The sequence below is a fragment of the Apus apus genome, chromosome Z, assembly GCF_020740795.1.
Source record: "Apus apus isolate bApuApu2 chromosome Z, bApuApu2.pri.cur, whole genome shotgun sequence".
Classification (NCBI taxonomy): Eukaryota; Metazoa; Chordata; class Aves; order Apodiformes; family Apodidae; genus Apus; species Apus apus.
The window spans coordinates 29,601,842-29,719,494 of record NC_067312.1 but is presented as its reverse complement, the minus strand read 5'-3'; the positions used below and the strand labels follow the sequence as shown (position 1 = coordinate 29,719,494).

The window sequence follows — 117,653 nt, the reverse complement described above, 5'->3', positions numbered from 1 at the left end:
AAATGAGGTTACTGACAAAGGTCCATCTAGGGAGTTGCAGAGGTAGTCAGGACTGCTTCTCAAGAATAAAAGGAGAATAATTGTCATGGGAGATTCCCTTCTGAGGGGAACAGAGAGCCCAATGTGCCTTCCAGACTCATACCACAGGGAGGTCTGCTGCCTCCCTGGGGCCTGGGTTAGACAGGTTACCAGGAAACTCCCTGGTCTGGTGCAAACCTCTCATTGCTACCTGTTATCGGTCATGCCTGTGGGCAGTGAAGAAGTTGCCAAGAGAAGCTCTAGGGTGATGAAAAGGGACTTCAGGGCACTGGGCTGAAGGGTTGCAGGATCTGGAGCAGAAGTGTTGTTTTCCTCAGTTCCTGCAGTTATGGGGAGGTCACTGTTCCTGAAAGGAACAGGAAAACATGGCTAACACATGGCTCAGAGGCTGGTGCCATAGGATTAATTTTGATTGCTTTGATTATAAGGATGTTTACATGGCACCAGTGCTGCTGGCGAAAGATGGAGTGGAACTACAACCAAGGGGGAAAAGGATTCTCAGCCAGGAGTTGTAGCTCATCGAGAGGGCCTTAAACTAGGTGTGAAGGGGGTAGGGGATAAAAGCAGGCCCACTATAGATGAGCAGAGGGGTGACAGGCCAAGGTTGGAGGTAAAACTGATAGCCCAGCTCAGGTGCATCTACACCAATGCACACAGCATGGGCAACAAACAGGAGGAGCTGGAAGCCATTGTGTGGCAGGATAGCTATGACTTAGTCACCATCAAAGATGTATGGTGGGATGGCTGTCATGACTGGAATGCTGCAGTGGATGGCTCTAAGCTCTTCAGAATGTATAGGCAGAGAAGGAGAGGTGGTGGGGTGGGTCTGTACATTAGGGAGTGTTTTGATTGTATAGAGGTCAGTGATAATGATGATAGGGTTGAGTGTTTATGGGTAAGGATGAGGGGGAAGAGTGTCGGAAAGAATCTTCCTATTCTGGTGAGGCCTTCAGATTACTACCCACTTTTGGTCTTTCAGGTGAGTAGTGACAAAGTGGCAACAAGACCACCAAAATCTGTAGAGATTTCAGGGTTCTGTGGTAGCTGGTTAAGGGATCAGGAGCACAAGTTGTGTCCTCCTCCATCCCACTAATGGCAGCCATAGATGAGGGAACTAAAAGGAAGAGGCAAAAGGTTAGTTCATGGCTTTATGACTGGTGTCATCAGCAGGGCTTTGGGTTCTTTGATCATGGGAAACTTTTCAAGACACCAGGCCTACTGGAGACAAATGGAATGTACCTGTCCCAGATGGGGGAAAAGGATACTGGGAGAGGAGTTAGCAGGGCTCATTGTCAGGGCTTTAAATGAGGTTTGCAGGGGGATGGGGATAAAACTGGGCCTCCTGTAAATAAGGGTCAGGGGACTGAGCTTGTTGGAGAGCAGCCTGTGCACAGCATGCCAGTGCTAAAAAGGCCCAGCTCAAATACATCTAGTGCAGCTCAATTGCATCTATACCAATGCATGCAGCATGAGCAACAAGCAGGAGGAACTGGAGGCCATTGTGCAGCAGGACAGCTCTGACATCGCAGGAACGTGGTGGGATGGTTCTCATGACTGGGGTGCTGCAATGAGTGGCTACAAACTCTTCAGAAGGAACAGGAGCAGGAGGAGAAATGGTGGTGGTGTGAAGCTGTATGTTAGGGAAGGTCTTGATTGTCTCTAGTATCGTGATGATGATGGTGACGATAGCATGGAATGCGTATGGGTAAGAATCAAGGGGAAGGCTAACAAGGTGGCTGTCATGGTTGGGGTCTGTTAAAGACCAGCCAATCAAGATTAAGCGGTTGATGAAGCGTTCTACAGACGGCTGGGTAAGGTTTCAGAATCACTAGCACTTGTTCTTGTGGGTGACTTCAACTTACCAGATGTCTGCTAGAAACAATACAGCAGACAGGAAGCAGTCCTGGAGATTCTTAGAGTGTGTGGAAGATAACTTTCTAACACAACTGGTGACTGAGCCAACTAGAGAAGGCAATCTACTAGACCTGCTGTTTGTGAACAGAGAAGGACTAGTGGGGGATGTGAAGGCTGGTGGCTGTACCTTCCCCCTTATTGTCAGATTTTCCCATTTGAAAGCGAAAATTGTTTGGCTTGCTTTGTCCACCTGGGATGCAGAAGAAAGTGTCCTTCAAATCCAGAACTGTAAAATAAACAATTGTATTAGGTACACATGTAAGCAATGTATATGGGTTAGGAAGAACAAGATGCACATCCACAGATGTCTGATTGCTTTATCTTAGATCATGAAGCAGCCTAATTCCTGAGACTGGTAATACAGGGGTGTGTTAAATTCAGACGGACATTCTCTTAACAGTCTGTGATTTTCAAAAGGTTTCCAACACTTTCTGTGCTTCCAATTTTCTGTGATACTCTTTATTTCACGCCAGATGAGCTCCAGGCTTAAACTGTTTCAATAGGTGCCACATTCTTTGCTTTACCTGATTCCTTCCAAGCCCAGACCAGAGGAATCACCACATCTACCACTGTGTCTGCAATGTCGTGTTCAGGTTCCTCAAAAGAATGTGCCTCCGTCGGCAGGCAAGTGTGTGCCTTCCACGCCATCTCCTGGGGAATATGTAACTGCACAGAGTTCTCAGGAAAGGTTACTTGAGCATTCAGTTTGCACAACAATTCATGTCCTAATAATGGCATGGGACATTCTGGCATACAGAGAAATTAATGAGTTTATTTCTTATTTCGAATTTTGCACTCTATTGGTTTCAGGAATGGCTTTAAAACTTGCTTTCTGCTTGCCCTGACAATCGATATGGTAATTTTACTTAAAGGTCCCTTACAGCTAGTAATTTCTCAATGTGCAGCTCTGCTATCTAATAAAAATCTATAGTTTTATCCCCCCCCAGCCTAACTGGATCAGCTGAGGTTCTCCAGCATAGTAAAATTCAAATAAGTTTCTGGATTTCCCTTTCCCTTTTCCTTCCTTATTTGGGCACCCATTTTTCCAGTGCCCTTCCTCCCAGCCAGTTGCACATGGATTTGGGCCTGATGGGGCTTGGTTTTGGTGATCCTCCCTAGTCTGTGATTTTACACATCTCCCTCTGCCCTGGCCTCTGCATTTTACTGGTCCTTGTCTCTCAAAATTACTCTTGATTATAGCAGCAGCTAATAACAGCACCTGCAATTTCATTCTGGTTTGTTTTTGTTTTTGTTTGTTTTTTTTTTGTTTGGTTTTGTTGTTGTTGTTGTTGTTGTTTTTTGTTTGGTTGGTTTGGTTTGGTTTTTTTGTGGGTTTTTTGTTTTTGTTTTTGTTTTGTTTTGTTTTTCTTTTTTTTCTATTTTTCTTTTTTTCTTCTTCTCCTCTTGATTATCATACACCTTAAACACTATTTCAAACAACTGCAAGATCGTCATACTATCTGCCCCATCCACTTCCTGCAATTCCTGATATGTGTGGCTGACTGACCTATAAACAAACAGCATGTTAAACATCTTTTGGCTAGTTTCCTTCTCAGGGTCCAAAATGGTCCATTTTCAAGCAGCCTCACACAGCCTCTCGTAAAGATGGAGGGTTCCTCATCAGATCCTGTCTAATCTATAATTTTGACAAGTTTTCTGTTTACTGGCCCCGTTCTGGGCCCTCCCTGGGCATAACGTGACTCATGGCTTCTTATGGTACATATTTACACTCATCTTCTTCTCTAGCTTTCTCCAAAACTATTCACTTTTCCTCAGTAGTGAAAACAATTTCTAAAAATGCCTGGACAACCCCCTGGGCGGGATTGTATGGTATCATGATTGTTTTGAGTAGCCTGTGTCACTGTTTGACTCAGGTCTGACAACAACGCTCTCGATCCCCTCCCCCTCCCACCCAGGTAGGGAAGGAGAGAGAGAAAAAGAGAGAGACTTGGCTGGATTGAAAACTAAACTACACAGCTTTAATTAAGCACCAATGATAAAGAAAATACATACAGTTACATACAAATACGTTCAGGGATGTGCAAAAGCCTCTCTTGTCCCCCCACCCCCAGCAACTCCCACAGCATCTCCTTAGCTACAAACAGTCCCCAAAAATCCCTGAGCTGCTGGAGAAAGCGGAGAGTGATGAGGGTCAGGAGAGCTCGAGCTTGGGAGTCGATGGTGATGGATGGACGGAGTCCTCCCTGGACGCCGGCCATGGATGGAAGAGAAGGGAAGAAGAAGCAGGAAGGAAGTTGTCTTCTGTGATTTCTGACCTTCCTCTGAGCTTACGTAGAGATATGGAATGGAATATCTCTGGCCAACTTTGCTGTCTGTCTAGTTCAGCCTCCTACAGGGGGGTTCATAGATCTCCCTGTTGTGTCTGAGCCGGCAGAGTGAAGGTGCGACCTTGAAGCCCCAGCAGTTAGAAAAACATTCCACCAGTATAAGTCTTATTTGGAACACTCTGCTGCTGGTTAAAAGAAAGCTCACTGAAGGAAAAAAAAAATCAGTAAAAGGAAAATTGGCTTAATTCTGGCTCAAGCCAGGACAGCCCACTAGGTCCCCACAAATTTTAACATGTCCAGTGTTCTGACAGGGACATGTACATAATCCGCATTCTCTGATCCCCTACTGACACCCCACTTTTACTCTCCTGGTCTGCAGGTGGCAGTGCATTTCCAGAGTGGGGAGGAGGAACTGGGGGTATTAGCGATTGTACATCTCCATTCTCATCACTTTCCACCAACTTACAACAATCCTTCTTACTAACAACCTTCTTTTGAATTTCTGGCCTTGAGCACAAATTCATAAAAACATCCACATACAGTGCTTCATCTCACTTTGCTACAGCAAAACATCATCTTCTACCTAGCGTAATAATTTAAGGATCCATTTTGTGGCCACCTTTCCCCATAGTCAAGCTTATAACTCAGTCACCAATTATTACAATACATTTTAATTTCCTCTTTTATCATTAGAATGTTCCCAAATATTTTCCATTTTTTAAGGATGCATCCAAGAGGAGAATCAGGATATATCTCACTGGAAGTAGTCGTACCCATACCGTAACTGTAAAAGAATTACCACTGCTCCAAACACTCAGCTCCAGCTAAGACAAATACACCCCTTGCATTGCCACACATCTACATGTGAAACTCCCCCAATTAAGTTTTATGGTACCAATACAACTGACTACTTACAGTAGATATTCCTCTTCAGCAAACTTCCACATTGTCTATGGCTTCCTGTAGTGTGGAAGATGCATTTGGAATTGACACACAACAGGTTTTGTTGGGTAAATAGTGTTCAGCCACCCACAAACACCATTTTCCTTCAGCAATATCCTGTCCAATGCCAATCAGTTTTGTATAGTCATCTGTGAAGTTGCCTGCAGCTGAATGTTGGTAGCTGCAATAGCTGTTTGTGTCCAATTAGCTAGAGATTCTACTGGTCATGTTAAATTTTATATTTATGATTGATTGTTCAGTATTACTGTCCAACCCCTTCCAAATTATTGCATTCCTAATCTTTCTTTCATTCCTGTTTTAGAATACTTTGGAGAAGATGTGGAAGGTGACCCACTTATCTTTGAACTACATCCTTTAGATTTTGTTAATGATTGAACATAACTGAAAGCTATCTGGGGTCATAAACTTGGAATGCATGTAGGATTCACTTCCCATGCAAGCCTTGTCTCAGCCTAGGGATTGGAACACTATAAATATGACACAGACACATGCTTGTATTTTTAGAGTGTGGGCTACATGGAGATCCACCCTCTGAGAGCAATTCAATGCACTATTCAGCTTTTACCAGGAGAAATGTAATAGGCAAACTCCAAAATGGTCTAGGAGGCTGGTCAAGCCCAGTTACCTGAAAGCAATTAATATTTGCTTTCCTAGGTGCGGTGAATTCTATCCAGAGAGGTTGTGACCAGTAGTGCAACTGGTATCCCATATGATGCTTAATCTAAGGACCAAAGGATATGCTGTAAGGGAGGAGCCCCAAGTGACTGGACTGTCAGCCCGGTTGCAGGGTGGAAAGCAGGGGTTGGACCTGGTGTCACTTCTCTTGACTGGTCATAAAGCCTCATATTGTGCCTTCCATGTCAGGGAAAAGTCTCTACCGCCCCACAGTCCCCAGAAACTGGGACCTATAAATACAGGCATGTACAAGACCTGGGGAATTCTCTGAACTGAATACCCCTGTCAGCAGGTCTGCTGCTGGACCCAGGACTGCTGATTTCTCTCTCTCTCCTCCCCCTCCCTTTCTCCTTTCTCTTGAAGTTGTTAAGCAATACAGGACCTAACTTGATTTTCCTGTAAAGCCACATAGTCTGAGTGTATGTAATTGTGAAAGTGCGAATATTTACAGATTATTTGTTCCACAGAAATCTCAGCCAACAAAACATAAAACATTTACCTATATTCCTATGAAAGCTGATCTGGACCTTGAGTATTATTTCCCTTAAACCACACCGAGGGCATTTGCAATTCTGAGTCACTCAGCACCCTCCACATGTGGGATGTGACATATTAGTTGGAGTCACGGAAAGGATCCCCTCAGTGTTGGAATGTCCTAATGATACCGACTCTCTACCCTCCCATGGAAAACTAAAAGGGGAATAAGGAAAATTGCACTGACAGTCTGCTGGAGGCTTCACAATTGACATGGGGGTAAGTCATTACACCAGGGCTACTGTGAAGCAGAAATGCAGTGAGTGAAAAGTATAAATAGAATCATAGAATCATAGAATGGTTAAGGTTGGAAGGAACCTTAAAGATCATCAGGTTTCAACCCCCCTGCCATGAGCAGGGACACCTCCCACTAGGCCAGGCTGCACAAGCCTCATCCAACCTGGCCTTAAACAGCTCCAGGGAGGGGGCATCCACAACCTCCCTGGGCAACCTATTCCAGCACCTCACTACCCTCATGGTGAAGAATTTCTTCCTGATGTCAAACCTAAATCTGCCCTTTTCAGTTTGAAACCATTACTCCTTTTCCTCTGCCCTCTCTGGTGAAAAGCCCCTCCCAAGCATTCCTGGAGCCCCTTCAGGTACTGGAAGGCTGCTATAAGGTCTCCCTGCAGCCTTCTCTTCTCCAGGCTGAACAGCCCCAACTCCCTCAGCCTGTCTTCACAGCAGAGCTGCTCCAGCCCTCTGATCATCTTGGTGGCCCTTCTCTGGACCCTCTTCAACAGGTCTCTATGTTTCTTGTGCTGAGGCCACCAGAACTGGACACAGTGCTCCAGGTGGGCTCTGACCAGAGCAGTGTAGAGGGGCAGAATCCTCTCCCTGGCCCTGCTGGCCACACTTCTTCTGATGCAGCCCAGCATCTGTTTGGCTCTCTGGGCTCCAGCTTACACTGGCAGCTCATGTCGAGCTTCTCATCTACTACCACCCTCAAGTCCTTCTCCTCAGGGCTGCGCTCCAGCCATTCTCCCCCCAGCCTGTATTTGTGCCTGGGGTTGTGCCAACCCAGGTGCAGGACCTTGCACTTGGTGTTGTGGAACTTCATGAGGTTGGCACTGGCCCACCTCTCCAGCCTGTCATCCCTCTGATGGCATCCCTTCCCTTTTGGGTGTCAACCACACCACACAGCTTGGTATCATCAGCAAACTTGCTGAGGATACACTCAATCTCACTGTCCATGTCTCCAACAAAGATGTTGAACAGCACCATGTCTCCAACAGATGATGCCAGTACTGACCCCTGAGGGACACCACTCCTCACCTGCCTCTATTTGGACACCAAGCCATTGACCACAACTCTCTGGGTGCAGCCATCCAGACAATTTCTTATCCACTGAGTGGTCCATCTGTCAAATCCATGCATTGTCAGTTTGCAGACCAGGATGTCATGTGGGACAGTGTCAAATGCCTTGTACAAATCCAGGTAGATGACGTTAGTTGCTCTGCCACCATCCACCATGTCTTCAGCCTTGTCGTAGAAGGCTACCAAACTGGTCAGCCATGACTTGCCCTTGGTGAAGCTGTGTTGGCTGTCACCAGTCACCTCCTTATTTTTCTTAAGTCCTTAGTAGACTTTCCAGGAGGATCTGTTCCATGGTCTTGCCAGGCACAGAGGTGAGACTGACTGGCCTGTAGTTCCTCGATCTTCCTTTTTCCCCTTTTTAGAAACAGGGGCTATGTTCCCTTTTTTCTAGTTGTTGGGAACCTCACCAGACCACCATGTCCTCTCAAATATGATGGACAGAGGCTTAGCAATTGTGAAATACTTTCTTCATTCAACTTGTATTGTGACACCATGGCAGCACAGCTGTTTCCCAGTCAATTTCCCAAGTTGGGAGGAATCAGGTTTTTTTTAGTCTGAGTGACTCCTGTACAAGGCTATTTTAGTTGATACGCACATGTCCTTATACGAAAGGGTAAAAGTCACCTGCACAGCAATCCCTTCCACCTGAAATCAATATCCAGTTCTGCTTTTTTGAAAAACACTTGTGACAAGGAGGAGAAATTCTACAACTAATAGGATAGCTCACTTTCTTTCAAAGTTGCCTCTATCCATAATTCTTGAAAGAACCCACCATCTTTCTTCGTTAGTTTTACGCTAATCTAATTATGCTGCTTGTGGATGCCTGTGGCAACAGCATTTTAAGACTAGTCACTTGCAGAGGTGAGTTCCTGCCTCAGATGGCTCAACCAGATCATACTACACCCAGACATTTATGGCAAACTGAAATTATTCAATCTGAAATGTTTCCTGTCTTCCCAAATGTAATGTTATATCCCTGAGCCGTAAAGGATGTGAAACAACATGATGCAAAAAGGCCCCAAATCCCTTCTGTACATTTAAAACACAGACATTGTTTCAGATGCTCCTGTTGAGACCTACCTTCAGAATATTCAAGTTATTCAGTACAGGAGAAGAGGAAGAGAGACATATTGTCAAAAGCAGATGAAAGGAAAATGAACAAACACAACCATGGAATAACATCGTCAGCTTCCCTGTTCAGCAATGCAGTGCTGTGTACTTTTTTCAGAATAGAAATGTAGGTTGGACTGCATGGTAGTCCCTTCTAGGGCCATGACTTGAGACCAGTGGCCTGGTGATCCAGCACCAAGACTGGATAAATCCTTCTGTGCTCCTATTCTGGGTTAAGTGTACAAGCAAGTGCTTGGAATGTATCTTGGTTATCCCTGCAGCAAACATTTCCCAGTCAGTGACTAGTTTTTCCTAATGATGCCATTTTCACATTCCAGCTTTAGCTGTGCATTGGGGCAGGGAACAGCACTAGTATCTGGGCAATACTCATCTTGGGCAGCCACTGAGATTTACTCTGTGTGTAGTAATACCGGTTTCAAAACCTACTTCATGTGGAGAGATCTTAAAATGTTTGTTTATTTATGAAGATCACTCGACGCTTCTTTTAATCCCTTTATTTATTGTGTACACCATGGAAGGTGTTCATATTCGTAAAGGTCCTAAACTTCATTGCAGTGGGTAAGAAAGGCTACATTGCCTTCAGAGGCATCACAACACAGGTTTTGTGCAGGCTCAGTTGCAGTTTTTCACAAACTCTGGGACTAGACAAGTGGCTTTGCCGTCACATCTAAAGGACAAAATAACAGGAGTGAGCCCTAGGCAAGAGGAAGATAATCTTCACAGACTCCGAGGGTCCTAAGAGGTAACAGTGTATCTCAGGATCTTTTATACCAAAGCCTTTCCTTCTGCATTCCATCAGGTGGGCAGGAAAGGTAGGAGCATGCTGCTAGGAGACAATAAGCTCTGTAATGCAGGCAGACCCACCAGAAATAGGCAATTCATATATCCCTTACTGTCCACAAGTGAATTCCTAGGTCATCTCTGATCTTCATACCCCTCCATTAAGTTCAGAAATTACACCCTACTTACTTCAGGTTGGCTGAAGACTATAGTATTAGCCAAGGAAATTAAATGGAAGTAGCACACTAGTCTTTGAGGCTGTACACCATTAAGTGACAGTACAGCATTTTACTTTAAGCATGAGAGAAAGCACATTTTTCTTATATGCATCAGGTTTTTGTGAAATTCTGCTTATATAAAGACCCAGTTGTATAACAAACCTTTTCAAGGAAACAACTCTGTCTAAACAAGAACTGGCTTTTCCCAGCCTTCAGGCACCCTGCTTTGTGCTGGTCTGACATTACATACAGAGCTACAAAAAAAAGAGAGTAGGTTACACCATTGAGTTAAGCCTGCAAAAGTCAGGAAATAACTAAATTCAAGCTGGTAGCATTGGCAGCCATTTCTGGAAAACAGTGATGAAAATTTTGAGACAGATGCTTAGCTGATGCCAGGCTGCTTTTATGCATTTTCCCACAGTGATAAGTAACTTTGCATTGAGCGAAACAGACTTCTCACCCACTCTGGCTGTCTTTCCTATCATACACTGGTCACATACAGTTAAATCTTGTGGAATTTTGTTATAATTCATGAGAAACTATGTCAGCATTGTAATTTGGAAGGTGCACCATGAAGTATGACTATCGTTGATGAGCAAATGGCTGACAGAATGCACAACTTAGGGCTTTGCTGTTAACCTGCTTTTGTGCTGATGAGCACAAAGATAAAGCATTAGAGAAAACGTTCATGTTCCAGATAGTTCTGTGATACAGTGATAAATATAGAACTTGAAAAGGCATTGCTACCTAAAAACAGTGCTAGTAGTGACACTGTGTGGTGTGTTGATATTCTGTTCTGTTTCCTTTCTAAAGATGGTTCCAGTGGGTCTTTTTGTAGTGCTGGAGTGATGTGACAGACCAGTTCAGCCAGTTAACTGAGTAGCATGATACAGAAAGCAACCCAAAACCCCACATCAGAAAGGTTTTGAAGTCTAAATCTCAAGCACTCAAAAGTCAGGAAGTGCCCTGATTATAGTTACCTGTATGGTCCAATTCCCTTTGCTGTGGGTGTACACACAAAGCATCACATCTACACTGTGATTGAAAGCCTTGATTGAAAAAACATACCTAGCCTTTTCCCCCTGGCTGTAACCTTGTTTCAAATCCCACACGCTTTTCCTAAAATGTGAGTATGGAAGTGACCCAGCATGTCAAATATGTGATGCACTTTTCTGTGCACTGTGTGCAGTGAACCACAATAAACAACTTCAACAAATACGGAAACCTTTACAGTGTCAGGTCTGTCTTGTTTTGCCATCAGCATGTAGATTTTAAGAGTTGTCACAGTAACATATTAACAGTTACTCTAGGTTTAAAATCACAGTATAATACTAGCTTTGCAACTTCCCAAGAAGGTAAACTTTAGTTTTGGCTGCATTTTGTGGATGTACTCTTAAACTGCTTTCTTTCACACTGGACAGCACACAAAACAACCTAGTGTTAAAAACTTGCAAAGTCTCCAGACCTGTGCATAGCTGTAGTACAAAAGTTTTGAAAAATAAATAGCCCCCATACAGTTTTCTATTCCCAGAATTGGCAGTCATGCATGGGAAAGCCTTCCAGTTCTCTTCAGGAATCATGCCTGTTCCCATTTTCATATCTGATTTGTGTACCAGTGCAGAAGGGATGGATTAGCTGAAATTCAAATTATATTGCAAAAGTTCTCTTCAAATGAACCCTTTCCATTTGCAGCCTTCTCAAGTGACTGGCAATACCATCCAATTTGCTCTTTGCATTGCTAGACTCTAATGGAAGACTACTTTCCAATACATTTTGTGACAGCAGAAGGTGATGACAAAGCTCCATATGACAACTGGAGTTTTCTTTAATATAATAATACTGCTTGATTGTTGTCTGCTGCAGAAGAAACCAGGAAGTTTAGAAGTCTGAAGTCTAGACTTCAGCAGAAGCAAGAAATATTCATTTTCATTTGGAAAAGCAGAAACTTACAAATTTATGAAGGAATTTAAACAGATAAATATTGTCCCCTCCTATAAAAAAAAAAAGTGACACCAATATCACAAATTGAAACAAAAACAGACTTCAATGGGACAGAGCTAAATCTGGATGTAGAAATCAATGCCATGCTTTACAATCACCTGCAGTCCAATGAACAATTCATAGTTATATCTTATTAGTCAACTGCCAGATAATTGACAATATTTTTCCAGATCAAGAATTTTTGGATATGGGACCTTTATATCTTTGGAGAAATTTACAAGCTTGGTTATGGCACAGTTTGTCAATCCATACATTCAAAACAAAGAGCCAGAAATGTGGTACTGGAACAAGAAGTTAAACACCTTTCCTCCTTGCTTCCTCTTCTCTACATCCAAGCAGCACTAAAAGCTCTTAAGCTCTGAATAATTTGGTCATCTATGTTAATAATAAATATTATCTCTCCTCAAACTGGGTGTAATTGGAGAGGTCTAAGTCTGGCCTCACAGCAAACAAGTGCATGCTAATGTTAACAACAGGATCTAAGCACAGGATGTATTTGCTGCTGCTGAGCATACACATCTCAAGAGTTTAAACCTCACTGGCAAACAGTTTTCCATGTTCTTCTGCATTGGGAAGGGGTAAGCTTATTACTATCTAGAAAAATGTTCATTATTTCAATATGGAATTTATAATTTCTGAAATAATTTATTGAAGACCTAAATATTTGCAACATAGTTTCTTCCCTTCTAGATAAGCACCTTAAAACAATGATTTTAAAGAGCTCTCACTGGTCTTATATTCACCATGATGTAATTTTATTTAATGGAAACATGAAAAGTATCTGCAAAGGATCTCTGAATTGGTTTCCTTGGCAAGTCAGCTAAAAATACCTTCTGCATGATGCATTAAAGAAACAGTAAAGATGAAGATAAATATATCCTTGGAAGAGAGGAAACACAAGTGGAAAACTTCTTTTCCATGACTTGTGGTTTCCATGCTGAAAGTTCTGGCTCTCAGTCTATAGACTCAATTTGTTCTCAGAACACCTGAGCCAGCAACAGGCAAGAGAATATATTTGAGCTCTGCTATCCTTTGTTTTTTTTTTTTCCTTTTACTGCAGTGTGGAGACATTTAAAATGTACAGAACCTCACTCAGTAGTCCTCAGTCATCTGGTATGGTAACAGAAGGGACAAGGTGCAATGCAGAAGGTTTCAAACAAAGAATATGTACACAGATCTGGTGTTCCACAGTGAAGGTAAGCTGACTTGGCTGTGCTTCATACAATCATAGAATCATAGAATGGTTTGACTTGGAAGGGATGTTAAAGATCATCTAAATCCATCCCCATGGCATGGGCAGGGACACCTCCCACTTGACCAGGTTGTCAGAGCACCATTCAACATGCCCTTGAACGCTTCCAGGGATGGAGCTTCCACAACCTCCCTGGGCAAACTGGTCCAGTTTCTCACCACCCTCATAGTGAAGAATTCCTTCCCAATGTCTAACCTAAATCTACTCCCTTCCGGTTTTAATCCATTATCCCTTGTTCTCTCATTACAAGCCCTTGTAAAAAGTCCCTCCCCAGCTTTCCTGTAATCCCTTCAGCTACTGGAAGGCTGCTACAAGTTCTCTCCAGAGCCTTCTCTTCTTCAGGCTGAAAAACCCCAACTCTGTCAGCCTGTCTGCATAGCAGAGGTGCTCCAGCCCTCTGGTCATCTTCGTGGCCCTCCTCTGGACTTTCTCCAGGAGCTCCATGTGCTTCTTGTGTTGGGGACCCCAGAAATGGACACAGTACTCTAGGTGGGATCTCCCCAGAGCAGAGTAGACAGGCAGAATCCTCTCCCTGGCCCTACTGGTCACTCTTCTTTTAATGCAGCCCAGGACACAGCTGGCTTTCTGAGCTGCAGGCTCATCTTTCTGGCCCACGTTGAGCTTGTCATCCACTATCATCCCCAAGACCTTCTCCTCAGGGCTGTTGTTGATCCATTCTCCACCCAGCCTCTATTTGTGCATGGGATTGGCCCAACCCGGGTGCAGAACCTTGCACTTGGCCTTGTTGAACTTCACACATTCGGCACGAGCCCACCTGAGCCCGCCATGGTCCCTCCGGATGGCATCCCTTCTCTCCAGCATGTTGACCACACCACACAGTTTGGTGTTGGCAGACTTGCTGAGGATGTACTCAATGTCACTGTCCATGTTGCCAGCAAAGAAATTAAACAGCACTGGTCCCAGTACTGACTTGAGGACTAGTATTATTTTTCCTTCCTGTTATTTCCTTTTCAACATCTTCCTGAAGTGATCTTACTTACAAACAAAAGATTGAAAACCCTTCCCACTCTGTAAGTTATCAGTTACTGTAAGGGCATCAGGAAATCCAGCCAGGGCACTAATACGTCCCTCATCACATAAATTAATTACAGCTTTCAGACAAAGCTGCATGTAGCAAGGTGATACCTCCTTTTAAGGGCTCCACTGCAGAATAAGCCTGCCCACCCACTCTGAGCCATTACAAGTGGCTTCTAACTGCCAAACATCTTTGAGACAGTATCCACTCTTCTCCTACAAGTAAAGGAACCACAGCTCTGCCTTTACCTTATTGTATCTACACAAAGGCAGCTGAAGGATGTAGAAAGGATGCTGTAGACTCTTCTTTGCTTCCACACTACACACCTACCTGTAGCTTAGAAACAAATAAATGGAAGTTTACCAAGTATTGACCTTTTCTCCTGCTTTACCATCCATAGAATTCTGATAAGTGTCTATAAATATGAGAGTTTACCTCAAAAAAATGCCGCTGTAGTTGCAAAAGCAGTATTAATTTATGTCAGCCTGAGCCAAAGTCAGCCATGCACACCACTCTCTGGTACAGTGTTTTCTTACTAGATTAAGAGTAATAGGTGTAGAGAACAGAGCAGAGGCCACTGCAGTGCCAAGGGAAAAAACTGATATTCATTCTCTAACCTTCAGAAAATGTCTTATTAAAGTCCAACACATCTGTCTTCAGTTTTCTTTAAGAAGTTTTGGCCCAGTATTATTTTCAGTCAAATCATCAGCTCTTTAAAACAGTACAGCTCTCATCTGCTACTCCTTGCACTTAAAGCGCTTTACAACTAAGCTAATAAGCTAATTCTTGCCACAGGCTTGTTCCATAAAATATGTTTTTAAAATGCTGTAAAGACATTAGTAGAAATAATCATGACCTAAACTGTATGCTGGGGACTGGCTAAATCAGCATATGTTCTCCCATTCTGATGACCTGACTTTCAGCATTTCTAGTTTTATTTAAATTTAATCACCCAAGCTGAAACTGTATGTATACCAGAAGTCTGCCAGGGATGAAGAATTTATCTTAATTTGAATGACAAAATTTTGTCCGAAGTGTTTGGTTATTTCTAAGAACAGGACTAGATAATATGTTGTTTTGCTGAAGTTAAAAAATACTGGCAACACATTCATAAGGAACTTTAAGGTCCCTTTAAACTGGGTAGAAACTTAATATGCTGTGGGTAGAAGGGCATCAGAAGAGAAGGCAGATCATAACTATCAGCCTGTTTCCCAGTCCTGATGGCAGGCAGTGGTGAGGCATGAGCTTCTAACATCTGCAGCTGAAGAGCTTAACCCGATTGTAGGCCCAGTGATTAGACTGGTTCTCCAGTAAGGAAAGTAACCTTCCCCACTCCAGCCAGTCTCAGCAGGTTCCTCTTCCACACTGAGAGACAAGTAATGCTCTGTTTCACAGCAGGTAGAAGATGGCCAACAAAAAGAACAGGAAATGAGTACAGCTGATAAAGCCTTTCTTAACACTTACTAGTGCTTCCATGATACTTTTTCTGCCTTTTATAATAATAAACTCAAATTCAGAAAAAAACAAAACGTGGCTGTTGGATTTACTGGAAATGCTGTGCAGAGAGAGCATCACATTTTTATCTGTGCTTTTTCAGGTTGGTTTATTTCTCTGAAAGCAATGATGTGACCCTGTGTTAGAAAATACCCTGTGGCACTTTAAATAAAACCTATGCAGTAGTATATATCTAGAAAAGGAAGGGATCAGAGCACAGTGGAAAATAATCCTGGATGTTACTGGCTTTTGAAGATTGATTATGCAACTCTAATAAAACTCTTGTCAGGTTTAATTACATAGCTATAATTGACAATTTTGGAAGTAGAGTATGGCATTTGAAAATACATTTAAATAGACTCTCTATTGTAGTAACTGAATCTTTAGAAATTAAGATTTTTCATGTTAGTGGTAAACCTACATACACACACTTCCTTTGTTAGCCAACTTAAACACTTTGACACCAATAAAAGCAAATCCTTTATCCTAGGTCCACCCTTGAAATCCAAATGCTTTGTGACACAATGGTCTTTGAGTTAATTGTCATTCCCTTGCCTCCTTTAAGCAGAAGCTGAATTCATCCCTGGATAAGCTTGTTGCACCACATCTTGTTTGTGAGGATAAAAAGCTGTTTAATGGTGCCTTGCAAGAGTATTTGGATTCATGGATTTCTGACTGCATCCTCATTACATGCTAAACACTGCCTACAATTACAGCTTTGTTTTCATAGCACAAAAATAGATATACTTTTGTGAAGGCAATTCCTTACTAGGTCACAGCATCCATAAAAAGGTTAGATTGTAATTTACTCACAGTGAATAAAAATGTTGTATGTTTTGGTGTCTTCTGCTGCATCTGCCTATCAAACTCCCTTATTATTTTCCTTTATGAAGTTAGATTTTGTCATGATTATAGGTAAAAAAAGAAGGATTATTAGTTGTTTCCAGCATAAGCAAAAAAATTTAGATCATAAGCAAAGCATTTTTGACTACTGATAATATCATTGTCAACCAAGCAGTTCCTTTTCTCCACAACAGGCATGTGATGTAGTCAGAAAATTATATGGATGGCTGTTCAATTTATATTATTAGAAAGCATGAAGAAAACTTTGTCAAAAGCTTCTTTAATGATTGTTCCCTTCTCTTTCCCTTTTCTTCATCTCTACCAAGTAACACAGTCCAGTTGCTTTAACATCTGTCAATGTGGTTATTTTCAGTGCCCAAGAGAACACAAAATACACACTTAATAAAGACTGGAGGAATGTAGGGAGGAAAACCTGAATGAGACAAAGAGCATAATTTTTTCTTAATTGTGCACTGTGTGTTTCGACAAAGAGACCTATTTCTGAGATCTGGTAATGTTCACTTATATGGAAAATATGGATATATGTTCCTTATGGATGGTATATAGCAGATCGTGCAATGAGCACAATTGAAATGCATATAGATAACAGATACTGTAATGTGTTTGCAGTAAATGCCAGCTCGATTGCCAAGGTCTTGTAAGAAGGTCGACAGTTCATATACCTGACAAAAGTTGCATGACTGACTCCTCTTTCAAGTCTGGAGCACATGCAGAGGATACCAAGTCTTCTAGAAAAATCAGATACCAAGTAATTTGTAAGTGAACCCACAGAAATTCACAACCGTATTCTTTCTCTTTTCAAAACAATGTGGATTAAAAATTACTAAAAAGAGGCAAGAAAGCATCATTCTGTTAAAATAAACTCTCACATAATTCAGCTTCTGTCTAAGGTTACTCCCTTGTCAAATGCAAGCTGCCTAATATCACCTTAAATAAACTTAGATGTAGTTTATAATGCAGAGGAACAGCAGAGATCCTTCTTGAATCTCCCTGAATAAAAACTTCTACCCTATCAGCACTGAAGACTTCCCAGGCTTTTGAAACATAAATCTCTTGATCAGGCATGTAAAGAGATCAGAGTAATAGTAACGGTAGACCACAGTAAAGCATAACCCAGCTTGCTGAAGGCAGAGACTTCAAAGATTCCGTGGTAAAATTAAGAGCAGGACCTCCTTGTCTCAAAGACATTCACAAGAAAATACCTGTTTCTTACTTTTTTGGAAGGTAGAATGCCTCTGCAATTATTTTTAGACCAGCGTTAGTATTGTGATTGCTTGTGCAAGTTCTGTTGCGATGCAGTGAGGTGAAACAAGTACTTGATGGTCCAAGGACACTTTCACTGAGCACAGAGAGACAGACAAATCTATCATGCTTAGCCTGCAGATCCAAATGCACAAAGCAAAGCACACTGAAAACCCACCATACACGCAAATAAAAGCAACAAATGAAAGCACAATGGATATGCACGGTGGGATAAAATGGGGAAAATACTGCATTAAAGATCATCCTTACTGCTCTCAGGAAGGAGTCAAGACATAATGATCAGACGAGCGTTTTCAAAGCTAGGAGAGGTGCAGAGCATCCGTTTGGAGATATTGAGGCCTGGTTTACAAACTGCTGAAGGTGAGCAAGCCAAGGGCAGGTGCAGCATGACAAAAATGGGAGCCAATCTATCTATTGCTGAGAACAGGAGCCTAGGCAATTTCCAGTTGAGCCCGTAGTTTCCAACTATTTAAAATTCCAAGAAACTGAATCTTTAAAGTCTCACTCAGCAAAAAGGAACCTGTTAAATTATATGGAGTAACATATGCACTGGGAAGCAGTCACCTTATTTTAACATGACAGCTCCTGGGAAAAACAATTATACAAATCCTTTTCTTACATAAAACCATGGGAATTATTTTACTAATTGTTGGTATTGTTGTTATAACATTACAATTTCAGCAAAATGAATTATACAAACAGAACAATGCAATTAATAATAATACAAAATTAATTAGCACATGAAAAATTATTATTTAAGAGCTTTTCTTGTTAATGTAGTCTTCTGCTGCTCAGGCGTAAATTTGAGCTATTAAAAAACATATTTGGCCTAGTGTGTATATATATATATATATATATATTCCATTCCTGGAAGTGTTCAAGGGCAGGTTGGATGGGGGTCTGGGCAGTGTGATCTAGTGGGAGGTGTCCCTGCCCATGCAGGTGCTGGAACTAGATGATCCTTCCAATTCAAACCATTCTTTGATTCTATGATATTTCAGTTGGCTTTAACAATCAGATGACTCAATCATATAAAATATATTGTGAAGATAAAATCAAAATAACCCATTCAATGATAAAAGACTAGAGAACAGGCAAAACAGATGCTATGTTCCTTTCCTGCTGTCAAGACCAGAACATACCAGTTGCTTTCTATGACATATATACACAAAAATTTCTCTGGAATAATTCCAGTAATCCCACTGATCACAGTGAGATACGTTCTGTGATAAAAAGGGAAATCAGAATAACAAGATTAGACCCTAAGTATACACAAATAAAATGTAAGAATATGAACCAGAACAAAATATACATTAGTATGTACCTTGTAATAATAAAGTATAACAATGTCAGGTAATTTATTTTATTAAATGTGCACATATTCAGTGAGTGTGTCTTCTCACCCAGAAAACAACAAAGGAGAACGTAATACCAGTTTGCAGGCAGTAAGGGACCCGAGGGAAAATACTTTCCTGCCTTCTGCTCTTGTTTAAGCTTTGTATTTCTTTAGTTTTCTCTTCCTCAGCAAATTCCCCGTCAGCTTTTACTGCTACCTTCTTAGGGACCACGTTGCTTTGCTGCAGCCTATTAGATGCATGAAAGGGACAAATGTGAAAAAGGCTTTGAGATCCTGACACAGACAATGGCAGAAGGCCAGCTGAACCCACAGGCTAAAGAAACAGAAGGGTTGCCAGCTAAGTGGCACCCTATTGATAGCTGTGCATGGTCACAACTCTGCAGCTGACTTGTCAGTCTGCAGCAGACCTGCAAAACTCGTAAAAAGCTTACTGATAAGGGAGCAGGCAGACAACCCAGCTAAGGACGTTTCAGAATGCCAGCACCATTGCTACTACCTAGAAGGCATCTTCAAACAAAATTTTGTACTAATTAACAGACAACAGCTTCACAACAGAAATAGTGACCCTGGCATATTTTTAGATTTCAGATTGGTTGCACTGGACTCTCCAAAGCACTTCCTCATTTCACTAGCAGAAAAGATGAAACTTAGAAAAAGAGTCAGGCTTTACATGTAAACACCATGTCGTTTTTTAAGGCCTTCTTATATATAACTGATGACCTGGCAAAGCTGAAGAAGGCTGTCATTTTTCTAATTAGTTTGTAGGGGAATTTTTGAGGCTTATAATGAGCGAGTCTAGAAAAAATCACAAGTCTTCTAGCACTGTTAAGTCTTTGCTGTGATGATTCCCATTGTGAACCAGCTGTGATTTCCCCAAGAAAATGAGGACCATATATTCTAACTTGACTTCACTTGTAATGGTGTAATCCCTAGATTATCTTCCCTATTCACAGCTATAAATTGTGGCAAGCATTTGTAAGAACTTGCAGTTTTCCTCTGGCTCCAGAAAAAGTTTTTCATGTCCCACAAGACAAGATCCCATTGCCTATCTTTCTTATTTCACTTACTCCCAGCCAAAAAGTTTATCTCTCTTTCTACATGTATTGAAGGAAAAACAGTCTGTCTTGCAGGGAAAAAGGGCTCAATTTAATAGATAGAACTGCCATGGGCTAATCTTCCTGTGTCTTGGATGATATATGCAGACTGTGCACTCCCAAGCCCAGGCTCCCTCTCTGTTTCTTTGACCCACAGGATTGCATTCGTTTGCCTCAACTCCCTCTAATTTATATGCAGGTACTTCTCTTCCAGAATTCAGAAAAATTGCAGTAACAAACTTCCAGCATCATGCTCACAGATAACACCAATTACAATAGTAATTGGAAAAACACTTTTAACAATTAATTGCAAACCTGCTTGCAAAAAAAAATGGCCTCTACTGGATATTTAATTATGAATCTAGGCAAACACACAAACAAAAAAAAATAAAATTACTTTTTACTCCATTCAGTAGTTGTTTAATTAGAAGAGTTTTGCAAATTGCCCAGTTAGGATAATTTCACTAGTAATAGTGGCATACAGATCTTCAGAACTTAATTGATTCTTTTAGTCCAACATATTAATTTTTTTCCTAGCACATATACTGAGAAGTCCCATGTTCTGAGATTTTGTGTGTGTCCGGGTTGAATTATTTGCTGTTTCTTGCAACTTGTGGTCACTCATAGTGCCACTGGATCTGAAAACTACGTGACAAAATGCACCACTGAAGGTCATTTTACTGAACTGACATCTCCCCATACATGTAAGAATTTCCTCCTTACTTTCCTGTAAAGGTGACTTAGCAAGCCAGTAGAAAGGATTATCAGTACCAAATTATCCACATATTAATTCACTTAAAAATAAAAATTGTTAGATGGTTATTTTCAACACACAGCCTCTTCCATATGAATTTATACACATGATTAATTGGCTTGTCCATTGGCATGGTGCTAGAGTGATAAGCTCAGTTTCCAGATCCTACTGTTGACCTTCACATTCACAAAATCTGAGACTAGGCAATGCAGTTCTACAACAGGCTCTATCCCTAATATTAGATTTTCATTTGCAATGCAGAATGTACTTTCATTTTCAAGAAAAGGGTGGTCTTAATCAGAAGATAACAGCATTTAATGTTAATCAGGATTTCTTTAGACTGATGCAACTGGAATACCTCACAGACCAGAGATGAAGAAGAGTTCCCCAATATCAGCTGACCTCATAAGGACTATACAACAACATGATTCCTATGATGTGACTCCTGCTTTAAAAAATAATACAATTTATTCCACCCTGCTGACGCTGGGGGAGTTAGGTTGGTCATTAGGGAAACGTTCTTTACTATGAGGGTGCTGTATCACTGGAACAGGTTGCCTAGAGAAGTGGTGGAGGCCCCATCCCTGGAGACATTCAAGGTCAGGCTTGATGGAGGTCTGAGCAACCTGATCTAGTGTGAGATGTCCTTGCTTATTGTCTGGGGGCTGGACTAGATGTCCTTTAGAGGCCCCTTCCAACCAAGGATATTCTATGATTCTAGGGTTCTATGGTTCTATGATTCTGCTGCTGCCATGGGAAGGGGCTGCCTTCTGTGGGATTCTGAACTAGCGCTGACACTGAGCAGCAGTGCAGGGTCACATTCACGCAGCGCTTTTGCTAGCACAGGGCAAAATAAGCTGCTCACTCATTAAAATACTTTTGTATTTCAGTCAGTTGAAAACCTTACCATGCAGATTTGCTATAATGCAGTTAAGTCCTGATGCATGGAGGTACTTCATGTCCTTTTGGAGGACAGCTAATTCACAGAAGCATTTTGCCTGTCTAAAGGCTATTTTCAGAAATATTTTTTGGTTCTCATGGGACATTTCTGTCAGAACTAAGAAAATATACAACTGCCATGGACACACTTAGAAAGCTTGCTAAAAGCACAGGTTGAAATTCTCCTTGCTGCTGGTGACTACAAGTTTCTGCCTGGCTGAAAAAGTTACCTGCTTCAAGCCTAGCAGCATTTCCATGACAATAAGGTGTTAAAAGTCTCATATTTTAACACTTAAAAAAATACAAAGGTAATTTCTTACATTTTTCTTTCTTTTTCCTACTTTGTATTGTACCGATCTCTAGCTAAAGGATTTCTTAGCAGCTAACTGTAATGAATAAATTAGAAATCCCCTGTACAGCACAGTTCCCTTACCACCATTAGATGGACCTTGGTGAGATACAAGCATCATCATCCTCATTTCACAGGCCTAAGAACTGGAGTACTACAAGGCATAAACAGAACTGAAATAGTTACAAGGTAGAAAAGAAGACACTAAGAATGACAGGATGTCCCATGTTTCCTGTGAAATACTATCAACAATATCCCTCACACTATATAAAGAAACAAGGACCATGCCATTGTACAAACATTGTATAATTTGCACTAAAATATAGTCTCATATACTAACATCTGTGTGCAAGATTTACACTGACAGAGCATTCACCTGGCTCCCACTGCACTGTGCTCATTTCTTCTCGTTGTTCTAGCAGGCTTCTTCTTAAGCTAGTGCACTGAGGCAGATGCTTGGCTGTTCAAGGCTTTCCATTAAAATTTGGCCTATGACTTCCACTGCAGCTGAACCAATGCCCAATGGATAAACTTCAAGTCTCAACATAATATTGCCGCCAAACCATGGGAAATGTTCGAATATCAGCACCTTACTTGTAGCTACAGCTGCTGGTGTTAATTTAATTGCAGTTCAGGGAGGGCTATAATTTGTCTGCTATCCCTTCATCCAAGTTTGTGAAGACATGCTAAAGCACGGTAGTCACCCTGTTCTTCCCAGGATAATACAACCTTTTGTTGGCTTTCGTCCCCAGCTCTTGCAGAAATTTTGTCTTTCTCAGAAGTTTCAAAACATGGAGAGAGGATACACAGATTGAAAGCTGAGTCAGGTTTATCTTCCACTAGCAGTCCTTCATAGTTATGGGAGGGTGGATGAAAAGGACCCCTTTTAATTTTCAGGAGTCTTTAAAGGAAGGCAGAGGTCTTTTCTTAAAACAGAAAAACTGATGTGCTGCTACTTCTTGTCCACCTCCTTTCTTTCTGCCAGGTGTGGTTCCCTGCCACTTCCAGAGTCACAGTCTTGCCCTGGTGCCTCATGGTATGGAGTGGAAATGTAATACTTGTTAATACGAATCATCAGATAAGACAAGGTCACATATTTTTAATGAAGAAACGTCAAAGCAAAAATCTGCTTCAGATCCCCCCTTTACATTTGCCCCAGTACTTAAAAAAAAAAAAAAAGGAAAGGAAAAATGACCCCTTTTTTCCCCCATTCATTCAGGTCTATTAGATAGGGAGACTGTTCCTAATTTCTCTGTGGCCCTAACTACCAGGCAACACTTTAACCTTTCGTACTGTTTTATTAATCCTTCTAGACATTGTTTCCCAGTTTTTCTGGAAAATGTAAACAAACATGACACAATGGCACAGTCTCAATGCAACATCTATTACTCCAACTATGCTTATCCTAAATTTCAAAGATCCACAGAAACCCCAGCATCAAGAGTAATACTGAGTATGCTGCAGAAGCTAATTGTCAGAACCCAATTACACAATTTTTCCAAAATCTTATAATTTTCTGTCAGTTGCAATTGGACCATTACAGGTATATATTCTTCCAGAAAAAAAACTCTGGGACAAAAGTAAATATGTGCATTGAATTGCAAAATTAGTTTGCTAGTGAAGTCTAGAATCCCAGTACTCCTGGATGAATTTTCTTCTGCTGCTCTCCATTTTCCCCTCCAAATCCACCTTAATATTCTGGTTTCCTGACATCTGCCATTAGTCAGCACTTGTCTATCGCAACAGCAATGCAAGTTGCGTATTTTCCTCTGTACTGCAGCCCAATCTGCCTGCCAGAAAATAATGTTATCACACCTTTCAAAGACAAAAAAGATCTGCAAAATCATTTCAGGAATTAGGATATGCTGTCCTCCCCTCCAATTTCTTATTCTGATAATACTGAATAGGTAAGGTATTTGGGGAATAGAGGCCACTGCAAATGGCCATCCCCTGACTATTATCTACAGATTGCTATTCTTCTTATTATTATTATTTTTAAATATTATTAATATAATAATTAATACTATTGATATAATAATTAACATAACTAATATAACAATAACAATAACAATAACAATAACAATAACAATAACAATAACAATGATGATGATGATGATGATGATGATGATGATGATGATGATGATGATGATATTATATATGTTCTGAAAGTGCCACAAGACCCAGTTGTGGAACGGGACTCTATTAAAAGAAGCTACACTTAAACACAGACTGATGTCCCTATCACACAGTTTTCACAGACTACAAAATAAGACTGTCAAGAAGACCTGCGATTTCTTAGATGTGTACAGATCATGACTGCCAACAAAAAGCATTAAAAAAATAATTTGTAAGTCCTTAGAAAATGGTGAGACTGATTTAAACATGGTGAGATCTAAAAAAATTGTAAAATATGAGGTCTGCTTGCCTGCAGAGCATTTACAGTGTGTTACCATTATATCTTTTTAACCTTCACAATTTTGGGGCTAGAATCTTAGTTTACAAGTGGATGTTAATATTCTGATGTGTTTGATCAACTAAAAAAGCTGAGGCTTAAACACAGCCCACTAATACTTCGAGTCTTGTGATAAAGCTCCTGGTGACAAACTGGCAATCCAGCGACTGTTTAGCTAGATCCAGAAAGGTTGTCACAGGCACTGAGGATTTTCAGGTTCTTGAAATAAGCCAAAAGGTCATATAATGTGCTTGTAATCAATTTTTGAGAGTTGCACAGACAATAATTCTGAATGCCTTTCTACATTCCACCCTTCAGGTCTTTGGGTATGTAACTTTTCTCCTCAAACTTGTTCAACATTCTCCAAATTAGTGTTCACTCATCCATGCATTTCAGTGTGTTACCAAGGGATCTGAGCTTTAAGATAATTTAGTAATTTGTTATAATTTTCTACCAAGAAAGTGTTATGCTTCTTTATATCATAACTAAAATGTCTCCAAATGGTGTGTGGGTGAACAGAGCCCTCCAATTCCATTTATGTCATTTGTGAAGAGTGTTAAAGAGCAACTGTCTGCAGGAATTAATAATTTCATAATTACATATGTATTAGAGTAGCTATATGTATGACATATCACATATTGAGTAATTACGGGGCATTGCTGGACCAGCAGTAAGATATTATCTTATACTTTGCCCTTTGTTTACTGCCACCATAAAGTAATGTAAATGTGTGTTGCACACTATGGAGACAAAACAATGTTACTCCAACATGGCAAGGCTATATAATAATCTTAATTTTGGAGAAAACTGATTTTGTTACTAATAAAATAGTAGTTGTTTAACATACTTTCACCTCTCAGGTTTTGAAGACGATAAGAGCTGATTGCCAGTGTAGTGATGATCCAGCCTTCTCACATGGTCCTGGACTTCAGATGCCAGTCCTCCTGTGAAGTAATGCTTGTCCCGGGGTGGAGGTGCCTTGTAGGTGCTGGTGTTCCAAAGAACAATATTAAATAATTTTTTTCTTTTGCAATAGCCAATAGCAAGTCATATCTGAAAACAATAATGCTTGATCCATGGCCCCAAATCTTGGAAACATGTAGTCTTTTGCCTTAATCAGTGTACGTGCCTGAGTCAGGAGATGGCAAGCTACTGCAGAAACCAAAATGTCAGTCGCACTCTGGGCAGCCAGATGCATTTACATTCTCTATCTGATCCTATCTTACTCACCTTTGGACCTATCTGTTGAGGACAGCACCCTTAGGAATTTCTATTAAAGTTTAAAAATCAGTTACTGAATACAAGCTTGCCCATGAATAGGTCACCCCTGGGGACCTTAAGGATCAACTAGTTCCAACCCCCCTGCCATGGGCAGGGACACCTCCCACTAGATCAGGTTGCTCAGAGCCCCATCCAACCTGGCCTTGAACACTTCCAAGGAGGGGGCATCCACAGTTTCCATGGGCAGGGACACCTCCAACTTGACCAGGTTGTTCAGAGCCCCATGCAACATGCTCTTGAACACTTCCAGGAATGGAGCTTCCACAACTTCCCTGGGCAACCTGTTCCAGTGTCTCACCACCCTCATAGTGAAGAATTTCCTCCTAATGTCTAGCCAAAATATGCCCTCTTCCAGTTTTGATCCATTACCTCTTGTCCTCTTGCTACAAGACCCTGTAAAAAGCCCCTCCCCAGCTTTTCTGTAGGTCCCCTTCATGTACTGAAAGGCTGCTATGAGGTCACTCCAGAGCCTTCTCTTCTCCAGGCTGAACAACCTCAACTCTCTCAGCCTGTCTTCATAGGATTGGTGCTCCAGCCTTCTGGTCTTTTTGGCCCTCCTCTGAACTTGCTCCAAAAGGTCCATGTCCTTGTGTTGGGGACCCCAGAACTGGACACAGTACTCCCTGTGGGGTCTCAAGAGAGCTGAGTAGAGGGGGAGAATGTCTTGATCTGCTGGCCATGCTTCGTTTTACAGAATCACTAAATGGTAGGGGTTGGAAGGGACGTTTGGAGATTATCTAGTTCAACCCACCTGCTAGAGCAGGATCCTCTTGAGCAGATTACTCAGGAACACATCCAGGCAGGTGGGTGTGGAAACTGCACAGCCTCCCTTGGCAGCCTGTTCCAGGGCTCAGTTATCCTCAGACTAAATAAGTATTTTCTTAGATTTCAGTTAAACCTCCTGTGTACCAGTTTGTGACCATTACCATCGTCTGTGTTGCTGACAAAGATACTAATCAGTGCTGGTCCCAATACCAACCCCTGAGGAATGTCACTTCTCACTGATCTCCACTTGGACACTGAGCTGTTTACCACAACTCTTTGACTGCGACCACCCAGACAGTTCCTTATCCACTGAAGGGTCCATCTGTCAAGCTCGTGTCTCTCCAATTTAGGCAAGGATGTCATGAGGGACAGTGTCAAACGCTTTGCACAAGTCCAGGTTGATCACATCAGTTGCTCTTCCCTTATCCAGCAATGCTGTAGCCCCATCATAGAAGGCCACCATATTTGTCAGGCCTGATTTGCCCTTAGTGAAGCTATGTTGGCTGTTATCAATCACCTCCTTATTTTCCAAGTGCCTTAGCATGGTTTCCAGAAGAAAACTGTGAGGCTAAAGAAGAAACATGAGGCTAAAGAAGGGTACTGTAAGAAATATGTGTTGTTCATAGTAGTCATTGACATTTTCTGTAACTAAGAAGGAAAACTGTTTGCAGTCATGTTGGTCCAGCTCTTTTCATGTACATGTAATAAACTGAATAATTAAGAAAAAGGAAGAACGACTATTAAAACCACTACCACAATATGCACCTGGATTTACACAGCTGCTGGCTCATCATTACTTCAAAGCTGTGTCATCATACTTCCTAGGCAAATGAGAACTACTGGACTTCTAAAAACATAGAATTATATCTGCTCTTGATGACTTTTAAAGTATGGCTTTCCTTCAACCCTTTGTAAATAATACACACTGTTTAAATCTTGATTTGTCAAACACCTCTCTATGCCACCTTCTCACTCTGCTTGCCTACCTTCTTAGAACTTAAAAAGTCTGCAGCCAGGAAAATGTACAAGTGTTGCATTAAATGTTCACACCGAAAAGATTTTAAGCATTCTCACTGATAGGAATTCATTTAATTATCACATGGTCATGGTCTCTTCCAGCTGTCATAAAAATCTGTGACAATATTCACAGTCTTCTTAGTTGGAACAGGCACACAACTTGGAATAAAACAGCAGGGATCTAGAACATCATGCTCCAGATCCTAGTTTTTAAAAGAACTACAGGTCCATCATTATCAAGGAATTTGAGTATGTTTTCATCATTACTTTTTAATGTTTGTTGGACAAAGGTGAGTTCTTCTGATCTCAGAGTGAAAAATGGCTGATAAAACACTAATGGTTTGTTGAGACGGAACAAAACTGGGGTTTGGCAGAAAAAAGATTCTCACCATTAGAAGGCTGTAAACTAGCAAATAAAATACCATCTTCTGCTGTCATCTTCCTCGCAGCTGTAATCCCATGGAATTGTCTCCAACAAAGTTTAAAAAATCCCACTGAGCTGGCACAGAGCTACATTTAGTTGAAAAAAATATTAAAGAAAAGGAAACAAAGAAAGAAAAAAGAAAACCCTGCACTCCTTGTAGATTTTCTGCCAAATCTAGAACATTTTACCTACAAGGAATGTATTTTGACCAGTAACTCAACAATTCTGAAAAAAACTGAGTTGAGGAAAATACAGGGAAGAATTACTAATTTGGTAAGGTTTAGAGTGTCTTTGTAAGACTATGCAAAACCAGAAAAACCTATGCAAACAGAAGATAAAACAGCTACTGGCAATCTTACTGAAAGTTATAACTAGATAACAAGGATCCCTCTGTGTATTCAGAACCAGCTACAGAAAGAGAAAGAGGTATGCCTTTAAAATTAAAAAAGTAGGTTGGATTAGTTAAATAACACCAATATGGGATCTGGTAGCTTAAATCTAACCTACACTGGATTAAACAGGAACTCCACATGCAAAGACATTACTACCATAAAACCATTATCTTCCCCCCCCCCCAAAAAAAATAGTACTTTATCAGCTCTGCCCCTGGGGATGGACAAAACATCTGTCAAATAGATCTTGTCAATTTATTTTACAGTTTGGCTCAGCACAGTTTTTTTAAATGTATTTTTAATTTTCTTATCCAGCTGTATTACATAGTGTATATGGCAGTTAAACTTTGAGGTCAGATGGCAGAAGGCACAGGCTCCAGACTGTAAGGAAAAATCCTGCAATTTTGAGTGGTTAGTTACAGTATCCTTACACACATAAAACATAGCTTTGTGTCATTTTTTTGAGCCTCATTTTTCTCTTCACTGAACTGCAGCCAGAATAATTTCTGTCTCTTACTTTCAGCCTTCATATTGGGCTAGAAAGCTAAAGGGTGGAACCAAAGTGAGTTAAGTTTGCTAACAGTCCAGTTCTGGAATTCAGAGATAAAAGCATTTTGATTGATGGCTCAAGCTTAGTTAACTCCATAAATACTTTACTCTTTAACTTACTGTATTCCAAAGGCAAAATAATTTCAGTTACTTTAAAAGATAAAAGAAGCCAGTGAAGCAACACAAGCCAGTGCCAAAGGATGACAACTGGAAATTTTCACAGTCATTATAAATACTATTCTTTTTATTGGATTATTTTCTTATTAAGATTAGGTATATTAGACAGGAATTGATTACTCTGTGTTTTCAAATTTTGTATGTGCTCTCAGTTTTTATGGCATTAAAAAACAGTTGCAAACTTACTATCTGGTGAACTGGGCTCAAATAAAAGAATCAAGCTCATTTATACTCCTTGCATTCTAGGTAGATTATTAACACTTTTTTTTTTTTTTTTTAAAGTCTTGCTAAATACTGTTGTTTTATCAAAGCATTTAAAAAATGCAATACCCACCATTTCAGCATTTCCTTGTGATGTGATTTCTGATCTATGGCATCATAAACTATGATGAAAAGGCACTTGATTAGTTTTCTGTGGATCATATCATCTTTCACCAAAACATACATTAATGATAATAACAGTCTGACCTAGACAGAAAAAGTTGAAGGACTAAGTAAGCAAAAGTCAATTGCTTTTTCCTCTCTTAACTACAGTCTCCAAAGATGTTTTTTAAGGAGTATGAAGAGGCAAGCTTCCACTTGCTGCACTGTACACCCCACCATGTTGCCTGTGTTCCTGTAGGACCTCTGCCTCTCCCAGCAGCGAGACACTCAAATGCCTCAAATGCCAAAGTTGGAAGTATTCCTAGTCTGTGAAATTACTTGCTATGTTCCTAAGTAATGAACTTAAAATGTTGTAAAGATAGTTCTACAGATTTGAAATGAATGTTGAGACACAAGGCTACACACATATCAGGTCACCGTGTGGGATTAACTTGGCACTATAATAGTTTTTTTAAGTATTGATCCTAGGTCTACAATAGTGCAACCTGGATTAGTTTAGCCTTCAATAAAAAGTTATACATGTCTATGCATGTCACTTTTTCCCAAGCAAGCACTCAGATTTTTGACTGGTTCCTCTGTTTCATTAACATTAAAAACAAACAAACAAACAAAAAACCTAAACCAAAACAAACCCACCAAAAAAATAAAGCCATATTGTCACACATACAATTTTACCCATAATCTACTCTGATAACTTTGTAACAGTGAGCAATATAGGTAAAGAATGTATTTCTATCATCTGTACATATGAAGTGTATTGACATTTTTTCACACATGCATCCTATTAATGTCATAGTTACTTCAGAATGTTTCAAAATTACACAGAGCTCAAAGGGGTTTAAACAGAATTTATTTTTTTGCTTGCTCAGTGGCTGTGCTTGGTGGCTGTACAGGCATCTAGTCTTAAAAAGTGTTAGTTCTTTTTTTTTTTGGTCTTTTTTCATAGCTGAGTGAATTTTTAAAATAACATCCATATTTCAAGAATGATCCATAGGCTCAGACTAACTTTAATTCTTTTCCATTTTATTGGGACACTTTTATTATAGTTTTTTCTTTTATAGCTCCTCATAGAGAAACTGCCAGCTTGACTCTACATCCAGGATCAAAGCCAATGTCTGTCATTCTGTAATAGGAAGACCAAATTAAAAACAGCTTGCTCATGAGGATGTTTAAAACAGCTCTATTTCACCTGCCTAAGTCTTTTTTAAAATGATCCTTTAAGTTTCTGTGGATGCCATAAATTATCAATCTTTTTTTTTTCAAGGTCATGTTCATAGAATTGCATTTGATGAAGTGAAATATATAAAGACAAATTTTTAAGAAAAAAGCCTTGAATTATAGCATGCTTTTTTAATTAACTATTTTTAGGGACAAAACACTAGCAGAAAATAACAGAAATGTACTTTGACAGGAAAAAGTCTTCAATGTAAAGGTCTTCAATACAATTCAATTTGTATTGTTCTACTGTTGAAGAACATGGAAATAAGAGATAGCTCTAGCCTTCAGAAGTCACATAGCATAATTACAAGATGTTTTTTCCAAGGTTGCACAACTCCTTTAAGATATTGCAAGCTCCAGGAAGGCATGTGTCAGCTACAATCACATTGCTTGATACAAGTCGAAGGGCATCTTTTTGTGCTGACTGCTGCAGACAATTCTAGTTCTTCCAAAAGGGTACCATGAAATCCTTCATGTGAAAAAGGATACTTAATGCTTTAAAAGAAACCCCAACCATGGAAACCCCAAGAAGGAAGAAGTAAATTCTAACTTAGCTTTAGCTTGTTGCTGCGAACCATTGTAATGCAGTTACTCTCTCCAGCTCACCGAAACAGCTCAAAAGAAAAGCGGAGTAAGTTTTAAAAAGGGATACCTGAGAAAGTGAATAACCAGAAAATTAAAGGAAAGCCTAAACTCAAAAGTTGTCTTGCAACTGATTTTGTTGCTACAGAGCCGCACCACATCCTCACCACCTGCGACAAATCAGACTTTCTACTTACTGAAAGCAGCATCTGAGATTCCCAGTATATGCGGGACGAAATAAAATTTAAAAAATTACACTCTGTGGCAGTGGGAACCAAGGCCAGAACTTCTCCGCTCAAACTAAGCCTGGCTCTGCCCACCCTGAAACCTCATGTGCCTTTTACTTCCCGTATCTCTTGAAGGCCACTTATACTTTGCCACATTTTGTACCACAGTCTGGACATAGTCATAGTGTTTCTTACTTTTTTCTTACTGGTTTGTTTTTGTTTGGTTGGTTAGTTGTTTTTTTTTACTGTTACCACATTTATTACTTCAGTTTTTCTTTTTCTGTGGCTTTGTAAAATGGTAATAAGCCAGTTTTCCTTTTAAGTATACTAGAACCTTTTATGATTTAACTAAACTAATATACTTACTCATCTGCTTCCCTTCTACCACTAGGCTTCCTTTTGTTTTTTTAATTAAATTTTCCTGATGGTGGCAGATGCAGAAAAATTACTGCAGTTGAAAAATAAGGCCACTTTTTAGGAGCCTCTATATAAATTTATGCAGGTGGTTCGAGGTTTTAACATTTAGGATAGATGATGGGTTGTACTTCTCATCCATGTGTATTTCGGTGCTCTTCCCTTTCTCAGCAAGGTACATACTTGTATCTCTCCCTGTCTCCCAGAACCACCAGATCCACCTGAAGAGGAAACGTGACAAGGTTTCAGTTCCAGTTTCTGCTCATCTATCCCAGATCTTAGTTACCTGGTCATCACAGACAAAAATAATAGAAACTTCACCGGTGTAGACTTTGGAATTAATGGTGTCAAGTGCAATAAAATAAATCAAACTTTCAGTCTGCACTCTTGTTCATGTCATTCAGAAAGACAATAGCAGTCTTTTTTTTCTTTTATTTGCCAGTTGATCTCCAAGTTTGAAAATCGTGATCAACAAGTTTATGAACAGATGCTGAAAGACCTACAGGGAACTGGGTCCTGATGTTACACACATCTTAATCACGCTTAGGGTGGGAAGGGGGAAGGAGACCATTACGTGGAGAAACAAACGCTTCCTCACCAGTTTGGTATTTAAACTTATCAGGATGAAACCCCAGTGGAAAATCCTACAAGGCACTTCAGGGCTCTCTGCCTCCAATCCTCCTACCAGGAGTACAGCGCAGCACCTTGAGCCAGAGGTTACCCTCAGCACCGGCACCGGTGGCTGCAGCCGGGACGAGCCTGGGCCGCCCACCCCGGGCGGCGCGGCGCGGCACGGAGGCCGCTGCCAGCCGCTGTGCCAGCACGCCCTGCCGTGGCACAGTGTCCTGCGGGCATGCGGGCTGTCACCGCCGGGCGGGTGAGAGAGGCCAGACCCCGAGCTCCGGCTGGGCGGGGAGGCGGGCAGGGGCGGGGAGGCGGGGGGCGTGGGCGGGAGCGGGCGGGCGGAGGGCCGGGCCCCCCGCCGCCAGGTGAGGGTAACGGCTCCGCCTCCCGCCTGCGGCCGTTCAACGGCGCGGAGCGCGGGCGGGCGCTGCGGCTCGGCTCGGCTCGGCTCGGCCGCCCCCCGCCATGGCCAGGATGGGCAAGAGGGGATGCAGGTGCCCGGGGTTCCTGCGGAGGAACTGGCTCCTCCTCAGCACGGTGGCTGCCGTGGTGATCGGTGAGTGAGGGGGCAGGCGGAGAGGCGATGCGGCGCCGCCGCCCCCTGCCCGGCCTTGCCCGGCGGGTCGCGGCCCGGCCCGGCGCAGCGCCCGAGCGGGGCCCGCGGCGGAGCGCCGGGCAGCGCCGGCGAGGGGCGGCCCGCCGCCGTGGGGCCGATGCGGGCGGTGCGGGGCGATCCGCGCCCCCCCGGCCGCCATCCCGCTCGTGTCGTGGAAGGCCGGCGATTGTGGTGGAGGGCGGGGGCCCCGGCTGCTCTTCCCCGCGGCACACGGGCCGGCTGCGCTGCTGCGGGGCCGGGCGTCGCGGAGCCGTGGCCGCGGGGGACGTGTCCGCAGGGGCAGGGAGCTGCGGCGGGCAGCGATCGGGCGGGCAGCGGGCGTGCGGGGGCGCGGGGTGCCCGCGTCCCGCAGGGCCTGGCCTGCCCCCCGCGCGGTGCTCTGCGGTCTGTGTGAGGAAGGTCTGGTCAGGAGGGGGGTGAAGCTGTGTTACGGTGACCCCTTGGTATGCGGGTGCTGCAGGCCTTCCCGGCCGGCCCGCAGCAGGCAGCGCCCCGCGCCGCGTTGGCACGCCTTGGTTGGGGTGAAAGAGGGTGGGGGAAGGGGGCAGCTTAGTCAGGAGTGAGCCCGGGGAAGCGAGCTGGATTCACGTCGTCTTCGGTTCGTCCGCAGGTTGGATCTCCGCCGAGCTGTAAGCTGCTGGGCCTTGGTAGTGGGCATGGTGTGCTGCTGATGGCCTAAGCAAGCAGTGCAACTGGAAGAGTTTGGCAGTGCCACCCAGCTTTCGGGGGCTTTCCGGGATGGCGTTGTAAAGGTTGGAGGATTTCTCCTCTGCTGACAAGTTTCTGCAGGAGAAGTTAGTTGAAGGCCATCTTATTTAGAACAGACTGGCAAAAGGGCCAGGAGAAGTTGTCAAATGGCTTGGCCAAAGGGACTTTTCCATCGGATGTACTTCTAGTCATACGTGCTCTTAGTTTGCTGCTGGTGAGTGTTTTGATGCACAGCGAGCAGAGTTTCCTTCGCATTATTGCTCCTGCAGAGAAGTGCTGCTTTAAGTGCTTCGTTAGCTGCAGTTGCTGTTTGATGGGTCTTTTTTCAGATGAGTTTTCTGGCTGGAGCATACCTATTTCAGTACAAGTTTGTTCAGGAAAGAACTATTATTTTGGAATTCCACCCAGCTATTTATAAACTGTGATCAGAAGTGTACTTACGTATACACGTGTGTTTTCCTTCATGCATTCAGTGATTGAAAGATCTCAGTTCTTTTCCACTTCTTTAGTAAGTGGAAAGATTTTTATGAGTTCCATGTACCAAGAGCTAAGGGCTTGCTTGAAAATGTGGCTGTAACAATGTGGAGGTGTTTATGTGGCTGTGGTTTTGTCTGTACAATTGCTTTTTTTGGTACTCTTGTCAGGTACAGTCCTATGAGTTGACATACTTACTTCTTAATTACAGAAGTGATTAAGACACATTCCCTTCTCATTATGTTCAATGGATGTAGGTAGACCTGAAGTGTGATGTAATCATACAAGCTGATCATTCTGAAATGCGACTCCCCTGAGAACCAAGGAGCCTGACAATGACATGAGATTCCCCTGAGAGCCACAGAGCCTTGCAGTGTAGGAACTGCAGAACAATTTGTCCCTAATCCCCGAAATATCCAATGATAATTCACAGTGAGAGAGTGACAGGCACACAAATACATTGTGTGTCTTTGGACTGCTTTACTTGCTACCTTTACACTGTAATTAACAGTCCAGAACTCGGGAGAGCTCTGTAATATGGCAGAGAGTCTTCATAAAAATTCCTTGAGCTTTGAACCAAATTACATTTTGCTAGTAGCAATGTTTCTGCTGCATTTCCAATATTTCTTTGAGTAGAAACAAGTTACGCAAGGAGAACTGTGGAACGCTTGTAAGGTTGGCTTAGTTGAATTGTAGGTTATCTTTTTATTACAGCTTGAGGAATGTTTGCAATGTACCTAGAGTCAACAAACCTTTTGTATTTAAATTTACATACTCTTTTCGAACATACATGGGGAAATTGTTCAGAGGTTTATTAATCTACTTAGTTTGGAGGAACAATTTAGCATTGATGAGCAGAAGAATGTCACCAATTTGAAAGCAGAAAATATGTTGAGACTTTTCAGAAAAGTATATATGAGTGAGGAGCACAAATACCTAATGCAGCAAGCTGTGGAAATGTACTGGAAAAGCTGTCCAGCTGCAGAGTGCCTGATATTCCAGCGCTGTCATATAAAATTGTGATTTTTGCTCATCATTATCCAAACCATGCTCAACATCCCAGTGAGATAGGCTTGTCTTTGCTAGTACTTTGACTAAGATGAAAAGTTTTCCTCAGTACTTGTGCCCATCTCTGACAGGAGGAAACAGAAACAGACAGAAACCTCTCAGAGTGCCAAGCACTTCTTCCTTCAAGAGTAATTATTATGTATATTATATTTGAATCATTCAATCATTTCCCTTCATTTACATTTTCAAAAACATTAGAATTTCTTTTATAGCACCTGGGGGCAGGGGGGTTATTTAAAATCTGCCCACAAATTAACTTCAGAAAGTCACATCTTGTGGCTGAAAAACCTGTGTGCATTATTCAAAGAAAACAAGACTCGAGACTCAAGTGGTTAATTTTCTTACATTGGTAGAGATTCTGTTTCAGTTGGTCAGACTGATACAGGGACATCTGTGAACTTGGATTTGGACCCTGACATTAATTGAATTTGAGATTCAGGACTAATTCTGAGGCTTGCAGTTTGTATAAGTTCAGTGGTAGATTTGCTTGAATGCTGGGCCTGCAAAGTGAGTTCCTTGTGCATTAGTTCTTAGGACTTGCAGTGGGACACCTGTGCTGACCAGTGACTCCGAGGTAGGTTTTGGGCTCATTCATGCCTCCCCTGACTCACTGCCCTACTCTGGGAGGCGGAGGGGCAGGACAGTAGCAGCCTTATGTAGGTAACTGCAAAAGGAGGGATATTTTGCATCTTTTGTCCTTCTGGTCTTACTGAGCCCAAAGCAGCTGAGCTAACAAAAGCAATTTAAAAGTCAAGTGTTTTTCCAGCCTTTAATAAAGAAAGTTACATTACTTCCAGTTTGTAAAATCAAGTCAAAAGAAACCAGAAATACCCCTGAAATTTACTCACCCTGAAGGAGGTTTCCAAAGGACAATGGCAAAGTCACACTTCATAGGATTCTCATAGACCATCTACTTCTTGTTATCACTTTGTCTTCCTGAGGTCACTGCTGCAGTGCAACCAAACCAGTCAAAAAGATAAAAGGCTGATGATGTGTAAATACCCATTCATTAGTCTGCTGTCGTAACCTGTTAGCTAGTACTCCTGGGCAATTCTTCCGCAGAAAAGTTTGTTTCTTATGGTGGAAATGAAAGTGTGAGTGATTTTAGTACATAGGGTCTCAGGTATTGAGTTGCAGTCTCTACGCTAAGGCAGAGATCTTTTTACAAACTCAGAGAGTATATGGACATAGGTTTTGAATACTTACATTTTTCAAATCTATTAGACCAGTATCTTTTGGTAAAAGTTCTGTGGTTGAGGTACATGATTCTGAGGGATTCTGTTTTCATAAATGTGCAGGTTACAAGTACTTTTATTTGTCACTTAATGGGATGTCTGTCAATTCAGAACTTAAGATACCTCTGAGCCTGCCTGTGACTGAAGGTTTTTTCAGCAGCACGTGCAGGACACTGAAATAGTTCAGCTGTTCCTGAGGAAGTTAGGAGAAATGCAGTACTCAGATGGGTCAGCCCCCAGGCACAAGAGATTGTGAATGGTAGGTATCCTTTCTTCACCTAGCCACAGGTCGCGTTTATGAAGGGTGCATCAGTGAGGTGAGGAGCACTTTTGTGCTCTGCCGTTAGGTTTTGCCTTCGATCTCCTTGTCCCGTAGGTGCGTGGCGCTGGGGCTTCCGCAGGGCCCCCAAGGCAGCGGGGAAGCGGGGCGCTTGTCCCGGCCGTGCGGCGGGAGCTGTCCGCGGTGCCTGCGGGGCGGGAGGAGGCAGAGATCAAGTGACAGGGAGGGGAGGGGTTAGGTGTGAATCCCTGGTTTTGCCACCTCTAGAGCGAAGTGACGTTAATTGAGCCTCTACCGGATCGGACACTTTGCTTCTGCAGTTCCCTTGTTGGGAGATTGAGGCGTCAGGCCTCATTTTCTCCCTGCATATGAGAGCGAGATTAAAATACACATGGTTCTTTTCTGTAACACCAGCATCACAGAAGCTTTGAGTGGTGCAGCTGTAGCTGTTTGCCAGGATTCGATGAGTGCAGCAGCCACTGGAGCTTCTGTTTTGTGCTTTATGATATCACCCCAGCAGTCCATAGGCCAAATGCTTCTTATCTTTACTTGTAGTGAAAATTATTATATTATAGTATTAAGTACTGATATGTCCCTGTAAGAATAATTTTTTTTCACAGGTCTGAGTTAAAAAAAAATGATATTTGTCACACCTGATAACTGTAGCTAGAAGGGCTAGGCTCGTTCCAAAATTAGATGTGAGGGGATTTGACATTTGCTTTTAAAAACACTCCTTTAATATTCATGCACATTAGAGCAGTGTCAGCACGTGCTAGCATTACTGGAAGCTCACCAGTTCATTCTTACAGGAATTAGTGTCTTGCATGTCAAAGACAACAAAAGAACAGTTAGTAACATACCACTTTATTAATGGCCTCTCACCATGCAGAAGGCCAGCCTGAATCCCAGGAACTCAGATATACTCCTTACTGTGGGAAGTTTCTTTTGCAAATATAGCCTGTAGCCTCTAAACCGTATAAATGCATAAAGGATTTCAACTTCTTCCAGTAAGTTGTTTCTGTCTCTGACAAGTGTAATTTAAAAATAAAAAGCCTGTTCTGTATATGGCATATAACTTCACTGTTTCTCATTTCCACCTCCTGGTACCTGTACAAAAAAGTGGTCTGTTAGCTCAGTTTAGGTTGTCTTCTGTACCATTTCTCTTTGCCTGTGCAATACAGTGTGAAGGTTACTAACAATGAGGCAGATTAATTGCCTCTTAAAGTACACTAGCAAAACAGAGCTCTAGAGCTCTTGTCTTCACAGCAGGAAAAAAAAGAAAGGAAGTATACCAAAGAAAAGAAATTATTACTCTGTCAGTTTTTTACAAGTATAGTTGTAAAACAAATATCTGATTAATTTCATTAATTCTGAAGTGTAACTTTTTTTTAATTTGGAATTCATAACAAGTGGAGACCACACATCCTGAATCAACTCTGGTAGCATAGAAATTTAACAGAAGACTCTGGTTTCTTTCTGTTGTGATTTAGAGCAGCACAGGGGATACTAGTGACTTTTTATGCTTCTTTAGGTAGTTGTGATGCTCATCTGTCTGTTCTTCTGTGCCACACTGCATACAACTTGATACAGGATGGGATGTGTTCAGAAATGTGTAAAACTCAGCAATTCTGAAAGAATGTCTGAATTCAGTGTTAAAAACAAAATGTAAAATGGTGAGTGGCCAACAGTTACATCTGAGAGTTCCACATACTACTGAGGTAAAAAATATTCTGAGCCAAAAACTCAGCCAACAAAAGAAGCCAAAGGCAAACATGATTCCTCTTTTGCTTTTGAACTGTTTTAATGCAAAGAAAACCCAATTTTTATTTGTTCTCTTTTTTACAAGAGCCTCATAGGATTTGTGGAAGACATTTTTAATTACGGCCCCACAATAGTATCTCACAGTGTGAGATCACATCTACATCATTTATTATGCTGAAGATCAGGGCTATAGTGGACTAAATTTTCCAGATGCATTTTTCTGTCTACCATTGTTCCATGTATTGCATGTTCCATGGGAACCCAATAACCAGAAGATTAAATGTGACATGGGATAACAATTTCTGTGTATTAACAATAATGTGGATATTCTAAGTATTTTCATAATATATTGCAAAATAGCCATTTCTTGGTCCTTTCATGCTTTAGGAAGCACAAAAAACCTGGCCTTGCTTAATCTGAACCAATTTTCTAGGTTCTGTATCTCATTTTTCAACTTTGATGTCTTCATTAGTTTCAGAACAATGATGTTTCTGTGTGTCACCCTTTGTCTCCTTTAGTTTCCGCTAAATTGCCTTTCCAGCTGCTTATCTCAATTTATTACAATCAGAATCATTCCTCTTGCCCTTCCAGCAAGGGGATAGCTAGAACAGTATGTCCTGTTGACAGTCCTTTCCTCTAATCACGCTTTAAAACAGAAGCTGTAACAAAGGTCAGAATCTGGCAGGTACTCCCAGTTACCAGCCTTTCACCTTTCTTATATCATTGTCAACCATTTAGTTTCTTGTGTGTTTCAGAGGTCTTAAATGAAGATGTAATTTTTCTGATGTGTTCTATTGAGCTAGTATCTCTTGGGCTGTACAGGATGTAAAAAGGTGCTGTATAGCAGATGTTGTGGAAAGACAACAGCCAATCAGTGAGCTTTAACAAGACTGGGTGAGAAGCTCTACATTTTTGGATGGCATTGGAATTATGCCATCAGTGTTGTAATATCTTAGGCCATGTAAGCAAAGGGGTAGACGCTAAGAACACCAAAACTGGGGACATGACAGTAATCTGAAATGAGTGGAAAAAAGTTCCAAATTAAAGTTGAGTGGATTTGAAGGAAGCAACAAGACCTGTACAGGTCTGGATGACTACAGAGGAGAGAGGTCATAGTTAACAAAGGCACCCAAGCTGCAGATGAATGGGCTGAAGGAGGGTAATAGAGGCTTTAGAAGAGACAGCTGAAAGGAGTAATGGGGAAGATCTGCAAAGGAAGAAGGGCAGGTTACTGTTGTCATGTTACATTTCAATTTGCCTGTCAAACACAGGAACATAAGATAGAAAGATACTTATTGGGTATCACATCTAGTCTACTGATGCTTCAGGTTACACCATTTTATATAAACTTCTGTAACATAGCATGCTCCAGCTTCAAGCTGGATAGGTTTCTTGGTGCTCCGTGTTCTCCTCGGAAGCCATAGTCATGAGACTGATGGTTGAAGACTTGACAATTGCCAGTCTAAATATCTTTAGGTTTAATATGCATTCATTTGTTAAAACATTGCTCTTTCTCTGCTATCCAGCTGTTTTCTGTACTTCTCTCTCATCCTTGTTGGACAAATCAAGCTCTTTAACCTCCTTTCAGAAGGCAGACTTCTCATTCTTTTCATCACTCTGCAGTTCTTTTTTGCGTGTGTTTCAGTTTGAGTTCACTTTTCCTGAAGCCTTGATGAATTTCACACAGTATTCCCCAGCAGAATATGTACTTTCAACAGGGCACATCAACATTAATGAGGAAATGTAGGTTGTAAAGCTACTGGGAAAGAATTGTTGTTTTCCCCAAATGACGTAATTTATGACATAATATTCATAATGTGGTGTTTATTATGTTAAACTTGTAAGTAGGGTAGTTAACTTCACAAATCTTATGAGTGACTGAGAATGTTGAAAAACTGTGAAAGAGGCAAATTAATTTATCTTGACAGACTTAAGGACTAAACAAGGAAGGAATTCTTCACAACACCTCTCTGTATTTTTTCTGTGTGTTAATGGACTGTTCCTATAGATAGGTGCTGTATGGCAGTTCTTGCTAAGGTAGTGAGAAACGTAGCTAGATAAAGCATGATCAGGAAGGTTTTTTTCTTTCCTTCAACTATATTCTTTTATATTGGCTTTTTTAGATAGAGAGTACATCTGCATAGTGAAAATACTTGGAAGATATGTACACATGAAATTCTTCTGCAGAATATTTAGATAAATAAGAGGGAACTAATAGTCCAATAAGAGAGACTGTTAAGTTATTGAACTGCTTAGCCATCTGCACATTCTGCGGCAACACTGGTTCAGTGTTCAGCAGAAATGTGGTTGCCCGTAGTCACAGGAGAACGGCTCGTTTCCCATTTTCTGGCCAAATGAAACAGGCACCCTTCTTTTGACTAAGGGTGGAGCGGGTCCTGTGCAAGGCTACATGGCAGAGAGGCCGCTCTGTATTATCATTGACTGCTACAGACTGCTCTGTGTTATCGTCCCTGCTACAGGTTCCTGCAGCAGGAAAATAGCAGCAGTTATGTGGCTTTGCCTGTTGCAGCAGCCTTCACACCTGCTGTGTGTAAGGGGAGTATCCCTCACTGGAGAAGCTGGTTTTAAGCCCTCTGGCCAGTGCTCCAGCTTGCCTTCATTCCTGAAGGTCCATCATGGAGAGTCACAGTCCACCCAAACTTTCCTCACACTGCAGTCAGATGACAGTGTGTCATTTGTGTGGAGGAATTTACAACCACACCCTCTTAACAGTTTAATCGGAGAGAGGACAGAGGGGGTCCCACCACGGCAGAGGAATGGGCATACTTTTCTGCTAGATATTTTTCGGTAGGTTGATATCTGACTTGAGAACATTATTCATCTGGAAAATTTCTGAGAGGACTTCACCTATCTTTGTAAGCAAGCTGGTAGTTTGGGCAACACCAGCATCCAGAGAGTTAGTGTCAGTTGTCATGCAGTTGTACTCCAGAGACTCCAAATCCTACCTCAGTAGTTGCCTCCAGTTTTCTGAGAGTCTTGGTGGTTTTTTTTTTCAGTCAACATGCCCATGCTTATTAAAAGGAATATCGTCAAGTAGAATGTAAAACAGTATTATGCATAACATTGGAAAATATTAAAAATGATCCAAAGAGAGTTGAATTAATAAGCTGAAATCATTATTATAAGAGGTTTTTTTACACCCTTTATTTTAATGTTCTCTAGTTGGCACTGCATATCACAGCCAGTGGTATTACAAAAACTCTAGAGAGATCTGAAAAAATATTACAAAAATACTCAGACTCACAGACTGCAAAAATCTCGCCTGCCTGTGCTGCAAATTTACATGTTTGTATTGAATGTTTTGTATGGTGTTTCAGATCAAGTTAGTGAACTTTATGTGCCAGCCTTTTCAGTCCCATGAGTCATATTTTAGTCTGTCATGTGAACAGCATATCATGTGAAGTTATCAAGAGCTTAATCACTTTATTAATAGCACAGTCCATGCTGCTGAATTACAATTAAATAATATCAGGCTTGAACAATGACATATACCCACATTTTTTCTTCTTTCAGTGCCACATGAAAGCAAAATTCCTATAATTCCCCCTGTGTCTATCAGTATCAGCCAGACTCACAAACTGTTCTCCAGTGGAAGACAGTTTGTATATGCTGGAATTATGTGAAAACAGGAAGATTAAATACCACAGCTTTTTTTCTGAGAGGGACATGGTGTAATCCAGAACAGATAATTTTACAAAACAGATTATTTGTTTTCCAGAAATATATGCTAGATTTCGTTTCTCATTGTCCTTATGGTTTATTCCTAAGGTTCATTCCCATAACAAAGTCAGTGGGACTTGAAGCTGATGTGCTGTTTTTGTGGTGTCATGCACACTGGTGGAGTGAGAACTCCCTGCCATTTAACACTGCATCCTGTGTCAGTGGTTATCATGCATGAGTGCAAGTAACATGTTAGGGAGTCCTACCTGTTAGATACTACTTTTATCTGGTTTATATTCTCTTTCAGAGAAAAATCGGACCAGACACGTTTGTGTATGAGTGGCTGGTGTGGCTGCCAAGCCACTCTTCATGATATTTCAAAATCATTGCAGTCAGGTGAAGTCCCTAGTGACTGGAAAAAGGGAAACATTATGTCCATTTTTAAAAAGGGTAGAAAGGAGGACCCTGGGAACTTACTGACCTCTCAGCCTCACCCCTGTGCCTGGGAAGATCATGGAACAGATCCTCCTGGAAGACATACTAAGGCACATGGAGGACAGGAATGTGATTCAGGACAGCCAGCATGGCTTTACTAGAGGCAAATCATAGCTGACCGACCTAGTGGCTTTCTACAGTGCAGTGACTGAATCAGTGGACAAGGGAAGACCCAAGGATGTCATCTATCTGGACTTCTGCAAGGCCTTTGATGCGGTTCGCAACATCCTTCTCTCTAAGTTGAAGAGATACGGATTTGATGGGTGGACTGTTCAGTGGACAAGGGTTCACATCCAGAGGGTAGTGGTCAATGGCTTGATGTCCAGATGGAAAACAGTGACAACTGATGTCCCTCAGGGGTCCATACTGGGACCAGTGCTATTTAATATCTTCATTAACAATATTGACAGTGGCACTGAGAGCGCCCTCAGCAAGTTTGTTGATGACATGAAGCTGGGTGGTGCAATTAATACACCAGAGGGATGGGATGACATCCAGAGGGACCTGGCCAAGCTGGAGAAGTGGTCCCAGGTGAACCTCATGAAGTTCAACAAGGCCAAGTGCAGGGTCCTGCACCTGGGCCAGGGCAACAGAGATATGAGTACAAGCTGGGGGAAGACATGCTGGAGACAGCCCTGTGGAAAAAGACCTGGGGGTGCTAGTGGATGAAAAGCTGGACATGAGCCACCAATGTGCAATTGCAGCCCAGAGAGCCAACCACATTCTGGGCTGCATCAAGAGAAGTGTGGCCAGCAGATCAAGAGAGGTGATTCTGCCCCTCTTTTCTTCCCTGGTGAGACTCCCCTGTGTCCATCTCTGGTGCCCCCAGCACAAGAAAGATGTGGAGCTGTTGGAACAGGGCAATGAAAGGGGTCAGAGAGTTGGAGCATCTCTCTTATGAAGACAGGCTGAGGAGGTTGGGGTTGTTCAGCCTGAAAAGACAAAACTCTCTCAATTGTTGAGTTGTTTTTCCTGTAAGTGAAAGTGAAGGAAGTAAAGGTGCATAGTACAAGACTATCTTGTTATCAAAGGTGTTATCAGGTTCTGAAGAGCATCTAACCCACAATAGCAATGACAAAAAGCCTAACTATAGTCACTTGCTACATAGCGTGTCCTGAGCAGATTAATTGGATTCTGAGTTTTCAAATTCAAGACCTGAATTGTGCTTAGCCCACATAATTATGCAAAAAAGGCTTCAGGATTTTGCCATCACTCTTTAAAAAACTGTAAACAGTGTCCACATTTGATTGCTGAGAGGCCTACTGAGAGGACAGCACATTTTTACAAGTTTACAATAGCTATAGGACAATCTGTGACATGCCCCAGGTATGCTAGTGTAGACGAGCCCAGAGATTATGGAACATTTTGAGCAGGTTGTGTGTTTCTTTTCTTGTTAATGACCAAATTGATGTCATGGCCTACAGCACAGCACTTGAAGAAGAATGTAGTAGTCCTGTAGTTGTTCCCATGCAAGGAATTTGTTTTTTTTTCCTTAGGCAACATTTCAGAAACAACAGCAATATGCAAAAATACTCTAGATGTAGGTCAGACTGTGATCAATGAGCGTTCACCAGATATCCAAATGTCACAAAGTTGGCTTTGCAGATATGCAGAACCTACAACATAATGGTCTCCCAAGACACATTTTACCTAATTTTTGTGGTTCACTCACAGTGCACGTGTACACAGGCCAGACTGGTTCTGCCACACAGGCATCATCTCCTGGACTCTGGGAAGCCTCAGACGTGGCAGATGTGATGGATCGAGTGCTACATGCAGTGCAGCCAGTTGAAATCCCTATGCCCCTTGCAGTACAATCTGCTCCCCTTTCTCTGCATACCACATCAAGAAATGGGTTGTCCCATTCAGAGGAATTATATATTCCGTTGTGCTTTTTATCCTGACCTTAAGACATATGTGTCCTTGAGCTGTGAGTAGAGGATTGCTCTTGTAGTAATAATTGTAACCTAACTTATCCATGTGAACAAGAAGGAGAAGCAAGGACAGAGGATGAAAAAGAAAGACAAAACATTTTAGCATGGACAAGAAGAGAGGTGAAGTGGTTGAAAATGAAGGAAGAGGACAAGCAGGAAAAGTGATGTTTTGTTCTTTAAAAAGAGCAGAAGTAAATTATCCCTTAAATGAAAAAGACAAATCAAAAGAAAGGAAAAATCCCAATATATAGTAGAGGCTTTGCCTACTGTATGGTGCTTTGTGGTTGTTAGAAGTAATTGTGCATATAAGAATTTGTTTCAGAAATGGTGGAGTATCAGTGTTGTTCATGTAGAGAAATTAACATTTTGTCAGACTTTTGTCTAGCCTTGCTTAGGGTTGCTGTAATCAGTGTGATGTTAAAAGCACTGGTGACCATGTGAAATACGTTTATGCTGTGCAGCACTTCTTTCTGTGCATTATAATTCCCAGGAAGAAAATTCCAGTTGAACTTGGTTCAAGAAGTTCTAATTATGTTAATTTATTCTGCTAACTTTGTAACCTTCTCTTGTTACTGTTACAAAGTAAAATTTCTTCCTGCATACTCATGGTAAATTCAAGTACCATATGCTAGGTGCTAGCTCCAGTTAAAAAGTAGCTGCATGGTACTGTATTTTGGCATAATACACAAGTTAACATGGATGTAACTGCTCTGTCTAGTAAAGGAATAGCATGAACAAGGAAGTGGAAGCAATAATGTAATTTCAAGAGATTACTGGAATGAGAAAGTCTATTCTCAGTTGTTGCCTCTAGATAAATAATATCCTCGCAAAAAAACTCCAAATATGTAAGTGAAAAAGCTTAAGGAAACTACTAAAATTTTGAGACCACATGGAAACTTTTTGTATTAAAATCCTAAGAAGTAGAAAAGAGAACAATGAATGAGAATGAGGGTGAATCTTTCTATCTGCTAGTAATCCTTCTAAATTTACAATGATCAGACTTCTCAGCTGGTCCGACATGACAGTCACCACCTGGAATGAAAGGCACATGGTTAGAATATGTCCTAGTCACACCTGCTCAAAGAGAAGTGGCATTACACAACTTCTAATAAGCATACAGTCTACTCTTGCTGCGATTTAAGCATATGCCTTATTTGTGTGAATAGTCTGAAGATGTGGTTAATTTCAGCTATTGGCACTAGTGTTGCAAACACATTTTATTTAGTCTCTAGGTCAAGGCCATTTACATAATATTGCTAATATTGTCAATAATAATACTTTCTCAATACGGATAAACATGTTTCCTGTACCAGCGGTTTTAATTTGAAAATCATCTTGAAATGAAAAACAAAGGTATTGCCTGAGATTTGTCTTTTGGCCTGTGATTTATTTTCTTTGGTAGAACTCTTACCTGTGATTTGTCTCAGAAGCTAGAACTGTGTGATAATTCATTTAATCCAAAGGTAAGAAGGAGTACAAAGGTACCTTCTGCTGGGGCTAAATCACTGATTATGCTTGTAGTCTGGTATTTTGTAGATTGGTCATGTAGTGGAATGAGTATGAAATATACTGAGTGTATTTTTGTTGAAATTTCCTGGAAATTATTGAATTAATTTAGTGATTGTAGTTAGACTCTTTTCTGATTATGTAGAGAAGCAATTATTGAAAGTATTGCTGCTGGGTAGACGTTTTCACCAGTGCAAATAACCTATTTATGTCCTATCAGCTTCTTTAATGTTTGGCAGTGTTTATATATTACACTGATTTTTTTTAATGCCAGTTATGGGTCTTCTAGAGCTAATGAAAGCAAGTAAAAAGTCTGGTGGACTGGATTGATAACCAGAGGGCATAATCTAGATTCTTCCGAACATATGCCTAAAGACATTCTCCAAGTTCAGAACTGGATGTGTTATTCCTGTTTCTATCATCAATATATAGAACAGAAGAGGAAACATCACTTCTCTAATTTGCTTTAAAAGTTCCACCATGGCTATAAAAATGTTTCTGCTTTTGGCTCTTTTTGTTTTATTGTTCTCCTATTTTTCCTGCATTCCCCCCATGACTCTACTATAAATTACTGCTAATTTGTATCACATTTTTAATGTGCCTTTTAGGTATTGGAGTTGGCATGCTGGTGCGGGAATATGGCAAACTGTCTAACCTGGATAAAGTCTACTTTTCCTTTCCTGGAGAACTGCTGATGAGAATGCTCAAACTCATCATTCTGCCGCTCATCATATCAAGTATGATCGCAGGTATGACTGGAAATGTACTGTTAGCTGGTGAGGTGATTATTGTGGTTTAGCTTTCTTTCTAAAAGAAAAGCCTTTAAAAACAACTTGATAAAACTCTATCATGAAAAATACAGATTGCATACATTTACATTAACATTTTCTCTAGATAATGACAATGGATTTGGAAGGATTAGCACGATTATCTGGTAATTAGGTTATAGAGAACCATGAGATAAAAACTCACATATGTTTAGATTCTTGTATCTCTTTCTCCCTGTTTTCAGGAGTGGATTAAACAGTTGCAAATTCCAAGCTCAAAGCTTGGAAACTCCAACTCTAGTACAGAGTTAACTATTATAAGTAGTGTTATCCTGCTACTTCACATGAAAGGGAGAACTGATCTTATAGCTTACTGGGCAAGAGAGTGAGGAAGCTGGCCAGGAAGAGGTTATGGATAGAAGAGCAAATCTTCCCTCTTTTGGGGTCAGCAAGCAAGCAATTGGCTGGAAGCTATAATTTGCTCACAGCTCATCCAGTAGGAAAGATTTGGAAATATTTGCCAGGGCGAACCCAAAGCAAAGAAACAGAACTGGGTGCTAAATAACCTTTCTGGTAAAAAAAAAAAAAAAAAAAAAAAAAAAAGGAAAAAAGAAAAAAGTTAAAGAAAGTAAAACAAACTTATCTTTATTCTTTAAGCCTTTACTGATTTTCTTTTAGCTTCCTACAGTGAATCAGGACACATTTGTCACTATACTGTCTGCTTTCATATTTACAAAGCCTCCATTTTGGGAATGTGCTCGTGTCCAGATGTTTCTTTTTTGGTTGGCTGGTCATGGAAATACATGAGACATTTGACTGCTGAAAAGGAGAGCTAATTGTGATCAGAAAACGAGAGGGGAATTTTGATCATGCTGTGAAAGTGCTTTCAAGAATGAGCTATTGAATACAAACTCCCAAGTTCCTTGAAGTTCATGGCCAAAAATATCACTAGTTTCAGCAGTACGCCCTAAAGTGGGCCTATGACAGGAAAGTCTAAGAGATGCTGCCAGGGCTTTTGAGGTGTATCTGTCATGTGGGGTGACAGGAACTCACTGTTAGATTTGAAACTGAGAATGTCAAGAGCTGCAAGATGGAGACATCCAGGAAAGGAAGCTGCAAGAGACAGAGTGAGAAATGGCAGCAGAAAATAGTCAAGGGCTGTGTCCAAAGGAATGAAGGGGGGGGAGATGAAGTAATTGTTGATATGTAAAGGAGAGAATAACAGCGAGAGGAATAACAAGTTTAATTACTAGATGGGACAGCAGCATTTTTATACAGAGAAGGAAATGAGATAGAAATCAAAGGAAAACTGAACTATACATATTGAACTGGAGTGTGTAACAGGAGATGCTGGAAAAACTGCCAAGATAAGACCAATATATATTTCTTTTGAGCAAGCTTTTATTTGTGAGTGAAGTTGGGCCTGTGTCTTCAAAAATAAATGCTATCATTAGGATATCCATAAAATTAATGATTTATTAGACGTATTCCTTTCCAGCACTGGCAAGGGGAAACAAAAATCAATCTGTTAAAAATATTATACTGCTATTTAATGTTTAACATTCCAGTATGAGTAAACTGCATTTGTGACTACTAACACAAGCTTGGATTTTAAAGGTTGCAGATTGCAGGAGTTAATACATGGAGATGAGAACAAGATGCTCTTTATTCTGACCTTGCCCATCTCCAGTTTAAAAAGAAATGAAGAGCTTACTTTTTCTACACTTCTATGTTAGGTTTTTAGGAAAAAAAATGAAACAAGATTGGTAAAGAACAGAAGCTAGTTCAGTAGAACATGTAGAGCTGTGCTACTCTTCTTGACAAAAGCACTGTTTGCCTGTGTGCAATTAATGCTGAAATGTGTGGCAGGCAAATGGACCAGGCAAGTCTGTGAATGATGGTTTTCACTGTTCACCTGCATCCTTCTTCAGAATGTTGATGAGATTAGACCTCTTCTATAAGAAATATGGTTACCTTCCAAGCATCAGAAATGGACATTTGAATTAAGCTGGCCTGCATATAGTCATAAAGCACACTAGTAATTTTTCCTCTTTCACACAGAATCATACAGAATGGTTGTATTTGGAAGGGACCACTTGAGACTATCTACTGCAGCCCTTCCTGCTCAAGAAGGGTCAGCTAGAGCAGGTTCCTCAGGACCATTTCCAGTCAGATTTTGTGTATCTTTAGGCATGGACTCTCCACAACCTCTCAGGGCAATGTGTTTGACCAGCCCCACAGTAAAACAGTATCTTCCTGTTCAGATTGAATTTAATGTTTTTTTAATTTCTCCCTGTTGCCTCTTACCTTGTATCTGGGAAGATACTGAGAAGAGCCTGGTTCTGTTTTGTTTATTCCCACCCATCAGGTATTTATAAGATCCTCCTGATCCTTCTCTTCTCGAAGCTGAACAGTCTCAGCTCTCTCAGCCTCTCATCATGTGAGAAATGCTCCAATCACTTAATCATCTTTAGGCCCCTTTAGGGCTAGGATGTTTTCTGTCAAAAACTTCCCCTCAAAGCTGACATCACATCTTATAAATGACCTTCCTTTGATGATGTTTCCAGGGTTACCCATAAATATCTGCAGTAGTAGCTGTGTAAAAATCATGCCTGTTCTGTTTTCTGCATCATCCTTAGGATTAAAAGATGTGATGCGTAACACAGGATTTCCATGGCTCAGGTCTCAATATTGATGAAATTATTTTATCAGCTATTCAACATCTGTTCTAAGTTCTACAATAACCTCTCCCTCATTTCTTATCTTTTCTCCCTGATGAAAAGGGAGAATAAAGCTTTTCCTATGTTTCTGATCTTTCTTGAGCCTCCAGTCTTCAGAGGCAGCTCCAAAGAGGCTGGAACAGATGCATGGGGTTTCCTGACTTGTGAACTTGTACAGGATCCAGCTATGGGGAACACTAAAATTCCTTCAAGCAATTTATGACATTTTTGTAGGTCCTGCACAGCATACCTCAGGAACAGTGAAAAAAACACAGTATAAGTTGTCTCTCTGAGAGCAGCTCTGTGTGAGTTATGAATACGATATCTACCTTGCTGTGGGTCTGATGATGCTCCAACCACTAGGTTTCCATGATTATAGAAATAAACTCTTCTATACTCCAGGGCCTTCTTTGACTGCTGCTGTATTACTGTCTGAAGCATCCTGCCAGTTCCACCTTTCCCAGTAACAACTGCACACCCTTTCATTTGCACTTCTTCCTTACAGTACAAAGATAATGATTCCACAAAGAATCTGGCTTATTCTAGCTGTTAATGACTGTTAAAGCTGTGTGAGAGAGAAGACTGTCCTAGGGAAGTACCTGGGCCATGTGACTTCTCCCATTTTTAGACAAAGTTGCTTTCCCTGTGGAAAGAAAGTGTTGAATCATGATTGATGGGTAAGGTATCTTGAATAGGTTAGTTGTTCTTTTCCACTGTCCAAAATTAAAGTGACAGTTTCCTACCTTGGATCTATGTTTGGGAAATCAGTAGTTTGCTTTATAACAGTGCCACAAAGTTTGGCTGGAGTGCCTGGAGTCAAATGTACAAAATGGGAGACAAAAGACTTGGAATGGAATTTTAAAAAAATGGAAGGAGAGTATTATTCAGATTGTTCTTATTTCTCATGTTTATTTTTGAAAGTCAGAACAGTTCAGACTTAAACAACATTTTTTTCATCCACTAGATTAGTAATTGAATTTAAAACACACTGAGGCTGTGCCTACTCAGGTATAGACCTGCTGCTTCCATTTGTTATAAAATATCCACAGATTTAAAGTACCATAAAGGAGCAAAGGCACAGAAAAGAACAAATCTGTTTTGTTTCCTATAATGCAGGGCTTTCACATTAATTTGGTATCACCAATTTCTGGGGTGGCAGCTGCCTTGGCAGTTGCCGTTTCTGCAGGTCCAAGAGGTGGAGCTGTTGAGAGGTGCTCCATGACTGCAGCATCCTTAACAGGCCCTGTGCATCATCAGCAGGCACACTAGTTCCCACTTCTGGGGAATCTGTCATCTTGCTCAGCATACTGAGAGACTGTCTCTTGGGATATCTGCGTCTTCTTCTCTTTTCTATGTTTCTGAAGTTGGAAGAAGCTCTGAAGAAGCAGGTCTAGCATCTTGTATTAGTAAATTAGTTACCTGGGTGCAGACAGGAAACTCAGCTTGTCCCCTTGTGTCATGTATATTGTGCCAACAGAAAACATTACAGTACTATCAATAAGTTTTGTTTTCAGAAGAACTGAGGGATGCTGGAGGTCCTGTCCCCACTGTTTGTGTGCTGTCATTGAGGCATGGAGGACTGAAGAGTCACAGGCTATTAATGGACAAGGCTTTATGCCCGTCCTCTGGATTACTTCTGTCACGGTTTATCTACTCCTTTCCCATCAATATCAGCTCACCTTATGCAATTGTGATAGCCTCTACATTATTTAATGTTTTAAATTGCAGTAATAAAACTCTGAAATGCACTTCTGGTTCATAGAGCATGATTACCACCATGTCTCAAGGGCAAGGAGCCCTAAACCAGCAGCCATTCTGCAGCATTGCTAGTCAGTGCCTACTGTTCCAGACGTATCACCAAGGTTCTGCTGGTGGCACCAGTGCAGATGGGTCTAAAGTGAGTTAGTGTCTTCTGCTCTTCTGTCCTGGAGCTCAGGATGTGAACAACAATGCCACTATGTAAAAGAGATTGCATTCACTTTTTTAATCCATTTTCCTCTATGTGGACATTGTGATTGATTAAAAATGGTAGTGTCATGTTAAAGTTTTATTTTTGAGAGTCTGGAAAGTAAAACTTTTCCAGCTTTCCTTTTTACCACCAGCAATTTTGAGATAATTCAGAAACTTTCAGTACTTCAGGTTTTCTGTATTCACGGCATTCATATTTCACCTGTAACAGTGCACTGAAAATGTCATTTTTTTAAAAGGAAGTCCGTTTCCTTTACAGTAAGTAACAATGAATTTTGAACAGACAAGAGAACTACTGTAATAGACTGACAATATAGGAATGCAAGACTTCCAGTAGCAAGTGATGAAGACAGAGATTGTGTATAAAACCAAAAATTTCATTTGGGGGACTGCATATCACAGTGTCTTTGGAGCTTCCATTTGCCATAGTTTCTTCATTACCTGGTCTTCTCAGCCAAAGACTAGGTACAAAAGATAATTCAGAACCCCATGACACAGCAGACAATAGAAAAAAATAAAATTATGTGAGATGCATATGAAGTGAAAGGTGATTGAGAGTGATATACAGGTAATAGCACATAGCAGCCTCTGAGTCCTGTGTCTCAGCTGAAAGATGAAGTCATGCATAGATCATGCTGTCTGAAGTCCTGAATGTAGATGATATTTCAGTAGACAGTTGTGACTTATTTGTTTGGTCCTGACAGTCTTGTTCATAAGCAAGGGATGTGGTACTGCATTTCCTAGAGCAGCTCTGAAATCTCCCAGAGCTGCCAGAGAGAGCGACAGTGCTGACAGGAGCTGAGGGGAGAGTTATGAAGGTAGGGAATGCACAAGGCCAGGGATCAGTGGTGATGGATAGACTGAGTCCTCCCTGGACACTGACCATGGACAGAAGAGAGAAGGAAGGAAGGGGCTTAACTTCTGTGATCCCTGAATCACATATGGTGTGGAATACTTTGGTTTGCCGAATTTGCTGTCTCTCTAGTCCACTCCTCCCTGCATTGTAGATATGACACTTCTGCTCCTTTAGTATCTGAAGCAGCAGGTCCAACAAGCAGAGCAAGGTGTCCTTGGTCTCTTGGCAGTAACAAACAGTCAGGCATTGTCATTCCACTGGCTGGGAGACTTGCCGCTACTTCAAATAGAGCTTATTGAAGAAAAAAAAAAAAAAAGAAAAGAAAAAAAAGGCGGTAAAAGGAAAATTGACTTCATCCTGGCTCAAACCAGAACCCTGATGAGTCACAAAGGAGATTGCATAGGTGATGCCAGGCACTTTGAGGTCAAAGGTCTCTCTAAACCTGGCTTCACATTTATGAACTGTGCTGAATTAATAGAAAATCAGAGAGGACCTTTCTCTCCTGTGAAAAGGAAACTTTACCACTTGTATCCATTATCCAGCTGTCAGTGACAAAATTTACACTGAAGTAGGTTGAAATCTAATCTTACACGTGTGACATTCCTTCATTTCCTGTCAGAAGCTGATTCAAGCTCAAAGTAACCCATAGAAAAGGAATGCAAATTTGGATTCTTAAACTCATAGAGGAATAAGAAAATAAGCAATAAGCTTGCTACAGAAGTCAACACTGGAGCTGGAATTTGGTATTCAGTTCCTCAAGCAAAAATAATGTGTCTTTTATGAAGATAGGCCATTTTCGTATTAGCAGTGCTTCCCATTGCAAGTAGAAGAAAAGTATGGCAACTAATTCAAAATGGTCACCTGCCTCTAAGAAAGATTGCTGTTAGAACTTGACCCCAGCTCTGCGATGATCAAAGGATTAAGTAAGAATGGCCAGTACGAGGTAATAGACATTAAAAAAGAGTATAATCCATTATAACGGAGAGGTCATACCACACAGTCAGGTGCAGTTGAAATTTTTATACTGCTGATGTCTTAAATTAGAAACACTCCCAGCTCCATCTTTTAAAGCCAAGTAACTTTATGTATTTAAGCCAGCTACCCATTTATCAAGAGTACTGTGTTGTCTGCATGACTTCATTCTTTATTTTTCCCTTTTATTTTTTGAAGAGTAAATAATATCTTTTTGCAACAACACGTAATATATGCACCCCTGGCAATAAGGCAACACTGCTATTTTTATTTAAAACATTTTGATCCCCTTAAAAGGACTCTGTATGCGTATAAGAACTTCTCTATATGCATTTTAAGATTCTCCTATGTTCTTCTCTTTTAATATGTTTGTTGCAACATTCTGTAAACATTTTTTAAATGGACCTGACTGTCCTGAATGTCCATTGTATTAATTCTATGACTGAGTGGCTGCACATGGTAATCAGAAGAACCAAGGGAAGAATAACAATTTGTACACTTGGGAGAAGCTGAGAATTCTTTAGTGATTCGTCTAGCATCTGCAGGAATTCCCCAATTAAAACAATAAGGCTGATGACAGGAGCAGTTTTAGAACTGCATTTTGTTCTTTAATCAGCATCTTAATAGTAGATGAGAGGGTGTGAAACCCATAACGTTCTACTCTTTAGGAACTTGTATTGCTGTGTTTTTGTTTGATAGTGAATCAGATACCAGAACCCTGAGGGAATTATATACAGTTCATGTGCACCATACTTCACTTATTTCTCCTCAGATACATTATAAGCTCCTAAAACTAATCAAGAAGGTTATGATGTGGCTGCCAGTTGTGTGGACATGGAAGGCCCCTGATCCAGACTCTTACCTCTAGCACTGAGTCACGCTTTAGGAAAAGTGCCTGCCCACTAGTGCTAGAAGCTGATTAAGTGGCATTGATCTTTGTGCAGAGAAAACTCATATCTTGATCAAGTGTAGCAGTGTTGGCAAAGGGAGGTAAACAGTTCAGCTAATTATACTTATTGATTAATTTGTCATGCATATGAAGTGAGATAGTGGAAGAAACTGATATTGTCAGCTTCTGCTGATCTTCAGAAGCTTTGAGAACAGCTGTGAAGTACTATGAGTGATGGACTTGATGATGACACTGAAATTTGTTTAATAACACAAAGATATGCCATATCTGGCTGTGATTGTTGCTGTTGAATAGAGTCAATCAAAGCACCAAATGGTAGATATAGTCTTTCATAATGTATTGAAAACTATTATCTGGGAGCATAAATCGTTGTGCTTGGTTGGGACACCTCTGTAGAACCATATGACAGATTCTAAGGATGTAGGTGTTATCTGCTGGAGAAACAGTAAGATGATAATCACTGGCGGTCAGGAGAGCCCTGTGGGTGTTTCCAGTCCTCAGAGCAACCCTTTTCACTCCCAGGTCTCACAGGACCATAGGATTAATGAAGCACAGTGAACGAAGTCTAGAATTAACGTGTTATACCTCGGGCCAAAGCCATTTGGACATGTGCGTTCATACAGGCCTCCAAAGTGAACAGTGATGCAAACCACGCAACTCTTGTTTATTCTTACTGTGCATATCTCAGAGGCCCAAAAAAATCTACAATTCATGGATCACACAATTTTAGCTTTTGATTTGGTCGTACAGAGCAAGTGTTACCCCAGACAGTAGACCTTTCAAGTGTTGGTCATTTTACTGTAATGACAGCAACTGCGGTCTCTTAGCTGTCCACTCCATGCTGTATAAAAATGTAGTTCTGTAATGGATTTTATTATGAGGTTCCCAAATGTTGATAACAGCATAAAATTTCTTTTTTATTCTGGGAATGTCACTCATTAAAATAGGAGGAAGAGCTAATGGGATAGTAACATTTTGACATCTTTGAAGGTTTTATTAATGTGCTGTAAGTGGTTTCCTCTCTTGCACTTGGTTAAACAAAAGGAAGAGATTCATATTAATGAGCATTTGATTATTTTAACCTTTATAGGTTGCCCTTAGAAACTGATTTCACCTCTGAAGTCTGTGTTAATGGCCAGATTCAGAGAAGGATAAAACAGCTTTATAATACTCAGGTACAGAGTAATTTCACATAGTAGAGGTTTTGGTCTAATGTAGTAGGTTGATGTTGTTGGCAATACCAACCAAAAGATTCAAATTAAAAAGAGACTATATAGAGAATAAAACAACAACAACAACAAAAATGTTATTGCAATGTGAGAAGCAGCTGGACTAGAGGTTTGCTTTTCTCCCCAGCCTTTAAAATGACATGCCCTACGTATCTTTCCCAAAAGTATGTACTTCTTCTGTTGTGTTGATGGTCTTTTACCATCCTCATCCCTGTTGTGCTTTGGTGCTTTCTAGTATACTGTCAAAAAAATAATTAACATCAGTCTTATTATTTATCTTCCCATCCTTTTATAAAAAAAGGTGCATATACAGCACAGCATTTAATTAGTTTGGGCTTTTGAGATCCTGGGACAAGAAAGAGAAGGTTTGAGAGACTTAACTTCACTAATTGTTTCCTTTTTTTCTTTTACAAGTGGATGTGTTGCAAATTAGAGAAAATTGGACATAAAAAACCCCAAACAAAGAGCACTGAGGTTATGACTATAATAATGAAAATATGAAGGCTGCATTGCAGAAGACTAGGCAATTGATTCTCAAATTTTGCTTTAGATGTTGAAACCTTAAATCTGTTCAGCTAAAATAATATGGTCAGAGAAGTCTGGATTCCCCAACACAAGAAGGACATGGAGCTCCTGGAGAAAGTCCAGAGGAGGACCATGAAGATGACCAGAGGGCTGGAGCGCCTCTGCTATGAAGACAGGCTGACAGAGTTGGGGTTTTTCAGCCTGAAGAAGAGAAGGCTCTGGAAAGACCTCATAGCAGCCTTCCAGTACCTGAAGGGGCTACAGGAAAGCTGGGGAGGGACTTTTTACAAGGGCTTGTAGCAAGAGGAAAAGGGGTGATGGATCAGAACAGGAAGAGTGTAGATTTAGGTTAGACATTAGGAGGAAGGTCTTTGGTGTGAGGGTGGTGAGACACTGGACCAGGTTGCCCAGGTCAGCTGTGGAAGCCCCATCCCTGGAAGTGTTCAAGGGCAGGTTGGATGGGGCTCTGAACAACCTGATGTAGTACGAGGTGTCCCTGCCCATGCCATGGGGGTGGACCTAGGTGACCTTTAAGATCCCTGCCAACCCAAACCATTCTATGATTCTGTGATTTTGTGATCGTCTCCCTTGCATATGACAGCCACAGAATTAAATTCCATGCTTCAGTGACTGTAGCTGAATTAGAACATCTCATCTAAGAGAACCTAAGGAACTAATGTGAAATAATGCAGTTCTGAAATGACCAGGGATGGAGGAGAATCCATCATGCCTGTTTAAATTCTGTACAGTAATTATATTTACAGCTTATCTGCTCAAACCTATTTAAACAATTTAAAACTTTGAGATAGGCTGAGGGAGGGAAAGAGCAAATAAATAGCTAAAAAAGTCTAGAGGTAATTCACAGTAGATATCCAAGGTTAATTACACTGTTTTCGTGATCTTATCTCTATTTACGACATTGCAGGCTCCTCGTTTTGAATAGCACCTACTCTTTCAGAGTACAGCATTTCTCAAAAAAAAGCAACTTCATACCTGTCATCCTCAGAGCATACTTGTACTTAATCAGTTTGTTTGCCAGAAGGATTTGCATGTTTTTGCAGCTATTAACAGAACAGTGAAAGCACAAACTGGGTTCTAGCACAGCTCATTCACTAACAGGATCATTATCCAGTTTAAAAATTCAGGGGTGAAGAGTGGCGTTAATTATACCTCTGTAGCTCTAGGGACCATAACAGTTTGCAGAGGGATTTCATTTTGAGCCAACATGACAGTTACAGGAGCTTTTTGTCTTTCTACTTGTGGAATCTCTGAAACTGAGTACTCCAGCGAAATAACTTTGCATGATGATTAGCTGAGTCAGCAAGACTCTCAGGCAAAAAAATCTTAAGGCAAACTTTGTGAAGTGCTCCATCTGACAAAAGGATTATTGTCTTACCTCCGCTGTCTGTCTAACCACTATGAACAGTCAATACAACAGGTTTTAGAATAAAATTATGTGGTTTCTAATTTTTATAAACATTTCATTAGAACATATGAAATTTCGGCAGTAGCAATTTGCTCTCTTTTAAAGACATGATGTGAAGTCTTCTAAGTTAATATGTCATATGCAAAAGTTTCAACATGGAAAGCCTTTGAAAATAGCTCTTTCATTATCCTCAAACCCCATTATTTTTTAATATCTATTCTCAAAAGTTCTGCCATGATTTCCATAGCTGAGCACACAGCAATGCAAGTCCTTCTTTCTACCTGTTTTATTCCCGGCTCCCAAGCTGAGAAATAAAAACAATGGCTCAGATTCTGTATCTATCCCATTGTTCATGCTGACAGCCTCCTGTAATAGCTGTGGCATTGTGGGGTTTTTTGTTTTGTTTTGTTGTGTTTGTTAGTTTTGGTATTTTTTTTTCATTTTATTTTTTTTTCTTTACACTGGTCTCTATACTCTTGCCATATGCATAGTTCTTTTATTATCCTTATTTGCTATGCAGGTGAGACAGTGTTTACATCATGATTTCTGCAGGTATATCTGCAGGTATATTCTAAAGCCAATCTGGTGATATGCTCTCCCATGAAGACCCCAAAATATTTAAATAGATGTTGAAATAAAATAACCTTTATTCTCCCCTCCCAGTTATGTTTGCATTTTGAGTAACTAGTAACAGAAAAGTAAGGCATTATATGAATATTCTAGACACAAGTTGTTAGTGCTGTTCATATACCTTGTAAAAGAGAAATCAACACATGGTTAAAGTATGCTTGCTAGGATCACTTTTAAGCTAAAAGATCAGTAAGTTACATTTGTGTCAGAAGAATCTTTTGATATTTCTTCTCTACTTTTTGAAACTTTATTTTTTTTTTTAAATTTTCTGCAAAATCATGCTTCCCTGAGTTTAAATATCCTTATGGTATTTTTACTTTCTTGTATGTGGGAATCTAGCCAGTTTTTGATTATCTGACTCAAGAAACATAAAAATGTAAATGGATAAAAATGTATAATAAAGAGATAGCAGAACATTATTAACTGGTGTGGTTATAGACAGTCAAGTTTTGCAGTCACAATGCTCATTTTACTCTGGTTACTGAATTGTAAGTGTACAAATATAACTATAAATCTTTTACTCGAAAATTACTTCATGAGCAGTTTGATATAATACTGTTGCCAGAAGTTAAGTTCACATCATTCTAACACCTGCCTCAGCACTTTCCCCACTGCCGTTAAAAACATCTGCCCTCAGTTCCTGGTAAGGACAGATATACAGTGGGAGAAAACCCAGACTTCAGAAAAGCTTAAGTGAAAAAAAAAAGTAAATCTGCTAATAAAGGTGAGCCTACGAGGAATGCAACTTCCTTGTCTGTATGTGCCTGTGAGCAACTTGGGGTAACAGTCCTGAGCAGCTCCCTTCCCATGGCTTTTAAAACCAGCATGTTACAGATCTGAAAACTGTAAACCTATTATTTATTTTACTTTTCATAAACCAAAGAAGTCTAATTCATCACCAACACCAGGGAATCACAAAAGCTCAATTATCTTTTTCCTAGAAAAATCCAGGAAAACTAGACTTTTGCAAAGAAGTAGAAACAAACGTGTGGGTCATTAAAGACATTTTTCCGAAGTTTTAAGAAGTATCTTGAATAAGGAAAAATTTCTTGCATACAAATAATTGTCTCTACAAAAATAGCAAGCTTCTTCCAAAACTGTTTTTCAGTGTTTTGTTTTTGTGGTTCTTTTTACAGGTGCTGCTGCTTTGGATTCCAGTGTTTCTGGGAAGATTGGTTTGCGAGCAGTCATATATTATTTGTGCACTACACTCATTGCTGTAACACTAGGTACTCTGTGATAGTGTAACTTTTAAAATCCTCAGCATTGCCTAATTACATTTATACAGCATTGTGACATTACTAGTTTCCCAAAAGAGGATGGGGAGAAGGGACAGGAGTGATACCAAACGTCTTGACACACTTGTAGCCAGATAAAGGAAGGAATTAGTCCTGTGATTCAGAGTTGGGCTGTATTATTATCCAATGTGAAGCCACAGACAATTTCACCAAATGCTTCAGCTCAGAGAAGATGAGAAGCTGTCTGCTTAAGTAAACAGTGACCAGCAGTGGGAAAGCTATATGAACATCAAAGGCCACCCTTAACTACTAAGTGCATTTTCCTCAATAGCAAACTGATAGATGGGGGCTGATTTTCAGTTGACAGAATGTATAATGTGTCTCATCTGAAAGATGACAGAAAATATTGCTTACTTCATCATCTCGTTTCCTTCTAAAAGGTTTTTGTCCCCTCTGTCACTGCCAGGCTCCACTCCTACCTCTCTGCAGTGCATATCTCCCCTTCCAGGAAGTTTATTCCCTGCAAGCAACCATGAGATCTTCCATATTTGCTTAAGCAAACATCTTCAGCCTGCCTTTTAAAATAAGAAACAAAATTAAACCCTCCTTTGTCAAGCCACATGTCATTGTGGCTTATCTTTTTGTTTTGTTGAGTCTGAGTGAATAAAATGCATAGATAGCACCCACTAAAAAGAAACTTACTGATTTGAAAGTAAAAAATGTGCATTGTGTGTGCCTTACCTGTAAAGCAAAGTGGTATTTGACTGTAGAAGAAGAATCACATACACACGTGTAAGAGCAGAATAATTTCTAGAGGTTGCATCACTGAGAATAGTATATCACTTTTAGGCTGTCTCATCTGTCTGGAAATTTCCTGTGAATACACAGCTTGGAAAATTAATAAAGACTATTTATATATATATATATATATAACTAGACTATCTTTAATAAGTATCTAACTTTGAAATTTTCCCTACCATTAGTGAGGGGTTAAACAAGACAATCTACAGAGGTCCCTGCTGTTCTGTGGTACTATGGTATTGTTTCATTGTGCAGTTACATAAATTAATTTCTGCTTTCATTCATAGCTGTCACTTAGTAACTTTATTTGCTTTAAGTTTGTTTGGATTTGGGGAGATAAAACAAAACCAAACAGACAACCCCAAAAACACAAACCAAAAAACAACCCCAAAATCCTGTACATTTGGAAAGGCCTAGTATTTCATGTATAATGGTAAAAATGCCGGAAATGAAGCCACTAAAATAAACGGAAAATTTGTTGAATATTTCAGTATTCAAAAAGTCAAAGCTAGTATTTCCTGTCTATAGTTTTTTATTTCAGTCTGTTTCCAAAGCCCTTCTCTTGTGTAGCTTTATTGCTAATTAACTTTATCAAAGTATCCTGTTGTACTTTAGCATCACAGGACAACACAGTTGTATTCATATCTGAAAGACAGTAACAAGAAGAGCTGGTTGAGGGGAAAGGAAATAGCAATTAGAAATACCACCATGCAAAAGTTGCAGAACAGTTCATCTGAAGCCCAGCTGAAGTAGCCTGCTGCCTTGGTGATCAGTACTGATTTAGTACCATACTTGTAAAAACATAGCTAGAGTGCCGAAGTCTAGTGGCAATGCCTCCTGTGTTGGGGGAACTGACACAATTAGGGGCACCACCTGTAGACTTAATTCTTAACAGCCCTGCATAAGCACTCTGGGAATGCATTTGGTGAGTTTAGCTCATGAAGAATGTAGCCACAAAGCTTACACTGAGGCAGGATGAGCCAGTGCTTCTGCTCTGCACAGAACTCTTCTTCTGGTTCTCCTTCTGCAGGGATTGTCTTGGTTGTGACCATTAAGCCTGGAGTGACTCAAACAGCAAGTGAGATTGACAGAGTGGGCAGTACCCCGGAAGTCACTACTGTTGATGCCATGCTGGATCTGATCAGGTGAAATTTTATTTTTTAGTTTACATAGTAATTGCAGAAGTCCAAATACGAATAAAGTTGTGATGTGTTGTACAATAAAAATACTTTCTAGTGTAATTTGGATGAATAAGGAGAGAATAACTGTTATTCCAACATTGTAGAGTATATGCAAAGTAGTTTGTTAAAAAATCTCCCTTTACACCATAGACTTTAGTTAATAAACCAATGACAACAAAAACTCCCTCCACAGAAAAGTGATATGCAAGATTTACCTATTATGAAGAAAATATCCAGAAAGGATTGAATGGTTGGTAGGTTGCTGACTGACAGGTTCTGTTTCATCCTGTCTAGACAGCCACTTGAAACTGCAGTGTTATGTTTCCCCTTCTCAAGGCATGATGCAGAGTAACAGATGCAGTATGCAAAGGTTTCTTAGGGTTGCACAGTCAACAGGTTTGCTCTGTCACCGGTATCTAATGCTGCCTTAAAATGAGTGTTCCCCCATCAGCATGCTGGAAAATGGGTAGATACTTGAAGTGATTAGAAAAAAAACCCTGCAAAAGTCTCATGTAGACTTGAGTAGGTTTTCAGAGCTACTGTGTTTAAGGAATTAGAAAAAAAAATCTCAATAAAGGACTGCAGTTCTGGTAGTGGTGAAGTAGTTTCCTCAGAAATGTTTCTGTGGATTATTTTTTCTTTTCTGGCTGCAGTTGGTCACTGTTCTGTGTCACTATTCCTGCCCACTATTTTCTGTTCTTAGAATTTTTACTTAATCTAGCATGTAAGAATCAGCTGACACGTATCTAAAATTGGCTTTCTCAGCACATTTTATTTCAGGAAATGTGACTGGCATTTGCAGATGAAACTCTAGGCACAGTATTCTTTGATACTTATAAAATATATACGTATATACATATATACGTACATGTATATATCTGCTTTGAAAAGGTCAGTGTCCTATTTAATAGCAAATGTCTGCTGTCATCTGGGGCATTTCTACTCTAGCACAGATCAAGTTTGACCTCTTTGAGAATAGCACAATTTCTCTGATTTTTGTATGTAAAACAATTAATTAACAGCCCTATATTCAACAATCCACAGTTCTTCCTAGCATCTGTCTCCTCCTGCCTGTGTATGACTAGAATGGAAACTCCTTGGGTGGCTTATCTCCTTCCTCATTGTCACTTGTCCAGGACTCAAAGAGAGGAACTGTGCAATCAGCTGCATTATCACACCAGTCTGTTACCAGTAGCTTCCACATGAATATTTCCACTCGTACTTGTAAGGCTGATGTAGTTCCATGCAAAAAAAAATAATTTTCCTATAGTAAGAAGTGATGTGAATTGTAATTCAGAGTAGTTTCGGGTTTTGCTACAGTTACAGCTCAACTTCCTGTCACAAATGTAAGACTGTAAATTCGGAGTTTGAGATCTGAAATTCTGTTTTAAAGGAATTAAGTAGTTACTTTTCTTACTTATTAGTCAGATTTAAAATACAAAGCTAGGCAGTCTTGTAAAGAATAAGGAAATTGACAGGCTTGTAAAAACTACTCTTGCCTTTGAAGAAGTTTTACTTTAAAAACTTGAAAAATAAAGGCAGGAGTTTGTGAAAGATCTGAAAGGGAGGTAAGTTTTGCTTCAATATATAAAGGGCCTTTTTCTGCAGTAGTCTGGGTATTCAGTAAATACTTAATAATGCTTTTGTCTGCAGCTGTTTTAATCTGACATTGATGGTTGAACAGGAGGCATACATGCACTGCTTCTGATCTGATTTCCTAATTTCCAGGTATTTCAATGTGCAAAAATGGTTGTATACTCTGGAATAACACATGGCATCTTCCATCAGCCAAGATTAATTTCTGAATTCAAAACTACAGTAGAACACACCAAATACATGATTCTACCAGCACAGTGTTTATAACAGGGTTTTGGGTTTCTTTGGCCTATATTTGACAAATCCTATAAAAATGAGTCTGTCCTGCATTCTTCATGTAAATCACAGAGACGATGCAGCAGGGGCAAAAAACACTGTGGTAGCTTACCAACAGAAATGTCAAAGACTGAATATAAGCCCAAAAAATCAACAGTAGGAAAACAGTCATCTGATCATAAGGAGTCCTGAACCCCTAATTTCTTTGGACTTTATACACAATGTTGCTACTAAATACACAGTTTTCTGAATGAAGGAATACAGTCTGATCTAGTTTTCAAGCAGCAGGCTTTATAATTTCATTTATAAAAAAATTGTTCTTAGTTTTTATAAAAAGCTTATAGCCTTATCTATGCTATAATGTTGAAATGTGTCTACTTTTTTAACAGGAACATGTTCCCAGAAAACCTTGTCCAGGCCTGTTTTCAACTGGTAAGTCTGAACCTTCCTCTATTGTATTTTTGTAATTTGCTATTGTAGTTTTCATTGCTAACTACAAATTATTATTTTATATCCCCCTAAACTATATCAGGTAAGAATTATTTCTGAGAAGCCCAAGAGTATCTTAATCTCCCATGAAAAGACTTTTCTTTAAGACATCTTGGTTTCATTTCCATTATGAGAAACACTCTGTTATTGGCTATTAAGTCCTAGATCATCTTGCAAAAAGACACTGTTTAGGAGCTGGGTGCAGAAATCAAGCAGTATATAAGACAAGTCCTTTTGGGACAGGCAGAGTTAGAAGAACCATGTAATGATGATCTATTTCCTTGTTACTAAGCAAAGTCAGTGTGCTACAATTTTAAAATAGCATCACTTACCTTATGGTTCCTAACCACTGCAGATTGGGTCAAATCTTAATACTTGTTGATACATTAGTTATGTATCAACATAAGAATCATCTAGACTTGAAAAACATATAAATTAATACAAATCACTCAGTCTTCAGAGGAAGCAGATGATGATGGAAGTGTCCCTGGCTACCAGGGTATCTGGCTCTCGCTGTTCAGCAGCTGCTCCAGTCTAAGTTCCCCCTTAGGACTTGTATCCTGCTTGATTTTATGGACGGTTCTCTGGGTGCTGTTATACTTCCATGTGCTGTGGTGGGATCATCAACAGTACCAGGTTGGCCGAGTGCCTGGGACCTTCCAGGCTGCTAAGGAGGGAAGCAGTCAGCCTGATGCCCAATAATATTTAAGCTGGTAGGGAGGGGTAGAAGAAATCTGTTTAATTCATCTGCATAGTGCACAGGACCTTCAGGGTCTGATAATGAGCAGAAAAGGGACCAATAAGTGACCAGCTTGACCACAGAGAATGACTTATCTAATGGCATTAGTTACACTAACCACATTACCAGGGCTCTGGTATCAACTAAATCTGCTCTACAGTGCACTCCTGGGGTGGCTGTCAGCAATTCTTTCCAAGCGGTTTGTCACAGCAGAAAGTCTCCTTGCCATTGTCCAGAGCTGTATCTCATCCCCCTCAAGACTGCACCAGATCTGCAGAACACCCGGGGGCCTGGGGAGCAGAATTCATGGCATATTTTCGGTGAATCACTTGTTTGATCTACAGCATCTGAAGTACAGGACTGTGATGGCTCACATGAATGGGGAAATAAAGAGTATGTTTATGTTTGCTGTCTTCAAGTCAGATTAGTTAATTTTCCCCTTATTTTAATTGGACAAAGGCTATGCATTTTTAAGTTTCCTTATGTTTCTAAATAAGCTCTTCTGCTTTTTACAAAACTTTTCCAGTATAAAACCAAACGTGAAAAAGTTGCAGCTACAATTGGCGTGGATAAAAATAGCTCTGCAGTTACAAAACAACCTGCTACGACAGCAGAGGCTTTAGAGGTACGACCTTTATTGTATTTCTTCACAATGTATGAAGTGAGGAGAAAGAACATAAAAGAAATTTGGTTTATTTGATGTGGTTACTGTTTGAGAAAAGGCAGGAAATGGTACATAGATAGATTTTAGCAAGGGCACAAAACATAATAAGTAAATGCTAGAGGTGAGTATGAAGATCTTCAAGTAGGTTTAAGAACACCAGAGGACTCAACTGGTAATTAAACAGTCCAAAGACAATAGATGATGTCAGAAAAAAATCAATTAATGTGCTCCATTAAATGTCTATGCTAATAAATTTTTCAATTTGCTGAGAAACTGAAAAAAACAGTCGCTGTGAAAAGGCTAGGTATATAGCAGCATGACATGTTTCAGCAGCAATGAGATAACTGTAAGCACTGCAGAAAAAAGGAATAAATTTTTTTTTTTTTTAATGGAAAGCAAAACAATAGAAGGCATTTGTTAATTGTTTGTTACTCTGCTATAATGAGACAAAAGTGAAGAGGTGGCTTAGCAAGCCTCTGATTGAAGTTGTGGAAAGCTTATGGGTGTTAATGGTTTATAAAGCCTAGAATTACTTTGAAGGAGACGGATAAAGGAATTCAATAGAATATGAACACAGAGCTATGAACAGTACCAAATCAATATGCATGTTATTATACTGCTTTTAAATTTCATCTCTTTGTGAGAGCATGGGAACATGAGCTAATTAAAAAAGATTAATTAAATCCTGAAGCACAAAGTAGTGAAGAATTGCACCCTTTCCTTCATATGTTCATACCTCACAAACACAGATAAATGTGTGACTACCTACCTATTTAGTATGATATTTGTGGTATGTGCATCCAATTCTGCTATAAATTATGCAGTTTCACTGGTTTCAGCTTAACAATAGATTTTAAACTAGGGGCAAAACTGGACACCATTGTCTCAGTTCTTATGTAATGGATTATTTATCTTAAATCCAGACACAGCTTAGAAATAATCACCAGCATTCTACATCAGTTGTGTTTTGTCCTCCACAGTAGGGAGTAAGTCTTGAGTGTATTGAGTGACTGTGGATACCCAGACCTTGCCATACTTTGTGTCAGAAGTCTATAGAAAGGGCAATATAAATTATGGGGTGTTTTATAGCCTGCTCGTGTTTGGTCAGATCCTTGCATAGCTTTAAAATACAAAGCTTTCAAAGACAATTTAGTTCTACCTTCATTCCTGAACTTGCCCATTTGGCACTGGCAGTAGGGGAATAGGGTGACTGAGGAAGAGCTCTTGTGTCTTCTCAAAGAAAAATCTAAATATATTTTCATTTTAGTACTCTTCAAAGTAAATTAATTGTTGTCAGATAGTAACTTCTTTCTCTTTAATCTTATCTATAGAACAAAACCCAAAAATACAAAATTGTGGGCAAGTATTCCGATGGCCTCAATGTGCTGGGGCTGATAGTCTTTTGTCTTATTTTTGGAATGGTTATTGGGAAAATGGGAGAGAAAGGACAAGTGCTGGTGGATTTTTTCGATGCCCTGAATGAAGCTACAATGAAAATAATTCAGATAATTATGGGGTAAGTCCAAGGACATATTAACATTTTCTAACAACTTATTTAAGTGGGTTTTTTCATTGAAGAGGTTGGAGTGGACTCATACTTCATGTTTGCTTTTATATAGTGCTTTGCAGAATACGGCTTTAAAAGAAAGGCTGGTTAAAAGTTTGCTTTCTACAGAACTTGATCCTTTTGAGGAAACTGGAGACAGAGCTTCTACTTACTGTATACTAAGGAAGAAGTCCTCTTGATGCACAAGAAACCTGTCTGTCACACATTCTTGCTAGAGGTTTATAGCAAACCAGTACAGCTGCACTAGTGATCTGGGGACTGTACAAGTGTTACCACCTATGTGCCCCTCTCAGTCTTTAACACATAATACAATGTAACATAATTGACCTTCTGCAAATAGGTTTTGTGAGGTACCATTCACATTCAATATTCTCAGACAGGAAAAAAAAAAATTTAAAGTCGCACTATCATCTGATAGTGTTTGATTGGACTTTACAGCAACTCACAGAGGTTTTTTCCATGCAGATCACAATCACAGTAGTAGGACTAAAGCACACACAATCCCTTCCAGGATTTGATCTACATCTGAAGTCTCTTGTGCCATTGCTGCAATACTCTCTCTGCTCATGTCTACCTCTTTCACACAAGCAGTAGCTTATCAGATCTTGTTATTCCGTGGATTATTTTTTTTCCATCCCAGCATACTGAGATGCCTGTGAAACAGTAAACCTGTCCAGAGTTGCTGCTTTTAAAGAAAGTTAACTTAGTTTCTGCAAGTTGTCCTGTGCTGGACGGCTGGTTCAATCCCCAGCTGAGTTACAGCCCCATGAAATAGTCTGCCTCACTCTGGCAGCAAATCACCACTAACAAGACCCAGGAGTTAGCACATGCCACAAATACAGGCTCTTACTCATAAACTGACTGTCCACTGGCTTGCACGTGCCTGTGTTCCTACAGATGTGGGAGCTGTTGCCTTGACTAAGGCAAAGTTTGATGCTGGCAGTGTGAGGAATTAGTTCTGCTTTCACCAAGTTCAGGGCTCTGAAGGAAGTAGGAGTCCCTGCTTTACACAGGGACATGGTAGTATTTTATTTGTGAGATAGCATACACACATTTATAAAGTTATAATTTGTATTTTAAAATTGATACATTGTGTATATTCACAAATTGATAAATTAATTTATGTTACTTAAAATTCTGAAGTGACAGCTTGTCTCTGTGACAGCCTGCTCTCTGGTACCAAAAGGAATGCAGTGGAGCTGGTGCTAGCATAAGTCCTGGTTTTTACCTTGAATTTTCTGTAGGCAGTAACCCACACAGCTGTTCAAGTCTGCAAGGCATGGCCTTCTGTAAGTTCACTTAGGGATGGGGACCCCTCCAAGAAACACACTGATGACTGCACTATCCCAACATAATAAAATCACTCTTATTCTGTGCAGGTGACCTGCACATTAACCCCCAGTGTTGCAGGCAGCTGCTGTAAGCACAGCATCCCATCTGATTCTGCAATCTGTGTGATTGCAATGCACAGATAATGGTCTCAGCCCTGCACACTTCTACCTCCAGGTAAGCTTATGGCTATGCTTAAACATATGCTGCAGTAGGGCAAAGCCCACACACCTTCCCAACTTCTGTGTATTCAGTGACACCAGGTCATACAGTACTTGTTAGACAATGCATAGAGTTACATTTACTCTCATTTTCTAATATTTTTTCATCACCTCTGTTGTAGTCTTGCTGCAACTGAATGAAGTCTGTTGTATAATAGAATATAAAAAAATCTTCAGTGTGTAATAGAATATAAAAAAGAAGTCTTACCTGTTGTAAAAAGTTTTACTGTGTGAGAAATTACCCTGTGTTGAGCTCGTAATCTTAGAATGCACTTTAAATTGCTTTATTTTTGCTTCCTAGGTATACGCCAATTGGTATCGTGTTTTTAATTGCTGGAAAGATAATAGAAGTTGAGAACTGGGAAATCTTTCGTAAACTAGGTCTTTATATGGCTACAGTACTGATTGGGTATGTCATTTGTTGAAGATGAAGTTAAATGTGTGCGGTTTTTAGAGCTCAGTTGGTTACAACTCAGTTATCCACAATATTCAGCCTCTTCTAGGTCAGAGACAAAAATTCCTGTCAGTGAAAATTACGTGAGGGTGTGTGAAGATGTTTTGAACATACACTTTGCTGAATGCATGTTTTGTTTTAAAAAGTCACTGTCTTGCATTCTAAAAAAACCCAGCCACACACACAAAAAAAACCCAAATAAAAAACACAACAAGAAAAGAAGCAAAGGTTGTTAGTGTGTTCATTGTTTCATATTCTCAGCTTGGTGCTGAAACAGATAGTACTGTATTTCTGAGTGTAGTAATGTTTCTGTTAGATACTAGAAGAATCTTCAAAAGGGTGAGGTTGTGAGTTACGGCTTACTGGATGTTGCTAGCCTATTGAAAATACACAAAAGCCTGGATTCAGTTAGAAACCTCCCTGTGGGACTTGTGACCCCAAGGTGTACCAGCAGAGGCCCACCTCCCCTGTCTAATACAAATGCATAGTAAGTGCAATGCATAAGAAATGATGCCAACAAGGAAATTGACCTCTTCCCACTTCAGTGCCGAGCAGGCAGCTGATACCGAGAGAAGCCCTGGGGACTGCACTGTTCAGTTACTCCTTTAAGGCAAAGGTAGCTGGTAGCAAAAGCTGCAGTTACTATCTGAGTAACTTAGCCAAGCATCAGAACTTTTTTTCTATTATTTTTCTAGGCCCTTGGTGGCATAGAATAGCCTGGGGTGGAGGAGGTTACACTGCACACTGTGGAGCCTTGCAGGTGCAGAGCCTTAGAAAGGGCAACTTAACTGCTGCAAGTGATACAGGTTGTAAGACTAGATCATTAGCTCTCTCTGAAGACTATCCTACAAAGAACCCTTTTGATAGATAAATGGATATTACAGTCCCAGTAATTTAAATGCATTTAAATTTCTATTTCCAATTCCATGAAGCATAACTTCTAGGCTGTCCTGGTTCATTGCCTTAGCATCCACTCCTACAATTCCTTCAGTATATTAAGGGTTTATTTATGTTTTGTTTAGAGGCTGGATCCAAACTTGTTCAAGAGCTTCCTTCCTCTCACTTAATTCATATGCATGCTATTCTTCAAATGACATTTACACACTTTCTGACAACCAAGCAGAGAGAAGGGCGATATATTAGTCTTAAGTGCAAACTTCTCTATAAATAGTCAAGAAGGATCTCTCTTTTTTTTTTTTACATTAATTTTTGCTAGACAATCATATTAATTTAAAAGTTGTTGTTTGGCTTTATGCATAAGCTAATATGTTTGGACTAACTGTTCAAAAATCATTTGAGGTACAATTACTTTCTAAGCCCTGATGGCTGCTAGGGTAGATCTCTGAAGCACTTCTGTCTCATACAGAACAGTGTGTAGTGGGTTATGCTTCAGGTGTTGTGGAGAACACCTAACAGCAGCAGCACATGTCTGAAAACTGACCATCAGGGCGTGCTGTTATCAGATCACAGGAGCAAAGATGACAATGTATACACACGGCTATAGGCTTCACAGAAGAGTTGCTTGTTCTACATTTTCCAGCCTGCAAGAATATCCTTTTTTTCCCCACCTCTTGGCAAACAAGAGTAGTTGTACTCTTTTTTAAACACAGCTGTACCCACCATCTTTCTGGTTTTCATCCTTATTTTCTTGACCACCTCTGTTTGCAGTGTGTTCTGTTCATCAGTGTCTTCTGTCTCTGTATCTATCTGTCTATCATCCTCCCTGTAATACTGATCCTGAGAATTACAGATTGTATTTCTTGTACTCCCTGTCAAGAAGGATGTGCAAGAACATGAGGGCTGGTGTGTCTTATCCTCCTCTTCCTTTCCTTTAACTTCCCTCTCCAGCTCTTCTTCTATCTCACCTTCTACCCAGCTTTATTATTCATGACCTTTCACTTTCTTGGGCCTACCACCTCTTGCCCACTGTTAGCTGCAACATATCATAGAATCATAGAATATGCTGAGTTGGTAGGGGCCCACCAGGATCGAGTCCAACTCCTGTCCCTGTGTAGGGGACTTAAAGGATTAGACCATGTGCCTGAGTGCATCATCTAAACACTTCTTGAACTCAGGCAGGCTTGGCGCTGTGACCATTTACCTGCGGAGCTTGTTCCACTGCTCAACCACCCTGTGGGTGAAAAATCTTTTCCTGATATCTAACTTAAACCTACCCTGATTCAGCTTCCTGCCATTTCCCTGAGTCCTGTCATTGGTCACAGGAGTGAGGAGATCAGGACCCGCCCCATCTCTTCCCCTCGTGAGGAAGCCATAGATTGCAATGAGGTCACCCCTCAACTTCCTCTTCTCCAAGCTGGATAATCCAGGTGACCTCAGCCATTCCTCATGTCATCCCTTTCAGACTCTTCACCATCTTTGTGGCACTCCTTTGGACACTCTCCAATTGCTTAATGTCCTTTTTATATTGTGCTGCCCAAAACTGCACATAGTATGCAAGGTGAGGCCGCACCAGTGCAGAGCAGAGAGGGACAACCACCTCCCTCAATTGGCTGGTAATGCTGTGCTTGATGCACCCCAGGACATGGGTGGCCCTTCTGGCTGCCAGGGCACACTGCTGGCTCATCTTCAGTTTGCCATCAGCCAGGAACCCCAGGTCCCTTTCTGCCACACTGCGCTCCAGCCACTCGTTCCCTAGTCTGTACTTACCACCAGGGTTGCCTCATCCCAGGTGCAGAATCCAGTACTTGCCCTTGTTAAGCTTCATGTGGTTGGTGACTGCTCAGCTCTCTGACCTGTCAAGGTCTCTCTGCAAGGCCTGCCTGCCCTCAAGGGGGTTGACAGCTCCTCCCAGCTTTGCATCCTCAGCAAACTTGCTTAGAATTCCTTTGAGTCCTGCCTCCAAATCATTGATGAAGATGTTGAAGAGGACTGGGCCTAGGATGGAGCCCTGTGGGACCCCACCAGTGACCAGTCACCAGCCTGATGTTACCCCATTCACTGTCACTCTTTGTGCTTGTCTGTGAGCCAGTTGCTCACCCATTGTATGGTATGCTTGTCCAGCTGTATGTTGGACATTTTGTCCAGGAGGATACTGTCAGAGACAGTATGAAAAGCTTTGCTGAAGAATTACATCTGCTGGCTTCTCTTGATCAACTAGGTGGGTTACCTTGTCATAAAAGGAACATAAGTTTGACAAGCAGGACTTGCCCCTTGTGAAGCCATGCTGAGTGTGACCGATGACTGTTGTCCTCCAGGTGTTTTCTAATACCTCCCAGAATAATCCTTTCCATAATTTCACCAGGCACTGAAGTTAGGCTGACTGGCCTGTAGTTTCCAGGGTCCTCCTTCTTGCCCTTCATTAATATTGGAAAAACATTATCCAGTTTCCTGTCAACTGGGATCTCTCCAGATTCCCAGGACCTCCCAAAAATCATAGAGAGAGGCCCAGTGATGACATCAGCCAGCTCTTTGAGGATTCTCAGATGGATCCCATCAGGCCGCATGGACTTGTAGCAGCAAGATCTAACTGTAGCAGCAGATCCCACACAAATTAAGGGTCAGCTAAGAGTTGATCCCTGTTGCAGTCATAGTCCTCCAGTTCTGGGTGTTGAGGCCCCCCTGGTCCGTCATCAGTGTTGAAGACAGAGGCAAAGAATAGGAGGTTTAAGGTGAATATCAGAAAAAATTTTTTTACTGTGAGAGTGACAGAGCACTGGAACAGGCTGCCCAGAGAGGTTGTGGAGTCTCCTTCACTGGAGACATTCAAAACCCACCTGGACGCCTTCCTGTGTGATGTACTCTAGGTGACCCTGCTCTGGCAGGGGGGTTGGACTAGATGATCTTTTGAGGTCCCTTCCAACCCCTAGGATTCTATGATTCTATGAAAGAATGCATCAAATACCTTGTCTTTATCTCAGTCTGTCTCAGTCTTTATGTCTCATTCAGATTACCATGAGAGAACAGACTTCCCACAGTGTCTCTCTCCAGTTAGCCACTAAATACCTTCAGCCTCTCACTTTTAATGGGGGCAGTGTCAGGATGAATATGGCAGCAGTCACAGAGGAGGAAAATCAAAACAGGAGGTGGAAAAAAAAAAAAAAAAAGGAAGCTGCAGCAAGCAGACTTCTCTTCAGTTGCTGATTATGATTTTTAGTATAAAAATCTCTGCTGCTTACTGAAAATAAGTATTACTTTAAATTTGTATCATGAAAATCAATAGTAGCAAAGCAGATATGCACAAATACTTTATTTTGGATAATGACATGTTCTTGCTGCCGCTAGAAAATGTGCGTATCTGAATTTTTTTAAATAACTATTTGGAAGTCAGTATGCTTTGAGATGTAGACATACTTGAAATGTTTACTCTCACCAACATTTTGTTAAAGACACCCAGTGATACTATACCATTTAATATTTTTTTTTCTATGTGTTCTGCAGAATTCAGTTTGTTCTCAGGCACTGTTGTATAAATTGTTAGTTTTCTTTCTAAAATTCTTTACAAATTTTTTCAATATATGTTGCATATGGTTACTTACATTCCACTAAATAAATAATTTGTTCACGTACACAGTGAGAACTTTAATGGCTGTTGCTTCTAAAAAGACTGTTTTTCCAGGGAGACAAACAGTGGTGCTGTTGTGAATTTCTGTAGTGTGGCTACTGCTCTCTTAATTGCCTATTTTTGGATGAACAAATGGTACCATGATTTATCCCTACCAGCTGCTTTGAAATTATAAAGCACTATTACAACGCAGTAACATTTGCAAGAATATCTTGTGAGGACAGAATAAAAATCCCAAGGTCATACATGACAACAGTTCTGAGCTTTATGTTCCCAGGCTATGATAATTTCTTTTCACAAGAAGTTGATGCTGCTATAATTGCTTGTGACTTTGGAGCACAGGACATATTTCACAGACCCTTCACGTGTATTTCTTTTCAAATATACTTACAGTGGGCTGTTAACCTCTAATCTTAATGCCTGCAAAGCTCTACATTCATATGCATGCAGGACTAATACACAATGTTCAAAATTAATGCACAAGTTGAAGGATTAATTTGTCCCTGAGACCCACCTAAATATCCAGGAAAATACACCTAAGTAGCTAAAGTCAAGAGGACAATTTGATATTTTGCATGTCATCACACTTAATTTTAAAAATTAATATTTCAAAAGACAGTATTTCAGCATTTTACAGTATTAAAGATGGTGAGACTACATACATCTCATTTGTACAGTCTGAAATACCCCACTACATTTCAATTGTAGACCCAAGCTTACATAGTCTTTTATAGTTTCTGTAGTTTTTTATAGGATCATGTTTAAGTTTCTGCAGAAAGATGTGCACATCATGTCTGTGAGTGGGGACCGTATTTACGTTTAACTCCAAAATGTGTCCTATAATAAAGGCAGATAAACTTTAAAAAAAAAAAAAAAAGGTTTTTCTGATTTATCTCTGTCCTGGTTTGAGCCAGGATGAAGCCAATTTCCCTTTTTACTGATTTTTTTTTTCCTTCAGTGAGCTTTCTTTTAAGTAGCAACACTCTGTTCTAGCTAGGCTGATAAGACATTGGAATGTTTTTCTAACTGCTGGGGCTTCAAGGTCGCACCTTCACTCTGCCGGCTCAGACGCTACGGGGAGATCTGTGACCCCCTGTAGGAGGCTGAATTAGACAGACAGCAAAGTTGGCCAGAGATATTCCATTCCATATATCTACGTAAGCTCAGAGGAAGGTCAGAGATCACAGAAGACAACTTCATTCCTGCTTCTTCTTCCCTTCTCCCCCGTCCATGGCCGGTGTCCGGGGAGGACTCCGTCCATCCATCACCGTTGACCCCCAGGCTCGAGCTCTCCTGACCCTCATCACTCTGTGCTCTCTCCAGCAGCAGCTCTGGGGTTTCTCAGAACTGTTCCAGCTCAGGGGAGTGTGGTGGGAGTTGCTGGGGGTGAGAGGAGGCAAGAGGCTCTTGCACATACCTGAACAAATCTGTATATAATTGTATATATTTTCTTACATCATTAGTGTTTAATTAGAGCTGTGTAGTTTAGTTTTCAATCCAGCCAAGTCTCTCTCTTTTTCTCTCTCTCCTTCCCTACCTGGGTGAGAGGGGGAGGGGATCGAGAGCGTTGTTGTTGGACCTGAGTCAAACGGTGACAATCTCTTGTCTGCATTGTAAGGATTTGGCAGGAGAGTAAAGTGTTTTACCATATTTCAAATCACTGTCTGCATATAATTTTAAATACTAGTTATTGCTTCAGTTTCCTCATCTTCATCAGTTTAAAATCCATTCCAATATATAAAGTAACCCTTATTCTGCTTTGGAAGGAGAGACAATTAATCTCTCGCTTCCAAAAGGAAGTGTAGAAGAGCATCAGTCTGCATTTGTTAGGATGGTATACTCTGAATTTTGAAAGTGTCACGAACATCACCCATAGTGTTTACATGTATTTGAGGACAGAACTAGATACCTCTAATCATTGTTATATTAAACAAGTCAACAAGGTGTATCCACTTTTTTAACTAGTCCATTTTATTTTGCAGACTTGCAATCCATTCCATGGTAATTCTACCACTGATCTACTTAATAATAGTAAGGAAAAATCCTTTTCGATTTATCATGGGGATGGCTCAGGCTCTTCTGACGGCCCTTATGATTTCTTCCAGGTAAAAAAATTAAACATTTATTTTCCTTTAAGATCATCAAGTCCAACCATTAACCTAACACATTGCCAAGTCCACCACTAAACCATGTCTGTAAGCACCACATCTACATGTTTTTTAATACCTTGAGAGTATTACAACACTTCCCTGGGCAGACTGTTCCAGTGTTTGACAACCCTTTTGGTAATTAAATATTTCCTAATATTCAATCTAAACCTCCCCTGGCACAATTTGAGGCCATTTCCTCTTATTCTATTGCTTGTTACTTGGGAGAAGAAACCAGCACCTACCTCACTCCAACCTCCTTTAAGGCAGTTGTACAGAGCAACCAGGTCTCCCCTCAGCCTCCTTTTCTCAAGGCTAAACAACCCCAATTCCCTGAGATGCCCCTCCAAAGACTTGTTCTCTAGACAGCTTGTTCTCTTAATCAGCTTGGTTGTCCTTCTCTGGACTTACTCCAGCACCTCAGTGTCCTTCTTCTGGTGAGGGGCCCAGAACTGCACACAGTACTTGAGGTGTGGCCTCCCCAGTGCCAAGTACAGGGGCGTGATCACCTCTACTCCTAGGTAAGAGCGTGGTCACGCTCTTCCTGATGCAGGCCAGGATGGTGTTGGCCTTCTTGGCCACCTGGGCACACTGCTGGCTCATGTTAAGCTGGGCTGTCAAGAGTGCCTCCAGGTCCTTTTCCTCTGGGCAGATTTCCAACCACTCTTTCCCAAGCCTGTAGCGTTGCCTGGGGTTGTTTTGACCCAAGTGCAGGACGCACTGCTCTGCTCTGTTGAACCTCACACAACTGGCCTTGGCCCATCAATCCAGCCTGTCCAGGTCTCTCTGCAGAGCCTTCCTACCCTTAGGTGCATCAATAGTCCCTCCCAACTTGGTGTCATTTGCAGACTTACTGAGTGTTCCCTCACTCAGATCACTGATAAAGACATTAAAGAGAGCTGGCCCCAACACTGAGCCTTGGGGACCACCACATGCGACTGGCTACCAGCTGGATTTAACTCTATTCACCACAACTATTTGGGCCCAGACACATGGCCAGTTTTTCACCCTGCAAAGCATATGCTTGTCCAAGCCACAAGCAGCCAGTTTCTCCAGGAGAATGCTGTGGGAAACTGTTTTGAAGTCCTTAGTAATGTCCAGTTAGACAATATCCACAGCCTCTCCCTGGTTGACCAGGTGGGTCATCTTATCATAGAAGGAGCTGAGGTTGGTCAAGCAGGATCTGCCTTTCATAAACCCATGCTGACTGCGCCCGATTGCCTGCTTGTCCTGTACATGCCATGTGGTTGCATTCAAGGTGCCATTCAAGGTGCCATATGTTAACTTTCTTAGTAGTAGTTGTATTGTTCGTGCTTTGATTTTACTGCTACTTTGTTACATACCCTGATTTCACCTGGACCATTCTAAATCCCCTGGAGGTATTCCATCATTATTTCTGTGGTACCCAAAGCAGCACTGTGGATTGCGCTGGCCTTACGTCAAACTAGAGTCTGCCCCTCCCAGGAGGAGACAGTTCTTTGCCGTTCAGTTTATTAGTCACAGACTTGCTAGAGTTTAAGTTGTTGCACTGTTTCTCTGACAACATATATCATTATGGTTTTATCATGTAATTTTGATGGTAGTAACATTTTATTGTTTCTTCCCATAATTAGAAGAGATAACTAAAGTTACTTTGCTTTATAAGCCAGTTCTCTCTTTCATGGTCCAGCCTTCCAGCCTGCCTTAGATCTCTGGCTCAGTGTTAGAGCAGCGCAGGCTCTGAGGGAAAGGAAAGACAGAGGAACTGGTGTGCTCTTTGTTCCCTGTGTTTACTTTGTGTGTTTGTCTGTGTGCCAGTTCAGCAACTTTGCCTGTCACCTTCCGCTGTGCTGAAGAAAAAAACTGCATCGACAAAAGAATCACCAGGTTCGTTCTTCCGGTCGGAGCTACCATCAACATGGACGGCACCGCTCTTTACGAAGCAGTAGCAGCTATATTTATTGCACAACTGAATGACTTAGAACTGGATCTTGGCCAAATACTTACTGTTAGGTAAGACTAAAGCCATCACATGCATTATGTTGGGGTGGCTTATTGTAATGAATATTCATTAGGCTGGGAGGATCGGCTGATGCACCAGAAGGCCGTGCAGCCATTCAGTGAGATTTGGACATACTGGAGAGCTGGGCAAAGAGGAACCTAATGAGGTTCAACAAGAACAAGTGGGGAGCCCTGCACCTGGGAAGGAACAAAATGCACCAGTAAAGGCCAGGAGGTGATCTGCTAGAGAATGACCTTTGAGTCCTGGTAGACAAGTTATCCATGGGACAACAATGTGCCCTTGTGGCCAAGAAGGCCAATGGTATCCTGGGGTGCATTAGGAATGTGTCCAGCAGATCTAGGGAGATTCTCCTCCCCCTCTACTTGACCCTGGAGAGACCTCACTTGGAGCACTATGTCCAGTTCTGGGCTCCCCAGTTCAAGAGGGACAGGGATCTACTTGAGAGAGTCCAATACAGGGCTATGAGGATGATTTAAGGGACTGGAGCACCTGCCTTATGAGGAAAGGCTGAGAGACCTGGGGCTGTTTAGTCTAGAGAGGAGAAGACTGGGAGAGGATCTAATTAATGTCCATAAATACATGAGGGCTGGGCATCAAGAAGGTAGGGACAACTTATTTTTCACTTTTGCCCTGTGATAGGACAAAGACTAGTGGATTCAAACTCGAGCACAGGAAGTTCAACCTCAACATAAGGAAGAACTTCTTTACTGTGAGGGTTACTGAGCACTGGAACAGGCTCCCCAGAAAGGTTGTGGAGTCTCCTTCTCTGGAGACTTTCAAGACTTGTCTGGATGCCTTTCTGAGTGATCTGTGATCTGCCCTGGTTCTGGTCCTGCTCTGGCAGGGGGGTTTGACTTGGTGATCTTCAGAGGTCCCTTCCTACATCTAACCTTCTGTGATTAACTTTGGATACCATGTGGTAAAGTTGAAAGTATCATTCACAGGAATTAACACAAACATTCTCGCCTCTTGGTCCAAGGCCTTGCCTGTGTAACCTCACGAGGAGGTGGGATGGGCAAGGACACGCAGCTGGTCTATGGTATCATTCTGGAAATTTACTTTTTTCTTCCTCTGCAAACACTTGCAAACCCAACTTGGCCTCTACCTCTGCTGTATCGAGTTTGCTTGTTAGTTACCTACTGTTGTCCTGCAGTGTAACCATAACCTTATCTATACATGACTTGTCCCATAACTTGTCACCACACTATGACTAAATACTATTCAAGAGGAAAGCTGGAACATTTGGGCTTCTTTCTGGCAATGAAATAAGCCTATTTGTGCCAGGACATACACTTTCTGTGAGCAATGTGTATTCTGAATGCCTTTTCTGGGCTTTATTTGGGATCTAGTGTCACAGCCACAGCAGCCAGCATCGGGGCTGCAGGCGTCCCCCAGGCCGGACTTGTCACCATGGTGATTGTACTGAGCGCTGTTGGCCTGCCCGCTGAAGATGTTACTCTCATCATTGCAGTTGACTGGCTTCTGTAAGTTAAGGCACTTGATATTAAGTTCTTTGTGGAAGCATGTGGGGCTGAAAAAGAAAGCGACAAAAGCATTTAGGACTGTTGCAGGAATTAGGCAGATTCTTCTTATAGCCAGCCTTGTTCCTGCACTGCCCTTTCCAATAATTTTCTTGAAGAATTTCTGACAGCAACCTATGTATTTCTCAGATACATATATAATTTATTTGATTATAAACCTCAGTTTTGAAAGCTATAGAGAGAAATGCAAGTCTCCAGGAAGCCAGGGCTATTGAATGGATCCAAGAATCAATTCATTTTCAGTGTGAGCATAATTGATCCAAACAAAACAGCTCCAGCCGCAAGTGTGTTCTCTGCAACAGAGTCTAACAGGTTTCTTTGCTGCACTCCACGATAATTCACTTTTTTTCCAGGTCTGTTGTTTTCACAGTGGGCACTTAGTTTTAAGGACGGTGAAGATCAGTATGAACCACTGGCTCAGACCAGATCTAAAGAAGTCAGAGAACAGAACAAGCATACAATGGTTGTTTTTCCAAAGTACTTTCCTAGCCTCTGCAAATTGCAGCTCACAGAGTTCTTAAGCTAGAAGTGGGGTGATTTTATATATATATATATGTAGTTCACAATAGATTTTTTCTTCTATGAATGCCTCATTGCTTTTGGGACCCATATACACTTTTAGATTTCCCCAAGTCCCATGGAGAGGAGTTCCACAAAAATGTGTGCACAGAGACATACTTAATTTTCACCCTGCAGCCTAAGCGTTCAATTCAATGCCCTCTAATTCTTTTCAGGGAGTGAAAAAGAACAGTAATTCCCATGTTTCTCACATGAATAATAATTTTGCGGATCTGATCTCATCTCCACTTTAAAGGTCCACAGTTGATGTGATTCTGAGGCACAGTAAGAGTACATGGGAGCTACCTGTTCCACCAAGACACAGACAAAGAATTCAAGCTGTTTCTGATTCTAACTGAGAAGTTTTTCAGATTAAGGTGTCTTGCTGTGTAAAGCAAATTAAAGATTAATTTCATGTACCAGGGATCATTGCCAGTGCATTTTGCACCTCAGCAGATGGAATTTGCATCGTGATGCCATGTAGATAATTAACAGTTCTGCCTTTTGTACTTATTGCCCAAAATGTATTATTTTACAACCTGGTAGTAGTGGCTCATTAACAGTCCTCTAGTTATTTCTGAACTTGGCAAGATTTTATAACGTACCCTTGAGAAGCACTTCATGTTTTTAATTAAGAACAGAAAAATTTTGAGAAGCATTATGAAATACAAGTTTCCAGTGCTATTGATTTTCTCACTTGTCACACTGATCCTACCAGAATTTTACTTTACCTCTCTCTATTCTTTTCCCTACCATATACTTCCTTTCCACATGGAGAACACATGGACACTTTTTAGCACTGGAGTTCAACGGTTTTAGTGGAAGAACATATGAGATGCACTGATTCACTTTAGTATTGTTTTTTGCAGTCCCTTTTAATTGTGAAAATACCCACCTCAACATCTCCACACAAACAGAACAATATGTTCTGCCACAAAGCCCTTGCAGTGTTGAGTAACTGAAAGTAAAAACAGGGAAGCATGACCTTCCACTGTCTACCTTACTTCCATGCCAGTTTTCAGACTTTGCTATATTGCATGGTTTTGTTGCTTCTCTCTCAAGTAACAGTTGATTTTTAAGGTTTGCAAGACAGATTTCTGCTGGAAAAAAAAAATCAACAGCACAGAGGTATCGTATTCATTTTAGTGACTTTTTTAATACAACTTGGTTCTTCAACCCTTTAACAAGGAGAGGATAACAGGATAGCCTTTCCCATTTCCAGGATTTGGGCCAGAATACTGAAGACAGTGGGCTAGGCACTAGTCTGGCTGAGGACATGGTTGTTAGAAAGACAAAAAGAACAATGTCAGCTCTTCTGCTGCACCCCACAGTCTCTTTTTCCAAGAAAAGCAGTTTCATCACAAAGAGAACCAGCTGTGTCATGTACTTCAGGGCCTGAGAAGAGATCCCTATAATATTTTATAAGGCTGTGCACAGCAGTGTGATTACTGCTTTAGTAGACTAGTGATCTGACTTACAGTTTTACACACACTACACAAAGTAATTTGTCATGAAAGTGACTCCTGATTTCTTCAAATATAAGTTGGGAAAATTCTGGTTCTTGTTCTAGAAGATGCTTGTCTTTTAATTAGAGAATTATCTCAAATCTGCACTGCAAAAAAAAAAAAAATCTGCATTTGCTAGAGTAGCTTACTTTTACTGAAAGGATTTTCAAGGTAACATATGGAGTGGTTTGTCTAACAACTTTGTTTTCCATAGGGATCGATTCAGAACAATGGTGAATGTCTTGGGAGATGCCTTTGGTACAGGGGTAGTGGAGAAGCTCTCTAAAAAGGAGCTGGAGCAGATGGATGTCACATCTGAAGTCGACATAGTCAATCCTTTTGCCTTGGGAACAACACTTGATAACGACGGACCAGGGACCAAGAAGTCGTACGTCAACGGAAGCTTTGCTGTAGATAAGTCTGACACCATAGCCTTCACGCAGACATCTAAGTTCTAAAGCCAGTATCTTTACAGGTAAAACAGGAGCACTGAAGGACATGGCCATATACAGTGTCTCAAAAAGCTTAAAGGATAGTCGAGAATCCATTACATCTCACATGCATTTGATTTACTACACAGACTCTGATTCTTCTTACCAATCCTGCCCGGTTCTTATCACCTCTCCCAGCAATTTGCACTCTCCACTTTTAGTTCTTGCTGACAGATGAAGAAAAAGGCAGTTGTAAAATACCTTTTTTTTTAAAGAATACACACTAGTGCTGAGGCTATGAAAGGCCTCTTTGCAATCAGCATGCTCATAAATGGGGATCTTAGCTGAGACAGCCAAACATGTTTTACTCAGGAGTAGCACAACATTCCACATGTTACCCACAAAACACCGCACCTGTATGAAATCCCTTTTAACATCCTTGCCTTCTAAACAGATTGCACTGTATTTGACACCTACTGTGACTTGATTGCGTGCCAAAATACTCATTTCTGCAGCTGAGGGGCTACCACTTGGGTTATCAGGAAGGAACAGACCTGAAAGGCTTTGTAAAAAGTGTTTTATTGTGAACATGGTTTCATTTTTCTTTAATTGTGAAATAATTGGGCATGGAAGAATTTCCATTATTTATGTAGCTGGTTTTCTCCATGCCTTTCATGTGAATGCCATCTGCTGGGTTTGGCCTTCGGCTGTGAAATAAATGGCTGTAGCTTTGCTCTTCTGGCATCTGAAGAGTTTTTGTAAATTGATACTTCACTGATTTAGTGGCCTCTTAGTACATTCCTTCATAAGCAGAAAACAGTCTGTTTATTGTTGTTCACCTTTGACTAACTGATGCATAGGGAAAATTCTAAACCTTTCCTCCTTGAAACAAAGCAGATAAAAAATAATATAGGAGGCATGCCTTTTTCTAGGAAGAGGCAACTGTAAATAAGCTTTTTACTCAAACTTGTTGGTGTTTTGTTCCTTGGTTTAGTTTGCCAGTTGAACATGTAAGCTTGTAGCTTCAACACTACCTACAGTGCCAACATGTCAGCTAAACTGTATCTTACAAAGCATTTCTGGACTCAGAAAGTCATGTGTTCAGGGGGCTTGATATATGGTAAGAAGCACCAAGAACTTTCTCATGAGGAATCTCCATTTTCTAAAACATTTTATACAAGATTTCCATGGTGCAAAAATCAGTCTCAAGGTAGGATTGGCTGTAACCGTGTTCTTTGTTGAAGTTGTTTGCCAGTTTATATGTAAAGTAGACTGAAATTCATATACAGTTCTTTGTAAATAAGCTTGTGGTAAACCTAAAATTGCACTCATATGCTAATAAAAAACCGTTGAAGATCCTGCATTGTTATATAATTGATTCAATTCTACACTTTTGTATTTAAATAAACCAGAAGCGTGCCAAAGAGAACAGACTAAGTAAAAATAAAGGATTTGCTGTAGATTTTGATAAATTGCACCTTAAATCAACAGGTCAATGAGACATAATACTGTATTTAAATTAAACATCCTTATCTATATCGGAAGTGTTAATCTAAGCATTGATACGTTTATACAAAACAAAGAAACTGTACAGACTGAGTAAATCAATCTCTTACCTGTGCAGAAAATAGTATGAGGCAGACTTCATTTGTACAGCTTTGCTTATAGGAGGAAAAAAACCACAGTAGTTTCCACACGTAGCCTATAATCTATGCTCTGTCTTTCTTTGCTTTTTTAAATCATTCTTTTATGATCAATCCTTTATGTTATCACCTTGTTATGATGTACTGTGAACAGTGTTCCTAACGTGTTCTAAATAGATAATTTCTCTCTCTTGTTTTAGCCTACCATCCTCTCCTCACTGTAGAATATTGTGTTTCTTTAGCTATAGCAAGAAAAACAAAACTGGATGAAATTAGGATTTATGTTATCCTCACTAGTGACTCAGCTGTAGCTTTGGCAAGAATTACTCTTCCCATCTGATAAAATAAATGCTTTAGAGCACAGTCATGAGATTGCAAGAAGGCCCTCTTAACTATGGATTCTCTGGATTGTGAGTACACTATCAAACACATGCTAAGCAGGGGATTATTTATTCATTATTTATTTATATGGATCAGATTCAACTAAGCAGGGGTTGATGGTGCTGTTTTGCCTTCTGTTCACCACTGAGAAACAAAACTATGTACTGAAGACACAAGTCAAAATATTCTGAGTATGTACCTTCAATATAAGTGGAAACATCCTGCACGGGCAATGTGTCCTCTTCACCATAGCCTTCTGGTCTGGAACCTTTGGAGGTTGGTGGAGGGTCCCCCATCAGAAAGGCATCTGTAGGTTTTGGCCCTCTACATCATTGTTATGTTCCTCCAGAGGTTTGGGGCTCCAGAAGCTACCACAGGACTGGAGCCTGCAGTGCTTTTGGGGCACACTGGGGCTTTCTTTATGGCTAATGCAAAATAGCCAGTGCACTAGATAGGCATTAAATTGTCCAGCATACCTACTGGCTGTGTACATCTGCCTTCTGCTACCGTGTGTGCATATAGTCCAACATTTCCTGAACTACAGGGTCAGAAGCCTCAGGACTCTCAAAGAGCTTTTCCACTTTTGTCTGCATAGGCAACACAGGCAAAAAAATAATAATAAAAAACCCCAGCCCACAAGGCAAATACTGCTTTACTTTGACCATCCTAAAGCAGGTTGTCAGGGTGCCAAAATTCTCAGTAATAACTCTGGGGAGTCCAAAAGGCAATTGTTTTGTTTTGTTCATGAAAGGAGACAGTCTAGTAAAATCATAGAAATCTTTCTTTTGTTGGGAGTTCTTTGTACTGTGAACAAATGGTATTTGCCTGTGACCAGCAAGAACATCTGTGGGGATCAGTGGTGTGGGTGGTTTGGTTCCAGCTAAGAACTGTGCAAGCTTCCCATTTCATTTTGTCATAGCAGCCTACTCATGCTCCCATATAGACCTGTTTTGAAAACTAGGTCTCTTTAGGTAGTCCATCTTCTGTTGTGTTGTGTGATACAAATATCCAGAGGTGGTCCCCACCGGAGGGTTCTCATGATTTTCATGGAAGTATTTGATCCAGCTATAGAAAAAGCACCCATTAAATTAAAAAGCGGTTGGCACCCCATCAATAACTGTATAGACATCCAAATAGGATCCTAATTGATACTCACCATCTTGTAATGTTAGACAGATTTGGATATTTTGCTTTCTAGCCACATACATATGTGGCAGTTAGGACACGGACTCCAGAGTGAGAAGAAATGGAATCATTTATTATGAGAAAATGCTCCCTTATATACTTTTACAGTGGGTACTGAGAGTAAGCAACCAGGGTACAGAGAATGTAAACAGCACTCATACCTGCTCCTTGGCACATACACAACGCCTTGGGTTCCCAGGATGTAGCCAATCACACACCAAGCACATGATAGTGTTCTGATTTCTGTCAACGTTCACAGTGCTGTTCACAACAAGCCCCGGCCCTTGGCTGGTCTCATTTTATCTATTTTGTTACAGATAGAGGAGGCCCTTTTTCTTTTCCCATGCCTATTCTCCACATCTCCCCCTTTTTTGTTTTTTCAATAGCCACTCAAGATGAGAGTGGACATGATCTGGGCTTTGGTGTATTGCAGTCATTGAATGGATGTCCAGATGCAACCATTTGGTGATTCATGCCAGCTGCAGCTTTTGTAGCCTGCCCTTCCCTCCTGGATGGCCCTCTTATAACAGAGGAGGCCAGCCCTCATATCAAGGTCTGGCATGGCATGTGTCTCCACCACTCAATGCCTGCTGGGTTGCAGCCAAAAGTGGAGCTCAGGTTCTTCTTGGTGACAAACACAGAGGCCAACCCAGTCTTGCCTTTGACTGTGTTAGGAGGCACTTGGCGCTTGGCCAGTCCCAGTCCTTTCACCTGCTTATCATAGCAGAGCTTCACTAGCCTCCTACAGTAACAAGTCACTGCTGTGACAAAGTACATACAGACTTGATTGATGGTATCACTGCAGCAGGGTGCAGCGGGGTGTTGAAGTTCCTGGTGGCTGTGAGAGACCAGCCAAAGAAAATTTCTCACCAGTGGTGCTCTCCCACCCTCTTAATACATTCCTAATCACAATGCAGCTGCAATCTATTAAGCTACTAATTCCCTATACAAAGCAGTACTACAGATTACAGCTTTGGGAAAAAAAACCAGTTTGTATACCCTTTACAAGGAGGAAGAGGTTCTGACACATGGGGCCAACATGTCGTAAGTTGTCCTGCCCAGGTTACATAACACGAGGCGAAACGTGCATGTGTAACAAATATGGTCTGGGGTCTGTGGTGCCCCTTTATCTGTTTCAGCCTCAGACCATGAACACTAACCTGATCCTATACAACAGATTCTACTACAGCATCAGAAGCAACTGATACACTGACCAATAAAATAACTGCTGATATTACATAGAGGTTAACCTTAAAGGAACGATAAAAGAGACATTCAATACAGACATATTCTCTTGGGCAAAACCAGCTAGCATATATTGAGTTTCACACATTTTAAAAAAAAAGGAGCTGTTACAATTCACTACAGTCCAGTCTTCAGCTAACAAAAACAAATACAGATGATCCCCCGTGTTACACCTCTTGCTCCTTCGCGAGGCTTAGGTCTCTGGCAAAGAGGTCTCATCCTGATCTGCAGGGGATTCATCTCGGGGTTTGGTTTCTGGAATTTGTCGCTCCAACTCATGGTAGGGTTTCACATTCTTTGCTGGCAACCAACAAGGTCCTGAGGGAAGAAGAACACATGCATACCCTCTCCCCCAAGTTATTAACTCTACTGGACCATTCCATTCAGGATTCCCTGGCTCACAATACCAGATTTTGGGCCTGGCAGGAGTGTTCCCAAATTGACACTCAGCCACCAGATGTCAGCAGACGTGTGCCAGAATTATTCAAAAAATTAAGTACATATGTGGCTTTATCTAAACGTTCCTGTGGTGAAAGGGGATTCCCTCTTTTTTGTTTTAACAACATAGCTTTCAAGGTGCTGTGGATACGTTCAATAATAGCCTGGCCCGCTAGGGAGTGGGGAATGCCTGTCACATGGGACACCCCCAGTGCTGTAAAAAATACTGCGTGGGACAAGAGACATAGGCAGGACTGTTGTCTGTCTTGATTTTATGAGGCACTCCTAAAACTGCAAAACAATGAAGCCAGTGCTTTCGGACATGCTGAGATTTTTCTCTGGTGGCCACAGCAGCAGCCACAAACCCAGAAAAGGTGTCTACTGTACCATGAACAAACTTCTGAGGACCGAAAGCGGAAAAATGTGTGACATCAGTTCATTGACATGTAATCCCTTAGGGGTCACACCTGCAGTAAGAGGCACTGGAGTTAGCTATTGACCATTGGCACAGGCATGTACAGTCACAGAATTACAGAATGTTAAAGGTTGGAAGGGACCTCTGGAGATCATCCCCCTTTGGAGTCCAATCCCCTGACAGAGGAGGTTCACCTAGAGCAGGTTGCATAGAATGGTGTCCCGGTGGGTTTTGAAAGTCTTCAGAGACAGAGACTGCACAACCTCTCTGGGCAGCCTGTTTCAGCGTTCTGCCAATCTCAGAGTAAAGTAATTCTTCCTCATGTTTAGATGAAATGTCCTATGAACAAGTTTGTGCCTGTTACCTCTGGTCCTGTCACTGGGCACCACTGAAAAAAGACAGACCTCATCCTCCTGACACAGTCGAATCTGTTACTACGGTGTTTGTGAGCAAACCCAACCCGGCGCTCCCCGCGGTGCTGGCTGTGAGATCCCCGATGGTGCGTCTCTGGGAGGGCAAGCCGGCAGAGACAGCGGCCCTGGTGGCATCTCCTGGCTGAAACAGACCCTGTTGTTGATCCTCGGGGCGCCGGGTCTCGCGCCCCTCTTCCCGCTTCCCGTTTCCCTGAATGCGCTGGCCTTGGCTGCTAAGCTTTGGCCGGCACTGATTGCTGCAGTGACAGCCCCTTCCGCAGCGCAGACAAAGAGCACTCAGCTGACGCTTAATGTGACCTTTCTGACCGCCTCCCCTGTCCGGACATTCTTTTCTAACATGACTCTCTGTTCTGCATTCAAAACACTTCAAAGCCTCTCTGCCCGCCGCAAGCTGCTGAGCAAGGGCCGCAGTCAGCACAGGTGCTTTATGTTCCTCTGAGCCCACATTTTGACAAGCTCTTAATAGCTCAGCTGCTGTGGTCATAAAGAGGCAGTTGCAGGAACGCGTGGAACTTTCTCCCTTCAAGATCTGGAAGATCAATTTGAGTTTGGCTCCTGAAACAAATGTGGCATGTTGGGTCATTGGAAATGCATTCTTCTGTCCCTTAGTTATAACCTCAGTAGCTTCCTTATCCATGTATATTTAAAAAAAAGCAAAGCTGGTGGTTTTTTTTTATCACTACTCCTTGAAACCTCAGTCCAGCACTGGAACACCGGAGTCTCAATTCTGCTACAGTGAAACATCAAGACGACGCATAGCACTAACCACAGGTGCTTTGCTGGAGGAGTCCCTTGGTCAGGAGTAATTTCTTGCTGACCAGTTTACTTGGCTAAGACCTGATTTCCATGTCCTACACAGAGTGTGTGGGACATGAGGGCTGATCAGGAATTTGGGAAATGATGGCTAAACAGGGCTGCCTTTGACAACTCTGAGAAATTTCTCTCTCACAGGGAGAAGCCCCAAGAATACAGTGTTTCTGTTCAGCCTTATGAATGTTCTTTTCACACCAAGTTTAGAGACACTTAGATTTCCATTCGTCCATAACTTGCAAGAGCAAATGCAGAGGAGTAATAAAAATTGTGATGTTCTGTTTGTTTTTGTTCTGTTCTGTATAAGTGAAGGGGCCTTCTTTTTCAATGCCTTTTATTAAAAATATGAACACTCCTGCACTGTGTCAGTATTTTACTTCAGTGGATTTTATCTGGGAACCTGCTTTCTCATGTCTTTGAGCAAACCAATTACTCAGCCTTTTCATTCCTGGATTTTTAAACACAGAACCATATAAAGATTGAGGTAGGAAGTGGTTTCTGAACACTTGTTTTTCCCTAGATCTTGATGTGTATTTTTTGCTTGGGCTTTCTAATGCTTTGAGTAAACTTAATTGTGTTTCTGTGAGGTAGTTAAGAGAGACATTATTTAAACCTTAAAAATAAATTCCTGAACCAGATAAAATTGCTTTATCCAGCTGGAGATTAAGGTAATGGCAGAACAGGCAGAAAACCCATTGAGGGATTCAGGAGCTAAGCACAGGAGCTTGACACCATTTGGGATGTCCTGTGTGGTCTGCTGCTGCCTTGGAAGAACATAAGCCTCCTGCTACTTTCCACTTGTATCTCCTGGCTTTGCCTGCAAGTTTGGGTGCTCCTTCATGTAAAAAACACCTGAAAAGCTGCCTATATTTAGGCCCCAGGACCTTAACCTCCCAGCTGGAAGGTACTTAAATTCAGTCTTATCCCATGTCTTCTTGTATTTCCTTTTTTTTTTTTCATTCTGGTACTCGTTCCCATGGCAGTGAAAACCTGACATGGCATATATGCCCTGACTGCATGGAGACGATGGCAATAATAATAAGTTAGCTTTGGGCTGTTTGACAGATCTGTCTGTCTTACATCCTTTCAAAGGTCTAGACTCTGTAGTTAGACAGGAGGGCAGGGCTGGTGGGGTGGAAGCACTGCATTTTCCTGTGGAACCTTTGCTTTGGGCAGGGGCAGCTAGCAGGGTAAGAGAGGAGGGGAGGAGAAAAGAGTGTCAAAAGAGAAAGAGAGAAAACAAAGGCAAAGGTGTGGTAGAAGAAGCTTCACAGACTATGTGGAGCAGCAGAAAGGTCTGGAGGAAAGGAGGAAGCAGGGAAGCCTAAAAGTCTGGAGGGAAGTAATGGTACATGAGCTGGGTATAAACAAAAGGGTGTAAGAGCTCCACCAGGACTTTAAAGAAAATTGCAGGAATAAATAAGTAGCCTGAAAGGGAAAAGAGACAAAAGAATAATGTTTTGTGTGCATCCCTAGTCAGAAATTTGATATGAGGGGACAAAGGAATATAATGACTTTATATGGTGGCTTGAAAGGATGTGGTGAATAAGGTATTAGAAACAATGTACCCAAAGGGATAAAATGGGATCAGAGGGGAACTGGGATGTGACTTTTAGATCTCTTTTGGTAGAGTGAATTCCAGTTTGGATCTCAGCTGGCAGAAAATCAGTGAGAAGAGTACAGAATCTCCTCTCCTTGGTACAATCAGCAGCTTGCTTCTCTCAGTATTGACATCACAGTTTGTCATGATTTGATGCTGGGCTGACAATTAAACAAAAGGACAGATTGCTCTCTATTAATCCCCCTCCCACCCACATAGGAAAGGGAGAGGGAATAAGGGAGAGACAGTCTTATGGGTTGGAAACTAAGCTACACAGCTTTAATGAAACAGTAGTGATGAAAAGGAAAATAATGAAATATGTACAAATATATAACAATATACACAAAAACACTATGGCGTGTACCCCCCCCCCCAGTAATGCTCACATCACCCCCGAGGCTTCAGGGCAGCCCTGGAAAAGTCCTGGATTTGACCCCTGGGGTCAGTGGCAGACAGGAGCTGGGTGCAGGAACGTGGGGATACAGGAGCACGTGGATCACGATCAAAGGCAGATGAACAGACAGAACACTCATAGAATGCCAGCCATGGACAAAGACAGCTTGACCCTTGTGATTCCTCAAACTTATATTGAGTATGATGATGAGTAAAAATTGAACATTATCATTCCTAGAAGCAGACACTGACTAAGAAACACGGTCTTTTTCAGCAAGTGCAGCTACTTAGAAGGGATTTAACTGAAAAGTAAAATCACCAGAAAGAAAACTGGTCCTATCCTGGCTCAAACAAGGACACCGGTCAAGGACCACTAGTGCTGACCTAACAGTGTCTTTTGGTTGTCCACCCTTTCCAGCATGTCAGGATTTTTGCCCATTTAATTGCCACTCTACCTTGGTCCATACATCTTAATATATGGACTGTTCAATTGTTTGTGTCTGGTGATCTGCCTGACAAGGCTGGCCAAATCCAGGAATGCTCTGTTTCTATGGAGTGCCACAGAATAGAGGCTGGAGGCAACGTTTCGGATTTCCATTTCTGAATGAGCACAGCAGTGGTGTCTGTAGCATCAGAAGAAAACACACAGCTTGAAATACCACTTGGGATGTCAAAAAGAAGGGTCTGAACAGCTGCATCTGTATGAGCTCACTGTCATTGACAAAAGAACTACTGAATCACTGTATTTGTTCTCTTCTTGCGGCTACAGTACTAATAGTTGGTACAACAGGGCATTGCCTTCCCCTACAGTCTGTATGTCTATTTTCTTCTTGTCTTCTGTCCTGGTTTGGGCCTAACACAGCAACAAAGAAACAGCCCTGTGGCTGCTCACTCAACTACCCCCCTCCCACCCCACACACACTGGGATGGGGAGGACAAAGGCCAACTAGAAGCTCATGGGTCAAGAAAAAGGACTAGGAGGGTTCTTCACTGATTAAGGTCCCAGGCAAAACAGACTCAACTTGGGGAAAAAATAGTAATTTAATTTCACACCAATCAAACACACAGAGGACATGCACAACACAAAGAGCAGGGCTTGCATATGTTACTCCACCCCTCCCTTCTTCCCGGGCCCAAATCCCTTTGTTCCCAGTTTCTCTCCCTCCTTCCTCCCAGAGGCACAGGGGGACAGGGGATGGGGTTTAGAGTCAGTTCACAGGCTGGTGGTTCCTGTTGCTCCTTCCTCCTCAGGGAGAAGGATTCCTTACAGTCCTGCCCTGCTTCCCCACAGGGTCCCTCCCACAGGAGAGAGTCCTCCACGAACCTCTCCTTCATGACTCCTTCCCACGAGGTCCGGAGCTGCTCCAGCCTGGGCTTCTCACAGAGTCACGGGCTGCTTCGGGAACAAACTGCCCTGGGGCCAGGGTCTTCCAAAGCTGTGTAGTGAGAGTCCACTGGCAGCAAATCCACTGGCCACAAAATCCAAGTCTACTGGCCAAGTTCACCCCTTCTGGTGTCTTCAGGGAATGTTCCACCATGTTCGTCCATGAGTGCAGGGGGACAGCTGCCATCTTGCCATGGGTTGCAGGGAAACTTCTGCTCAGGCACCTTCTTCTCCTTCTTCCTCACCAACCATGGCAGGGCTCTGCTTCTCCAGTTCAGCTCTTCTTTTCCCTTGCTTGCTCTGCTCAGCTCTTATCTCAGTTATTTCGTATGTCAATTGCAGAAGCCCAACTATTGTCCCTTCAATGGCTCCTTGGCTCGCTGGTCCTTACCCAAGCCACCACCCCTGGGCCCCTTCCCCCGCTACCAAATAAACCTGCCAAACCAAACCAGCACATCTTCCAAAAGACTGCTGCATGCCAGTTCTTTTGCATTGGAACATAGAAAGCTATTTCAGTCTGTCACTGATTTTCACTCCAATGACAAATCTAAGTCTAAGATATTTCATAGAATCATAGGATGGTTTGAGTTGGAAGGGACCTTAAAGATCATCTAGTTCCAACCTCCTGCACTGCAATGTCAAGGGAAGGGTAGTAAAACCAACACACTGAGTTTCCCTTCCACCATCTCTCCCTCTTCTATATAGACTATGGAATGGAAATTGCCTACTTCAGATAGCAGAAGTGATAGAATTCATACCCTTATTCTCTAACTTTTTGGGGTTGTAAAACAGCTTAAACAAGAAGACTGTACAGATGAATAATCTTGCTGGAGTTAGATGGCAAGAGATCTCTTATGAGGCAGGCTTTCAGGATAAGGCCCTCCATTGGACTGGGATAATTTCCCTTTGTTAGCTAATTGGCAGCATCTTTTCCTAATCTGGAGTTAGACAAACATCACAAGTCTTGGTTAGGTTTGCACTAGCCTGGAGGAACCACCTTGAGGAGAGAAGAACACATGAAGGAGGATGAATTGGTGTTGCTAACCCAGTGCCAGATGCACAAATCACTTGAATATTTCATTTTGCCTTCTTGTTTCACATAATACTTTATTTAACATATCTAGCAGTTGCTGTAAAGAGGCATGTGGCTCACAATCAGTTGCAAGTCAAAAATGTTTACAGGGGTAAGGCAGATGCTTCATCAAATTTACCACCAAAACCCAAGCCCTGACGAGGTTTATCACTAGCTGTATGTGTATTTAGCTGATATTTCCTCTAAATTTGCCTGTAGCATGACTGCCCACTGGTGATAATAATTTTGTAATCCCAAGGAATCCCATTAGAGTGAGGGTAGCTATTCTATCAGGCAGAGGCAGTTTTTGTCACAAAGTTTAGATGGTGACAGAGGTCCAGTGAACTTATTTTGACATTTCTTTTCACACCGTCTTGCTAAAATAAGGTTTAACAATGAGGAACCCAGCTCTAGAGAAGGCTAAAAAGGACACTGTCCATCACCCTGAACTGGTTCAACTATTTTGGAAAAAAGTAAAAGAGATCTGCTATTACTTTTCATTTCTATAAATCCCTTTTATAAAGATATTGAGAATGGACAAGTATTTAAAATAGAAATTTGAAAATAGCTTTGATAATCTTCCAGTTGCTGGGATGTAACTTTTACCAAAGAAAATATTAGAATATTGCAAGGTAATTGTAAAAATTCTAAAAGGCAAGAGCCATGGTTAATCTGATTCTGTCATGTGAATTAGCTCTACAAGTGCCTTGCTTAATGAAGCAATTCATGACCAAGATTTCACAGCTGCCAGCAACATGTGTTCCTCCTTATTTTCTGATAGCCATGTTAGATGTGAAAGAACAGGCATGTAGGCCCAGCCTCCACCTCCACACAGAGGCCTGGCAGACGCCCTGACAGGCCTCCTCAAGAAGCGTCCTCAGGCTTTTTTTCCTCTGGTTTCTTTCCCCAGGGCTGGTCTGCATTGCCCACAGCCTGGCAGTAGCCATGCTGTCCCTCCTCAGCTGGCTCAGCACAGCCACCTCCACCCCGTGAGTACAACACCTGTGCACAGGGAGACAGGGGTGCTGGGGATTAGGGCGAACAGGAGGAGGCTGGAGGTGGTGCTCCCCACCAGGAGACCCCATGAGTCGCTATAAGCTGCTGCTCCTCAGCTTGTCAGAAAACCCTCCTGGGCAGGGTTCTGCCTTCAAGCTAACTGCTAACACAGGACTTCCTCTTTTCAAGGAAAGGGGTCATCGCCCTGGAAAAGAGGAGGCTCCTCAGGACCCTCTTCTTGATGAGCTTAGCTGTCCTCGCTGAGTCTGGCAGGTCATGAGATGCTGGCTGCATGCAGGGGACACGGGGCGTAGCTGTGGGGTGCAAAGCACGCCCAAGAACCAGGGCTGTGCAGAGCCCTGAGGAAAGAGTCCCAGCCTGGAGCTGCAGCCTCCCTCTGTGCCGCTTCCCCGTGTCCTCAGCCACCCTCTTGCCACCCTGGTGTGGGTGGAGGCTGTGACTCCTGGCCTTGTTGGAAAGCCCACTCAGGTAACTCTCTCTTGGCCATGTGAATTACAGCTGGTGCCTGCTGCAGAGCCTTGATGGAGATGGGGAGGCAGGAGACAAAACTGGGGAGGCAGGAGACAAAAGATCGGCAACAGGTCAGTGGACCTTCCTGCAAAGGAAGCAGTGCTGGCCGTGGGTGGGTGGGTGAATCTCTCCATTCTCGGGTTCCAGGCAGTGACCCAGAGAAGCAGCAGCAGCTTCTGCTGCGCCTTCCTAGAGCTGCTGGCTCTGGCAAGCCCCGCCAGCCCTGGGGCTCAAATGGAGACCCCTTCTCTTTCAGGTGCTGCTGGAGCAGGCTGCAGATGAGGTGGAGGCAAAGGTCTGGTGGTAAGAGCCCTCTCTTCTCTCCAGACCTGCAGCACAGCTGGGGGGTCACGGCAGGCGCAGCCGAGCTTTCTTGCAGTCACTTGCACAGCGCCCGGGGCTCGTGCCTTTTGCTCCTGCCTGGGCCTTTTGCTAAACCTGGAGAGGGAGGGAAGCACTTGCAAACTGGGGAAAGAAAAGGGGCCTCGAACACATCTGTCTCTACTCCTGCTGAGCCTGGAGGCTCCGGGAGGGGCTGGGAAGCTCTGGGACAAGGTCTGTTTTCCTGGTGTCTGCAGGAACATGCTTAAGTTGTGGCGGGAACAATCCCGAGAGCTGCAGCGGCTGAGGGCTGAGGTGGCACGCCTGGCTGAGGATATCAGCGCTCTGAAGAAGATGAAGTGATCCTGCACTTTGGCAAAGAAGGCTGGGGAGCTGCACTTCCCTAGGGAGCTCAAGCCCTGTGTGAGACCACAGGTGCCATGCAGGGGAGCAGTGCCGTGTAATAAACTGTGCCTCGCTGAAGGATGTTTGGGCCTGTTCATTGGCGCGACAAACGTTTCTCACAAATGTGGGGGCTTGTCCGGGATCCGAGGTCGTCATCCAGGGATGCTGGATGCTCTTGGGCCAGGAGAAGGTGACCCTTAAATATCAGCCAGCACTTACGGGCCCCTCTTCCCTCCAGGATGTTATCCCATGTGTGGCATTCAGGATGTATAGTGCTTGTCTTGAACAATCCAAGAGATAAGTGGTGTACCCTGGCACTCAGGATATCTGTTGTGTGTCCTGAGGCATCTAAGAGTTAAACAGGACACTGATGGACTAAAGAGATGTCTCAGCAACCCACCCAACCGCTTTGCTTCCCCTCCTGCGATGTGTACCTGAGATTGGAGACAAAGAAGTTCTACAGCTGGCGCTGGGAACAGAATATCCAGTGATAACCAGGCCTTGATATCTCATGAAAACTAACCTCCACTGCAATGAACTAATCCTGTGGTGCCAGTTGTCTCAACCTCCTCTTCTGTAATGGCTGATCTTATTAATTAGCCAAACAAAGACTGTCTGCAGGACCAGATAGCCCCAGCACCATAACCCACCCCCCCCCACCCCCCACCCCCAATCTCGGAGGAGCATGGAGAAGATAGAAGGCTTTTCTCACTCATACAGGGAGAAAAGTGGGGGTGCAGTGGGCAAGAACTGTGTAAAAATCTGGGACACTATGGGTGCAGGGAAGCACTTCCCCACCAGGAACCACTTCCCCACCAACGACACTGCTGGACCGTGGTGGTAACTGTTCTCTCGCTTGCTGTCCTCTGTGTTTCTGTTTTCCCCTTTCTTTCCTGTCTCTCTCTTCCTCCCTGTCCTATCCGCTCTAGGGACTTTGTTGTGTTACTCTAACAAAAGTTTCTTGTGTGCGTGACATCTGACCTCGTTTGGGTCTTCATTTCACCATTTGGGATCACCTTTAAACCTTTTCACAGGTCCTGCAGGACAAGAAAGGGAGCAGCTGCCGTGAGGCTCATCCCAGGGGAGGGAAGGCAGAGTCCAGCTGCACCAGCCTCCCACTGCAGTGAGGAGTGTTGCAAAGCAAGGGGGTTCTGCCCCATCTCTCGTAAGACCGCACAGCAGCCCCAGTGCCTCCTGGAGCACCAGATATTGTGTGATCTTTCTTTTGTCCTGGCAAGGTCATAAAAAATTGCCAGGTATCCGAATACCGGATCGTGACAGCCTCCCAAGATCCACTCAGGGGGTCAGTCAAATGGACTGTGCTTGGATCATCCCCTTTCTCCTCTGTCTGCTGCCTTTTTGACCTCTTCTTAGTGCCAGAATGTGGGCTGTTTAGTTTCCCTGATTCTTATTATGGGATTTCTCCCCTGGATTGGGCTTTGCAGGCCACTCCTCAATTAACATTTTGAGGTGATTGGAGGAGTAATTTTGGACCAATAGCCCAGGCAGGAGACCCTTAAGCTTAAGGGGGCATAAAAGAGATAATCAGTGAGTTAAGGCAAAAGGGCATTATTGTGTCCTGTCATTCTTACTTTAACTTGCCAGTCTGGCCTGTTTGGAAACCAAATGGCAAATGGAGGATGGCTCTTGATTACTGGAAACTGAATAATAATACTGGCAGGAATCACAGACCAGGAGAGCCCAGGAAAAGCTTCTGCAGGTGGTGCCCAGGGCTCCACAGTGCTTAGCAGTCTTCACCGCACAGGAGCAGCTGCCGTCATGTTGGGTGCACCTGCGGTGGACAGAGGAGGTAGGATCCTGAACAATGGAGGAGCTCAGGAGGAAAATCATTGTGGCCTTTTCTTGAGGTGGTTTGTACTGTCAACACTTACTGTGTTCACTGTTGACTTTAGTGCAGCATCAGATGGAGTAGCACAAGAAGTTTTGTGGATGTGCTCATTTGCTGCTAGCTGGAGATGCTTCTTGTCAGGCTGTGGAGGCAGTTGTGGTTTGTGTGCTACATGTCCACTGGGAGGGTTGTTGCCCTCTAACCTCTGAGGTTAAGCTTTAGATCTTGATTCTGCTTTTTGATTTTCTTTACGTGTTTAGAATCACGTGTAACTGGGTAGAGCAGCAGATAGTGTAGTGTATAGCATGATGTCCTACAGAAGGCTCCATGAATTAGTAACATCTCTGCATGTGATGTGTACTCGTGTCTGTAATGAGTACTTAGGTGGTCTGGTGCCTTACTGTCTTCCTAAGGCACCACCATTTGGTTAACTGTTTACTAACAGAGCATACTCATGCTATGCTATTTATCCCCCCCCACCCCCCCGCTTTTCTCCCAGTTTAAAGGCCTTTCCTAAAACTTCTGGGAGTAAGAGTTCAAAGGAAACAGAAGTCTGATCTTGTTTTTTTGTTTGTTTTTAGCTGAGGATGGCTTGAAAACGCAGTTATTTTGGAAATGCATTTGCTCATGCTTTCTTGTGTTGGATTGGTTCCTGAGGGGAGGCTTTCCCTTTGTCTGAGTGAGTGTGCACATGTGGGATTATTATCACCCATAGCAAGATTATCCATCTTCACGCTAGTCCAAAAAGTGTAGGAATTCTTCAGTAGTTGTGGTGTACTGTGTTAACATTCCCAACCCACACCTGAAGCTGTGGTATTATTTTCTATCGGAGGGCTGAAGAGTGTTGCTTGAAATAGACACTCAGTCAGCTCTAAGTATTTATAGGCAAATGCACAAAACAGATCCTGATGATGGCAGGGACATGGGAAAGGCAGGGCTGCTCCAGGGGAGAGGCCCACGGCTCCTCCCAGCACCCGATGCCGTTGGATTCTGGAGCGAGCAGGCGGGAAGCCGAAGGAACCAGCAGCAGCCCCCGCAGGCAGAAAGGAGAAGGAAGGGAGAAGGGCCCGGCTTCGGCGCTCCTGGCTTTTATAGCCTGTGACAGGAAGTGGGCGGGAATACTGACCCTTCCCGTCTGTCAGGGGCTTAGGCACCCTCTCTGTCTCTAGGTGTCCCACACCGTGCCGGGGTCTCCCAAAACATAACAGTAACATGAGGTTGTCCAGCAGGAAGGATGACGGGCGAACTCCTATGACTTGCATGATTCTTTATTCGGATCCACAGAGCTCAGATTAGTCAGTGAAACAAGTTTGTTTGGTCTGACGCACGCAAGGCAAAGCTGAAGTCTTGGCCAGTGTTCATCACTGAGTGGTCCCAAACATTTCTTTCTGGTAAAAATGTCCAGCTGTCTTCAGCCAATGCATTCAGTCTTTCTAAAGCTCTCCTGCAGATTGACTTGCCTGTGCTAGTCACAAATTTTCTCCCCAGTCTTTGTATCATGTCTCTGGCTGAATGACCTCCAGCTTTCCTCTTGAAGACACCTGCAGTTTCCTCATAGCAAAACCAAACCGAACACCCCCTACGTTGATTATGAATTGAAATTGTAATTAACAGGTGGAAAGAACATATGAGCTGAATAAGAAATAGTGAGCATGGGATGGTTTGTCCTAGCTTCTCTGCCAGTTAAAGGAAGGTAAATTCTTGTGCAAGACACAGCAAACAGGCCGTGACAGCAAAGCAGGAGACGTGCTTTGCTCATGCCCTCAGATCCTGCAATCCCACAGAAGCATTCCCAGAATTCCAGAGTGGAATTCTATTTTTCTGTTGCCTTGTGTTCTCCTCTTGCCTCTTGTGTTCAGATGGCAGCACTGTTCAGTGGCAGTACATGGAGGTAAGTATCTCCCTCTGCTGAGCAGGTAATACCTCATGAAGACACTACACATGAGGAGTTTAAAATACCAGCTCGTGTTATTAGTATTTTTCCTTTGTTAGTTCACAAGGGAGAAAAGGCAGGAATAGTCTGTAGAAAAGGCAGTCATTCATTTCTCTCTTTCCTGGGCTAGGTGTTACGGATGGCAGATGCTGCCTGTATTGAGGAAACACCCAGAATTTGACAGCCATTTGAAGCAGTCCAGCCTGCCTGCGATTTGGAAGAGATTACAGCAACAATGAGGAAGAGAGTGAGTGTGTGGCAGGAGAAATGTCTCCTGTGTGCAAGTACTGAGATTCCTACTAGGAGTTTAAACATAGCTGATCTTTCTTTATCTCATTCTTATTCCATTGACTCCCTTTGCTCCTGGGAATGCTTCTGGGTTGATCCTTAGCCTGTTTATCTGCATACAGTGAAGGAAGTAGTGTGATTAGAAATCAAGTGGGTGTATTTTGAGTCTCAGCCACAGGCAGGAAAGAGAAGTACGAGAAAATGGTTTTACCTTCAGGCATAAAAAAATGCCTCTCCCTTCTGCCCAATAAAGCAAGGAAAAGCATGTACTGCTTCTGAAGGTAACAGAGTCTTTGCAACAGGCAACGGAAGTAGTGCCAAGATTTCCAAATATACAAAAGGTGCAGAAGGCAATCGTAACTAATACATATGTTGTCTGTATTCTGGCAATACTGCCGTGCTGTGATGCACTGTGGAGCTGGAAGAAGCTTTTTGAACCCAGCATCCAGCACTCTTTCCTCTCCATTTACATTCTAGAAATGCCTTTGTGCAGAAATAGGGAGAGGGAGTGTGAACCAAATCAATTCCCAGCATGGTGAGCCAGCCTCCTGAGACTCCAAAAGTTTCCTGCTCTTCCTTTTAAGAAGACTTGTTGCCTACCTGCTTGCATTATTTCCATTTGAGACCAATGAATTCAGGATTTTATACCGCTGCCCATTATGGTAGCACTTATAACCTGCCTTGAGTTATTGGCAACAAACAGCAGATGTCACTGACTCTCTGGCCTGTCTCCCTCTCAAAAGTTATGAAAGGTTTTCCTAGGGGTTTTGAGGTAGCAGTGATCCTGCTTATAACTTGTGCTTTAAACAAGTCATTCCCTGCTTTATCTTCTATAGATTGATGGGGTCTTATATCTATATACAGGGGAAAGAAGACCGTAACTGTGAAGCTCCATCTGCCACGGGCCACAGGTTGAGAAGGAGAGAGAGAAAAAGAGAGAGACTTGGCTGGATTGAAAACTGAACTACACAGCTTTAATTAAACACCGATGAGATAAGAAAATATATACAATTATATTCAAATATGTTCAGATACGTGCAAAAGCCTCTGGCCTCCCTCCACGCCCCAGCAACTCCCACAGCATCTTCTGAGCTGTGAACAGTCCCCAAAACTTCCGGACTGATGCTGGAGAGAGCAGAGAGTGATGAGGGTCAGGAGAGCTCGAGCCTGGGGGTCGACGGTGATGGATGGACACGGACCTCCTGAGTTTTTTCCCTGCCTTTCTCTTAGTTGTGATGCATTGCTCTTGGGCCGGGAGAAGGTGACCCTTAAATATCAGGAAACAGCCGTTCTCCTAGGTCAGAAACACATGGGGCACTGTGCGTTGCATGGTTTCTGTGCCTGTTTCACAAAGAGAACAGCAAAGGAAAAAAGCAGTAGTACGTAAGTAAGAAGCAGCGTTTCTTCATAACACTGCCTGCACTCACAGAATAGTTGTAGGTCATTCATATAAAGAAATGTTACATGTCCTTTGTTATTCATTTTGTAGAGGTAATTAAACCGTTTCTTGGTATATATTTGTTCAGCATGTCAAATTAGTTTTCCTGGTTTTGAAATATTTCTATATGTCTATTAGTAGCACTGTTCTTACAATCACAGGCTCAGAACACGTAGAATTAGAGCCTAAGAACTGTGAGTCTTAATGTAAAATTATTGTTGCTGATATTGATGTATCAAGGCAATAACCTTCAGTGGCTGCACAAGTTCTCTCTATTTTTTTTTTTTCTTTTTTTCTTTTTTTCTTTTTTTTTTTCCCCTTTTGTAACATTGATGCTGTTGGAAAATAACTCAGACATTTGGAATGTTGTGTTTATTTTGTGTAAGATGTACTCAGTATACATATACAAGCCTGAAAAAACCCTGGAAGAGCACTCATAGGATACCTAGAAGTTTCCTCCTGCTGGAGAGGGCATCAGAGGGAGAAACAGAGAAGAGCTGAAGGATGAGGGCCACAGAACTGTTTTTAGTACGGGAATCCAAACTTGTCTTTCTGGCCACTCCTACTTCTCTCCTGGATTTCCTAGGTTAAAAACATGTTTCCGTGAAGCATGTTTTCCTGGGTTTTCCTGGCACGTGCTGCACAGCTGTGATGGAGATCACCCACAGACACACAGGAGCTGACTGAAAAGGAGTGTGTATTTCAAGCAACACTCTTCAGCCCTCTGATAAATCAAAAGTAATACCACAGGTTCAGATGTGGGTCGGGAATGTTAATACAGTACACCACAGCTACTGAAGAATTCCTACACTTTTTGGACTAGTCTGAAGATGGATAATCTTAACATGGGTGATAATAACCCCATGTGTGCACACTCACTCAGACAAAGGGAAAGCCTCCCCCTCAGGAACCCGGAATGACTTGCCCAGCAGGGACAAGGCTCACTCAAGGATGTATCTAGGAGAAATACAGAACTCACCAAACGTGAGGTTGCTCAGTCTTGAGAAGTCTCCTTAGGTGGGGTCCCAGCCTATGGGGTAGGCTCCCTGGCAGACCCACTGCTCCCTCCAAGGGAAAACCCAGCTGGCTTCCCAGTGGGGAGCTCTGTTTTTATAGACTAGGTCAGATCTGACTTCTGGTCGTTCATTTGTTGTTCTGCCTGGGCCAAGACACCCCACTGGCTGGGGACCCTGGTTGCTGTCAGAGGGTCTCATCCTGACAACCCCCAAATTGCCCCGGAAGCCAGGTGCCACTGAGTCTGCTGGCAGTCCCACTGCCCAGCAGGGGGTCAGACCAGAAATGGGTCTCAGCACCACCCAGCCTGACCTAACCAAGGTGGGCCCATCGAGGGGTTCTTTTGCTAGCTCCAGAGAGCTCAACAGGTAGTGAATGTAACAACCCTCACCACCAGTTTCATGGGGCAGGGCACGAGTGCTCTGCCACACAGGGTGGAAAGGGAATTAATTCTTTTTAGCACAGAAAACCCATTTGTCATTTTTCTAGTGCCACATGGAGGACTGAGGATTCAGGTGCCTCAGAATCACACTTTCTCGGCATGGTACAAGAATTGTCTGTGCTGCAGGAGTCCTCCAGCCATGCTACTCACTGTTCTGCTGTGACAAAGGGCCAGGAGCCTTTCCTGGAATGGTGGAACTGGGGGAAGTATCTACAGTGAAGTAAAACCATAAGAATGCTAAAAATTAATGGAGTTTGGAGTTAGCTAAGCAGACACTCAGTGTGTGATCATACAGATGCCTTGTTGCTGCCATGGGGACGTATCCTGAAAGGTACCATTGTGGGGCCCCTAACATGAGAAGCTGTATTTTGCTGGGACCATTTGTGCCATCAGCAACCCCCCACACCGTGAGGTACACTGTAGCTCTGAGATGCAGCACTTGTGTTGGGGTTGCAGGTGGTTGAACTAGTGCCAAGACACCGATGCCGGCTTGCTTTTGAGGAAGTTCTCTCCCTGAACCACAGGCCTGCAGGTCTGTAGGGATGGCACGTGGCCACCTTCCTCAGCTTCCATTCACTTTTGAAGCAGGCTATGACTTGGCAATGATTCTGTCTTTATTGGTGATTTGTTCTAGCTCCTTCCGATGGGCTGTGAAAAGTGTCTTTTCCCACTGGGAAATTCAAGGCCTGTTGTTGGGCACCCCACATCTGAAAGATGCTATGATACACCAGTTTGCAAGTATGACAGGAATCACATCCATCCATATTCCTGCTGAGGCACTGAGTCCTAAGGCAGCCATTAGCAAGCTTTGGCACAGGTGGTGCGTGCCAAAAGGCCACAGCCGGTATGTTCCAGGTGCTTTGGGACAGATGTTGCACACAGAAGTAGACATGACAGAAAGTTCAGCTATTTGTGGGGTGTTTCAGGCAAATCCTTGTGACCATTTTAACCAAACTCCCGAAACGCGGACAAAGTGACGACGTTTAGGAAGGAGACGTTGCTTGGTTTGATTGTGTGCAGACTCGGTCACTCGGGGAGCATTTCCCAGCTCCAGGGCCGCTGCACTGTCATGCTGTCAGGACCTATCATACGCTCATAGAAGGGCCAGGGCTGGGAGGGACCTTCAAGATCATCCAGATCCAACCCCCCGGCATGGGCAGGGACACCTCCCACTAGATCAGGTTGCTCAGGGCCCCATCCCACCTGCCCTTGGATACTTCCAGGGGTGGGGCTTCCACAAGTTCCCTGGGCAACCTGTGCCAGTGTCTCACCACCCTCATAGTGAAGAATTTCCTTCTGGTGTCTAACCTAAAACTCCCCTCTTCCAATATAAAGCTATTCCCCCTTGTCCTATCATTACATGCCTCTTGTAAAAAGTCCCTCTCCAGGTTTCCTGTAGGCCCCCTTCAGGTACTGGAAGGCTGCTATGAGGTCTTCCCAGAGCCTTGTCTTCTCCAGGCTGAATAAGCCCAAGTCTCTCAGCCTGTCTTCATAAGAGAAGTGCTCAAGGTCTCGGATCATCCTCATGGCTCACCTCTGGACTTGCTCTGGGAGCTGTTTGTCCTTCTTTTGTTGAGGGCTCCAGAGCTGGACACAGTACTCCAGGTGGGGTCTCACTGGAGCAGAGCAGAGCAGAGCAGAGCAGAGCAGAGGGGGAGAATCACCTCCCTTGACTTGCTGGCCACGCTTCTTTTGATACAGCCCAGGACACGGTTGGCTTTCTGGGCTGCAAAGGCACATTACTGGCCCATGCTGTGCTTCTTGTCCACCATCATCCCCAAGACCTTCTCCTAATCCTACAGCCCCAAAGCTTCCAAAGCCCATCTCTTCCTTTGTAAGTAAATATACCTGTATGTACACCTCTTACTTTCCAAGCACACGTATAAATATTTTCCTTATTGCAGTTACAAATTTCATGTACAAAGAGGGTTTATTTTTTTGCTAGCTAAGGAAGCTTCTTTATGTGAAAGCCTACATCAAACATGCAATGCATATCTGTGACTATAAACTTGGTTGGGCAAAACCTGTTATTCAAACACAAACAATAAAACCAACGCCAGCGCCACATCCACCTTTGCCTCCACCCGTCCCACTCAGCACCTCTCCGTCAGCTTCCCTCAGCACACCTCAATCTTCATCATTCATTTTCAAAACATCCTGGAGGCTCTTCATCACATGTGGAGGCTACTTGGCAGCCTTTTTCTTCATTCTGGAGCCCTTCACTCGGTCGAGGCTCTTCGCAACTTGGTGACCCCTGCCTCGAGGACAGGCAGGGCTCTGTTTCCCAAGAGATACCAGAGGGCGGGCAGGGCGTAGCGCTGGACAGTCTGGGGCTTCTGGGGATAAGATGATTCCACAAGCACTGCTGGGCGAGAGAGACAAGTTTCTTAACAACCTTCAAGTACCTACTTTTGGCTCTTGGCAGGCTTTCTGGCTAGTATTTGCGAGCACAAAGGGCCCGAAGATCCAGAAACACCTCTGGAATTTTAGGAGGAAAACCCATGAGGGAGAAGTAATATCTTAGTACCACTCCAAAAAGCATGTGCTTACCTTTCCCGCTCATTTTCTAGGCATTCTCTAATTTGTACTTCCTTCAGATACGCCTCTTTGTACTTTTCCATTTCTGCCTGAGTGGATTCTTTTTGAAAAACAGTGTCTCGTTGGGTATTTTTTATCTTGTCCAATTCTGGTTTGAGGTGTCTACTTCTGCAGTTCAGCTGCTTTCTCTGCAAATCATAATGGGCTCTGCTTTGCTCTAATCTCTCCCAGGAAGCACAAACAACAGAAGCACAAAAAAGCTACAAACTTTTGGACTAAAAAGGAGCCACTGCAAAGGCAGGTGACTATTCCTACATGACCTGAAAACCAAATGTAGCTCTGAACCACGGCTGTTTTGCCAACAAACCTGAGTAAAGAACAGAGAAGTAGATAAAAGGGCACATGCTGCTCAACAGCCAGAGCAACCTCAAAAGCCCTCCTTAGGACTCTGTTTCTGAGTCCCCATGACAAGGGGAATGATGGGCTGAGACAGCTACTAGTGAGCAAGAAGTTATAGAGCATTTTCTATATCACCTCACCTCATCGTGCCCTGGGACACAACCACACCATTTAGAAAAGCAAAACCTGAACTTTCTCCTGCTCATGTTGTGCCTAAGATGGGGGTCGATGGGTGATCTTGGGCAAAGCCAGCTTCATACAGTTTTTCTGAGTTATGCCATTGTTACTTCCCTGTCTTCCAGAGAAGGAATTCATAAGAGCTAGAAGATGCTGCCCCAGCCTCGAGCTGCAGGCAGGCCTGTGCTGGGCCGGAATGCTCTGAGCCCCAACCCTCACGCATAGACATGATGTCCTGGTAGGACAAAGCTGCAAAGACAATATGCATCTCCTGACTCTAGTCTCCTGTCTCATCTGGCAACCACAAATCTCTTCCCTGCCCACAACATCCATCCTGTCCATCATCTGCCACGCTTTCACTCCATTAGGCAGCGAGAGCAGCACACAACCCCTTGCTCACTCCCCCCGGTGGAGAGAAGAACCGTGCAGATGAACACAATTATCTTGCATACCACAACACAGATACAAAGCACAGCAGCAGGGGAATGGCCAAGGTTACAGTCTGTTCCCTTGAGAGTGCCTTGCCCTAGACCCAGAATTGAACTGTGCTGGTTTCTTGCCCCAAAACCGGAAGAGTACTTGTGAGCTCAGCTGTGCCTACACAGCCCACCTGATCTTCCATCAGTTCCCTGCACACAAAAAATTCAAAGGCTAAAACAGTGGTTTAGAGAAGCCAGTCATGTACCTGCTGCTGGTGCTGGTCCCCTGCAGCTGCCTCCCTTGTCTGTAAGATAGTGATCGAGTCTTCCAGGCAGTTTTGAGCCTGCAAAAGTGTTACAAGAAGCAAGAGGACACTGTGTGACTCTCCAGACTGAAATTTACACCTCACTACAAAAAATGAATATTACATACACCTCTTCACCTGTTTATTCCTACAGTATTTATACCCAGCACCCATAATCAAAATGGCCTTAGTCTGATGTCACTGTAAAACTGGTTGCAATCATCACCTCTGCTGTTTGCTTCTGCGAGAAAGAACACCATGCGGGATACAAAGAATCTTCAGTGAAAACAGCCAGCAGTAGCTTTTCCCATCCAAACTACACTTGAAAACCATGCCCTATTAACCAAAGGGGAAGGACCAGCATCCTCACTGATTTCCTTCTTCTCTTGTCGGTATCAGTACATCAAAGTCCAACTTTCACAGGCAGTTATTTTCCAAATCTCTTCAGCACTAATTAATAAAAACAGTTGTGACAAGAACCCTAGTTCACTGCTTACATACAAAACTAATTTGCTTCACACAGGCCACAGGTGAAAACACCTGATCAGAGCTAAAATTAACCCCTGTGCAGAGGCAGTGGGACATTGCAAGGCTTGCCCCGGGAATGAAAAAACAGGCATTCCTCTTCACCTTTTCAGGAAAACCAGTGCACACCAAGTGGCCACAGGAAAAGCAATTCTGCACAGCAAAAGCTCTGGGGAGTGTATTTGTGGTCCAGTCTGATGATGCCAGTCAGACCTCTGGCACAAACTGCTTGGCGTCAACATCCCCTATGGAATCTCCATGAGTCCACTTGCCGGACACCTTCAATGACACACGTTGGTAGTACCAAGTGTCTGAAGCAGCACCTGCTGTCAGGATGGGTCTAAAGCAGACCATAGTTACACTACTGTATTTGTGACAAATCCTTTACTTTTAGAGCACTGAAGACTTCCTATAGTACCGCAGGAAAACTCTCGAGATCAGAAAGCTGGGGGAAGGGTCAGGCTGCTTTCCCAGCAGCTTGGATTCAGTAGAAGGCAGGAACTGGGCTCCCCTGGGCTCTTCAGGAAAACCCCATGTGAACTTTTCCCCACAGCAATCCGTAACTAGGCCCAGGACCTCAACAAAAGGGAAGTTTATGTCCAGCTTACTGGGGCAGAGGCTCGCAGGTCTCTCTCAAGGGCTTCAATTATATTGCTTTGTTGCTGCGCTGTAGCTTCTAGTCTGGCTTTTTCAATTTCAAGGCTTAAAAAGAAATACAGGCCTTATTATGGAAGTCCACCAGAGCATCCATTCTTAAAGAACAGCAGGGAAAAACAAACAAAAGCATCTTCAAAAGCATATGTTAACTCTCCACAATGCAAAAAAAGTTATCCTCTGGTTTTCACACAATGCCAGAAAGCAACAGGCACCATGGTTCACTCTGTTACTCTCTTACCGTTGCACATGTTCTTCCAGTTGTTTTATGGTAGTATTGTTCCCCGAAGCTGCCAGCAGCAGGTCTTGCATTTTCTGGAAATAAGCTCTTACTCGTCTTTCCTTATCATCAAAGGCCATCTTCAAGCCGTGAACACGATGCTCAGACTGACAACACTGTTCTTGCAGCTCTTCAAACTGCAAAGTCACAGCAAGAATCCACAGCAAGTCAGTTGAGCTTTTATACAGAGGAGTCAGCTGCTGCTGAAGAATTCAAGGACTGCCTGTGTCTGCACATACCCTTCACCCAAAGAACTGTAATCATTTCCAGTACATTCAAACCTTCACTTCTACTAGCAAATGAACACAAACTGTGCTACTTCATCATCTTTTAGACTGGCCTCTCCCATCCTTCCACTGATTTCCTACAGGACATGGTTCTAAGCACCGACGCTGACCCTCCTACCTTTTCAGTGACTTGTGTCACTTTCTGTACCCTCTTGTTTGATCCTCCACTGAAGATAATGAATTTAAAAGTTGATCCTTCTCCTAAAGTGACTTCACTTTTGGAGGTCTCTCGTAAGGGAATTAAAATGATTTCTATTTCGGAACTCCGAGGCCTCTCTACTTCAGGTTTGGTAAGAACACTGCAAGAGGTGGCCCCCACCTCAGAAAGTAGCTTTCCAGTCACTTGGAAGATGGCTGCTTAAACATGGGAAGTTACAAAATTGTTCAGAATTGGCAACATTCTGGTGAATGGAGTTAAATCCATTTGGCCACTGGTCACGAGTGTTCCCTAGGGCTGAGTGTTGGGACCAGTTCTGTTAAATATCTTTATCACTGTTGTTCTTCAGATGTCAGACAACCTGCCCAGCCAAACCAAATGTATAAAGCTACAGGGAAATCCGTTTATTTTTCAGAGCACCTTAGCAGATACAAACCTGTGGCCAAGTAAGGACATAGTGTCCTCACACCAAAGACATGGACACCATGTTTATAAAACAGTGCAACTCATTCACACATCATCCAGCTGGGCATGTTGAAGTTTCACCTGGGATTTTAGGACAGCACAATGTACCTTGGTTTTTATCTCCTTCAATGCCTTTTGCAAGCCCAGTTGCTCTTCCTGCTCGTGCCTGAGTTGGCACAGAGTATCTTCAAGCAAAGCTTCCGACACATGTTGCTTTTTAAGAACATCAGCAAACTCTTGCTGCAGCTGTTTGACCATATCCTAATGAAACAGTTGAATGAGCATGAAGAAAGTTCTAAGAACATGAAATATGCCTTTAACTTATTTGATTATACAATTCGACCTGTCTTGGTATTGAACTCAAAAGGTATGGAATTTTGTGCAGATGTGCACATGATGAACTCTCTTCATCTTTCTCAGCTGAACACCTCCAAACGATCAGTAGCTGTTTCAAGTTTTATTCTTCTTCAACACTACACAAGCACACATTTAATCATGTAATTGTTTTCTAACAAAACCCCCAAAATCTCTTGTGATGTAAGAACCATAGTATGACTGCAGATATTGCTCTGATGACTAAAGGCAGGACTTTGCGTGAGATCCTCCTTGGTGCTATTTCTCTGTTATACAAATACCTTTACATCGATACATGTATCTGAAAGCTCTTTCGGGATACACTCTAAGTATATGTTGAATCACATCCCTTTTCAGTCTTCATGCCAAGTTCATTTTAGAATCACAACTGCCTCTGTACTGACAGATTAGGTTTCAAAATCTGGATAGTCCATCCATCCATCCACCCATCCATCCATCCATCCATCCATCCATCCATCCATCCATCCACCCATCCATCCATCCATCCATCCATCCATCCATCCATCCATCCATCCATCATCTTCAAAAGGAACCTATTGTTTTAGTACTAAGAATACAAAGTGATTCCCAGATTTAAAGGACTGTCAGCATGGCAGGAGTTCTACACTGCCCCCGCCCTCCCACCCTCTGCCCCCCATTTATTGTATTTACCTCACTCAAAGATTACGGATTTGATAACAAGGAAGGAAATGTAATTTTAAAGACCTACTCAAACCATTCAGGGAGACAAACCTTACACTGGAGTGGCTAAATACTCAATGGGACTAGTTCCTATTTTCCAGAATGTAAAGTAAGGTTAACACAACAGGTAAGGCAACTTTTAAATCCTTGCTCTGCCTGGGACTGATAGAATACTCTCTCAATGGAGAAGACTGTACCTAATCCTAGGAACACCCATCACAATGCATACTGCCTAAAGCTTTTTCCATTGTCTACTTATTCCTCACTCCTACCCCGACCTTTATTCTCTTCCACCTTTTGTCTTGATAAAAAACATCCACTTGCAGAAATGGGAGCCAGACTTGGTTCATGCATGTCTGAGCAACTGACATGCTACTGCTCTGCCTAGGAGCATGTTTCATACTCATGTGCTTTGTGAATTTGCAGAAAGACCGTTTAACTGATGCCCTAATGAGTCTTCCTCCTAGTTAATTACTCTGTTACAGAGCCACAAAGAATGAACAAACTTAAATGTTGCTACACATCATAGAACATCGAAGAGAAAGCTTTGGTCAGTGTCTGGATTTACTTTTTAAGGGATAGGCAGGCCCCTTAGAAGACTCAAAACACATACATACACAAACACTGAGACACTGCCAATAGTCTTATACACGGCTAATAGTGTGTATTTTGCCTCTCTTTCAACTTTGTCTGTCTCATATTTAAAGACTTTTTCTCTTAAATCAGCACCCTTGGCATTTAATTCCTTGTTTCTCTCTTCCAGTAGGTAAACTTGCTTTTCAGCATCAGCCCTGAATTTGTTGTAAATGTCAATAAACCACTCCTGCACAACATTCACTACCTTTTCTTTGATGATTTGCTTGTTCTGCATCTCTTGCAGTTGCTGGTGGAGTGACAGGTTTTCCCTCTGGAGCTGGGCCAGTTGCTCCTGCATGGACTCCTCATTTAGTTTAAGTTCCTTTTTGAGAACTTCATTCTTTTCTTTCAAGGCCTTGTTTTCCTCCAAATATTTCCCTTCCTTCTGGAGTCTAAGTCTCACTTGCTCAAGTTCTAGTCTTAACAGAGCAATCTCATCTTGTAGTAACTGGTTTTTGTACAATAAATCCTTTCCTCTCTCAAGGTCAGATTCCTGAATGACAGGGAACATTAACAGTCAGTTGGAAATGAATCTACAGAAACACTTTGGCATTAAACTGCATCTTAGTGGTTTTGATGCTGAAGCATGACTCCAAAGATGAGAGGGACATTTCAGGTAACATGTCACTTACTCTATAAACCCATGCACATCTGCAATGTCTGCACACAGTGGAACTATAACATACCCTTAAAACCTAAATGAACAAACAATGGAGACACCAAACCCAAAGGCCGGTTCCTGTGAAACCCAAGTCATTAGCTTGACCTAACTTCACCCCAATCCTAACGGAACAGCTGGCCCAGAGCAGAAGAATTGCAAAGGGTCCCACTTACAAACATATGGCAGAAGCAGGACATGAGGAAAGAAGCCTCACCAGCAGAAGAGCCCTAGTCACAAGCAAGCTCGCAAGTGCTTCTGGATCTTACTCCTACCCTCCCCACCCCCCCCGATGGCACGAACCTCTGTGTTCTTCACAGAAAGGACCTCAGAATGCCAGGGAGAACAAACATCTTCCTCCCCTTCCGCTCCCGCTGCGGGTAGGGCACCTACAAACGAGTTAAGAAGTGAGACACATGGTGTTCCTTCCAAACTTAACTGTTCTATGATTCTATGTTTTTATTTCACTCTGCTATTAATCTCATAGAATCACAGAATCATAGAATGGCTAGAGTTGGCAGGGACCTTCAAGATCACCTAGATCCAACCCCCCGGCATGGGCAGGGACACCTCCCACTAGATCCCACAGGTTGCTCAGGGCCCCATCCAACCTGCCCTTGAATACTTCCATGCATGGGGCTTCTACAACTCCCTGGGCAACCAGTTTGAGCATGTCACCACCCTCATAGTGAAGATTTTCCTCCTAATGTCTAATCTAAATCTCCCCTCTTCCAGTTTTAATCCTTTTCCTCTTGTCCTATCACTACTTGCCCAGCAGAAGGTCCCTCCCCAGCTCTCCTGTAGGCCTGCTTCAGATAATGAAAGTTCCTCCCAGAGCCTTGTCTTCTCCAGGCTGAAATAACCCCAACTCCCTCAGCCTGTTTTCATAGGAGAGGTGCTCCAGGCCTCCAATCATCTTCGTGGCCCGCCTCTAGACCTGCTCCTGGAGCTCCATGTCCTTCTTACAATGGAGGATCCAGAATTTTGCTTAAAGTTTTTCTTTGGTGACTTAGGACTTTCAATTCTAGAACAATCAACAGCATCTTAAAGTTCAATAAAAAGAAAAATGCAGGTGAACAAAAACACTTATGTATTTAAATTGCAATTGGCATGTTTCCAGCCTAATGCACAGGAGAGGAGTCATCTGGGAATGTCTGGAAAAGGAACCAGGCAAGGGATGGGAGCATGGAAGAACAACTGGATGAGGAGCAAATGCTTAGGAGAGGATTAATATTTTTCAATTTAGCAATATGTCTCATTTGTTCCTCAAACGACTAAGTGCCATGTTTTAAAAATTTGCTTTTCTCATTTATTATAGAAAAAAATATTTAAAAACTACTTAGCAAGTCTACTTCTACAGATCAGTGTATCATGCAGACTTTTCCCCAGATAGCTTACTGATTTTCCTGTGCTGCTGGAAAGCATCTGTTAACAGTGTCACGTCTTGGTTCTGCTGCTTCTGTACATACACATTTATGTAAAAAAAAATAATATTAATTTTTCATAAAGCAGTAACAACAACAAATACTTGGTTCACATCAACTCTTGACCAGTAAATATACTCAGGCCCTCCTTTTGATAGTGCCTACGTGCCAGCTCCATCCTTCACTTCTAACTACGCAAACACTCCTGACATACCCGACTCAGTGAGTACTTCACCCCAAAACACTCTGCAGGCAACACCCTTTGGCAAGATGCTTCCAAAACCATGTTTGCATGCATAACAGTTCTAAAAATCTGGTTTTGATCTCCCAAATACCTGGTAAAATTCAGATAATTTTAGGATGGCAGTTTCAGAATGCTTACTTGCAAACTTGCACAACGCAAGCAACTGTTCAGATCCCTAGATTTAATGCACAAACCAGTCCCTGCAAGTACACTTACTAAAATACCCCTACATTTCAGTATCAGGCCAGAAAAATGCATCATTTCTATTTAAATCAATATTAGAAAATGCAACCACGTTAAAACTAAACACGCTGGTGTCTCCAGCATTACAGAGTGGGTTGAACCAGCACACTCAGGTTCCTCATCACTGCAGAATCCCAGTGCAACATAACAAATGCTCCAGACATGGCTGCAGAAGTTGCTCATTCTTCAGAACATCAGTAAAAACAGTGGGCACAAAGGCCTGTAGCTGACAAAAAGAACACTGCCCCAGCATTCAAAAGAGAGGGAGCACCTGCAGGGGGAGATTACACGCAAGCCCAGAATGCCAGGTCAGAGAACGCATTTGAGCCACTCATCCACTGAGCGCTCTTGAGGAACCTGACAAGGAGGAAAGGAGAACCACCTGATGAAGGATTTCAGTGGATCTTGATCAATAAATGCCCTTTCATTTTCTCTGTCAGGATTTTATCATTTTTTCCGCAAATTTACAGGAAACAATAACAATCTTTGGAGGAGAGCAGAATAGATGATAACAGTTCCACAGAAACTGTCAGGGTCTGCAAATCTGACCCAAATGAACATGAAGAAATAAAACAATGGGGCTGTTCATCTCGTCACCTATTGCTTTTTTGCCTCAGACTACAAATCTACTGCACGCTCTGCCACAGCTACAGGTCTTTCAGGAAGAACTCACAGCAGAAGAAAGACTGGCAGGCCAGAGACTGCTTCTACAGAGAAAACAATGCTGGCTGGAACTGAAGTTTCTTTCAATCCCAGAGAAAACTTGCTTTCAAATAATTCATTTTTAAAGGACGTGTTTCCTATAATTGCACCATACCTTGGAGGTTAAATCGAATTCTTCAAAATCACTCCAACTGTCATCGATTCCCTCTTCCTCAGAACTTCTTAAAAAGGAAAGAAAAATGCGTGTGGTGTCTCTTAAATCATCCCTCAAGGATGTCAGGTGTTAGGTATATTTTGCAAGTCTCACCTTATTGTATCTCCTTCAGAGAAGTCATCCATCACTGTTCAGACATGAAATGACATGTTGAAATTAGATTGGGCATGCTAAAAACTAATCAGTACAGATAAACATTTGACACGGACAACTCTACAGGTCATAAGAGAATGAGCTTGGCTAGCCAATCCAACACAAGACAGCATGAACAAATGCATCTCAAAAATAACTGCGCTGTCAAGCCATCCTCAGCTAAGAACAAATAAAAAATGAGACCAGAATTCTCTTTCCTTTGAACTTTTACAACTAGAACTTTAGGAAAGACCTCTAAACTGAAACAAAACAAAACAAAACAAACGAACAAACAAACAAAAAAGACAGCATGAATATGCTCTGTTAGTAAACAGTTAACCAAATGCTGGTGCCTTAGGAAGACAGTAAGGCACCAAACCACCTAAGTACTCATTACAGACACGAGTACACATCACATGCAGAGATGTTACTAATTCATGGAGCCTTCTGTAGGACATCATGCTATACACTACACTATCTGCTGCTCTACCCAGTTACAGGTGATTCTGTCGTGAGCCGATACTGGGGGGCTACCGCCTGTCAGGATACTTTTGTGACTTCCCCCCCGATGTGGAGGGGTTTCTGAATAAGACCGAGGGTCACACGTGGCGCTGCCTCTCAAAGAGGAACGGCCATCGCGGGACTGTACTTCAGGGTGGTAGTTAGAAGGCACCCCTACCACACTCAGAAATTGCCTCTAAGACCAAAGTTTACTACACAAATTAATCAGTTTATTAAGGGTTAACAAAAACTGAGGGATGATGTTTAAGGAAAATGCAAATGTGAATGGCCACGGGGGATATATATATATACAGTGAGAAAGTGTTCTTTAGGGAGGCAATGCAAAATGTCCTGTGCTTTTAAGGGAGAGGGTTAAGGACCAAAGGGAGGAGGGAAGGAGAGAAGGAAGCCCGACGCCGGTCCTCCTTAAGAGGTCGCGCTGTGTGTGTGAGTATGAGGAGAGGAGTGTGTGTGTGTGTGTGTGTTGGGGGGGGGGGATGTTACCCTCCGGCTTGTCCCCGACGGCCCCATTCCCAGCAGCGGCTGGTGCCCCATCTCGCCAGGCAGGGCCGCAGCCCATGGTGTCGGAGGGGCAGCCTCTCGGCAGCGGGTGCAGCGCCCGTTGGTTTCCCCTCAACCGGCAGCAACACGGGGAGGGGGCTCCGGCCCCAACCCCAGGGCTCGGGACCCCGGCACGCTCGGCGCTGAGGCTCAGGCTGGACCCGGGGCAGGCAGGCAGGCAGGGTCCCAGCACCAGTGCCCGCAGCAGGGGGGTGTCCCACGCAGAAAGCGTCCGAATGGGCCTCAGGGAGGAGGGAAGGGCCCACCTGCTGCACTCGCTGTCTTTGATACCCCCTGACCCACCTGTCCCCTCAGTGTCACTGTCCAGAGCCAATGAGCGTCCATGAGCCCCACGTTAGGGCGGTGACTGCCAGGGGCACAGGATGGCTTGTCATCCATCCTTTCCATACCGTACCACACCTGTTGTTTTGAGTTCCGTTGTCCTTGAGAAGCAAGTCTGTTTTAGTCCGTTAGCTGGGGATAATCAGGAGAGGCCTTCGCTGGCTTAAAAGGCATTTTGTTTAGACTTATGTGGGGAAGAGTCGATACTGGGGGGCTACCGCCTGTCAGGATACTTTTGTGACTTCCCCCCTGATGTGGAGGGGTTTGTGAATAATACCAAGGGTCCACGTGGTGCTGCCTCTCAAAGAGGAACGGCCACTGCGGGACCGTATTTTAGGGTGGTAGTTAGAATCCAGCCAAGTCTCTCTCTTTTTCTCTCTCTCCTTTCCGAGCTGGGGGGAGGGGGAAAGGGGATCAAGAGTGTTGCTGTCGAACCTGAGACAAACGGTGACAACAGTATATGCTGACAATGCAAACCACCTCAAGAAAAGGCCACAGTGATTTTTCTCCTGAGCTCCTCCATTGTTCAGGATCCTACCTCCTCTGTCCACCGCAGGTGCACCCAACATGACGCCAGCTGCTCCTGTGCGGTGAAGACTGCTAAGCACTGTGGAGCCCTGGGCACCACCTGCAGAAGCTTTTCCTGGGCTCTCCTGGTATGTGATTCCTGCCAGTTGTTTACTAAGACTGTGCAGAGAAAGAGAGGAAATGTATTTGGTTTGAATGAACAGGCCCAAACATCCTTCAGCGAGGCACAGTTTATTACACGGCACTGCTCCCCTGCATGGCACCTGCGGTCTCACACAGGGCTAGAGCTCCCTAGGGAAGTGCAGCTCCCCAGCCCTCTTTGCCAAAGTGCAGGATCACTTCTTCTTAGCAGCGTTGATATCCTCAGCCAGGCGTGCCAGCTCAGCCCTCAGACGCTGCAGCTCTTGGGATCATTCCCGCCACAACTTAAGCATGTTCCTGCAGACACCAGGGAAACAGACCTTGTCCGAGAGCTGCCCAGCCCCTCCCGGAGCCTCCAGGCTCAGCAGGAGCAGAGACAGATGTGTTCCGGGCCCCTTTTCTTTCCCCAGTTTGCAAGTGCTTCCCTCCCTCTCCAGGTTTAGCAAAAGGCCCAGGCAGGAGCAAAAGGCACGAGCCCCGGGCGCTGTGCAAGTGACTGCAAGAAAGCTCGGCTGCGCCTGCCGTGACCCCCCAGCTGTGCTGCAGGTCTGGAGAGAGGAGAGGGCTCCTGCCACCAGACCTTTGCCTCCACCTCATCTGCAGCCTGCTCCAGCAGCACCTGAAAGAGAAGGGGTCTCCATTTGAGCCCCAGGGCTGCCGGGGCTCGCCAGAGCCGGCAGCTCTAGGAAGGCGCAGCAGAAGCTGCTGCTGCTTCTCTGGGTCACTGCCTGGAACCCGAGAATGGAGAGATTCACCCACCCACCCACGGCCAGCACTGCTTCCTTTGCAGGGCTTTCCTCGGCCCACTGACCTGTTGCCGACCTTTTGTCTGCTGCCTCCCCGTCTCCATCAAGGCTCTGCAGCAGGCACCAGCTGTAATTCACATGGCCAAGAGAGAGTTACCTGAGTGGGCTTTCCAACAAGGCCAGGAGTCACAGCCTCCACCCACACCAGGGTGGCAAGAGGGTGGCTGAGGACACGGGGAAGCGGCACAGAGGGAGGCTGCAGCTCCAGGCTGGGACTCTTTCCTCAGGGCTCTGCACAGCCCTGGTTCCTGGGCGTGCTTTGCACCCCACAGCTACGCCCCGTGTCCCCTGCATGCAGCCAGCATCTCATGACCTGCCAGACTCAGCGAGGAGACTCAGCGAGGACAGCTAAGCTCATCAAGAAGAGGGTCCTGAGGAGCCTCCTCTTTTCCAGGGCGATGACCCCTTTCCTTGAAAAGAGGAAGTCCTGTGTTAGCAGTTAGCTTGAAGGCAGAACCCTGCCCAGGAGGGTTTTCTGACAAGCTGAGGAGCAGCAGCTTATAGCGACTCATGGGGTCTCCTGGTGGGGAGCACCACCTCCAGCCTCCTCCTGTTCGCCCTAATCCCCAGCACCCCTGTCTCCCCGTGCACAGGTGTTGTACTCACGGGGTGGAGGTGGCTGTGCTGAGCCAGCTGAGGAGGGACAGCATGGCTACTGCCAGGCTGTGGGCAATGCAGAGCAACGCCCTTTCACGTGCCAGCAGAGTCGCTGGGAAAGCTCCACCTGAAAGCAGAGGGCAAGAGGAATGAGTGGGAGGGCGTGATGGGGCCCGCTGTGCTCCTCTGCAGCCAGAGCACAGGGCACTGTGCCCGTGGGCTGTGCTTGTGCTCACAATGAATGGCGTGTTGGGAAGCAGACAGATGTGCCCGGCTGTATTCCTGGCCCGGAAAAGAGGAAAAGAGGGAAACATTCTGGCCAGTGGGAGAGGTCTGGTATTCTGCACAAGGGCAGGGCTTTCAAGAAAACTCTTGTTTTGGCCAGCAGCTCTGTAGCCTGCCCCCACTCTCCCCAGCCCCTTTGGAAAACAGAAAATGGGAGCTGGGGCAGGAAATGGGGTCGCAAAGGAGAAGCTCCTTCACCCAGCAGTGACCTGGGATGGCTGGAAGGAGGCTCAGCTCAGTGCAGCTCAGCTCAGCCCCCTTCTGAGGGCAGCTGCACTTTCCTAGGGAGCTCAAGCCCTGTGTGAGACTGCAGGTGCCATGCAGGGGAGCAGTGCCGTGGCCTGGAGAAACACCACTGGCCAGAGGGGAGATGCCCCAGGGCTTACCCCCAAGTTTTATGTAAGAGGTA

General features: G+C 42.6%; 1 protein-coding gene across 4 annotated transcripts; it reads left to right on the top strand.

Moving 5' to 3' along the window:
* The first annotated feature begins 33,002 nt into the window (after nt 1–33,002).
* On the top strand, nt 33,003–81,933 carry SLC1A1 (solute carrier family 1 member 1). 4 transcript variants are annotated; one of them, XM_051642360.1, is made up of 12 exons: nt 33,003–33,021; nt 47,135–47,275; nt 59,666–59,758; nt 61,599–61,713; nt 64,011–64,053; nt 65,376–65,474; nt 66,845–67,029; nt 68,932–69,039; nt 75,589–75,711; nt 77,551–77,745; nt 79,105–79,239; nt 81,574–81,933. In XM_051642360.1, exons 2-12 carry the CDS (start codon nt 47,149–47,151, stop codon nt 81,815–81,817), a joined length of 1,467 nt encoding a protein of 488 aa, XP_051498320.1. In that variant the 5' UTR covers nt 33,003–33,021; nt 47,135–47,148; the 3' UTR covers nt 81,818–81,933. The 4 variants fall into 4 exon arrangements, with proteins under 4 accessions (XP_051498320.1, XP_051498318.1, XP_051498319.1 ...); XM_051642358.1 differs by lacking the exon at nt 33,003–33,021 and adding an exon at nt 33,205–33,324; XM_051642361.1 differs by lacking the exon at nt 33,003–33,021 and adding an exon at nt 34,280–34,306.
* The last annotated feature ends 35,720 nt before the right edge of the window (nt 81,934–117,653 follow it).

Coding starts and splice junctions, on each gene's coding strand:
- SLC1A1 (XM_051642358.1), top strand. CDS start 33,234: ATGGCCAGGATGGGCAAGAGGGGATGCAGGTGCCCGGGGTTCCTGCGG. Junction 64,054..65,375: donor TCCAGGCCTGTTTTCAACTG/GTAAGTCTGAAC, acceptor AAACTTTTCCAG/TATAAAACCAAACGTGAAAA. Junction 65,475..66,844: donor CGACAGCAGAGGCTTTAGAG/GTACGACCTTTA, acceptor TCTTATCTATAG/AACAAAACCCAAAAATACAA.